The sequence below is a fragment of the Saccopteryx bilineata genome, chromosome X (assembly GCF_036850765.1).
Source record: "Saccopteryx bilineata isolate mSacBil1 chromosome X, mSacBil1_pri_phased_curated, whole genome shotgun sequence".
NCBI classification, from domain to species: Eukaryota; Metazoa; Chordata; class Mammalia; order Chiroptera; family Emballonuridae; genus Saccopteryx; species Saccopteryx bilineata.
Window position 1 is genome coordinate 61,403,057 of NC_089502.1, and position 144,179 is coordinate 61,547,235.

Here is a 144,179-nt window from a genome sequence, read left to right on the forward strand (position 1 = left end):
TTTTGAACTGGTGACCTCAGTGTTCCAAATTGATTTTTTATCCACTGCACCACCACAGGCCAGGTGGGCAACTTCTTTAAAAACTAAACATATGCTTACTATACAATCCAGTAATTTTGTTCTCTGGTATTTATCCAGAGGAGTTGAAAACATATCCACACAGAAACCTGCACATAAGATGTTTATAGCAGCTTTATTCATAATTGTCAAAACCTGGAAGCAACCCAGATGTCCTTCAGTAGGTGAATGTGGATAAATAAACTGTGATCCACCCATTTATTCAGTGCTTAAAATACATGAGCTATTAGGCTATAAAAAGACATGGAGGAATCTTAACTGCATTTACTAAGTGAAAGAAGCTAATCTGGAAAGGCTATGTACTATATGGTTTCAACTATATGACATACTGTTAAATGTAAACTACGGAAAAAGTAAAAATGATCAGCCCTGGCCGGTTGGCTCAGCGGTAGAGCGTCGGCCTAGCGTGCGGAGGACCTGGGTTCGATTCCCGGCCAGGGCACACAGGAGAAGCGCCCATTTGCTTCTCCACCCCTCCGCCGCGCTGTTCTCTCTGTCTCTCTCTTCCCCTCCCGCAGCCAAGGCTCCATTGGAGCAAAGATGGCCCGGGCGCTGGGATGGCTCTGTGGCCTCTGCCCCAGGCGCTAGAGTGGCTCTGGTCGCAACATGGCGACACCCAGGATGGGCAGAGCATCGCCCCCTGGTGCGCAGAGCATCGCCCCTGGTGGGCGTGCCGGGTGGATCCCGGTCGGGCGCATGTGGGAGTCTGTCTGACTGTCTCTCCCTGTTTCCAGCTTCTGAAAAATGAAAAAAAAAAAATGATCAGTGGTTTCCAGAAACTGGAGGAGAATGAATAGGTAGAACACAGAGGAATGAAGGAGGGCAGTGAAACTATTCTGTATATTGTAACGGTGAATACATATCATTACACATTTGACCACACCCATAGACATTATACCAAGAGTGAACCCTAATGTAAACTATGGACTCTGAGTAATAATTGTTACAAACGTACTACTCTGATGGGAAATGTTGGTAATGGGGGAGGCTATGTATGTGTGGGGGCAGAGGGTATATAGGAAACCTCTGTAGCTTCCTCTCAAATTTCCTGTGAACCTAAAATTGTCTTAAAAGACTTTTTAAAGTAAATGTATCACGATGGAAATTACTACAGCTACTTGCAACACCAATGAATCTCACAAATAATGTGAAGTGAAAGAAGACAGACAGAATTCCAAGTACATAAATTTTAAAATCTGTAAAACAAAATTGTGTTATTTGGTGGTGCTTTTTTATATGGAAGATAAACCTATACAGAAAAGCAAAGACATAATATTCAGGATGGGGGTTGCCTGTAGGAATGTGGAAGAATGTCATTACTGGGGATTGGTGGGCAGGGGGAGGGAGGTGAAAGGAGTTATCAAGGTGTTCTTTTTCTTGTCCTGGGTAGTTCTTACATGGGTGATAATTTTGTAAATGTTCTTTTAGGAAGTTCTCTTCTGAATTCTCTCCTTTCTTAATAAAATGGAAAGCAAGGTCACCAATTATAATTGAGGATGAGGAAAGAGGTGTTGAAGATTTGATGTGAAGGAAGATTGTATGAAAGAAACAGCGAAGTTGGAGAGTGAATAAAACAGAGAAACATAGTATTTCTTATATTATTTTTATAATAAATTTTTATAATTTCCTGATTTATTATGCTTTTTGTTATATATAACATTATTTTATTAACTTTAATATACTACACTATATGCAGTTATCCCAAACACGTAAATTATGCTATTTAATGTTTTAAAACAAATTTTAAAAGGCAAATTAAGCCTTAATAAATCATATAATTATAGTAATAGTTTTAATACATTAATCATTTACTATTTCACCTTGCATTTTAGAAAAGCTGATGTAGTTTATATTTAGACAAAAATACACAGAGCTTATACAGGGAATTTTATTCTTTATTTTTTTCAACTATTTATACCAAGACCAAGCAGCTTTAGTGTTAAATGCTACATTTTATTTATTTATTTTTTAAGATTGTATTTATTGATTTTACAGAGAGAGGAGAGAGACAAGGGGGAAGAATGAGAAGTATCAACTCATAGATGCTTCATTTGAGTTGTTCATTTATTGCCTGTCATATGTGTCTTGACCAGGCAAGCCCAGGATCTTGAACCGTGACCTCAGCATTCCAGGTCTATGTTTTATTTACTGCACCACCACAGACCAGGAAAATGTTACATTTCATAAGTTTTAAAGACATCAATATTTATTACTTCCTTATTTTGTTGATCTTAAGTTCAAAAACCATTTTTAAATGTCAGAAAATATAACCACATTAACATCACAAATACATATTATTTAAAATTACTGAAACTATTACTTTTTTTGCAAGAAAGAGAGAGAGATGGAGAGAGACAGACAGAAAGGAAAGAGATGAGAAAAATCAACTCATACCTTCGGCACTTCAGTTGTTCACTGATTGCTCTTCACATGTGCCTTGACTGGGAGGGGGGGCTCCAGCCGAGCCAGTGACCCTTTGGATGAGCCCACACTCAAGTTTATATGACAATTGCATAGCTTCAATTATTAACATAACTAATGTAAATTTAACATTTTTATAAAGGCAGATATAGTAAATTGAAAGTTACCACCTATGTAGCTTTACATGACAAGAGGTTTCATTTTCTAATATTCTATAATAACTACCATTGTTATAGAGAAATAACTTGAATCTACAAACATTGAATCTGGAGATACTGTAATTTCAACTCTTGGATAGTTCAGGAAAAACATTGTGTGTTTGTATGTGTGTGTGTGTGTAGGTAGAGAATGGATTCTCAAATAATAAAGCAACTATTAATATTAACAATAGCTAAATTTGGGTAAATGGTTTATGAGTGTTCTTTATACTTTAGTTATGCTGACAAATTTTCTATAAGTTTGAAATTACTTCTAAATAAGTTAAAATGAAGAAAGGGGTGTATATTAGCAGTGATTTAAGTAGAAATTGACAGTATACTAGGAAATAAATGTATCTCTTGCATTAAAATGTGGGCAAATACAGTAGTTTATCCTCTTTTCAGCTTAAAAACCAAAGTCATAGCTAAGTTATGAGTTTTTTTGGTAAATATTTAATATTATACTTCTGAGATAGTCTTGAAATATAACCAGCTGCTGTTCCATTTCCATTCCCTTGTGCAGACTGTGTTCCGCCCTTGAATACACAAGCAGAGTTCTACCCCACCCCATCTAAGTCTTCATGGAATCAGGTGGCGAACTCACCTGAAGAAATTCTGAGGTGATTTTTTAAAAAGATTTTATTGATTAATTTCAAAGAGGGGGAGGTTAGAGAAAAAGAAAGAGAAAGAGGGAGAGGAGTGGGAGTCATCAACTCATAGTAATTGCTTCTCATATGGGCCTTGACTGAGCAAGCTCAGGGTTCTGAACCAGCGACCTCAGCATTCCAGGACGACACTTTATCCATTGTGCCACCACAGGTCAGGCACCTGCAGCTATTCTGTTGACCTTGCTGGAAAATGCTCTCTGATCTCATATCATCTATAGTGGTGTCTTTAATTTCTGTGGTATTTTGTGAGGAATTCTCACTACACTCAGGTCATTATGAACAACAAATTCTGTTCGATAAGGATGTGCCAGTGGAGGTCATGATCATATCATAAGGAAAAACTGCAACATATGTCACCTTGGAAATCCCCAAAATTTTAGTTGAAACAAATGGGACAGTTAAGCATTATTTCTGTTGGTGAAATTTCAGTTCCTATAGTATCGCTAATAGCAAATATGTCATCAATAACACAAACTGGTCAACTGTTCCAGTTGAAAGTCATTTTATTACAATTATTATCAGCAGCAGCATCATTATCATTAGCACAAAACTAAATTCACTAATAAAAGAAAATAAAATCACACTCCAAAGGCATGTGTCTTGCTGATGGTGAGTCAATAACATTATCTTCATGTACAAGAGACAGCACCCTGAGGATAAAAACCATATATATCATCACAGCTTAATAATCAATCAACTCGGTAATTCAGCCAACATCATCGAGCACCTAGGCACAATAGGAGATTTAAAAATGTGTACAAGAATCCCTGCTTTCAAGGTGTTTCACAGTCTAGTAGGAGGTATTAAAGAACACCAAGAAGACAGGGCCACAGGAGATCAGTGAAGTAATGGAATCAGCGCCATAAATGATATGAAGTGTTATCGCAAAAAAAACTACCATGACATTCAATTGTGGGAAATCAGGAAAGGCTCCATGGAAAAGGTGGCATCTAAGCTGGGCTTTGAAATTCTGGAAGGATTTTGGCAGACTGGCATGTGGTGAAGGGGCATGGCCATGGTAAAGTTTGTAGCATTCTTGGGGAGAAAACAATAGTTTAATTTGCCTGATATATGAAGTCTATGTAAGTGGGAGTGTTGTGATAAAATGCTGAAAGTTATGAATACCATATTTTGAATGCCTCTGAACTACAGGCTAAGATTTCTGATCTTTAATTTTTATCACAGTAACTATATTTATCTATAGCAATAAAATATACAATGATCTGTGAACAGATATGGTCATTTCACTTCCAGATTCCTTAGGGAAACTAAAGTGGTTTCCAGGCAACGTCATTGTCTTGCTATCAAAACTGTCCCAGCAAATAACTCCAACCAATCTATAGTAATTTTTTCTATTTTACATGCAACTGAATATTTTCCCTCAAAGTCTATTATTTCCATCCATCCAGGGACCACAATTCTCTTCACTCTCACCAGAGCTCTCCAGTTCTTGTGGCACCTGATCAGTTGAAGCAAGTCTGACTTAGTATTCCATCTATGGCTGCCACCCTGAAGCTAGGACCCACAGCTGTGAGAAGTGAGAGTAGTGTAGTAAGCACAGTGAACAATGTCATGAAAATGTAGCTATCTGAGAAGTTTAATGCAATCCTCACCCCAGGAGTCAAGGTTGTTCTTTGCAATTGGAGTTCTTGGTCCTCCACTCAATTTGGTCCAAAGGACAACTGGAGGAGTCCCAAAACTCACAGTGGCTACTTAAAGTTCTTTTAATGTTCCCTCTTCTTGTCAAAGAATTCCTTAAAGGAATGACATTTCATCTGGGTTGCAAGTTATTTAAAGGCTTCCTGGGTCTAAGGTTGTTGAATCTGTTGATAGACAGGACTGACTTTCTCTCTCTGACCAAGGAAGCCTGCTGGGTTTTGTCTGTGCCCAACAGGCTGGTAGTTGGGAACTTATCTTGTGCACTGAAAGTTCAAAGATACAAAGAATGACTGTATTAGGTAACCAAGCCAAGAAGTAAGCTATTGAGACCAACCCAAGAAGGCTTAGAATAACAACATTGCCATGGCCATCCTTCCTGCACCTAGTCAGTCTTCTAGTTCTTTCCTGGAATGATACCTCCTCTGAAGAAAGTCATGGATAGCAGTAGTGAGTCCCCATGTCACACTGGACCTTAGTATGACGAGGGACCCTCCACGGTAGATCAAGAATACCTTTCGGCCACGAGTGGCCCACATGTCTTGGACAGAGGCCCACAGGCTGGGCATGCTCTGCCAGCCAATATGGGACTGCATATTGGCAACTAGCACAATCAGAGGATAGAGAACTAAGCAGGTGATTGTTCCATTGACACTGCCAGACACCAAGGCAGGAACCCAGTGGGGCAGGCCTTGCTTTGCCAAGCCATCCTGAATGGGGTCCTTGAAGGAGAAATACAGAGCACTCCCCAGGCTGTTCCTGAGAAGGACAGGACAGAACCCACGATAGTAGCCCATCGACAGTCGCCCCCAAAGCCCATAAGAGTTGAATTCCTTGAGAATGCTGAAGGTACTAGGGAAGCGAGCTTGCTTGCGACCATCCTGGAGCACATTCTGCACCCTTTCAAAGGGACTGAGTGCTACAGCCTCCACCACACCAGACATGAGCCCTGCAGCCCAGCGGTGTCCCAGGGAGTGTGTCCCATCGTGGGAGAGAGAGCACAGCAGGCTATCATAAGTCCCAAACAGTAGAGTCCCTTGCAATGTCTTGGAGAGAAGAGGTGGGTATATTCCCCGGTAGAAGTATTGGGGGCCTTCATGCCAAAGCTGTCGCAGAGCCTCCGACACCGCCATAGCATGGATCTGTTGCCGGAATACAACCTTATAGATAGGAAAGGTCAGAAAAGTAGACATAAAATTGGAAATAGCCCCAAGGGCGTAGGCCTGGGAGTGCCAGTTTTTCTTTCCAGGAGTCTCTGCTCTCGTCCAGTGCTGAAGCTCCTTCCCGGGAGACTGGTTCTGTTCCCCCATGCTGGAGACAACTGGGTGCAGTTGGAAGAAACTGGCGAGAGTGGGGGGGGGGAGAGGTTAGGCTGGCCATTAAATCTGTTGGTGACCATTTTCACTGCTTAGTTAGAAAGAGAGCCCGAAGAAACTCAGCTTTAATGAAACAAACCGCTCTTTGGGCTAGTTTCCGTGAAATAAGCACACTCTTAAGAAGGAATTCAAACAAAGGTAGTTAGTTTTTCTGGACAGTTACCTCTACAGTGTTTTGCTGACACATCTAATATTCTAATATTCAAAGAAGGTTTAAGATTGAAGAAAATAAACTGGAGGCGGGCTCCAAAACCTATTGCATTCAGCTTTCAACACATGAAAATTCGCACTTCAGAAACTGCTAGAATATTAAGTTGCTATTCTCTTTCTGAACAGTGACACTATCTTGTCAAGGCAGAAAGGCACTCAAAATTTGCAGTTCAATACTTTTTTTAAAAAAATTGGTAGAAATTTAGGGAGTGGGGAGTCTTCCTCTACTCTTTTTCTGTAGATTCTTGCCGATATTATACCTGTTTCTTTTTTTCTTTTTTTTTTTTTTTCATTTTTCCAAAGCTGGAAACAGGGAGGCAGTCAGACAGACTCCCGCATGCGCCCGACCGGGATCCACCCGGCATGCCCACCAGGGGGCGATGTTCTGCCCCTCTGGGGCATCGCTCTGCTGCATCCAGAGCCACTCTAGCGCCTGAGGCAGAGGCCACAGAGCCATCCCCAGCGCCTGGGCCATCCTTGCTCCAATGGAGCCTCGGCTGCGGCTGCGGAAGGGGAAGAGAGAGACAGAGAGGAAGGAGAGGGGGAGGGGTGGAGAAGCAGATGGGCGCTTCTCCTGTGTGCCCTGGCCGGGAGTCGAACCCGGGACTCCTGCACGCCAGGCCGACGCTCTACCACTGAGCCAACCGGCCAGGGCCATATACCTGTTTCAGTGCAACGTCCCAACCTCTCTCCAGAATGAGTAACAGAAACAGGAGCTGTTCCTAGAAATTCAGTGCTAAAAGAATCCACACCTGGCAAATTCTAAGCCTAACCCTGTAGACCTGTAGATAAATGACAGAGCAGGGGCTCTCAACCTTGATGCTTTTGATATTTGGGGCATATAATTATTTGTTCTAATGCCTGTCCTGTACATCATAGGGCATTTAGCAATACTCCGGCCTCTACTTGCTGGATCCCAGTAGGGACCTATCCAGCTATGATACTCAAAAATATCTCCAGATATTGCCATATGTCTGGGAGAGAAAGGAGACAAAATTGCCCCTGGTTCAGACCATTATACTAAAGGGAAGAAGTGCCCAAGAAGAAATTAATGCTCAGTGTAGCTGTGAGAACTTTAGAGAATTTGTCAGGAAGGAAATAGGTGCTCCGCTAAACTGAGGACAGGGTGTGCTGCAGCGGGAGATGGTCTGTGGGGGAGAGGAAGCATGGATGGATGAGCAGAGAGAAGATGAGGGGGAGGGGGCAGACAGCCAGGCTAGGTCTCAAACCCAGATTGACTGGAAGTCTGCTAGGAACTGCAGACCCACAGGTTTCACACAGAACCCTGGGCTGTGTGGTCTTGAGAGGGGAGAAAGGGGGTGGGGCTCTACTTATGCCAGCAGTTGATGGCCCTGCTGAAGAGACACAGAGGGGTCCCCCAAGCTGAGGCCCACAGGGAGGGGGAAAAGCCAGGCACTGCAAGAAGCCCACTGCAGCCTCCCCTGGGCTGCTGCACCCAGAACCTGCCTTGAAGGCCTCCTCCTTCCAGAATCACCCCATCAGCCCCTCCCTGGTTTCCTGTTCTTGCTCATCCATGATCCTAAAATCTCCTCTTACAGTGCACCCCCCACCAAGTCACACTCTCTCTTGGTGGAGCGTGGAGGCTCCGCCTCCCCACTGGCTGTGCTATTCACCCCTCCCCCACACATTCCATGCTTGCTTGAAGCCTCACCTGCTCACCCTCAGGACCAGAAGGAGACTGGGAAGGCTCCTCTACCTGGGACCCTTCAGCTGAGAACTGGCCAGGAGCAAAGGCCAGGAGGCCCACTCCTTGCACCCCTCTGGGTCACGTCCGGGGCTCTGAAAGCCACCACCATGCTCCAGAGCCAAAAGGGACCCCTCCCCCACCTCCACCTCCAGGCAGGAAGTAGGTCCACTTAGGCTCCTAAAGCCACCGAGCCCCCCTGCATTCCTCAGCAGTCCTCCCTCCAGGGACTTCTTTCCCAACTTTTACCTGCACCTAATTAAAGATGGGTGGGGGGAAAATGTCTGTCTCCTCTTCTATCTCAGAGTGCGATAGTGTTTCACTTCCTCCCCACATTTTCCTGAGTAACCTATAAACATATATTGACTATCTGCATAAGATAGGCTAACTTAGCAGAAAGAAAACTGGGCTAAGATTTGGCAGACCAGTATTCTAAGTGCCAGTTCTGTTATCAACTTCTTATATGACCTTTAGAAATTCATTTACGCCTTGGAGTCTCCTCCAGTTGAGTTATAAAATGAGCAAACAGGCTGAACCCGCTCTCTGGGCATACTCATACTATGCCTGTCAGGGGGCTGACATGGGGGAATTTGGGGAAATATTTGATAGAGGAATTAACTGTATTTTTCATCTCTGATTTTTTCTGCCACTTTTGTCAATCATTTTCAGAGATTAAATAAGGTGAATAATTAATTTAGTACTACTTAAAATATCTAATTCATTATTTTATAAACCTATTTTTTTTCTATTTAATAGGGTAGGAGAGAGTCCACCTTTATCGGTTATGATGCTAGTCTTTGATGGCAGACAGACCTGACACTGAATTCTGCCTCCACACTTACTTAGTTGTGTGACCTTTCAAGACAGTCCACTCAGTCTTGGCTTCTTCAGCTACAAAATAGGGTCAACAGCTCTCCTTTAAAATGTTGTTACAAGGATTAATAAAATAAAATGAGATACAGTGTTTGAGCATCCATGGCATGTTGGCCTCAATTAAAAAAAAATGTTTCCTGACTTCACATCTGTCTCTACAGAGCAAATGCTCCTGCAGGACACTCTCAGGCAGGCAGAAACAGAAACATGGTATGGTGGAACCAGTCCCATGGTATGGTGGGTCCAGTCCCATGGTATGGTGGGACCAGTCCCATGGTATGGTGGAACCAGTCCCATGGTATGGTGGAATCAGTCCCATGTTCATTGGGAAGCTGGAAAGACCTTTTATCTGTGAATGTCAAGGTGTTACCAAACAATCCCAAACAGCATAGCCCCTTAAGATGAGTTCCAAGGTCAAGACCATAGGATGGGCCTGAAGTTTGACTTGAGATGTTATCTCCTGTACCCTCTGATGTGCCTCCTGCATTTACAGCCTAGTAGAGTGAACCCAGGGGATTCCAGACACCCCTGACCATACTAGTCTAAATGGACAGCCTGTGTGACCATCCCAGGATCCAGCCCTACATTTGTCCATTTATTCAGGGCATACCTGATCCATTCTTTTGGTCAGCTCACAAGCATGTATTTATCATCTATTAAATCACTGTGGGTGCACCATGGAGATGGAAGTGAGCAGGACTTGGTGCCTACCCTCCAGGGCTTGGGAATCTAGGGGTAAGGGGAGACAGATCAACAATGAGGTAATAACCTATACTACTGAAAGGCAAATAAAGTGTGTAATCATGGTCAGAGCAGAAAGACAAGAGCAATGTATTCTACCTGGGACAGGGAGCAGTCCAAATTTTTCTCCAAGGAGGAACATCTGACTTGATCCTTAACCAGTGAGCAGACACTCATTAGGTGAAGGAGTGAAGGCAGGCATTCTAGGCTGCGTAAGAGGCTTAAAGGCTCAGTGGCCTAAAAGCATGAGTGGTGCATGGTGCTGGACACAGGCGGTGGGAAGGAAATAGAACTGTGGCTGACAGAGAGGAGCCGATTTAGAATATTTGTTTTCCCCACTGCAGTGTATTGTGGCATACAGACATGGACTCTGTAGTCCTTATAGCTCTTGGTTTGAATTTTGCAGTGTCACTTCCTAGCTTTATAACTTCCCTGAAACTCGGTTTCTGGATCTGCAAAATGGGATAGCAATGCCTGTCTTAATAGGGTTGCTGAGAAGCTTAAATGAGATAACAGATGGAAAGTTCCTGGCACAGAGGAGGCAGGCAGCCAAGGGCAACAATTATTGTTTCAACTGAAAGCTTTATCTCCCTAACCTTGGGGCTTTTAAGGTTCCTTTGTGGAAACTGGCAAATGTGGTTTCACTAGAGCCATGAATTGGAACACACTCCCAAAAGAGGTCAGAGATAAGGGATGCTCTGTACCCAAATGTAGCCAGATTAGCATATCCTCCTCTCAGCCTGGCACAAAGAGACCCCCCACTTTGTTCTAATGGTTCAATCCAAGCAGCTTTACACAATCTATTTCTTTTCACTATTTTTTTTGGTTAGATCTCTAAGATCTATTCTTTGCCTTATTTGATCCACCATCACCAGGTCCAAGTGCAGGTCACCTAATTTGGTGAGGTAGTAAATTTAAACACAGAAGAGTCTGCTGAGACCCAGGGTCAAATGTCATGGTATTGGGGCACAGAAGCAAGAGTCTAAAGGAAACCCAAGAGCTACTGCTAGCATCGCCCTTGACTGTGTGAGGTAAACCTTTTACTTCCCACAAGAGGAAGCCCACAGACTTTGGATGGAAAGTGCTTCATCTCCAAATCTGAATTGTTTGCTTCAAGAAACTCTAGGTATTGGGATTGTAGATAAGAAGGCAGAAAGGAGCAGATAAAGTACAATGGCAGGTTGAAGATGAACTCGGCAGTCAAAGGGCATCAGATCGTTCATGTGCTTTCAGGCATCAGGAGTCAAGAACAGGACCCACAGGGTCCTCCTAGCCAAGTTGACAGAAGGGAAGTAAAGATGTGCTCTCCAACAAGCAGAAGTCATGGAAAATGGAGGTTGCCCAGCCCCTGGCTTCATGACCCATTCGGTCTGGACAGCTCTGCATGCCGTTTCCATGGAGCTGTTGCTTCTCTGGGGCCAGTGATGGCAACTCCAGCAAAGGAGAGGTCCCCTCAAGAGCTCACAGAAGGGCAACCTAGCAACCTGTCTTAAAGCCAGGAAATGAAAGAGGTCTATCAGTGGCAGGGAGCTGTGGTTGGGGGTTAGGTCAATTGTGTTTCATTTCTCACACTTCTTTCTCGAGTTCAAGTTGAAAGAGGAAGTTGTTTGTTACAAAGAAAGAGGTGCGGAGTCCAAGTCCTTTGCCAACAATTTCAAGGAAGACCCTAGGTAGGAGCCTTTGCCGCCGAGTTGCATCTCATGACAGATGCGCTCTGAACAGGTGCACGTCTGCTCACTCATCACCCTCAGCATGCTGCAGTGTTTTCATCAGTGGTTGCTTCACAAAGCTTTCTACGCTTCGGAATTAACAACACTGTTTAAAAATATAAACCACACTTCCCGCCCCACTCCTAGTAAATTCAAATCTCCCAGAGGTGGGTCTCAGGAATCTGCATTTCTCACAAGCTCTCCAAAAAAAAAAATGATTAGGAGGTAGCCAGCCTTATACCCATATGATAATAGATAGCATGGGTTCTGGCATCAGGGAGATTTGGTCCAAATTTTGGTTTTACCTGGTAATTTCATGTGTCACTTCACCTGAGTCTTATCTCCATTTGGCTCATAAGCTGTAGAAATAATGTTTTACTTTTTAAAATAAACTGGCAGCTTACTGTAGTGTAAAAATTAGAAAGAACACTGCCTCAGTTTCCCCTTTGCTACAATGGGCACTGTAAAAGTTGCTCAAGCCTTCCCTCTCCTTGCTGCCTCTTCATCTCCTCCCTGGGCACTGCCAGCACACCAAGACTGCTGTTGATATGGTCTGAGAACACCCGCGTAAAAAGGGTCCCTAGGCAGCTCAGTCGGGCAAATAATAATATTCGGAGAACTACAGAACTGGGTGCAAAATCAGGTGCTGCTACTTATTTCATGTGTAATTCCAGGCAAGATAACCTAACCTGTTTCTGTTTCCTCATCTGTGAAAAGGAGATAGTAGTAGTAGTCCTTGCTCACTAATTCTATATCATTCCAAATGGGCCGTCCTATGTCCCCTTTGGCCTTTCTCCACTAACTCTCAAGCTGAGAGTAGAAAGGGGTGTTCACAAGAGGCAGCCTTTGAAATCAGACATGTCGATTTGTACATGAGTTCTTAGCTCTTGCACTTCCTAACCGTGTTGCCTGGGCCCCTCAAATTCCCCCTCTGTTAAGTGGGCACGCTGCTACGTCCTTCCCAAAGCTGCTGAAAAGAATCAATGAATGTCCGTGCAAGCCCCTTTGCACGCAGAAAGTGCTCAGTGAGTACTTTCCCCCCCTTCCCCATATACACAAAGGTGAGGAACTCTTATTGTTCACTTGGTTCCTGTCCCACCTCCTGCTTAAGGCATCCAGGCGCAAAGCTTGGAAGAAAGCGAGGCTGAAGGGGAGTGGGAGAAGAGAGGCGAGGGGAGAGCCGCAAACTTACGAGTAAAACGCAAAGCGGCCGGGTCGCTGCGTCCGCGCCGCACTCCACACCGCGCCGGCTCCGGTGCCCGTGTGCCGCAGCCCCCGCCGGCGGCTCCCCCCTTCGGCTCGCAGTGGCCTTGGGGCCCCCCGGCTGCGCTGGGAGGCCGCCCCCGCGCCCCACTGATTGGCCGCGCCTCCCGGCTCATCACGCTCTTTTGTCTCAATGGGCAAAGGCTGGAAGAAGCGGCGGCGGCTGGGAGGGCCCAGCGGGTAGGCGGGGGCGGCAGCTGCCGCCGTGGGAACCGAGCGGCCCCCCCTCGTCTCCTGGGCGGCTGGTGCGAGCGGCGTCATCCTCCCTGGCCCCTCCCCCGGCTCAGTGCCTCGGAGATTTGCGAGCGAGCGGTACCCACCGCGGTCCTCGCAAGACCGTTCACTGCCCACCGGCCCAGGACAGGTAAGGAAAGGGCGTGCGACTGCCCGGCGCGAAGAGAGGCCCAGGGCGAAGCCCCGCAGGGCTGGGCGGCTCCGCGCCGAGGGAATCGGGAACTGGGAGGCAGGGGAGCCTCTCCCGTGGCCCCGCGGCGCTGAGGGACGGAGCCACTGGAAGCTGCCTGCTGGGTAGGATTGGCCTGGGTTGAGAGGGACGCGTTCTCGTGGGGGGGGGGACGTGCTGGTGGGAAGGGGCGAGGGGCAGGGGACAATCGCGTTCTCGTGGGGGGGGACGTGCTGGTGGGAAGGGGCGAGGGGCAGGGGACAATCGCGTTCTCGTGGGGGGGGACGTGCTGGTGGGAAGGGGCGAGGGGCAGGGGACAATCGCTTGCTCCTTTGAATCCCTTTGCATCTCATCTCTTCCTGAGGAGGAACGAGTGGGTGCGCGTAGCCAGCTCTTATTCCGTTTCTTGGTGGCAGGCCATCCAAGCCGAATGCGAACTTGAATTCTCTGTGGCTGATTGCAGAACTGGTAGGCCGACGGTTCCCTTGGAGAAATGTAATGGAGGGGTCTCTGGCTTGTATTAAGAGGACGGGAGAGGGAATTTTCTGTCTGGCTATGGCGGAGGTTGGGGGAGGGGAGAGCAGGATGAGGGAAGGAGGCTGCTTCTGACTCTTCTCTTCCCCGCTTTGCCCTCCGTGAGGATGTCGTGACAGCCCGAGGACAGGAACATTCAGCCCCCTGTGGTCAAAGGTCGACATACCCCAGAAGTGAACTTTCTTACGGAGGGCACTTGTTGCAGAGGCTGGAAGGAAAAGTGCGCACTTGATTTCGGGCTCAGGTAAGGATCTGTGGGCCCTGACGGAGTGACGCAGTAAATTAAACATCCTCCCATCGCATCGAGGTCGCGGGTTCCATCTTTGGACATGTAGGAGAAGCAATCAATCAATGAGTGCCCAACTAAATGAAACAATTAAGTGGAATAGCGAGTTGATACTTCTCCCTCTGTCTTTGTCCCTGACTCTATCTCTCTCATCAATGGAAAATTAAAAAAAAAAAAAAGGAATCTGAGAAATAAGGGGCACAATTTAATTTGAGAAGAAGCTACAGTTGAAAATTGAGACTACGGGTTTAATGGAGATCTTACTTATTACCACAGATCTGTTTGATTCAGACCATTGTACTCTATTGTGAGAGCTCAGTTCAGCTCCGCACACGATTTTACCTGGATTTTGAAGCTACAGTTTGCCCACCCTCCTCCCTCATGGAGGACTGGTAGGAGGGAATCGATTTGGCTCCGAAAAGCATCCTTGCTAGGGAGGGACACCTGCTAGCTCCAGAAGGGTGTAATTGACAGTTTGCTGTGGGGTAATTTTAGGGCAGTGGGCAAGTATGAAATGTACCGCAGGGTGTTCAGGAAGGTTGAAAAAACTAGTGAAGACTGCTTTCCTGAGATCTACCTTATTGACCTCTATCCCCCTTTTCTTTACAGTTCCTACTGAGGCACAAGGAAGGAAGAGCCCAGGAGCATTGCTTTGGGGATTCCTCCTGCATAGTAGGCTTTTTAAGAAAGCCTGAACGTCTTGTCATATATACGCACGCGATTCTTTAACATTCCATTATGGCTAGTATCATTGCACGGGTGGGTAATAGCTTGCGGCAGAACCCACTCTTCCTGCCTTGGGCCCATTCCTTTCTGAGGTCCCTGGGGAGGAGTCTTGACCCTTTTAGGGCCAGAATGGCAGAAAGACACCTGAAGTTTTTTTCCGGGATGGCAGTGCCAGTCCAGGGGGAAGAAACCTTCGAAAACTGGCTAATGCAAGTCAATGAGGTCCTGCCGGGTTGGAATATGTCTGAGGAGGAAAAGCTCAAGCACCTGATGAATACCCTTAGGGGGCCTGCACGGGAGGTCATGCGTGCGCTCCAGGAAGCCAATCCCAGGCTAAGCGTAGCAAAGTTCTTGCGGGCAATGAAATTGGTGTTTGGGAAGTTTGAAAGCAGGGACACTGTCAGACGTAGATTTTTTAACACCGGGCAATACCGAGGGGAGAAAGTGTCCCTTTATTTGATCCGTTTGGAGGTACAGCTCCAGAAAGCTATTCAGGCAAGGGTCGTACCTGAGAACGAGGAGAAACAGACACGCCTGCACCAGCTGATTTTAACAGCTACCCTAAGTGGCGACCTCCTCCACCGGCTGAAGCGTGTTCTCTGGATATGTGCAGATGATAAGGAGCACCTTCCCAATTTCATGGAGTTAATGAAGATAGTAAAGGAGGAGGAGGATTGGGATGACAATTTTATAAAACTGAAGCGACCCAAGAGATCTGAGCTAATCATGGACAGGGCAGCAAGCCCTGTGGCATTTCAGGGCCCCCAGCAAATCCTGATCAGCAGTGCTGACTGCAGTGTGATAGAGCTAGATGACATCTTCAATGACTCAGATGAGGATGTGATCCTGGTAGACCCTCCACTTCCTTCCGTGGGTACCCCTCCCCTCATAGACAGACATAGACCTCAGGATCAAGCACTGGTCATTGGTTCCCCCAACAGTTCCCAGGTTCAATCTCCTTCCACCAGTGGTAGTTCTGAGTATGGGAACGATGGTCCTGGGGCTATACCGAGAGCCAGGAAGCGAAAGTACACAATTTGTTGTTCATATTGTGGTGTGGAAGGCCATTCCAAGGAAACCTGTGACAGTGAAGGCAACAAAGCCCAAGTATTTGAGAACCTTGTCATCACCCTGCATGAGCTGATGCCTACAGAGGGGGAGGGGTCAAAAGAGATCCCTGATGAGCAAAATGACCTTTCTGAACCAGAGTAAGATGCTAGACCCAGCCATAAGGAGACCCTTAGCTGTCTTCAAATACTGGTGATGAGAAAAATGGGGGGTGCATTTCTATCTGCATGAATTAATCCACAAAGTGGTTTTCTTTTGGGGAAAAAGTGGAGGGGATTGCCTGACCTTTGTACCTGCTCCCTCCCCTCTCCTCTGTCTCCCTATGGGTCTCTGTGTTGACTTGATTCATTTTATGAAAGCATAACTTTGTTAAACCCCTCTCCTCTGTCTCCCTATGGGTCTCTGTGTTGACTTGATTCATTTTATGAAAGCATAACTTTGTTAAACCTTCAAAAATGTAGAGAAATAGACTAAAGTACAAGTTACCTGGAAATGTACTTACCTAACCATTATCAGCCCTTTTATCAATGTCCTAGATATTTCCTTATACCTATGTACCCAGATAGATACATGTATAGATAAAAGTAAACAAATATAAGTGCTGTTCTATATTGTGTATTTTTTCACTAAAAATATATATGTGGTGAACTTCTATGTCAGTGAATATATATATATATAAGCATCAAGTTTAATGTCTCTGTGTGTGATATTATTTCTAGGGATATAGAGGACAAATAGGAAAACTAAATATAAAAGCTATAATGAGGAGAGTCACAATGTGAAGTGGAATTTTGTCAACCTCATTTAGAGATGAAGATGGAAGCCAAAATAGGCTGAATATCTCCCCAAAAGCCCCTATCACAATTGATCTGTCTCCGAAGTCACAGAGTCAAGTCTGCATCCACTAGTTAATAATGTCCCAATGATTTCTCTTCTAATGTAGCTGAGAAATCAGATGGGGGGGTGGGGGTGGGGGTGGGGGCAAAAATGGCAAGTGGGTCCTTCAAGGGCTTCATTCCTGCTCACTTTAGAAAGGGCAGCTCTTCCTTGGCCAGATTCCATAGATTGCTGCTACTTCTCCTTCTGCACAACTCCTGTTGGCAACAGGACTGTCCTTTAGGCTGACACTGCTCTCTCTGCCTGCTCCCTAATTACAGAGAAAGTAGAGTCTGGTACCAGGAGTCTCAGGCCTCCCAAGCCTCACCTCAGCTGCATGCTACAGGACACTAGGAGCCCAAGGATTCCAAGCGAACATCGCCCAACCCAAGAATGGGAATAGCCATGGAAGGATGAAAAGCAATCTGAATGCCAGGATGTGTAAAAAAAATGTGAATTAGAAAGCTCACATACCCTTTTAGAACTATGGGCATCAGTAGGAGAGAGAAGGCACAGAAGGAACTTCCTGGCTTCCTGCCCCATCTCAGGGTCTCAGGTGACATGTGACCTTGCAGTTTTATCGGTTCCTATCCTTGTGAGTAGGACAAGGTTGGTGGGGGGGGGATGATTTCATTTAAGGTAGAGAGTGGAGTGAAATGAACACAGACCTGAGGGAGTTTGTCAGAAAGGAAATAGGGGCTCTGCTAAACTGAGGACAGGGTGTGCTGCAGCAGGAGATGGTCTGTGGGGGAGAGGAAGCATGGATGGATGAGCAGAGAGAAGATGAGGGGGAGGGCGCAGACAGCCAGGCTAGGTCTCAAACCCAGATTGACTGGAAGTCTGCTAGGAACTGCAGACCCACAGGTTTCACACAGAACCCTGGGCTGTGTGGTCTTGAGAGGGGAGAAAGGGGGTGGGGCTCTACTTATGCCAGCAGTTGATGGCCCTGCTGAAGAGACACAGAGGGGTCCCCCAAGCTGAGGCCCACAGGGAGGGGGAGAAGCCAGGCACTGCAAGAAGCCCTCTGCAGCCTCCCCTGGGCTGCTGCACCCAGAACCTGCCTTGAAGGCCTCCTCCTTCCAGAATCACCCATCAGCCCCTCCCTGGTTTCCTGTTCTTGCTCATCCATGATCCTAAAATCTCCTCTTACAGTGCACCCCCCACCAAGCCACACTCTCTCTTGGTGGAGTGTGGAGGCTCCGCCTCCCCACTGGCTGTGCTATTCACCCCTCCCCCACACATTCCATGCTTGCTTGAAGCCTCACCTGCTCACCCTCAGGACCAGAAGGAGACTGGGAAGGCTCCTCTACCTGGGACCCTTCAGCTGAGAACTGGCCAGGAGCAAAGGCCAGGAGGCCCACTCCTTGCACCCCTCTGGGTCACTTCCGGGGCTCTGAAAGCCACCACCATGCTCCAGAGCCAAAAGGGACCCCTCCCCCACCTCCACCCCCAGGCAGGAAGTAGGTCCACTTAGGCTCCTAAAGCCACCGAGCCCCCCTGCATTCCTCAGCAGTCCTCCCTCCAGGGACTTCGTCCCCAACTTTTACCTGCACCTAATTAAAGATGGGTGGGGGAAAAATGTCTGTCTCCTCTTCTATCTCAGAGTGCGATAGTGTTTCACTTCCTCCCCACATTGAATAATTTACTCATAAATAATCTGTGTTATCATAATTTCTTTCTGGGCCCAGGTAGAGTAAAAGGAAAAAATAAATTTTATACTTACACATCATCTCCTTTTCATTGGGAGTTGCTTGGGGGTTCAGTATAAACCAGTGCTTTGAAAACTTCTGATTCATCACCTTTTAGCCCTCCCCCATCCTCTTCTCTGTTGAGCAACCCTGAAATTGTCTACATTTTTATTTCATCATGATGCTGCAAACCAGATACTTTATTCCACTGGCTTTCCCTTTATTAAGGAAATATGTATATTCTCTATTTGGGAGACACTGGACACTTGGGCATTCAGATCAGATTAAGGGAATTGGCCAATGTAAGGCTTTTAGAGAATTTTGTGTCTGATAGCCTTCATTTATGATATGGGTTTTTTCCTTCCTCCCTTCCTTCTCATCAGTTGCTCAGAGATGAAAGAGTCTTTTTGTCAGGAAAAACTAGCCTTTTATTGACCTTTTGCATTATCTCCCTCCTTCTAGATAATTTTCCCTCTTGATTTCCTTGACACTCCTATCTCCTAGCTTCCCCTCCTGGAGCTTTTTGGTGCCTACTTCTGTCTCCTTTGCTGAATCTTCTTTCTCTTCCTTCCATAATAGGGGTAAACATTAAAATCATCACAACACAACTGGGATTTATTAAAAGCTTACTTATGTGCCAGGTGCCCTTTAATGGAATAGCTCTTTAATTCTCATTGCGATTCCATAAGATAATTGTTGCTCTTTCTAAATTACAATTAATATTCATTACTATTAGTTGCCACATATATCAGATGAGGAAACAGGCTGAAAAATTAGAAAAATACCTAGGACCAGGCATCTTGTTAAGGTGGATCCAGGGATGAGACACTGGGCTGACTTCAAAGCATCTGTTCCTTGCTTGGGTTAGCTGTCAGGTACATAGCACCCTATGATGTAGGTACTATCACTGACTACACGTGATGCGTCAGGAAACTGAGGTCTATGTACATGAAGTGAATAGCCAAACATCATAAGAACAAGTAGCTTGCATGTCACACAAGGATGGAATCCTTAAGGAACACTTGTTTGAAAGAAAAGAGGCTTTTCTACCTTTTTTTTCTTTCCCTATGGGTTGCAGCTAGCCCACCTGCTGCCTGGTAGCCACCCCCCTCAGTTGTGTTATCATATTCCATTCAAGAACTGAATTGTTTCCTGCCTTTACTTTAGGTGCAAATGGTTGTGAATTTAACATATGCAAGATGAGACAGCAGCAAAAGTCAGGGGAAAAGAGATGAACTCTCCAATTAGTGGTGCTAGGGAATTTCATTCTTTGATTGGGAAAAAGATTTCTACTTTGTCCCATGACACAAAATATGAATTCCAGGTCAATTTGGGAAATAAAGGGAGATTTTACACAAATGTTTACTAACTCTTTAACAATATATTTTGTCATTATAAAAGTAATAAAAACTAAATGTTCAAAAGTAGCACCTTTTAAAACTGCAAGAAAACAAATATTTATTAAATCTCTGGATTGGAGAAGGCTTTCTTTGATTAAGGGTGATGAAAGAAATGATAAACACCAACGTAAATCAGAATTAACTTTAGATTTTAATAAAGAATAAAAACATTTATTTGAGCAAAAAATGAGCTACAGTCCAGGAGACACACATTACAGTAGCAACCTAAATTGTGTTCCACAGAGACAAAGGGGAAGTCATCTTTTATCAAGTAAGTCCATTTTATGTAAATATGCTATCCAAATTGTGCAGTTCTGATTAAACAGGGTAGGTCTTAGTCTGTTGGTAAAAAGATGGGATCAGAGTTTCCCTTCAGTGGTTACCAGACAGCGTAAACAAGCAAGGCACACTGGAAGAATCCAAGCCAAGTATGACAGTCTGAGGTTCTTCCGAGTATACAAAGTACTTGAGGAGCCGCTGTCAGCAAATGGCCACTAGGCTCTTATTATTTATAAAATTTGGGCCCTCTTTTGACCATCAGGAGTTCATTTCAGCAGAGAAATTTCTTCTCAGGATGCACATCCAATGAATCTTTCTTCTCAGGGTCCACACCAATAACCCAAAATACAACATTAACAGAAACAAAGGACAAAAAGCAGGCTGAAAAATATTGGCAACAAATAATAAAAATAGTAATAACAGCAAACTTTTATTGTTTTTACATTTATTAAAATCTTACAAAGTGCCAGGAATATTTTAAGTGCTCTACATAGTTTAATTCCATTCCCACAATAAACCCTGAGATAGATCTTATTTCCAGGATCTAAAACATACTTATCTAAGTGGAAAAAAATAAAAATGCATAAAATATAAATATATAGTATAGTAAGTTATTATACATCAAGCCACCAGAAAGACCAAGAGATATAACATTGCCAGAACTCCTGAAATCCCTGTGGGCTCTGCCCAATCATGACCTTTCCTCTAAAGGAAAACACTGATGATAGGCATTACTTCTATTTGCTTGCCTTTCTTTAGAGCTTTACCAGTCAAATATGAATCCCCAAACACTATCATTTTGTCTTTGAACTTCATAAAAGTCCAACTACAGTGCATGTATCCTGTAACTGGCTCATTTCCCTTACAATCATATTTCCGAGGTTCAATTTTGTTGCATGTAGCATTATTTCATCATTTTCAGCATTGAGTGACAACATTCCATTCTATAAATTTACAAGAAATTATTTACCCATCTTCTGCTGATAGACATTTGGGTTTGGGAAAATTATGAAAAATGTTATTACAAACATATATATTTGATCTCCTGGTACACATATGCACACATAGGGTATGTATGTAGGAGTGTAATTGCTGGCTATTACAGAATGTGTATTTGCAACTTTACTAGATACTATCAAACTGTCTACCAGAATTGTACCAATGGCCACTTCTGCCATCAGTGTTTAAGAGTTCCCATTGATTCACATCCTCAAAAACATTTGGTATTGTCAATAAAGCTTTATAACTTTCGCTTAAGGTTTTACACATTTTATTAAATTTAATTCAAGGTACAGGTATTCCCCACTTTTTGAGAATTTATGAAACACCATTTTGCTCTTATGGAACACCTTCATTAGTACTTGTTTTTGCTAACTGAAACAAATCCCAAAATAAAAAGAAAACTTTGGGTTTGATGAAAAAATAAGAATAGTAAAAATAGAGTTCAGAATTTGTTTTGAAGCCAGCCCTTATAAAGGCAGGTGTGTACACACAGGGCAGCAATGTGAGCAACAGGAGAAGGTCACATGAGGAACCAGGTCCGGGAAATTTGGCTGGAACCACCCACATCCATGCCTGCCAAAGAAATGGCCCAGAGCCCTTTCAAAAAGAACGACCGGCTGTCAGCCAGTAAAATTTTGCCACGTCATATCAACCTGCCACCACCATACCGACACTATAAATTACCCCTGGGCATGGGAATCTGCGCGACTTCTTTGGCCTGTCTCGAGGACCAGAGAACTTCAATCGGGATGCACTCTGAATTAAGCTTTTGCTAGTCCACACTTGGTACCTAAGCCCTTCTTTCTTCCTTGGCAGAGAATAACTTACATTTGGTGGTGAAAACTAGGAGGAGCTTGAAGCCCAGTGGGGCCACTCCTTTCCCATTCCCTTCCAAGGAAGAACAGGACCTCGGACCTCCAACCCACTTCAGCACACAGTGCGGTAAGTACCCTGCCTCCAGCCTCCCCTCAGTTCTTTCTGCCAAGGCTCCCTGTCCGTAATCGTAGCAGCTGCGTCTGGGACCGTCTGGGACCTCCTATCCGTTCCGAGTGCATATGTGCCTCTGGAGACATCCTGGACACACCCACTCTACCTGACTGTCCAGTGGCCAGAGATTGAGTTGCGGGATGGCAATTCTCATCTCTGATCACTCTGATGCTGAAGGCAGCCATGGGGGCACAGGAATCTAAACCTGGCTCGAAAACACCCCTGGGATGCCTTACTTATCCAGAATTTCTTAAACATTCATCCCTCCCTAAAGAAGAAGAAATTGATCTTCTTCTCCAAAATGCCATGGCCACAATACCCACTGGATAACCAGACTGGGTGGCCTTGTGAAGGGACTTTCGATTTTAACACCCTTACTGATTAACAAAACTATTGCCAAAAAACTGGGAAATGGTTGGAAATCCCTTATATTCAGGGCTTCTGGCATTTGCACTCCCGTCCTAATCTCTGTGCTGCCTGATCCACAGCACAGGTCCTTTTGGCCAGAGAAACCTCAGCTAAACCCTCGCTCCTAATTTTTTCTCCTCCACTGACCCCCTTGAGGAACTCTCTTCCCCTCCTGTATGACCCCTCCATCCTATTGGGCTCCTCCCCTCCCTTCACCGTATCCCGTTTCTCAGTCACTTGCAAATACCAGTCCCTCTCTCTCTTCCCCTGTCAGCGCTCACACCAGATCCTGCTCTGAGCCACAAGAGGGAGACAACCTTCTCTGCCCTCTCTGCAAGGGTTAGGGTTCATGTTCCTTTTTCCCTTTCTGAGCTGTCTGCAATCGAAAAGTGCTTAGGCTCCTACTCTTCTAATCCTACTGCCTATACCAAGGAACTCTAATATCTCACTCAGGCATATGACCTCACTTGGCATGATATCTATGTTATTATGTCTTCTACCCTTACCCCTGATGAACGGGACTGGATCTGGATGGTGGCATTGGCTCATGCAGATAAGGTCCACCTCTCAAACCCTCAAATGCCAATGGGCCCAGAGGCGGTCCCTGATGCAGACCCCAACTGGAATTACCAGACAGAACAAACAGGTAGGAGATGACGAGACCAAATGATTGAATGTCTTGTAGCTGGCATGCAGAGCGCAGCATAAAAGGTAGTTAACTATGACAAATTAAGGGAAATTTCTCAATGACCTGAGGAAATTCTGGCCCTCTTCTTAAATCGCCTCACTGACACTATGGTCCTCCATACTCATTCAGACCTTACTTCCAATGCCGGGGTCACTGTATTAGCTACTCACTTTATTTCCCAATTGGCCCCGGACATTCAGAAGAAACTAAAAAAGGTGGGAAAGGGCCCCCAAACCCCTATCCGAGACCTGATGAACATGGCATTTAAAGTTTTTAATGGTGGGGAGGAAAAGGCCAAGGCTGCTCTCCAGGCCCGCATGCAGCAGAAGATAACACTCCAAACCCAGGCTCTTGTGGCAGCCCTGAGGCCGGCAGAGCAACAGGGGCAAGGCATAGGAGGTGCCTGACCCAAGTCCAGGTCACAAAGAGGAACCCCACCAGGAGCTTGCTTTAAATGTGGCAAAGAGGGTCACTGGGCTTGGCAGTGCCCCTGCCTGAGGCCACCCACAGGCAAGCAGCCTGGTCACTGGTGGAGCGATTTCCCCCTTTGGGCAACAGGCTCTTCCTTGACGTCTCCACGCAGAGGACAAGCCGCCCAAATTGGAGGCCAAGCCAGCCTGGTAGGCCCATTGCTCAAACTTCTTGGTCTCATGGACGACTGACGTGGCCCAGACTTGAAGACCCCCATCACGCTCGCCGAGCCCAGGGTAATTCTGCAGGTAGAGGGTAAGTCCATCTCATTTCTTGTGAACACGGGGGCTACCTTCTCTGTTTTGCCATCACACTCTGGACCTCTAGTTCCCTCACAGGTCTCCATTATGGGAGTGTATGGGACCCTTTTTTTTTCCCCTTCGCACGCCACCCTTGACATGTAGTTTGGACAGATTCCCCTTTTCGCATTCCTTCTTAGTTATGCCCTCATGCCCTATACCCCTCCTGGGTCAGGACATTCTACAAAGTCTCGGAGCCACTATCCAGCTGACAACATCTTCCCACTTATTTCTACCACTCCTGACTGAAGGCTCTCCCACTACCACAGATCTCCCTAATCTGATCGCACCCCCTATTCCACCAGACGTTGTCAACCCTCAAGTCTGGGACACTTCTACCCCTGTAGTAGCTACCCACCACCCACCCATTCACATCCACTTAAAGAATCCTTCCCAATTCCCATTAAGACCCCGATTCCATATTTCAGCAAGTCACCATCAGGGCCTTAAACCAATAATTACCTGCCTCTTGAACCAAGGCTTACTCATCCCCACAGACTCTCCCTGCAATACTCCCATCCTTCCTGTTCGAAAACCTTCAGGGACTTATCACCTCATACAAGACTTACACCTAATTAATGAGGCAGTAGTTCCCCTCCATCCAGTAGTCCCTAATTCCTACACATTACTGTCACACATTCCCTCAGACACCACTCGCTTCATGGTCCTAGACCTCAAGGATGCCTTCTTTACCATTCCTCTACACTCTGACTCTTACTTTCAGTTTGCGTTCACCTGGACTGACCCAGGTACTAGCACAGCCCAACAGCTTACATGGACTGTCCTACCCCAGGGGTTCAGGGACAACCCACACCTGTTTGGGCAGGCGCTAGCTCGGGATCTAGCTGCATGCGATCAGTACCCTGTTGCAACATGTAGATGACCTACTCCTCTGCAGCTCCTCCCTGTCCGCCTCAAGGAAACACACCACCACCCTTCTTAACTCCCTCGCCGTGAAGGGGTATCGTGCCTCCTCTACTAAGGCTCAACTTCACTCTCAGTCCGTAGTCTATCTGGGCATCGCCTTAACCCCCATCACCCGAGGCCTCACTCTAGATCAAACTCAGACCCTCTGCAGTCTCCACCTACCACCACTGATCAGATTCTTTCTTTCCTCGGTCTAATAGGCTTCTTTAGATACTGGATTCCCAATTTTGCTCTTAGCTAAATTCCTCTATGAGGCTGCAAAAGAGACTCCCACGGGACCTCTCACATCCCCCAATGCTGTCAAAAGGGCTTTCTCTACCCTTTGAGACACCCTCATCTCCTCTCCCCCTCTTGCTTTACCTGACCCCAGACACCCCTTCTACCTTTTCACGATGAAAAGCATGGTAATGCAATTGGAGTACTGACTTAACCTTGGGGCCTACATACCGCCCCGTGGCATACCTCTCTAAACAATTGGACACCACCATCAAAGGCTGGCAGCCCTGCCTCCGGACACTGGGCACGGCAGCAGAACTCACTAAGGAAGCTACTAAATTCACCCTTTCCCAACCCATCACTGTCTTCTCCTCCCACAGGCTCACCAACCTCTTTTCGCACAAATCTCTTTCTCTGTTAGGTCCCTCCCACCTACAAGAATTTCACCTCCTGTTCATCATAAACCCTTTAGTCACTCCTTTGCCGTCTCCCTGACTCAACCCAGCCACTCTACTGCCAGCTCCAAAGACACTTCCGGAACCCACCCACTCTTGTACAGAGCTAATAGATTTCCTCAACAGACCCCGAGATGGATGATCAGATTCTCCTTTAAAAGATCCAGATCTAATACTCTTTGTAGATGGGAGCTCTGTATAGGGACCCAATGGAAAACGATGGGCGGCCTATGTGGTGGTCACCACCCCCTCCACCCTAGAAGCCCAACAGCTTACAGAGGGCACCACCTCCCAGAAAGCAGAGCTAATTGCCCTCACGCGGGCACTCACTCTGGCCCAGGAAAAACACGTAACCATACTGACTCTAAATATGCTTTTCTTATCACCCACAGCCACTCTTCCCTCTGGAAGGAAAGGGGCTTCCTCACTACCAAGAGCTCCCCCATAATCAAAGCTACCCCCATTTCTAAACTTTTGCAGGCATTAGAGCTTCCCACTGAGGTGGCTGTGGTACATTGTAGGGGCCATCAAACCTCTCAGGACCCGGTGGCCTTAGGAAATGCTTAGGCTGATGTGACGGCTCGAGACCTCACCAAGGGGACCTCCCCCACTCCTCTCATGTTTCTCTCCACCTACTTGAAACCTTCCTACACTCCTGAGGAAGAACAGGCCCTCTTCAGGAAAGGTGGAGATGTGTGCAACCAGGGATGGATATTTCTCGGAGATAGAATTGCCTTACCAAAAGGACAGGCTGAAACTCTCCTTTCTGATATCCACTGTTCCTTACATATAGGGCCAAAAGCTCTCTATCGATTCTCGCAACCACTCTTTTTCTTCCCAGGCCTCCAGCAGACTATTGAAAAGGTACACGCAGCATGCACTATCTGTTCCAAAGCCTCTACACAGGGGGACTCCGCCCCCGCTTCCCCACTCATCAACTGAGGGGCACATGCCAGGCCAGGATTGGCAAATTGACTTCACTCATATGCCCCTCACAAAAAACTCCATTATCTCTTAACTTTTGTTGATACCTTGTCAGGGTGGACAGAAGCCTTTCCCACCTCTCAAGAGACAGCAGACACAGTTGCCTCCATTCTCATTGAAAACATCCCGCGGTTTGGAGTGCTGACTACCATCCAGACAACGGCCTGGCCTTCACTGCCCAAATAGTCCAGCAGGTCACCACCTTTCTCAACATTACGTGGAGACTCCACATACCCTATCACCCTCAATCGTCGGGGAACACGCGGACTGGACCCTTCCTCCCATAAGGGGTCCAGATGAAGCACACCCAGTGGTCACCCTCCAACCAGGAGACAGGGTTCTTCTGAGGGAGCTCCAGCCTGGCTCCCTACAGCCTAGGTGGAAGGGACCCCATATGGACCGCTGGCAGTCGGAATCACTGGGCCCCACCCGTTTCTGGCTCACCAGAAGGTTGGGCCCTGCAGATCTTCCTGTTGCTCCTGTCCCTCCCACTGGAACCTGCCGCCAGAGTGAGTTAAAGCAGGGAGCAATGCTCTTCAATGAGACTGGCCTGACAAAAGAAAACATCAATGTCCTCAACTGTCTGCAAGAGAAACTGCGCAATAATCTCTCTTCCTACAACCCGCTTAACTCCTAATGGCAGTCACCCATTCTCACCTGGGTTGCTCCTATCCTAAGTCCTCTTCTAATTATCAGCATGTTACTCATGTTTGCTCTTTTTAAAAATTCTTACTGGGCCGCATCCACAAGGTTTCTCGAGTCATGGTCAGCCAAAGGCTCCTACACGCATATATGTGACTCCCCTCAGAGCAACCACCTTCCCACCTCCCTTCCACACGATGCCCCTAACCAGCAGGAAGTAGCCATATGAATAGTGGCGCCCCATCTAACAAAAGGTTGGAATGTGAGGTCGTTTGGCAATGGGGGAAGGTCACATGATGAACCAGGTCCCAGAAATTTGGCTGGAACCACCCACATCCATGCCCACCAAAGAAACGGCCCAGAGCCCTTTGAAAAAGAATGACTGTCGCCTGACCTGTGGTGGCGCAGTGGATAAAGCGTCAACCTGGAAATGCTGAGGTCGCCGGTTCGAAACCCTGGGCTTGCCTGGTCAAGGCACATATGGGAGTTGATGCTTCCAGCTCCTCCCCCTCTGTCTCTCTCTCTCTTCCTCTCTCTCTCCTCTCTAAAATGAATAAATAAAAAAAAGGTAAGATTTAAAAAAAAGAAGAAAAAGAATGACTGTGTATCAGCCAATGAAATTTTGCCACGTCATATCAACCTGCCACCACCATACCAACGCTATAAATTACCCCTGGGCATGGGAATCTGCGTGACTTCTCTGGCCTGTCTCGCGGACTAGAGAACTTCACCCGGGATGCACTCTGAATTAAGCTTTTGCTGGTCCACACTTGGTGCCTATGCCCTTCTTTCTTCCTCCGCAGAGAATACCTTACAAGCGAGAGTGGCACCACTAAGCCACTTACAGGGAACTACACTCAGCATCTCAACTTCAACCCCTTATAACTTTGAACTGTGTCTGTGAGCATCTGTGCTTTATCTTGGTTTATTTTGTGCATCTATTAGCAAGATACATCTTAAGGTATTAGAAAAGCCTAAGAAAACATGTGAGGGTGTTATGCTTAGTGTAAAACTGGATATCATTAAGCATATTTGTTATGATTTGCTAGATTATCTTTTGTGTCTGGAAACGATGAAAAAATTTTTCCAGGCCCTGGCCGGTTGGCTCAGCGGTAGAGCGTCGGCCTGGCGTGTGGGGGACCGGGTTCGGTTCCCGGCCAGGGCACATAGGAGAAGCGCCCATTTGCTTCTCCATCCCCCCCCCCTCCTTCCTATCTGTCTCTCTCTTCCCCTACCGCAGCCAAGGCTCCATTGGAGCAAAGATGGCCTGGGCACTGGGGATGGCTCCTTGGCCTCTGCCCCAGGCACTAGAGTGGCTCTGGTCATGGCAGAGCAACGCCCTGGAGGGGCAGAGCATCACCCCCTGGTGGGCAGAGCATCGCCCCTGGTGGGCGTGCTGGGTGGATCCCAGTCAGGTGCATGCGGGAGTCTGTCTGACTGTCTCTCCCCTTTTCCAGCTTCAGAAAAATACAAAAAAAAAAATTCCAAAGAAATTAATGGTAACAGCTTCCCTTTATGCCATTTGGATTTAGGAAAGGTAAAGTAGGAAGTCAACATTTTTAGATAATTGGGAAAACCTGTATTTGGTTTTATACTATGGTAAATGTAATATTTATTTCCATTTCATTTCAATGATATCTGATGGTATATAGAAATATAATAGAGCTTTTGATACTGATTTTGTGTATTGATCTTTATAATCCTTCTTAATAATTGCAAAATTTTATCTGTAGCTTCATTGGGATTTTCTGCACACACAAGCAAATCATTTGCAAATACCATAATAAGTTTTGTATCTTCTTTTCCAATCCATATTCATTTCATTTCTTCTTGTCTCACTGCACTGGCAGGACCTAGAATACAAAAAGTGGTGAGGGGGGGATATCCTTGTCTTTTTCCTGAATTCAAGGGGATCACTTTCAACAATTCAACATTAAATATGATGCCAGCTGCAGGATTTTGGTATACCAGTTATCATAGTAAAAGTGTTTCCTTCAATTCCTAATTTATCAAAACTTTAAAAAGTCTTCAATGGATGTTTTATATTACCGAATTCTTTTTCTTTTTTAAGACAATCATGTGATTTTCCTTTTATTTCTTAATATGTTAAATTATATTGCTTGGTTTTCTAATAATAAAACCAACCAGGCATACCAATTTGGTCCCGATTTATTATAATTGTTATATATTGCTGCATTAAATTTGCTAATATTTTGTGTAGGATTTTTTGTACCTATGTCCATAAGAGATTACTTTCTTGTAATATTCTTGTCATATTTTGGTATCAAGGATTTGCTAGCGTCATAAGACCATTTCAGGAGTACAATCTCTTTTTTCTATCCTCCTTTGGTTTACCCTATTAACAAATGAGGAAGATGAGGTTAAATAGATTATTATTAGTAGTATTATTTTTTAGGTGAGAGGAGGGGAGATAGTGAGGCAGGCTCCTGCATGTGCTCCTGACCGGAATCCACTTGGGGCCAATGCTTGAGTACCCAGTTATTTCTAGTGCCTAAGGCTGATGCACAGTGGAGCTATCCTCAGTGCCTGGAGCCATGCTCAAACCAATCAAGCCACTGGCTTCAGGAAAAGAAGAGGAAGAGAAGGGGGAGAGGGACTGGGAGAGAAGCAAATGGTCGTTTCTCTTGTGTGCCCTGACCGGGAATCAAACTCAAGACATCCATATGCTGGGCCAATGCTCTATCCACTGAGCACCAGCCTAGATTATTTTTCATATCTGTATTATATCTAATTATTTGCTTACAACCATGATTTCTTGAACCAAGCTCCTTATATAGCCTTGTTTCTGAAGTTTCACTATTACAAAACTGCTTAAAAGAGCATCCTCATTTCACATACAGGTTTCTATGTGTGACCAATCATTCCCTGAAGATACATTCCTAGAAGTTGAGCTGTAGAATGAAGGGCTATGTTCCACAGGAACTGCAGGGGCGAAGTGGCCCATGGCATGACCTACTTTGGTAGCACTGGCTCACATTCAGGGAAATTGCTCATTTGTTTTCTTTTTTAAATGTTTGATTGATTGATTGATTTTAGCGAGAGAGGAAGAGAAAGAGAGTGAGACAGAAATATCGATCTGTTCTTGTATGTGCCCTGACTATGGATCAAACAGGCAACCTCTGCATATCTAGACCTTTCCACTATTTCTTTGTTTTCTACTTCATTAATCTCTACTCTTATCTTTATTAGATCCTCCCTTTTGCCTTTCCTAATTTATTATAGTGGACATTTGCTGCATGTATTATCTTTCTTCATTTTATTTATTTACTTATTTTAAAATTCATTATTTCCAGATCACTTTTAAAATATTTTATTTATTGATTTTTAGAGTGAGGGGGAAGGAACTGAGAGAGAAAAAGAGAAAGAGAGAAACAGAGAAACATCAATTTTGTTATTCTGCTTATTCATGATGTCATTGGTTCATTCTTGTATGAGCCCTGACCCAGGTCAAACCCACAATCATAGCATGTCGAGACTACGCTCTAACCAACTGAGCTACCAAGCTAAGGCCTGTCTTTCCCCATTTTAAATATACCCACATTGGCTTTAAATTTGTTTTGGAGTACTGTTTGAGGTACAGAATACAAACTTGGCTGAAAGGAAGATTTTCATTATCATTCAGTTCTACATGTTTTATTGTCCATTTCCAGGAGATGTAGTTGCTTAAGACCAATGGCAGAATTTAGTCTCAATAAGGACACAGGCTTCTGTAAACTTCCAGATCCATAGCCCCATGCACTTTAATTTCACCCTAGTTTGGTAATACATCTGGAGGTACTAAACTGAAAAAGAAAAGGCTGATTTCACTTGCTTTTTCTGGAATGAGACTATACAACCTATCTTTGGCCACCCTAAAGAAGCCTTTTATGAGGATACAACTACTCTCAATAACATATTAATGAAAAAGAAGGTAATCAAAGTTTAGTTTCAAGCAGAACATTTTGCTCTACTGTACCAACTAGGCCATGTTCTTCAATCCAGCTTTTGGAAGTTAGGCACTTGCTGAGCTCTTTGAGAATTGATATTGTGATTACAATCTGAATACTGTACTTTGTATAGAAGTGGCCAGTCGCTTCTAAATGTCAGAAACAAGGATAAGGAAATTGGTTCAACAAATTATGGTTATAAGCAAATAGCTGGATATAATGCAGATATGAAAAATTATCTATTTAAATACCTTTGACCTCAGTTTTGTTTGTAAATGGAGAAAGCCACAGGAAGATAGAAAAAAGAGGTTGTACCCCTGAACTCATTTTATGAGGCTAGCAAATCCTTGATACCTTATGGAGGGGTTGGGCTGTTGGATACAGAGAGGAGAGACATGATTTGGGCATCACTGAAACTCTAACTCCTTCTCTTACAAGTGGTGTGAACTTGTACAAGATAGCTAACCTCTGTTGACCTCTCTGTGCTTCCATTTCCTTATTAGTAAAATAGAGTAATAACAGAAAGTCACTCATAGAAGTGTTGTGAGAATTAAATGAGTGAATACTTGCAAAGTCTTTAAAAGAGTACCTGGTGCACTGTCAGTGCTGTGTCATAGAAAACCTGCCTAACCACATCAAACTCTTGGCTCCAATATTTCTGAACAGCCTAATGGATGAATTACCTAAACCATCCCTCTCAGCACCTTCACAGGGAACTTCATTAAACTCAGTAGCTTTAGGCTACTTTACCTATGTGAAAGGGGAGAAAATAAAATCCTTAATGAGCTAACCAAATAATTCCTCTCAGAATAGGAATGGATAGGAATGGTCTTTGCATTAGGAACATACCTACAGGAATGCTTGCTTAGCTGGGCAGGTGAACGAGGCTCTCTGGACCCAGCTAAAGTCAACTTCTCAGCAGAAGGAACTCCTGTGGATGGGAGCTGGTAAGCCAAGGAGGTGAATGAGCAGAAAGGCCAGGCTGGAGACTGAAAGAAAGAGAAGTTTGAGTGAAACTATCCTGAGATTCTTTTGTGTAATTTGCTGATTTTTTTTATTGGTTTGCCTTTTTTTTTTTTGTATTTTTCCGAAGTTAGAACCTGTGAGGCAGTCAGACAGACTCCTGCATGCACCCAACCGGGATTCACTCGGCATGTCTACCAGGGGGCGATGCTGCTTTGCGGTTGGAGCTATTCTCACTCCTGAGGCGGAGGCCATAGAGCCATCCTCAGCACCTGGGCTAACTTTGCTCCAATGGAGCCTTGGCTGCAGGAGAGGAAGAGAGAGACAGAGAGAAAGGAGAGGGGGAAGGGTGGAGAAGCAGATGGACGCTTCTCCTGTGTGCCCTGGCCAGGAATTTTTTTTTTCCCCTGGCCAGGAATTGAACGCAAGACTTCCACATGCGGGGCCGACGCTCTACCATTAAGCCAACCAGCCAGGGCCAATTTCTACTATTCTGACTCTATGGAAAATCACCTAGCATTCTCAAGTCAGGGCCCACTTGATCTAGATGGAAACGTGCGCCATTTCTATGTAACAGATCTGCTAAAGCAGCTTTCCTGAACCCATGCATGCTTTCTGTTGGCAGAATGCCAGAGGATCAAACATTGAGTTAGATCGCACTTTTCCAGCTACAGGTCTTTTTGAGACAAGTGAGGTGGCTCTGAAAAGAGCCTTTGGGTTGCGATGTTCAGATGGTCGGGTGGTGTGGAGGCTGCTCACTGGCCTTGGTACGCAAGGACTGCCCTGGTACCCATGGACATAGCGTGCATGCAGAGCCTCCCCGGCAGGACCAGGCACATGGCTGTGTGGATTTCTTCGGAGGTGAGAGTGGCCCGGTTATTGGAGCGGGTCAGGAGGGCGGCCTCCTCGACGATGCGCTCAAAGGCGTCCTGTATGAACGAATCCATGACGGACACCGTGTGCTTCGACAGGGCCAGGTCCGGGTGAACGCTCTTCAGGACCCTGTGGAAATATTAATAGATGCCAAAGCTGCCCAAGGTAGAGGCGCTGCGGGAGCAGCCGCGGCGGCGTCGGAGGCGCAGGCGCCTGGGCTTCTTCTCCTCTGGGATATTCGGAGCTCTTCTGTGGCTTGTTCGTGCCCAGGGAATCCTCAGCAGCCTCAGAGGAAGGATTCGCCACGGCAGAGGCAGTCTCCATCCAGCCTGTGAGGGAGTAAGACAGCGAATGCTGAGGCAGCACTGCCCTTTTTATAAGCACTGCCTCGCCTGCCGTCATGGGCAGTCTCCACCTCTGGTTGGATGAAATGATTGTGTGCAGGGAGCCTATCACTGTTTGATAGGTAATGCCGAGACTAAAGGCGGCAGCACCGCCCTGGAGGGTTGATTCAACAGTAGAGCGTGGGCCGGCATATGGAAGTCCCTCCCACCCAAGGCACACAGGAGAAGCGCCCATCTGCTTCTCCACCCTTCCCCTTCTTTGTTCTATCTCTCTTCCCCTCCTGCAGCCAAGGCTCCATTGGAGTAAAGTTGGCCTGGACACTGAGGATGACTTCATGTCCTCCGTCTCAGGTGCTAGAATGGGTCTGGTTGCAATGGAGCAATGTCCCAGATGGGCAGAGCATAGCTCCCTAATGGGCTTGCTGGGTGTATCCCCGCCCGGCGCATGGAGGAGTCTGTTTCTCTTCCTCTCTGCTTCTCACTTCAGAAAAAAAGGACATTTCGTGGTTAACTGGACCCAAATTCACAACTATAGTCTAACCGCCATTGCTGATAGAAGCCCCTCATGCACATTGCTTATCAGGGAAAAACCAGAAACTGAGCCACCAAGTCTCCTTCACTGAGTTCCAGCTGTCTGAGCCAACCCTTATCACGTCATTTCTAGAACTGTATTGTGACCACCTGAGACTTGCCCTGTCCAAGCAGAACTGTACAGCTATATCCTCATTTGGATCTTTACTGACCAAGAAGAGCAGTTCCACAATTACCAATTAGAACACACAATTCTGAACAATCAGGACAGTGCTATTTGAACCAATCAAACTGGGAAAATTTGGATTCCTCATTGCTCAAAAATGTACCAATCAAAACCATGGTGACCACTTTCTCTATATAAGTGGGCCTCCCCTTTGTCTTGGAGGAATGCACTTTTGTTTTCTTCCATTTATAAACTGTTTACCTGAATAAATTTTCTCCTTTTATTTTTACTCCATACTGGGGACTCCTGTTAGTATTATATTGGTGGCAGCAAACTTTTCTTGACATTCTATCTGGTTATATTATCTACATCTCATCTGTCACTTACATCTCCACCCCAGATCCTTGGGCAGTCATTCAGATTCATATGAACTCTGACTGGCTGTCCCACAGGTACCCAAACATGGCCACAGCTGAATTCATCCTCTCCTTTAAAATTGCTATCTTTCTTATATTCTGTTTCCTGTACTGATCATCCTTTTAGATGCCCAAGACAGAGACTTGGATGCCATCCTTAACTCTACCTCTCTCTAATTCCCCTTCCAATTCTTTGTCACTCACCCCTGACCATTCCATCTGCTAGAATATTTTCAATTTATTCACTCCTCTTCATCCCAGATACTAGGTTAGGCAGAGTACTGGTAGGGGTCTTGGCCTATTATTCTGATCTATAAATTGTATAGAAATTAAAGTTTACTGCAATAAACTCAAATAATGTATTTCCTTTAAAATGCAGAGGTGCCCTGTCTGGTGGCACAGTGGAGAAAGTGTCATCCAGGAGCACTGAGGCTGCTGGTTTGATCCTGGGGTTACCAGCTTGACCCTGAGGTTGCTGGTTTGAGCCTCGGTCAGGGCACATGTGAGAAGCAATCAATGAGTGCAAAACTAAGTGGAAAAATGAACTGATCTCTCTATCTCTCCTTCCTCTCTCTTAAAAAAATTAAAAAGCAGAGATGAACAAGAGATAACAGGATAGGGGGTATTTGCAGTGAAGGTTGGTGTCAGCAAAATTCTGCCTTTCCAGAGTGAGTTTATTTCTACTCATGTGAAAGCCCAAGTGGAGGGTTATCAAGTGTTTTATATCCACAAACCTGTCATCCTGAAACTTCATCACATTTAACTCACCTGTGTATAAAAACTGCCTTTACCAAGCCACCTCATCGGGAGCTGATGTCCAGATCCTGGGTAAAATTTCTTACTGCTTTACTAGAACATTCATTCTATATTAGCCACAAGTTACATAATAGTGACCAGACAGGTTCTAGATTCCAGTAAATGACCAAGTAACTTCTATCAAACCCATCTTCCATCAAATATAACAATAACATATTCTGGGCCCTGGCCGGTTGGCTCAGCGGTAGAGTGTCAGCCCGGCATATGCAAGTCCCAGGTTTGATTCCCAGTCAGGGCACACAGGAGAAGAGACCATCTGTTTCTCCACCACTCCCCTTCCTTCTCTCTCTCTCTCTCTCTCTCTCTTTCTCTCATCCCTTCCTGCAGCCATGGCTCAGTTGGAGCAAGTTGGCCCTGGGTGCTGAGGATGGCTCCATGGCCTCTCTTCAGATGCTAAAATAGTTCATCTGCCTAGCCATAGAGCAGCGACCTCAGATGCACAGAGCATCACCTGGTTGGGGTACATGCAGGACTCTGTCTGCCTCCCTGCCTTTCACTTAATAAAACAAACAAACAAACAAAACAAACATATTCTGTACAAAGTATCCAAAAAAAAAAAAAAAACCTACCTGAAAGTATTATTAACAACCAACCTAAAGCAGGCAGAAACTGGAAGAGAATCTGCACTAAAACTAGGTGAAATTCCTAGAATTAGAACTAGGTTGAATTCCTATTTTTTAAGGTTTTTAGCCACACGCAGGCCCTAATCAGTGATGTGATGGGTGAGTAAAACTGAGTCTTTACCAGAGGACTGAGTTCAGGGTTTTAGCTGCTGAAACGTGGAGGTAAAGCCTTGGAATGGAGAGATCCTGACAGAGGGGACTCTAAATTCTGTGTAAATATCTGACCAACCTCTGAACCATATATGCACGGGCCACTCTCCAGATAGCCCATATAAAACTAAAAAATATGAATAGAAAGTTTAGCTGCTGCTTACCACAAGGGAGACTGAATATGGGATTTGAATTGAGTCACATTAACTGCCTGCTAAAACAAAACAAAACAAAAACACTTTTCAGAGGGACAAAATGGAATCCAGATTCTTTACAACATGTTCCCTACACTGTCCAGGCAACAAATTAAAATAACTGGACATATCAGAAACAAACAAAAAATGTGACACATAGTAAAGACAAAAGGTAATCAATGAAGACTGGTCCCAAAACAACCTAGATGCTGAAATTGGGAGACAGGAGTTTATAAACAATTCCCAATGACATAGAGGAAAATATGATGATAATGAATAGTAACCAGTTGTATTCCATCTAGGTAAAGATGATGAGCCTATAGATATGGGCAACTGGTTCAAGGTCTACTAAACATATGGGAAGCCTGGCCAAGAGTGATAGTAGCCACTGACATTGCCTTAGTTCAGATTCTCATGTAGACTATTAAAAGTCTCAAAAATTGTCTCCCTGCTTCAGGTTGGTAATTATTATACCCATCCTCCCCACACACTCAGATACTAAACACATCTACTTCCATTCCAGAATTAACTGTTAGAACACAGATTTAATCAGGACTGTATTGATTGCAAATGACAGAAACACAACTTTAACTTGAGCAAAAGTGAAAACTTATTGACAGTCTCACATAATCATAGGAAGGGCAAGGACGTAGTTGGGCCCCAAAGCCCTAGTGCAGGGGTTGGGAACCCAGGGTTCATGAGCCAGATGTGGCTCTTTTGATGGCTGCATCTGGCTCACAGACAAATCTTTAATAAAAAAAAAATAATGTTAAAAATATAAAACATTCTCATGTATTACAATCCATTCATTTCCTATTGCTCATGTTCATGGTTGTGGGTGGCTGGAGCCAATCACAGCTGTCCTCCGGGACAACACCAAATTTTTATTGGATAATGTGTAAAGTACATGGGTCATTGTGAGGTCAGGAAGTAAACTTCCCTCCTTTTAATCAAGTAGTCAGCTAGCTAATTGCAGAAACACTTTTGACGAAGAAGATGACTAAAAGAAAAAAAGATGAGGAGTATCGTACTTTTCAGCAGGAATGGACAGAGGAATTCGCCTTTGTGGAGAGAGCAGGTTCTGCAGTGTGTCTAATATGCAATGATAAAATTGCATTGATGAAACAGTCAAATATAAAGCGGCACTTCAACACACGCCATACTACATTTGCATCAAAATATCCAGTGAGGGACGGCAGGAAGAAAGCATGTCAAGAGCTACTGTGCAGAGTGCAAGCTAATCAGCAGCAACTCTGTGTTTGGACCCAACAAGGTGACTGGAATTTGGCTAGCTTTGCTGGTGCTTTAGCAATTGTGAGAAACGGAAAGCCATTCACAGATCAGGGAGTATGCTAAAACATTCATGCTTGATGTTGCTAATGAACTTTTTGACTACTTTTCAGATAAAGACAAGATAATCAAGTGAATAAAAGACATGCTTCTGTCGACAAGAACTGTTCACAATCGTACCATCATGATGGCAAATCAAATTGATGCAACACAAGCGAAGGACATAAATGGAGCACCATTCTTTTCTCTCGCTTTGGATGAGTCAAACATGTAAGCCATGTATCCCTGTTCAGCATAATTGCAAGGTATGCTGTCAGTGACACACTATGTGAGGAAAGTCTTGCTGTTTTGCCTATGAAAGAGACAACAAGAGGGGAGGATTTATTCAACTCTTTCACTGAGTTCGCTAAAGAAAAAAATCTACCGATAGATATACTTATTTCAGTGTGTACTGATGGTGCTTCGTGCATGGTGGAAAAACAGAGGATTCATAGTGCTTCTTCGTGAACATGAAAAGCGACCCCTCCTAATTTTTCACTGCATCCTACATCAGGATGCACTTTGTGCTCAGATGTGTGGTGAGCAGCTTGGTGAGGTGATGTTGCTGGTAATTTGGGTGGTCAACTTTATTGTTGCCCAAGCTTTAAATGATGGCCAGTTTAAAACATGGATTGATGAAGTTGGGAATAATTATCCTGGTCTGCTTCTGCACAACAATGTGCGTTGGTTGTCAAGAGGGAAGGTGCTCAGATATTTCGCGGCTTGTCTGAGCGAAATCCGACTTTTCTTGAAATGAAAAACGTCGAGCATCCTGAGTTAGCTAACACTGAGTGGCTCCTGAAGTTCTACTATCTCATGGACATGACTGAACATCTGAACCAGCTCAATGTGAAAATGCAAGGTGTTGGAAATTCAGTCTTATCCCTTCAACAAGCAGTGATTGCATTTGAAAACAAGCTGGAACTCTTCATCACCTACATTGAAACAGGTCGTTTACTACACTTTGAAAAACTGGGAGAGTTTAACGATGGATGCACAGCAAGGGACCCTGCTCAACATCTTGATCTCCAGCAGCTATTGGGCTTCACATCTAATTTCCTGCAGTCATTCAAAGCATGCTTTGGAGAATTTCGTGAGGGCACTCTTCTTTTTAAGTTCATCACCCATCCACATGAGTGTGCAGTGGACAGCGCCGACCTGAGTTACATCCCTGGTGTCTCTGTCAGAGATTTTGAGCTACAAGCTGCTGACCTGAAGGCCTCAGACATGTGGGTGAATAAGTTCAAGTCACTGAATGAAGATTTGTAAAGACTTGCACGACAGCAAGCAGAGCTGGCGAGCAAACACAAGTGGGGAGAAATGAAAAAACTTCAACCTGTGGACCAACTGATTGTCAAAACTTGGAACGTACCCTGGCCGGTTGGCTCAGTGGTAGTGCGTCGGCCTGGCATGCAGAAGTCCCGGGTTCGATTCCCGGCCAGGGCACACAGGAGAAGCGCCCATCTGCTTCTCCACCCCTCCCCCTCTCCTTCCTCTCTGTCTCTCTCTTCCCCTCCCGCAGCGAGGCTCCATTGGAGCAAAGATGGCCCAGGCACTGGGGATGGCTCCTTGGCCTCTGCCCCAGGCGCTGGACTGGCTCTGGTCGTAACAGAGTGACGCCCCGGAGGGGCAGAGCATCGCCCCCTGGTGGGCAGAGCGTCGCTCCCTGGTGGGCAGAGCGTCGCTCCCTGGTGGGCGTGCCGGGTGGATCCCGATCGGGCGCATGTGGGAGTCTGTCTGACTGTCTCTCCCCGTTTCCAGCTTCAGAAAAAAAAATACAAAAAAAAAAAAAACTTGGAACGCGCTTACCGTCACATACCACACACTGCAGCGTATAAGTATTGCTGTGATGACAATGTTTGGCTCTACGTATGCATGTGAGCAGTCTTTCTCACATCTAAAGAATGTTAAGACCAACCTACGATCACGTTTAATGGATGGAAGTCTCAATGCCTGTATGAAGCGTAACCTCACCACGTATCAACCAGACTACAAAGCCATTAGCAAAACCATGCAGCACCAGAAGTCGCATCAATGGTAAGAAGTACCTTATTCATGACTGGTTAGCAACCGCATAACAACATTATTAAAAAGAATTCAGAGACTTATTGTACTTTAAAAGTGTTGGTCTTCCATAAAATGCACACATTTACTTGTATTTAGTGCTAAACATATTGTATGGCTCTCATGGAATTAAATTTTAAAATATGTGCCGTTCATGGCTCTCTCAGCCAAAAAGGTTCCCGACCCCTGCCCTAGAGACTAGAACACCAATAGGAATCTACTGCTCATCCTGTACATTGCCTACATTATCTCAAACAAGCTTCCTCCTATGGCTGTAAAAGAGCCACCAGCAGTCCCAGGCCACATATCTCTCAACTCTGCAACAAAAGTGAGACACAGTATCCCTCCCCCATTTAAGTTAGAAAAAAATTGAAGAGGTGGATTTTGATTGTTCTTATCTAGATCACATGCATACATATCAACCATTAAATCAACTGTGGCTAGTGAGATGAGTTCCCTCCTTACTCCACTTCCTGTTTCACTTCATGTCCTTTCCCAGAGAGATAGCATCCCTGGCAGATTTTTTTTTTTAAACAGAGAGGGAGAGAGAGACAGATAGGGACAGAGAGACAGAAAGGGAGAGAGATGAAAAGCATTAATTCTTCCATTGTAGCACCCTAGTTGTTCATTGACTGCTTTCTCATATGGGCCCTGACCAGGGGGCTACAACAGACCAAGTGACCCCTCACTCAAGCCAGTGACCCTGGGCTCAAGCTCTGCCCCAACCAGATGAGCCTGCGCCCAAGCCAGTGACCCTGGGGCCTTGAACCAGGGTCCCCTCCGTCCCAGTCCGATGCTGCATCCACTGCACCACCACCTGGTCAGGCCCTGGCAGGTTTTTATGCTCTGACTACATGTTGTGACTCCCTGTTCTCCACTGATGACTTCTCGTCTGAGCTCTAGTCTCAAACATCCTGGTGGATAGTAACTTCTGAAGATCACAAAGGCACAAGCTGAGCATGTCCAAAATGGAAGTCATCCTCTCCATCTCAAACTTGCCTCTCCTCTTTACTCTAAATTGCCAAATCCTGCCAAATTTACAACCTCACTAGCTCTCTAACGTGTCTTCTCGCCATATGCGCTGCCATTGCCCTGATCTGGCTCTCTCATCTTCTCTAACATGATCATTCTCTCCACAATACTCCCCTCTCTGCTTCTAGTCTGTCATGCCTCCAACCCAACTGGCAACCCGAGTTACCTACCTATAGTGACAACCTGATCATGCAACTGTACTGCTTGAAACTCTTCACTGCTTCCCACTGCCCATTCATACAAAATTATTCCTTTCCATATTGTTGTTAAATACAACCTATATGGCCAGGGACTATGCTAGGTATTTGGAATACAATGTTGACCATAAAATGGCTCCTTTTAAAGTATTTGCCATCTATCTGGGAAGTCAGGCACCTAACCACATACTAATAACAATGTGATAAGTCCTGTCATAGATATATTCACAGAGCACTACAGGAACATAAGACTGAGTTTCCCAAACTCTGAGACCCGTGTCTTCGTAATCTTTATATCCCCAATATCTGGTATCAGGTCTGATTCACAGAGAATTGTTTTTGCAAACTATACAGATGATCTCTCATCCTCAGTTTCTCTCTATGTAAAATGGCTCATAGCTCATCTATCAAATGAATGCAATCTATGCCTTGAGTCCCAATTTGAATAAACCAAGTACAATTTAAAAAAATGAGACAACCAGATAATCTGAACACTGGTTAGATATTTGGTGATATTAAGGTATTATTACCAGGGCTTTTTAGTGTTATAATGGTGTGGTAAGCAGTTAGAAAGACATGAGCAGAGTAAACACTATAGGCCAGTAATAGAAGGCCACCAGGGTGGAAAGCCCAGGGTACCTAGCAAGGGACAAAACTGGGAAAACAAGGACCTTACCCCCAGAATGACCTTTCCCCCTTAGCTGGTCACGTGGTTTAGACCCCCTGATTTCATATTGCTGGTCATGGAATTCGGGCCCTCCCCTGACCTTTACTCTCCTGGCATATCACTCACTAACCATGTGGTTTTAGACCCCCTTAGTGGAAGAACAAACAAGAAAGCTGGAGAACAGCATTTAAGCATTAACCCTAGAGATAACATCTAGGCTCCAGTTGCATTTCAGCTCCAGGTCCAGAAAAGCAGCAAAACCAAACAAGCATGCCATGGCTGCCTCAGGACCAGCTGCACTGACTAATGATCCCCTGACTTGTCAGCAATCAATCAATGAAGACCATGACCCTAAAAAAACACACCTGAAGAACTGATGAATATTGTACTGAAATCCTCCCCTGGGGCCTCCCCTGAAATCACCACCCTTTTTTTTTTTTTTTTTTTTTTTTTTTTTTTTTTTACAGAGACAGAGAGAGAGTCAGAGAGAGGGATAGACAGGGACAGACAGACAGGAATGGAGAAATGAGAGGCATCAATCATTAGTTTTTCATTGCGCATTGCAACACCTTAGTTGTTCATTGATTGCTTTCTCATATGTGCCTTGACCGCGGGCCTTCAGCAGACCGAGTAACCCCTTGCTCTAGCCAGAGACCTTGGGTCCAAGCTGGTGAGCTTTTGCTCAAACCAGATGAGCCCGCGCTCAAGCTGGCAACCTTGGGGTCTCGAACCTGGGTCCTCGGCATCCCAGTCCAACGCTCTATCCACTGCGCCACCACCTGGTCAGGCTCACCACCCTTTTAAAATCCCTTGGGACAGAGTTCCCAGTATTCTCCCTCCCAGAAGCATGCCCATGCCTTTCCTTTTCCCCTCCTCCTTCTTCTCTTCTTCCCCTGAGGCACACTTTCCTTGCTCCTCTCTTTCTAACTTCTAAGGAACCAGGGGAGCAGAGGGCAGCAGTGGCTCATCCCAACTAACTCCCTGAACCTGTCCCCCAGGTCCCCTTTTTTCTGACTTTCTTCCTGCACGGAAAATAAATTCTTCCTTCACTTGCTGCACTTTGTCTTGTGATTGAATTTTTTCTCTCAAGAAGACAAGAATTGAGGTCTCGTCACTCCCCCTGTCCCAATGGTACTCCGGTGTGCTTAAAAATTCCCTATCTTTTACAGTATGTATGGAAGTATGTAACAATGAAATGAGTCAATGAAATATTATCTAGGATTTGCCTGAAAATATTCCAGTGGTGTTGGGTGGGAGTATAGCTGAAACTAGACTGGTAATACCTACGTTAATAATTGCCAGCCTAAGCGTCGGCCTGGCGTGCAGAAGTCCCGTGTTCAATTCCCGGCCAGGGCACACAGGAGAAGCGCCCATCTGCTTCTCCACCCCTCCCCCTCTCCTTCCTCTCTGTCTCTCTCTTCCCCTCCCGCAGCGAGGCTCCATTGGAGCAAAGATGGCCCAGGCGCTGGGGATGGCTCCTTGGCCTCTGCCCCAGGTGCTAGAGTGGCTCTGGTCACAACAGAGCGACGCCCCGGAGGGGCAGAGCATCGCCCCCTGGTGGGCAGAGCATTGCCCCTGGTGGGCGTGCCGGGTGGATGCTGGTAGGGCACATGCGGGAGTCTGTCTGACTGTCTCTCCCCGTTTCCAGCTTCAGAAAAAAAAAAATTGCCAGCCTGACTAGGCGGTGGCGCAGTGCATAGAGTGTTGGACTGGGATGCGGAGGACCCAGGTTCAAGACCCCAAGGTCGCCAGCTTGGCACAGGTTCATCTGGTTTGAGCAAAACCCACCAGCTTGGACTGAAAGTTGCTGGCTTGAGCAAAACTCACCAGCTTGGACCGAAGGTTGTGGGCCCACAGTCAAGGCACATATGAGAAACCAGCCAATGAACAACTAAGGTGTCGCAACAAAAAACTGATGATTGATGCTTCCCATCTCTCTCTGTTCCTGTCTATCTGTTCCTGTATATCCCTCTCTCTGACTCTGTCTCTGTAATAATAATAATAATAATAATAATAATAATAATTGCCAAAGCTGGGTGATGGAGAAAAGTAATTGACAAAATTAATGTTCTTGGGTTTTGTGGCAATTCAATGGCATGATTATATCAAATTTCTGATATAGTGTCTTCTATCTCAAAAAAATGTTAGTTTTGCTTCTCTCTTCACCCCTTAAACTCTATCTATGTGGGCATAGCAGGAGAAACAGCAGGTCAGTGGTGTGAGAAATAGAAGCTGCACATCCCAAGAACTGGAAACGTACTCAGCACCATTTCTCTCCTGGTAAAGAGAGAGTAGCTAGAATGCCAGATGGCTCTCAGGCAGCCTTGGATAAGAATGGTAGTGCTCCACGACTAGCGGTAAAAAAGGGAAAGAAATCACCTCTTGATCCTTTGCGGAAATGAGAGAAAAACAGCCTCAGATATAAATGCGAACTTGGAAAGGGCTGGTCTTTTTCTCTGCTTCTTGAATCCCTTTGCAATACTGCCACCTGGTGGCTACCTAGCATTGCTTTACCTTGTTTCCAGATGAAATGTGATCTCAGTTTTGACTGCATAGCCTCTCAACAAATTGTTTCCTCCATTACTCAAAGTTGAGCATATCATATCTTGTTGCTCATGTACTGCTAAGTGCCTTGCACTCAAGCTCTATTAAAGCACCTCGCACTTTAGTAGGATGCTACCTGTGAGCATTCGTTCACCCAACAATTTATGTGTTGTATCGAGGACACAGAATTAAGGCATGGGAAACACAACAGTGAACAAAACTAGCTGAGCATATAAACAGACAATCAAACATTTTATCGGAGAATTAAAACAGCCACCTTCACATCTACTGTAGAAGAAATAATTATTATAATATTTAATATTTGTTAAAAACAATATATTCCAAGACATTGTCTAAGTTTTTTAGATATACAAGTATTAACTCATTTAACTGTTATAACAACTCTGCAAGACAAGTTATATTATCATCCTTATGTTACAGATGAAGCAACAGAGGCACTGAAAGGTTAGGTAGATTGTCCAACGTCACAGAACTAGGAAATGCTAAAGCTCAGATTCAAGCCTAGCCTCAGTCCAGAATCTATGTATAGTAAAAAACAAACAAACAAACTATTGCACCTTCCTCAATGATCATTTTATGATTAAATAAAAACCTGGGGCCTGACCAGGTGGTGGCGCAGTGGATAGAGCGTCGAACTGGGATGCGGAGGACCCAGGTTTGAGACCCCGAGGTCACCAGCTTGAGTGCAGACTCATCTGGTTTGAGCAAAGCTCACCAGCTTGGACCCAAGGTCACTGGCTCGAGCAAGGGGTTACTCGGTCTGCTGAAGGCCCCACAGTCAAGGCACATATGAGAAAGCAATCAATGAACAACTAAGGGGTCGCAACAAAAAACTGATGATTGATGCTTCTCATCTCTCTCCATTCCTGTCTGTCTGTCCCTATCTATCCCTTTCTCTGACTCTATCTCTGTCTCTGTAAAAAAACAAAACAAAACAAAACAAACAAACAAACAAAACCCTGGGACCTCTGAAAGCTTAGGAGAGAAAAGCTCAGGTAGTAGAATCTCCTAATAGGCAGTGTGGAACTTGAGAAGAAATCTATCAGCCAAGAAGGACTCCTTGTGGTTAACTGAGCACAAATTCATAGTGAGAATCCAGAAGCGATTGTCTACAGAAGCCTTTAACATGTACTGCACTTCAGAGAAAAGCTGCAGACACAGATGCAAGACCCCTGCCCTGTGTTCCTGCCAATTGAGGCGACCATTATAAAGGAGTTCCTGGAATCATCTTTTAACCAATGGCTAAGACCTACCCCATAGCAAGGTGGTTACTTTATATGGAAATCTGATTGTACCCTAAATAGAATAAAATTCTGTGTGGAGGGCCTGACTGGTGATGGTGCAGTGGACAAAGCATCAACGCAGAACGCTGACGTCACCAGTTTGAAATCCCAAGGTCACTGGTTTTAAGCACAGGCTTGTTAGTGCAGGGTCACTGGCTTGAGCAGGGGATCGTCCACATGATTGCCAGCTTAAGCCCAAAGGTCACTGACATGAAAAGCCCAAGGTCACTGGCTTAAGCAAGAGGACACTGGCATGATCTTGGTCAAGGCATGTACGACAAACTCAATGCACAACTAAAGCGAAAACAACTATGAGTTGATCCTCCTCACCTTCTATCTTCCAAAAAAAGAAATTTTTTTTTAATATCTGTGAGTAGGGGATTTCATAACAGCACAGGAAGAATCTCTAAAGATCCACTTCTCCCAAACAGCAATGAGAGCACAGGAAAACATGTTAAGGTCAACCTTTTTCAGAATTCTGGAAAGGATCCAAAAGCTTTCTATAGTGCACGTAGTATTTATTCAAGAAAACTACTGAATCTTGCGAAGAACACTGATCTCTGGGGCCTTTTAACTTGCCCTATTCCCAAACCCCTCTCTCTTGCTCAGTGGTGGTCTTGAAAACCAGCAGCCTGTACCCACGGTAAACTATGAAAGCCAGCCACCCAGCTGTCACTGGAGGGGGTAGAACAGCTTGAAGTGCCTCAGAACTCGCACCCCCAGGGCATTGTCATTACATGATCTGTGTGTGACAGCTCCCTCCAATTTGTTTTTCGTGAAAGATTAAAACAACCAAAATAAAACTCCTGAAAACATCACCTAGGTAAAATCACTTAATTTCATCAGGTCTGTTCACCATGTTTTGCTTCTCTAACACCTATTACCATATTTTTCGCTCTATAAGACGCATTTTTGCCCCCAAAAGAGTGGAAAGGAAAAGGCCTGTGCTTCTTATGCAGTGAAAAATATGGTATTTTATTAAATATTTTAACACACTATTTGTTTCAGAATATTTTTTTTCCTTATTTTCCTCCTAAAACCCTAGATGTGGCCCTGGCTGGTTTGCTCAGTGGTAGAGCATTGGCCTGGCGTGTAGAAGTCCCGGGTTCGATTCCCAGCCAGGGCACACAGGAGAAGCGCCCATTTGCTTCTCCACCCCTCCCCCTCTCCTTCCTCTCTCTCTCTTCCCCTCCCGCAGCCAAGGCTCCATTGGAGCAAAGATGGCCCGGGTGCTAAGGATGGCTCCTTGGCCTCTGCCCCAGGCGATAGAGTGGCTCTGGTCGCGGCAGAGCGACGCCCCGGAGGGGCAGAGCATCGCCCCCTGGTGGGTGCGCAGGGTGGATCCCGGTCAGGCGCATGCGGGAGTCTGTCTGACTGTCTCTCCCGGTTTCTAGCTTCAGAAAAATACAAAAACAAAACAAACAAACAAAAAACCCTAGATGTGTCTTATGGTCAGGTGCATCTTATGGAGCAAAAATTCGGTAGTTACACACATGGGTGACACAAACATTTCCTTTCCAGGCTTCTGGTAGTGCATACACACAAAGGTCTCTTTTAATAACTTTAGTAATACTAACAGATATAATAGTACCTAACATCAAAACAACACTTTCTCTTTGCCAGGCATCATCCTAAGTGACTTACCTATATTTAACTCTGCAAGTCCCCCTAACAACCTTCTATTTTACAGATGAGGAAACCGAAGCACAGAGAGCTTAAACAACTTTCTCAGGCTCATCGAAACTGATAGTATGTGGAACCCAGATTTCAACGCAGGCAGTCTCGCTTCAGAGTCTGTGCTCTTGATCTGGGATAGCTGCCTTAACTCATCAGATGGAGGGGTTCTTGTATACGATGTGAGTTAGGACTAGACTGAGGCTAAAGTGGCTTTCCTACTCTCACTCCCTCTGCCCCCAATTTTAAATCTTAAAAACTGTAACTCCAGGCACCATAGACAACAGAGCGGCTAATCTTCCTATAGAGGCATACCTTGGAGATACTGTGGGTTCAATTTCAGACCACCACAGGAAAAGGAGCAGTCACATTTTTGCGGGTGCAGGGTCTGGCCCTCAGCTTGTAAAAAATGCAACATCTGTGCAGTGCAATAAAGTGAAGCATTATAAATGCCTGCATAGATTTCTTCAAATCACTTTGGCCCAGGGATAGGAGTCAGGAAGAAGAAAGACTGGAGTAGAGCTAAAACAAACAAACAAAGAAATAATAAATAAATAAATAAATAAATAAATAAATAAATAAGGCATCTTACAACGCAATAAGTAAAAGCAAGGGGCAAAAAAGACCACCTTGCTATGGCAGGAAAAATTGAGATGGGTGGGCAGAGGATTCCCTTATTAAAGCCTGAGGTAGTAGTTATGAGGATGATGGTCACAGGCTAGTGAGTATAGGAGCTAAAAGCTATGTGGTCTTCTCTATCCTATTTCTTGTTTTTCAGCCACACCCCTGGCCTCCGTTACCTGGGGCCCACTCCACCAAGACAGTAGGGCTTCCCGGACAACCTTAGACTCCAGCCAGTGTCCTGTGTGATGCCAGAGAGCAAGGCCAATAAAAGGTAGCTGTAGTAATGAGCACTGCTTTGTTTCAAGGAAATACTTTCCCAAGAAAAAAAAATTTTTTTTTTTGTATTTTTCTGAAGCTGGAAACGGGGAGAGACAGTCAGACAGACTCCCGCATGCACCTGACCGGGATCCACCCGGCACACCCACCAGGGGCGACGCTCTGCCCACCAAGGGGCGATGCTCTGCCGCGACCAGAGCCACTCTAGCGCCTGGGGCAGAGGCCAAGGAGCCATCCCCAGCGCCCGGGCCATCTTTGCTCCAATGGAGCCTTGGCTGCGGGAGGGGAAGAGAGAGACAGAGAGGAAGGAGGGGGGCGGTGGAGAAGCAAATGGGTGCTTCTCCTATGTGCCCTGGCCGTGAATCAAACCCGGGTCCCCCGCACGCCAGGCCGATGCTCTACCGCTGAGCCAACCGGCCAGGGCCTCCCAAGAAAATTTTTACATGGAATGAAGACATTTTGTGTGTAGCACATCACATTATTCTTTTAGCAGAACATTAATGCAATAGGTTCAGTGGGAGCTGCCTCATGATTCTCGGAATTGCTACCAGGGGAAGAAAAGTGGTACAAGAGAGAAGTAGAAAAAATATAAGCACAGGAAAAAATTCCAGGGTTTTCTGGTTTTCTCTTTCCATGCATAGAGGCAATGCATGAAATAAGAACTTGTGATAAGTAAACAATATCGACAGTCCTAAAGATTGTTGTTACCATCTTTGTACATGAATTCCTATTTGTATCCATCACTTATTGCTCCAATAAATATTTACTGAGTCCCTACTATGTGCCAGGCATAGTTCTAGGCACTGGGGACACAGCACTGAACCAAACAGATAAAACGTTTTGCCTTCATAAAGCGTAATACTTTCACCTGCTATTCCTCTTTCTTCTGCCTCTCTTTTTTCTCCTTTATTTAGGGGGGAACATGAAGCTGTGAGTAAGGAGATTGGGCTCTGTTCCTAACTCTGCCACTAACTAGCTGTGTGATCTTCACTAGCATCTCCAGGCTCGGGTGCCCTCTGTGCAGATCCTAAAGAACAGAACAGCCACCCTGGAGCTATGGGGAACCCTGTCAGCTGACGGTCATTGGCACCAATTCAACGGCAATAGAAATCCCCAATTTAGGATGTGGTGAAGAAGAAAACTATTCAGTGCAAACAGCTCAATGGCTGATATAGCCCAGCTGTGAAACACCATGGCTGCAAGGAAGCCGGGGGCCCAGGCTCCTCTCTGCCTACACAGCTCTGCTCTGCTCCTTGCTGATCTGCTCCCTCTGTTCTGGTGAGACATCTTTGGTGTTTCAGCTCAATTGGGGAAAGACAATCCTCAGTTTCCAGTGGAAAGGAAAAATATGCTCCCTGAACCAGAGGGGAGCTGATTTATATAAACAGAAGTCCGCATCATTGGTCCCTGATTGGTCCATCCTTATGCAAACGAGAACTCTAAAGCCCCACAGTTTGACTGATACAAAAGGAACTGGCCTAATCGGTCAGAATAGAGCCACTCTGATCGTTTGGTGAAGAAGCTGATGGGAATAGAGTTGTGCAGGAAAGCCTCAGTTCTGCTGGATTCCAGAACTCCCTTATAAGGATGGGCTCAGAAGGCAGAAACACAGTGAGGGCAGGAGTTCAGTGCAGGCTTCACTGTGAGCACAGTTTGCAGGAGAGGTCCCTGTGTAGAAATGGCTGCTAGGCTCTGCTTTTAAACTTGCACCCAGTTAGCTGCTAGGATCCCATCTTAGTAGGCATCTTCTTTCTCAGGGTCCACACCCCAAATCAATCTAATATAGACTCTGTTTTCCAGGCGCTAACAGACTAACAGGAAAGCCAGACACATACCCAGAGAACTCTAATGCAAAACTGAAGGTGACAGAAAAAGAGAAACAGGGAAAGATGATGAAGAGGAGAGTATGAGACCTAAAAGGTTCCCAGACAAGTGACACTGACTACAGGCCTTGAGTGCTGGATAAGATTTGGGTACGTGTGAATGCACAGGAATACTTTTCAAGGTAGAATATGCAGAGGGGATAAGCAGATTCAGTAGCAGGAGAGGGATGATCAAGGCTCCTAGAAAGGGAGAAAACAGCGGTTTGGTGTGGCTAGAACACATTGAAAGAGCCAAATACTAATTCACAAGAATTTTTACAATGAAATAAGAAGTGGAGACATTTTCTACTTGGCCCATAACCATGAAGTCAGTTGATGGTTGTACTCAACATATATAACCATCTTTGAGAGCTCACTGATTACACAATTCCAATGGTAGTACCAGATGTCTATGCTAATTTACAGATAGAATGAGTTACCTGACAAGAGCTACTCATCTGTATAAAATACATATAGACATTACAGAAACTTTAAAAGTGAACCAGGCCCTGGCTCGTTGGCTCAGCAGGATAGTGTTGGCCCGGCGTGTGGACATCCCGGGTTTGATTCCCACCCAGGGCACACAGGAGAAGTGCCCATCTGCTTCCCCACCCTTCCCCCTCTCCTTTCTCTCTGTCTCTCTCTTCCCCTCCCTCAGCTAAGGCAAAAATGGCCCAGGCCCTGAGGACAGCTCCATGGACTCCGCCTCAGGCACTAGAATGGCTCGGAATGCATGCCGGGTGCACTGGGAGTCTGTGTCTCTGCCTCCCTGCTTCTTACTTCAGAAAAAAAAAAAAAAAGACAAAACTTAGACTAATACTGTCTTTAAACTGTCTCCTGTGCAGACTCGACTGAACACAGTGGAAAAGGTCTGAGAGTGTGGACAAAAACAAAATGCACAGTTAAACCAAGCATAAGGGGGTGTTTGATCACTAAATGCATTTCTGTTTTTTGGGGGGTGGTCATAGTTTCAGATTAACCCTATAGAAATGAAAAGTGCACAAGCAATGTGTAAAAAGTAGTGAAGGTGAATGTTAAATTTTGCCTAAACCTGTCAGAGCCCCGGGGTGCTCTGCTGCACCTCACTGAGCTGATGAAAGGAATGGAGAGAACAAAGGAGGCGACAAGCCTGAGTGACCTCTGGGAAGGTGCAGAGATGAAACCGCTTATAAACAGAGCGCGTGTTCTGCATAAGAATGTGAGCGCAGGAGGCCGGCAGAAACGTGCTGGCAAGTGGGAGTCCCAGGGACCCAGGGTCAGTGAGAACTAAGGAGGGTGTACGATTTCCAGACCGCGTGGGGATCCATTACTGAAAATCCTTCCCTTTGACGGCTGCTTCCTGGCTAGTGAACATGTAGAGAGCTGAGCATCAGCTCAGTGTCACTCCTGGCAGTGCTCCTGCTTCTTCCCTGCCCCCGGGGACCAGTGACAGCCTCCAGGGCACTTTCCTTCCTACCAACGCTGCTGTCATTTCAGCATGTAAACGGGCTGGGTAACATCCCATGGAAGCAAATGTGTCTTTCCTCCACATTTCCTCAACCTGGACGGCCTCAGAGCCCTGGGGTGTCCAATCAGTCACCTCTGAGCCCCGTCTGCTCACCTGGGAGCCCACTGCTGACTGCAGTCAGGCCGGACTCCCTGACCCCTCCCTCCCATCCTGCCCCCGTTAGTCTTGCCCACCGTACCAGGCCCACCTCCTCTCTGAGGCATCTCAGACACTTCCCGTGAAGCTCTTTTCCTCTTCATAAACTAGGCAGGTTCTACAGTGGCCACCCTAACTTCACAGGGACCTGGACCAGGTGAAACCATTACTGTGAACTCTGTAGTCCCTGGATCACTACAGGTGTGAAGAGTGACAGCTGCCCAGTGGACACCTGTGTGAAGACGCAGGTCATGCAGGAGCAGGAACTCACCTTAGGATCGCTCACGCACTGGGACCCGGAAGAGCTCCTAAATGCCACTGCGGTATCCCACCCTGCAGATCCAGTCACCGCCTCCAGCAGCTTCCAGTGGGGTCAGATTCCAGGTTCCATGAGTTCCTGATGTGAGCACAGCGGGCGTTAGCAGAGGAGAGGAAAAGCATAATTATTCCATGGGAAGGATGAGGACTTTTCCCTAGCCCAACTGCATCACACTGCATGTCACAGAGATGGCACCAAATTTCCTGTCATTTAGATGAGTGAGGTCAGTTTCCTCTTATATTTCCCCGATACTTAAGAAACAACATACAAGTTAAAGATCAGAAGTGGGGTGGGAGGAAGTAAACATCAGTGCTGTGGGTGACGCACCAAATGCTGTGCTGGGACCTTGATCAAGTTTTCCCCCTGGACCTGTCACAGTGCTCCCCTGAGTGTAGGGACCAGGATCTATACATATATATTATATATAACTTATTTAATATTTCTTACATATAGTTAGACCCTATATATAATATTCACAATATTTTATATTTAATTAAAATAAATATATATCACAATATATAAAAATACATCAGCAAGCTGAAGAATAACAGTGTGTGTATATAGTGAAAACATGCAAAACAATATCATATTTTGTTCAGGAAAGCTAAGAGAGTAGATCTTAAAAGTTCTCATCACAAAATACTTTGTAGCTATGCATGGTGATGGATGTTAACTAGTCACAGTGATCATTTTGCAATATATACAAATATTTAATCATTATGTTGTACACCTCAAACTAACATAGTATGTCAATTTTATGTCATTAAAAAGAGAGAATGCACATAAAAAGCTATATAAGTCCCTAACAAATACTTGGAAACACATCAAAACAAATAAATAAAATGAAAAGAGTAATATTTATTCAACCAGGCAAGTAACAAATTATAATGTCTCATTATACACAAGAATATATATATCAACATGGGCTTATAGAAGTACGATTAAATATAAATATTTTCTCTATTAAATATAGAGAAAAACTCTGGAGAATAGGTACCAATAAATTAACAAAAGTTACCATTGTATTATGTAGGGGAGAAAGGAGAGAGAATAATTTTAACTTCTAATACACATTTTGATATTGTTTGATACTCCTTAAACAAAGAAAGAATTAACTGGCAATGTGACAGAGGTGAGGGGAGGCCTGGCCTGAGAGCAATTGTCACACACCCTTGAGCAAAACAAAGGCGTGCTCATTGAGTCTGACAGAGAAAGATATTCCCACACAAGGCAACAAGCCTGACACAGGCTGTGTGGGCCCTTCATCTCTTGGTAAGGATGTGTCCCAGGGCCAAGGTCCGTTCTTATGTGGCTCAGTGGGGGTTGAGAGACTGAGCCCCTGAGACTTCCTTGACCAAAGGCGGGAATATAGCAGGACCACCACAAGTGTGTAGGAAATTTCAGGAAGCTTTGGCCTATAGGGTGCAATCCATACACCTCCCACTCTCCCTCCCCTCACCTCATCCTTCGCCAGGATCCCTAGGACAGACTTTTACACCTGCAATTCTGACTCTGATCGCCAGGTGGCGTCTTTCTCCACTTTCTACAGGTTAGTACTTTTATGCCAATGAAAAGGCCTAATTTTTATAAAGAGATACAAAATGTTTCCCTCAAAACAGATTATGAAATAATAAGTACTGAGTGATCACAACTCCCTTTGAAAAATTCACATTTATAAAAAAAATTGAGAGAAAAAACTTATTCTGCTTATTCTTGCATCTACGCCTCATTAATTGATTAACATGTACTGGGTACTTACTGTGTGCCAGGCACTGTAGTGCAGTTCCGTATCTTCATCCCACATCATCCTTCTTGATCTCTAGACCTGAAATTTGAAATGGCCACAGGGAGCCTGATGGATATTAGTGGACTACCCCATGGTATAGACCTCAAATGGACTCCATTCCAAGCAAGTTTAGTCCTAAGTCTTGGAAATTCGGTATCTAAGCAGAAAACCATGTTGTTGAAAAGGGGAAACTTGAAACTTGAGAAGCTGCTGTACCTTATAACCCATCTTACCCTCCTCTTCCACAGTACTAACAGTCTCCCACCTTCTTCTTACAGGACCTCACTCACATAGGACCTCACTCACATAGACATGAAGAACAAGGTATTCCTTGACAGGTTTCAGCATTGTTTCTTTTGATAGCAGAAACTATCTACAGGTTTTATTTGTTTACTTTAGCCCACAGAGATAGATTTCCGAACCGGTTTTGTGCCTGCATTATCTCTAGAGGGAAGTCACCCCCACTTAGTATTCTGAGGTGGCACAGAATTTCTGCTTCACGTGGTAATCTCCTCTCTCACTTGGAGGGGCCTGGACCCAGATCCAGAGGAGACAGAAAGGAGTGGAGCCAGAGTTTTCAAAGACAAGCACAGGACTAGGAGCCTTGTCCAAACATCTAATTCTCTTGATTATTAAAATGGTTTGCACAGATATCTCATATCATATTCACCTCCCCTCAGGGCTCCTCTTAGGTAGTCTGTGAGGAAAGAGACATTCTCGTGCCTTTCTGGAGGTCACGTACAATCCCTCAGGAAGGGATCTGATATTATCTACTATAATTACAGGTATTCTTGGAACCAGAAATCACCCTTCTGACAATCTCTCCCAAGGAAAAATGCAAAAAGACAAAAGAGCATAAGCATAAATCCAGTCCTGGCAGAACAATTAATAACAGCGTAAGACTAGAAACACCACAGCTGCCTACCAATAAGAGACTCGTTGAATAATTTAAGGTAGATCTACATCCTAGAGAACTATGCACTTTAAAGCAGTAAGGACTCTCTCTCGAGACTGCTGTGCAGTGATCTCCAGGATACAACGGTTCAGTGAAAAATTAGGTAGAGAAAAGCATGTAGAACTTCTCCTGCCCAGTGCAGTAGCCACTCACCATAAGGGATACTTACATTACATAAGTCAAATTTAAATAAAATTATAACTAAGTTCCACAATAGCACTCACCAGGTTTTATACTGGGCAGTGCAGATATAGAACGTTTTCATTTCCACAGAAATTTCTGTTGGACTGCAGTGGTGTTAAATACGCTACTTTCTACCTATGAACAGAAAGTAAAACTAATATACAGCCCTGGCGGATAGATCAGTAGGTTAGAGCATTGTCCCAGAGCACATAAGGTACCAGTTTGATCCCCAGTCAGGGCACATACAGGAACAGTGTCTCTGTGTCTCTCTACCCCTTTTGCTCTCTAAAATCAATAAGATGAACATAAAAACTAACATATATGCTATATTTTCTTATATTTTCAAAAGGTGGAAGGATAAACAAAAACTGATAAAAGTGATTACTTATAAGGAGACAGAGGAACAGCCTATGATGAAAGTCAATGACATATATATTCTCTTAAAAACACAGAATATAACTTCTGGTTTCCAGTCCTGCATGTAAAAAAAAAATTAGAAGTAGATAATCCATTATAATAAGTTAAAAAACTGAATCAACTGAAAAAAAATCAACAAGTCTTCTTAGATCCACAAGACAAGTTAAGATCTTAATTACCAACCTAGAATCCTATACCTTGTAAAATTAGTTTTCAAAAGACAAATAAAACATTTCTCAGAAGAACAAAAATTGAGGTATTCTGTTGTCAGTAGACATGCCTTATAAGACATCTTTGAAGTTCTTTAAAGATAAGGAAAATTAGGTAGGTAGGAAATTCAGATGTACACAAAAAAGAGGAAAATAATTAGAGAAACAATAAGTAAAGGTAAACTAAAAACCACTTTTTAAATTCTTAATTGATCTAACAAGGAAAAATTTGCTCAAAACAACGATAGCAATCCTGTACTTGACTATCTATGCCTATGTATATACTTATGTTTTATGTATGCTTATGTGTAGGAAATGAATGATAGCAATGATACAAGGGATAGGTGGAGGAATTATAATTATTTGGTTATTGTAAAGTACTTGCATGACTCATGAAGCTGTATGTTACTTTAACATGGATTTGGATTAGCTGTAAGTGTATGTTGCAACTTCTAAGGCAACTACAGAAAAAAGCTTTTAAAAAGTATAATTGATATGCTAAGAAAGGAGAAAAAAACATAAAATGTTCAATCAATCAAAAGCATAAAATGGCTCTGGCCGGATAGCTCAGTTGGTTAGAGCATTGTCCTGAAGTGTAGAGGTTGCCAGTTCGATCATCAGTCAGGGCACACACAGAACAGCTCGATGTTCCTGTCTATCTCTCTCCCCCCTTCCTCTCTCAGTGAAATCAATAAATAAAAATTAAAAAAAACAAAACAATTTTAAAAAGCATAAAATGAAGGAAAGGGGTAAAAGAGAAAACAGAAACAGAACAAGGGCAATAAATAGATAATAATAACAAATTAGTACTCACTTTGAATGTCAAAAGTCAAAATGTACCAGGTATAAGACGTAAGTTATCAGAATGGACCAAAAAGCAAGACCTAACAATATGTTATTTTTAAGAAACCCACTTTAAGTGCGATGACACATACAGATGAAAAGTAAATAGATGGAGAAGGATGTACAATGCTAACACTACTCAAAAGAAAGCGGTAGTAGCTATGCTATATTTTATTTATTTATTTACTTATTTTTTGTGACAGAGACAGAGAGAAAGAACAGAGAGAGGAACAGATAGAGACAGACAGGAAGGGAGATGAGAAACAAAAATTCCTTGTTGGGGCTCCTCAGTTGTGCATTGATTGCTTTCTCATATGTACCTTGACCAGGGGTTTACGGCAGAATGAGTGACCCCTTGCTCAAGCCAGCAACCTTGGGCTGAAGCTAGTGACCATGGGGTCATGTGTATGATCCCACGCTCAAGCCAGTGAGCTCGCGTTCAAGCCAGATGCACCCATGTTCAAGCCAGCAACTTCTGGGTTTTGAACCTGTGTCCTATGCGTCCCAGTCCAACAGTTTATGCACTGAGACAGCAACAGGTCAGGTTCAGAGTAAGAAAAGTTATCAGACATAAAATGGGCATTGCATAATGATAAAGAGATCAGATCTTCAAGAAAACATAATGATTCTTAATATGTAAGTGTCTAACAAGAGTTCAAAATACAGAAAGCAAAAACTTATAAAACTGCAAGGAGAAACAGATGAATCCACTATTATAGCTGGACACATCAATGATCCCCTATCAGGAACTGAGAGATCTAGCAAGCAGGAAATTCATAAAGCTATATTTGAACTCAACAGCACCATCAATCAACTGGATATAATAAACATCTACATGCCTGACCAGGCAGTGGCGCAGTGGATAGAGTATTGGACTGGGATGCGGAGGTTCAAGACCATGAGTTCGCCAGCTGGAGCGCGGGCTCATCTGGTTTGAGCAAAGCTCATCAGCTTGGACCCAAGGTCACTGGCTCGATCAAGGGGTCACTCGGTCTGTGAAGGCCCACGGTCAAGGCACATATGAGAAAGCAATCAATGAACAACTAAGGTGTCACAACAAAAAACTGATGATTGATGCTTCTCATCTCTCTCCATTCCTGTCTGTCCCTATCTATCACTTTCTCTGACTCTCTTTCTGTCTCTGTAAAAAAAAAAACAAAAAAAAAAACAACAAAAAAAAAACATCTACAGTCCTGGCCGGTTGGCTCATTGGTAGAGTGTCTACCCAATGTGTGGAAGTCCCAGGTTCAATTCCTGGTCAGGGCACACAGAAGAAGCACCCATCTGCTTCTCTACCCTTCCTCCTCTTCTTTCTCTCTATCTCTCTCTTCCCCTCCCCTAGCCAAGGTTCCACTGGAGCAAAGTTGGCTGGGGTGCTGAGGATGGCTCCATGGCCTCCGCCTCAGGCACTAGAATGGCTCCGGTTGCAACAGAGCAACACCTCAGATAGTCAGAGCATCAACCCCTAGTGGGGATGCTGGGTAGATCCCGTTCAGGCACATGCAGGAGTCTGTGTCTCTGCCTCCCTGCTTCTCACTTCAGAAAAAAAAAATGAACCAGGGTCTGCCAGATTAAAAGAATGAAACTCCTATTTCCAACACATCATTGGAAATAATATTATGTATGCTTTCTTCCGACCTCATACAATGAGACAGAGCAGAGCAAACATCTCTAACCCTCTGGTTACTAAGTACTATTACCAAGGAAGACTTAAGAGCTAACAGTCTTCAAGAGAGTTTCAACACTAACATCATCGGTGTCTAATGCAAACACCTCAAATAAGGTATACTGAGGAAAGCCTTCATATAACCCCAGCGAAGTAGAAATTATTTTTTGTAAATAACTCAATATGACCCTGGATGGTGGCTCAGTGGATACAGCGTTGGCCTAGCATATGGATATCCTGTATTCAATTCCCAGTTAGGGCCCACAGCAGAAGCAACCATCTGCTTCTCCCTACTTACCCCTTCTCTCCCTCACACAGCAAGCGGCTCAAATGGTTCCAGTGTGGCCCCCAGGCACTGAGGATAGCTTGCTTGGTCTGAGCATAAGCCTCAGGTGCTAATGGGTTTGCCGAGTGGATCCTAGTTAGGGCACATGCAGGAGTCTGCCTCACTATCTCCCTTCCTCAAATAAATAAATAAATAAATAAATAAATAAATAAATAAATAACTGAAGATAAGTAACTGAAAATGACTAGCAGGATTTCCTCAAAGGATTGTTCCCATAGGCAACTATAATATTAAATCTTGCTATTCACTAATTAGCTAATGTTAATATGACTACTTTTTCCATAGAAAAAAGTACCCCACCACTCTTGTTAGTTTCAATTAAGATGCTCAGATAAGAAATAATTAAATAGTTCTAGATCTTATTTGAAAAGAAAGTGCAATTATGTGCATAAGTTTCATTTAGCATACTGGGTGACTTCTCTGTCCATTCTTCTCTTTTCTGTCCACTTCTGTCCACACTGGGGTTCCTGGGCCCAAAGAGCTCAGCAGCAGCAAAGCCAAATGCTTTGTCACTAGCCTGTTTTTCCTCTACCAACTGTCACACATCCCCATGTATAAGAAACACCCACGTATAAGACACACCTTAATTTTGAGTCCTGAAATTTGAAAAAAAAATGTATTACATAGTTATTGAACTCAAGTTTTATTCATCATAAAATTCATACAACTCATCAGTGTCAAAACTCCCATCCATTAGCTTGTCCTCATCTGTGTCTGATGACGAATCACTGTCTTCATATATTGCCTCGTCCTCAGTTCCATCTATGGCATTTGAAATGCCACACTTCTTAAATGCAAGTAAAAAAGTCTACAACCACTGTACAAGACGCACCCAGTTTTTAGGCCCCAAATTTTTCGAAAAAAAAAAGGTGCATCTTATACATGGGGAAATATGGTACTTGCAATCCTTGTTCCTTCTACTTTATTCCTTCTGCATTAACCTAATTTCCTACCTCTGTTTGAGTTAGTATAGCTTTGTGATAAACCAGTCGAAAATTCAGCACAAAACAATCATTTTACTTTGCTCTCAGATTCTGTGCTTCAGGAACTCAGAAAGGTACAGCAGGGAAGACTTTTGTCTATCTGCTCCACAGTATCTGAGGCCTCAGCTTGGAAGACTCAACAGCTGGGGCTTTGATCATCTAGCAGGGGTCCCCAAGCTTTTTACACAGGGGGTCAGTTCACTGTCCTTCAGATCGTTGGAGGGCCGCCACATACAGTGCTCCTCTCACTGACCACCAATGAAAGAGGTGCCCCTTCCGGAAGTGTGGCGGGAGGGGGGGTGGATAAATGTCCTCAGGGGGCTGCATGCGGCCTGCCATAGTTTGGGGATGCCTGATAGAGGTATTTTCATTCATGAGTCTCCTGGTTGATGTTGGCTATTAGTGTTGTATCGAAACCAGCGAGAGTATACAGATATTCTCCACACCAAAGTTCAAATTTAAAGGAGTCTTTATTCAAAGCCAGTGACCTCACAGAGACCTAAGTCATTCAAATTATGTGGTTCAAAACACAGTTGGAAGTCAGCTTTTAAAGACAAAATTACAAAAAAAAACCCAAAAAATTACACACTGATTAGGGAAGAGGGAGGAGGGGGAGCATTGCAGTAAAACAAAGCTGTGAAACAAGCTCTTTTACAATGTTTATCTATAAGATTGATTCAGGGAGAAACACTCTGGGAATATCTGCAACCTTGCAGAACTTTCCCAAAGCTACAGCCTGGAAATCAGCCTCAAGGCCAGGGGAAGGGAGTCTTAGAAAACAATGCAAGTTCTTCTGAAAGTATCTTTGTTTTAGAGAAAGTAGGTTCTGCTAAAAGTTACTTATGCTAAGAGCCTTTCTTTACTACATTTCATTAGCTAGAACCCAGCGGATTTATAGGTGGCCTTCTAGGGGCCTGGAATTTCTCAAAGAATGGCAGCCTCAGGGTAGTCGGACTTGTTACTCGGTAGCTCGGGACTTGAAAGGTCAACATCTCTGCAATTAAGGCAGCAGCTGCACTGCCTTTCATGGTCTAGCCTCCGAAGTCAGAGTCTCATTTATCCCTGTCCTATTGGTTAGAAAAACAGAAGTCTGTCCAGATTCAAAGCAGAGGGGACATCAACCATACTCTTCAATGGAAAGGAGGTAATGCCACATTATAGAAGAGAGTATAAGATGAAAGATACTCTTGTGGCCATCTTTGAAAAATACAATCTGCTATATGCTTCCATCTACTTTTCTTGGCCTAAGGATATTCTGTTCTTATTTTTAAAAGGGAAAACAACCTCAGGAGACTACTATTTTTACTGAGGCTCCTAAATTCTGTTAGAAGGTAACCATATGCTATCATCCACATGCAATCCACAACCTTTCCTATTCAGCACATCAGAGTTATTTTTATGCTATATATGGCTTCTGGGAGAAAGGGAATTTGGCCTCTTACAGGCTGCTGGACCCAGTACTGATCACTCTAAGGAAAAAGCAGCCACTGACATATGGGAGCTGGACTCTCTCTCACAGGCCTTGATGTTCTCCTAGTGAACATGAACACTTTTGCAGATCATCAACATCACACAAAGCCATTATGTGACCACAGTGATCAAGACAAAAGCAAGACCACTGCACAATCATGTCTGAAAATAGACAAAACATAAACTTTGACCAAACCACAAAAATAACCAAGCATCCTATCCTGGCTAATAAAGACTGCTGCTACTTTGCCAACTAACCTCCTAGTTTACCCTCTTTCTAAATAAGATTCATTGTACCCAATCACAGAATTAACCCATATGTACATATTTCAATATAAATAAATATATTATTACTTCCTAACAGAATCCAATCCAGAGCAAAAACTTGCTTCTTTAAACCCTCCCCCACAATACATCTAATACAAGTCCCAATTCCATAATAAATCCTTTCTAACACCTCTGAGATGTGTCCCCAATTTCCCCATGGTGTGCCTTCTCCCTACATGAATTGACTAATCAACCTTATTTATTCAACCACAGGCAAATGCCTGGTGGTCTTTGGTTATAGGGCACTGACAACCTCTAAAGACCTTGAAATTAGAGAACTTATTTCTGCCAAGGTTAATTCCAATCTCCTGAACTCCAGCTTTCAGTCAGACTTTGTTTGGCTCTTTTATAATGCAGTTTTGAAAGACAGCTATAAGAATTCCTTAGACTTCCAGAAGCCATTAAAATGTCCCTATTGTTACACACATACACACAAAAACAAGATTAGATCTTCCAGGTTTCCTCACTACCTTGTCAAGTGCAGACAGGTTACCATGATAACAGTGGCAATAGCTGCCCTGTCCACAACACAGTCATAGGACCAAGGGGTAACCTGGTTGCTTACATACAGGAACTTAAACCTCCATTGTGGGAAAAGCAATAAGCATGCACCTGGCATCTGGCTCCTCAGCTGCAGATATCAGATTCTAGAATACAGATTCTGCCTCTTCCTCCTAGTGAGTTCTTCATTTTTCTCTAATCTTATTTTGCAAAGAAAAAAAAAAGTGACATTATGATAATTACTCTTTCCCTCTCCTTTACAGTTTTCATTCATTGATTTAAGAACTCTCAATTTCAGAAAAACTGTTTCAAATAAAACAATGACCTCTCATAGCCTCGTGGTTAGAGGCGCCAGACCTGTAACACCACTCTACTTCAGTTAGAGACACACACTAATGTAAAGTTGTTTAGGGGATCAGCTGTCGCAAGGAGGAAATGTGAATTCAAACAATCCTGTCTGAATTTGAATTCTGGAGTGATCACGTGTTTGCTGTTCTGACATATATGGCCCAAAACTCTTCTTTAGCTTTCATCTGTGCACTCTCAGCGTCTGTGAAATATTGAGTGTTCAAGCAAGAAAATTAAATCATTCTTACTTAGAAATCACTTAAGACACAGTGATGCATAGTTCAAACACAGGTTTTTTTCCCCCTTTTATCTCTTCACATTTCATAGAAAATTATCCTGCAAGACTAGATGCCTATTAAATAGAGATGAGTACTGGTTTGGAGGGGGTGAACTGGGGCACAAGTAGAAGTGAGAGGCTCACCAACTGTCACAATCTGATTAATACTCAAGCGGCACGTGTGTGCTGAGGGGGTTTAGCACAGGCTATCCTAAAGTATTAAACCATGACATACTGAGTATCTTAAGATGATGGAATCTGAGAAAACAGTAGAAGCAGGAAGGTCATGTCCACTGCCTGCCCCCATTCTCTCTTGAAACAGGTCATGAAACAGTTATGTGGGAGGTGCCCTCCCTATACCCAGAAGAAAGGAGCATCTTTCTCTCTGTAGACAAAGGGACAACTAGAAGAATCCTAACAAACAGGCCTTGTTCATCTTCCTCCAGTTTACTACACTTGCCTCATACTTTTTAACCTCTCCTATTCCTTCCATTACTACTGTCTGTCCACTCTTCATCAAACCTAGTATAAAGTATTCAGGTTTGTTTGAGTCTTTATTTCCTTATGAAGGCTCCTGTGTCACATAAAACATTAAATATATATCTTTTTCTCTCCTGTTAATCTGTCTTTGTCATTTTAATCTTCAGACCCAAGTCTGGAACTCTAAGAGGGTCAAGGAAAACAATTTCCTCCCCACGAGTGTCCTGCTGACTCCCTTGGAATGTGGATGTAATCGATCTTTAGATTTCTGAAACATCTAGGTTATTGGCCATCCGAGCATCTTCCTGGCCCCTGAAAAGGTTCATAATAGACCCAGATGAGTTTGTTTGGACTTTTGTATATGTTTTATGTATATCTCCATGTTTGGTTTTTAGGTTTTATTTTGTAACTGGCCTGGGGGTAGATTTGGAATCCAACAATGACAGGGGTCTAGAATGATTAGTGACATTTATGAAAATGTCTCCTGGTCTTTTCTGAACTCATGGGAGGCTTTGGAGGGTAGGCAGAACTGTGGACTGCCACCTTTTAAAAGATTGTTTAGGCTAATCCCTAAAGAAAAGTTTCAAATTAAACCCAGACACAATAATATTTCTGTTTCCCTCAATGCTCTAGAGTGAACTAATTATTTCTTCTGAGAAAGAAGGGTTTGACTGAGGGTGAAAAAACAAACAAACAAACCCTAAACATCACCTCTTCATTCCATGTCAGCTAGATTTTCCTGTTTTTCATTTCTTTTTAACTTCAAAAAAAATTTATTACAGAAATGAGGAACACCTTTGGGGGGGGATAATGACACAAGTGAGGATGTGAGTTCCACTACAGACAATTAGCTACTTGTATATAATTCAGCAAGATATCTGAAAAGAAAATAGCTAATTTTTAAAAATAATTTATGGTAGAAAGAAGTCTGACACTTATGAGTGAAGAAAAAACAGAAGCAAACCTTGCTTATTGCAGGCCAGGAAGATTCACCTTTGCTCATCCATTCAAAACATACAAACAACAAAAACAATGCCATTTTATTTCATATAACCTGTGGCTTGATTCAGGCATGTCTAACCTTTAGGAGTTTGCCTAGTCTTCCTTAGAGATGTCCTTTCTAGGTTACTAATGTCAGTTCTGTTTAGACCAGTACTCCAAATATGGTCCCAGAACCAGTGTATCAGCATCTCCCGGGAATCTGTTAGAAATGTAAATCTGGGGGCCTAGCACGTGTGCATGTGCACACATATGTGTGTGCACACATACAAGTGCTGAATCAGAAACTTTGTGGTCAAGGCCCAGCAATATGTTTTTACTATTATTATTATTAGCGAGAGAGAGAGAGAGAGAGACAGAGAGACAAACAGGAAGAGAGATGAGAAGCATCAATTCTTCCTTGCGGCACCTTAGTTGTTCATTGATTGCTTCCTCATATGTGCTTTGATGGGGGTGGGAAGCTTCAGCAGAGCCAGTGACCTTGGGCTCAAGCCAGTGACCCTGTGCTCAAGCTGGTGAGCCCGCGCTCAAGCCAGATGAGCCGCCTCAAGCCAGCAACCTTAAGATTTTGAACCTGGGTCCTCAGCATCTCAGGCCAACTCTCTATCCACAATGCCACTGCCTGGTCAGGCAACACCAAGTAATATGTTTTTAAACAAGCCCTCCAGCTGATTCTGATGCACAGGAAAGTTTGAGAACCAACGACTTAAATTGTTTGCTACACTGTTGTTTCCCTGGTACACTAAGCATCAGGTTTGATGATCAGAAGTTTGAAAATATTGCTTAGTATTCCAGGTGGATACACAGTTCCCTGCTGTGAGCTGAGTTTTCTGGAAAACCAAATAGTGGCACAGAAACGTTTCCGATGTACAGGTCAAAGAACCCTTGCATCCTGCTCTGTAGAGCATGCAGACTCCATGTGCAAGAGGAGGCCTTGCTCTTGGATAAGTCTGACTCTTTAGCAGGGGTCTTGACGGTGCCACTTTAGTGGAACAATACCCTCACCGGGAATAAACTAGTTTGGGTCTTAAGTGCTATGCAGGTCTCCAGGTAACTGTACCTGAGCCAAGCAGGGAGGGAACGTGCCTTAGAGAAAATTGCACATAGTTTTTGGCCTGCTTATTTTATTCTCAATATACATGTCTGATCACTCCATCAAAGACCATTCCAGATTGCATATTCAGGTGAGTTTGGTGGCCTCTAGTAGGTTTTTCAAAAACACTTGATGTATTATCTCTATCTTCCTGTACTGTGATTGCCTACCTCCAAATGCACAGTAGCTAACAGGCTGTAAATGTTGAGGATAGTGGTTGTCTAATTTCTTTTCTCATCTAGGCCTCTACTGCAGTACCCAGCACAGAGCAGGTACTTGGTTATTTGTTAAAGGGAATCAATCCATCAAAGTAGAATCTTAAACCAAGGGCCCAATAAAATCATCCTGTCTAAGTACAATTTATACACGGTGGTGCCCAGCCGACAACATATTTATGCCCCCCTAATTTTACCCTTCATTCATCTGTTCGCCGTGTTCCTCAACTCCAAACAACTAGAAAAATTCACACATCTCAAAGACAACACCTCCACAACACAGTTACGCTCCTCCTTCCGTCACAACGTCATCAACGCTCACCGCTGGGTCGTCAGTCTCTCAAGTCCCAGTACTCCTCACCCACTCTAATATCCGCCCCGCTCTCCCTGCGAGGCTGGGAGAAAGACAGGCTTACGCGTTCAGCCCACAAGGAGTGCTACAAAGCTCTGTCTCCTCTGCTCTCCCAGGGGTGGCGACGGCCCCTGCTTTGCTGCCTCGGGACACAGCTGTGGCCAGACCCCACCCTGCCGGTGCTCCTACTTGGAGTCGGTCACAATAGAGACGCGCACCGGATATTTCCCAGGCGTACACGGGAGTGAGGTGCAACGGAACTCCCACAATTCTCTTCGTGATGACTCTCCAACCCCTCCCACAACCCAGCCGCATTAACGCCTTCAGGGCTATGTTCAGAGGCTCATCGACCTTGTTCGCAGATTGCATGGTTCAAAAATCCTGGCCACTTATCTGTTAAAAGACTCAAAAAACCATGCATGTCTTAGCTATAGCCATCTATTAAACCTTTTTCTCAATAGGCTTGTAAAGAGACCAATTATTTTTAAATAGGAGCTTAACTTGTTAAGCAAATTAACATGAAGAGTTCATAATGATGCCTTTAAGCTTCCAAATCAAACTCTAAATTTGCAGTTTCTGATTGTTCACCTTGAACCTGGACTCCTTCTACCCTCCATTTCTCCTGATAGGGTATCAATATAGTATACTATATATGTGTGTGTACATATATAGTATATTATATAGATATACACACATATACATATATATGATTGCTAGTGCACCATATGTGACCTATTTCCTAGATTGTCTTTAGCACCCCCACCCAGGAATGCAGGAGAACTACTGAAGCTGGACATTCCCATGCCCCCTGAGGAGATGACCTGCGCCCAAGAAGCAATAAAGACGGTGATTAGATCGGAATGCCACAAAGAAGAAATTACGATTCCAAGAACTGGCCATCCTGCTTGATGACTCTTACAATGCCGGGAACCAGCTATCCTGCTTTATGATCAACTGCATGTTCCCCACCCCCACCCCCGCCACTGTACTAACCTCACCTGAAAAAAGTATATAATCAGCCCTCACATCTGACATTGTAAGGCAGGCTTTGGGCTAGGATATGCTTCCAGTCTTTTCGAGTTGCTGGCAATCTTGGTTAAAGATGCCTGTTTTGAACCCCGGACCAGTTGTAGTCCGGTAACACTCATCTCCCTTTGGTTCTTGTCTGATTATTGAACTACATACCTCACTGATTAAGAACACAGACTTTGTAAACCTGGCTTTCTGGGTTTGAATTTCTACCACTATACAAACAGTGGAATCTAGGCAAGTAATTTAAGCATGCTATTCCTTGGCTCCCTCATCTTTTTTTTTTTCTTCTTTTTAACAGGGACAGAGAGAGAGACAGAGAGAGGGATAGACAGGAATGGAGAGAGATGAGAAGCATCAAACATCAGTTTTTTGTTGGGACTCCTTAGTTGTTCATTGATTGCTTTCTCATATGTGCCTTGACCGCGGGCCTTCAGCAAACCGAGTAACCCCTTGCTGGAGCCAGTGACCTTGGGTTCAAGCTGGTGCGCTTTTATCAATATTTTTTTGCTCAAGCCAGATGAGCCCGCGCTCAAGCTAGCGAGCTCGGGGTCTCGAACCTGGGTCCTTCCGCATCCCAGTCCGATGCTCTATCCACTGTGCCACCGCCTGGTCAGGCTTGGCTCCCTCATCTTTAGAACAGGTATAATAGCAGTAACTGTTTTCACCAAAATCCCATATCAGGGGTATGTGGGAAAAATAAACTTTATTCAAATGAACAGTTTACAAACTGGAAAAACAAAGAATCTGGTAGAAACCAAAAGTGCACTTTGAAGAGAAAAAGGGGTGTCCACCTGTGAGGAAAAAAAATCTGTGGTTAGGCTTGCTTGCTGGTTTCCTGGCTGCAAGCACTTTGCAGGAATAGTGCATGAGCACGTAGCAAAAAGCCACATGTGCGTCTCTATGAAAAGCTCTGGGTGCTTTCCTTCCGTGGTGATTCTCTCAGATCGCTCTCCTGCCACTGTGCAGTGCGGTTCCGGGATTCCCTCTGTCTCCACCATGAGGGGTGGTTTTCCTTTGCTTATTCGCTCACCCATGTCTGTGAGCCTCCATTAAACAGGGATAGCCTAATGCAGGGGTCCCCCAAACTACGGCCCGCGGGCCACATGCGGCCCCCTGAGGCCATTTATCCAGCCCCCGCCGCACTTCCGGAAGGGGTACCTCTTTCATTGGTGGTCAGTGAGAGACGCAAAGCATGGCATCGCTCACATACAGTACTACTTCCAGTGACGTGGGATGCACGCCTCACGGCTCCAGAAGCACGTCTCATCACTTGTTACATCTAGCAGTGACAAATATGGAACTGGACATTGACCATCTCATTAGCCAAAAGCAGGCCCGTAGTTCCCATTGAAATACTGGTCAGCTGGAAATGCTGAGGTCACTGGTTCGAAACCCTGGGCTTGCTTAGTCAAGGCACATATGGGAGTTGATGCTTCCAGCTCCTCCCCCCTGTCTCTCTCTCCTCTCTCTCTCTCTCTCTCTCTGTCTCTCTCCCTCCTCTCTAAAATGAATAAATAAAATAAAAATTAAAAAAAAGAAAAAAAGGAAAAAAACAGTAAAAAAGAAATACTGGTCAGTTTATTGATTTAAATTTACTTGTTCTTTACTTTAAATATTGTATTTGTTCCTGTTTTTTTTTTTTTTTACTTTAAAATAAGATATGTGCAGTGTGCATAGGGATCTGTTCATAGTTTTTTTTATAGTCTGGCCCTCCAATGGTCTGAAGGACAGTGAACTGGCCCCCTGTGTAAAAAGTTTGGGGACCCCTGGCCTAATGCTTTCCTGCTCATAGTTCTTCTACTCAAATTCAAGGTGAACTGGCCTGGCCTTGACCACCAGCATTACACCACCTTTTATGGAAGAAGTTGGGACTTGGTTCCTGACCAGGCCATTTTATGCAAATTAAGAATCCAAATCTGCACAGTCTGATTGGCCCAAATAGCACCGGTTGGCTTTGCACATTCTGATTAGTTGTTATAGAGCTGCTCTGATGGATCTGTATAAAGGGAAATGATGATATAGGTGCACAGTTTCCACTGGACTGCAAAAATCTCAGTCCTACTGGTGAAAATACATTGCAGGAACTCTGTTATAAGTATCAGCTCTGCCAACAGATGCACGGTCTAAGACAGGGGTCTCAAACTCGCAGCCCGCGGGCCACATGCGGCCCACTGAACAATTTTGTGTGGCCCGCAGACTAATCCACGAAGTTCAAAATATTTTGGATAAAATTAAGTAAGCCTAGGGGCCTACTTGTATTTTTCATTTCTCTAGCATCCTAGCTAGATATTAGCTTAGTTAACAGCAGTTGTGATGCGAACTACAGTTTCTGGTCGTTTTGTGACACTGAGTAAACTGCATGTACAATGGTGCTTGTTGTACTGATTTTTTTTTGTTTTCAACTGCCGTGAGAAAAGTGTTGCATAACAGTTGCCTTTTGTAGACCTAGTGCGGCCCGCCAAAGGGCTGTGATCTTGCTCTGCGGCCCACATGCTGAGTTGAGTTTGAGACCCCTGGTCTAAGAGGATGGCCTCTCAGTCTGTGGCCACTTTGTGAAATGCAGCGTGCTTTTAAAAGTTTCCATGAGAGCAGCACCTAGGACATTGCCTGGCACAGTTCAACCGTCTATTGAAACAGAAATTATAATTAGGGCTCCTAGCTTGGTGTTTCTGGCCCTCCACAGCCGGGACCTTTCACAGCCTCCTGGGTTCCCAGCCATCTCGAGTGGGCCAGCTGGCCTAGGCCACAGCAGGCATTTCTCTGTACTGCAGTCAGCGGGGCCAAGTGCACACTGCTTGACTGACCCAGCGGTTTCCTCTGGAGCAGTGATGCTAATTACCTCTGAGACCCGCAAGTTGGGCTCAGCACTACTGACATTGCAGCAGATGGCACCCCAAGAGGACTACAACATCTACCTAAAGAAAGCTTCGCATGCTCAGCATCCTCAGACCTGGCCTAGGCTGGCCATACCAGAGACTGGGAGCCAGCAGGATTCAGCGTTGCTACCAAGGCCCAAAACTCGATAGGTTGTAGCTCTTAAGGATCTTCCTGTAAGTGATAAACATGTCATTATGGTTCCTCCCTGGAAAGCAAACAATAAATCTGTTCATGTGGACAAAGCAGAAGAAGAGACTGTTTGTGCGGGAGTGAGCGGTGGAGGGATTGAGTAAAGAAGGACAAAATAGAGAAAAAAACTCATGGACACAGACAACAACATGAGTGGTGGTGGTGGTGGTGTAGGAAAGTACAGTATGGGGGGATAAATAGTGATGGACAAAGACTGGACTTGGGGAGTGAACACACAATAGGGTGTACAGAGACGTGTTGTAGAATTGGGCACCTGAAACATGCATAATTTTGTTAACCAGTGTCACCCCAATAATTCAACTTTAAAAATAAATTTCAAATAAGAGGCCAGGTGAATCTAAAAAACAACAACAAAAACAGAATATGAAGATGTCCTGGAGTTTAATTCAGCTTTACTTTACTTAAGCAAAAAAAACAAAACAAAACAAAAAAACAACCCAGGACCTCTTGACTGTCCCGTGGTTGGTAGTTTTGAGTAACCACACACTATGGACATGTCAATTAGGGAAATGGAAATTAAATGTAAGCCTAAAGTGGGTTACATGAAGAAAAAGCCAGACATCAGCAACAGTAGGAGGACTATCCTTGTGGACTGGTTAGTTGAAGTAAGAGAAGAATATAAACTACAGAATGAGACCTGGCACTTGGCTGTTGAACTACATTGATAGGTTCATTTTCATCTATGCCTGTGTTGAGAGAAAACTTCAGTTTGTGGGCACTGCTCCTATGCCATTGGCCTCAAAGTTTGAAGAAATTTATCCCCCAGAGCTGCAGTTTGTGTACATTACAAATGTTCTATACAAAGAAACAAGTTCTAAGAATGCAGCACCTTGTTCTTAAAGTCCTTCATTTAACTTCACTGCAACAACAGTAAATCAGTGTCTTACCCAGTACTCTTTGTACCAGCAGCCTGTGAACTGTAGTGTTTTGGAGAGTTAAGTTTGACAGAAGCTGACCCATCTTTTAAGTATTGCCATCAGTTATTGCCAAGTGGCCTTTCATTTAGCACTCTACACAGTCACAGGAAAAAGTTGGCCTGAATCCTTGGTACAAAAGACTGTGTATACCCTGAAAAGTTTGAAGCCTTGTTTCCTGGACCTTTACCAGACCTACTTTCCTCAGGGCACTACAGCACATATAACAGCCAATCAGAGAAAAGTAGAAAAATTCCAAGTATCGTGGTGTTTCTCTCTCATCCCAGCAGAGATACTACACATGTGACAGTGGAAGACTGCTTTTGTTTTCTAATATTTAAATCACTCAGAGTATTTGGAGTACAGTTTTTATCTTAGTTTTTAATTGTACAATAATTTCTGAATACAAACGTTATAGTCAAGTAAAAATTGTGGTATCTGAAAAAAAATTATGGTATCTGTTGCTTTTTAAATGGTTTTACTTTCTATAGCTTTTGTACATGTAACTACCTTAGATGTGTGGCTAATTTGAAGCGGTTTCGTTGAAGTATTAATGATGCCAGCTGTCAGGATAATAAGAATAAATTGAGTTGGAAAAATTATAATTCTTTATCTTGATGGAGCTGTCTTCTCCGCTAAGACCTTCTAGAATAATAAATAATAAGTGATAATGGTTAACATTTGAGCACCTATGGACCTGGTACTATGTTAAGTGCTCTAAACCCATTTTTGTTGTTGTTTAATCCTCACAATTATTGGTGGTGATTACAAGTATTATCCATACCTCCTTTCCTCTCCTTTTTGTTTTTCTAAAGCAGTTAATAAAATTCAGATCACTGAGACAACAGATACCTCAATAACTTGCCCATGACCACAGAGCGAGTAACAAATAGAGCCAAGACTTAAACTCACATGTGTCCTGTGTCCTGGCCATTCTCAAATATCACTGAGAAAACAGCCATCGATTAATTATTTTCTATTCTTCTTTTTTCCCCCCTGAGTTGCCTCATTGTCCATGCAGGAAATCTAGGCTCTCTTTCCAGCCAGAAGGGCCAAAGACAATAAAGCAAGGGTCTCTACCTTGAAGGCTGGCAGCAGTGGAGATGACTAACATAGCAATCAGAAGAACCAACTCCTTTATTGTGCCCCACTGTGCCACACAGGCCCCATTACAGCCTACACTGCCTAAGGCCACCAGTGACAGAGGTGTAGGATACTTCTCTCACTCCACCATTCTGCAAAGCTTGTATAGTATCACAGATTTTGCTTGTTTTAGGACATCACAAGAGACCCTTTAATATATTATTCTGACTTTAGCCAAAGTGTTAGTAATTACCACATTAGCAGTTCATAGAACCAGATATTTCTACCACATCCTAAGAGCACAGGGATATCTCCTCTTTCACATATTAAAACCAAAATATCTCCTTTTTTTCCTCAGAGACTCTAGTACCCAGGGTCTTATTATTCGTGTGTGTGTGTGTTTGTGTGTGTGTGACAGAGACAGTGAGAGAGACAGAGAGAGGGACAGATAGGGACAGACAGGAAGGGAGAGAGATGAGAAGCATCCATTCTTCATGGAGCACCTTAGTTGTTCCTTGATTGCTTTCTCAAATGTGCCTTACCCTTGGGTGGGGGTACAGCAGAGCGAGTGACCCCTTGCTCAAGCCAGCGACCTTGTGCTCCAGCTGGTGAGCCCACACTCAAACCTGTGACCTTGGGGTTTCGAACCTGGGTCCTCTGCATCCCAGTCAGATGCTCTATGTCTATCCACTGCACCACCACCTACCTGGTCAAGAAGGTCTTGTTATTCTTGCTGCACAATCTCCTACTGCTACTTCCTCACTTATCCTCAGGCAGTCCCCAGTGGTGTTTTCAGGTGAAAGGCTGGTGATGGTGAAAGAACTGGGGAAGAGGAGGAGATATACACCCCAGTTTGCTGATCGTAAACCAAGCACTGCTTTGTCCCCATTCCTGTGCCACTTTTGTAGCTCCCTAACCTTCTTCACTCCTCCTTGGCACTTCTGAGTCCATTACCTTGCACAACTCTGGGCTTGAACTCCACAAGAATCAAAATTGTGTCTTTTCCCCCCAACACTCAACAATAGCACGTATATCTGGGTTTAGTCTTACTTAAAGTAGAAAAGCTAAAAAAAGAAAAAGGAGAAAGATAAACATAAGAAGCTTTTCTAATTCATTTCCCTGTATTTCTAGCTGTCAAACTATTAGAAAATATCAACGTAGTGGTAAAGTTGTGAGAAGACCAGTTCCAGAGGCCAGGAAAGACAAAAAACCTGTGCAAAGCAAAAGTGTTGACAGGGGAAGAAAAGCAGACAGGGGTGCATTTAGGACCAGTAGAAATAAACAAAGGGGGTGGGGGGAGGTTTGGGTGCAGATCTCAGACAGAAACAAGAGACCCTGCCTTTCCAGCTCCTTTCACTCTAAACCTGATATCCCCATTCCAGAGACTTCATCTGTCTTCAGTTTTCCTAACCAACCAGGTTCTTTCACTGATGGAACAAAATCATGGAAGCCACCACCAGTTGCTAATGCTTAGCAAAGAAAGTAGGTAAGGGGAGGGGAGAGGATATTCTGAAACCCAATGTTAGAAAGGAAACTGTTTTCCCAATATTCCTAGTAGTTTTCATAATATAGTTTTAGCAAACATATCACATGTAGTTTGAGTGTTCAAGTTCTGCAGTGCTTTCTTTTTTTTTTTTATTTATTTTTTTTACAGAGGCAGAGATAGACAGGGACAGACAGACAGGAACGGAGAGAGATGAGAAGCATCAATCATCAGTTTCTCGTTGCGTGTTGCGACTTCTTAGTTGTTCATTGATTGCTTTCTCACATGTGCCTTGACCGCGGGCCTTCAGCAGACCGAGTAACCCCCTGCTGGAGCCAGCGACCTTGGGTCCAAGCTGGTGAGCTCTTTGCTCAAGCCATATGAGCCCGCGCTCAAGCTGGCCACCTCGGGGTCTCGAACCTGGGTCCTTCCGCATCCCAGTCCGACGCTCTATCCACTGCACCACCACCTGGTCAGGCTGCAGTGCTTTCTATGGTATGTTTCAGTTATATGTTTATTAAGTGCTGATCTGGGGTCTTGATGCCCTTGACAGTGCTTGCATATTGTAGTGTGCACACACTGCACCAGTCTAGGCTCCCTTTACAAGGCAGATAGACCTACCCCTCAGCAGCTGTGGGCACTGGTTGCTAATTACAGCTGCTCCCTTCACTGGAGAATTGCACTCTTCAGAATAAGAGCTTCAGTACTCAACATCCCCACTCCCCACACAGCACTGTAACCTGCAGTAAATGACTGAATGCTGAGAGTACATAATGTCAGTCACCTTGCCTCGAGGTAAACCAATTCTGTCTGTAAATCCTACTCCAGCACTCCTTGTGGGATTGGGCTAAAGCTGGTCTCCAAATGACTTAGTGTTTTTTCCCCTCCCCTATCCTGTTTCCCTCATGACTCAACCATAAGACCCAAATGTGTCTGAAAAACCTTTTATGGGCATATTCAAACACATTCCTTTTGTTGTGACTTCTGGTAATTAGTTCCTTATTATTTTTATTTATTTACAAATATTATTTGTATATTATAGCTTATTTTTTTAAATGTGCTATTTATCAGACTGTATTGATCATATTCTCCCTCCAAAAAGAAATTCAGATTATAGAGGGCATTTCAATTGGTTGCTTTTGATTTTCCCAATGTAAATTAAATAAAATTCTCTATTTCACAAGAAAACAGTATTAATTAAAACTTTCTACTGATGCGAAAAATGTTTGTTGTTTCCAAATATCCTTTTTGCTATTAGTCAAATAAATCACAATATTTATAGGTATTGTGTGGTAAATTACTTGTGTCCAAGACTGTCAATACAGTGTAGGAAAGACTACTATATTTACTTGCTTAACACACATATAGACTAAAGAGGAGATATGACTTTCCTAACTTATCAATAGCAATGGTGAAATGAAGGTTTGGTAAGAGCAACTGAAGAATGGTGAAGTAACATTCATTTAAAATTTTAAAGTATTTAAACATTAGGATGAATAGAATTACACAGAGGAACAACATATTTTTATTTTCTTTCCAGGAATAAGAAGAAATTCAGCCTGACCTGTGGTGGCGCAGTGGGATAAAGCGTCAACCTGGAAGTGCTGAGATCGCCGGTTCGAAACCCTGGGCTTGCCTGGTCAAGGCACATATGGGAGTTGATGCTTCCAACTCCTCCCCCCTTCTCTCTCTCTGTCTCTCCTCTCTCTCTCCCTCTGTCTCTCCCTCTCCTCTCTAAAATGAATAAATAAATAAATAAAGGAAAATAAGAAATTCATATGAGGGAAAATATGTAAATTTTATTTTAATAGTGCCCCTTGGTCAAAATTTTTTTGGCCATCAACCTTTAATGGTTCCCATGATTACTTATGTTTAATGCCACATCATCCATTTCTAATCAAAAGTGCATTTTTAAGTTCATCATCCAGCTTTCAAAATTCACCAGTTATGCCACAGAAATTACCGTATTTTTAGATCCATAGGATGCACCTGACCATAAGATGCACCTAGGGTTTTAAGGAGGAAAATAAGAAAAAAAAATATTCTGAACCAAATTCTGTTAAAATATTTAATAAAATATACCATAACCACAATAATATTTCAACAATGTAAACTCAACAGCAGTGTTAACAACCATCAGCACTGTTATTAACAAATGAGAAGAGACTGTAATGTTCAAATATTCTTCTAGTTGTCCGGGAACCCACAGCAGCTAAAAACAAATGAACCTTCACTCCATAAGACACATGGGCATTTCCCTCTCCACTTTTGGGGAAAAAAGTGTGTCTTATGGAGTGAAAAATACGGTATATGGAATTCCAGAACTACAGCATTTCATCTTTTACTAACTTATTTGTGTGCTATCATGGGGCCGAAGAAAGTGAGTGTAAAGGACAGTGGTGAGAAGAAGAGAATGATGTTGAAGGAAGTAAAGCAAAAAAAAAAAAATAGAAAAACATGAGCGTGGTGTATGAGTGACTGCATTGGCAAGGCTGTATGACCACAGTACATCTACAATTTGTACCATCCTTAAACAAAAGGATGCCATCAAAAGCACAAATCCAGAGAAAGGAACTACAATTCTGTCCCAATTAAGGACAAATATCCATGAAGAAATGGAGAAGCTTCTGCTGGTGTGGGTGAAAGAGAAAGAGCTGGCAGGAGATACAGTGACAGAGACTATAATATGCAAAAAGGCACGTATTATTTACGGCGACTTGAAGAAGAAAGAACCATCAACCTCAAAAGAGGCAGCAGAAGATACTTTTAAGGCAAGTCATAGCTGGTTTGAAAATTTCAAGAAGAGATCTGGCATCCACTCGGTGGTGAGGCATGGTGAAGCTGTGAGTACTGATGTTAAGGCAGCTGAGGAGTCCATTGTACATTTTGCTGCGCTTATCGCAAAGGAAGGCTACATCCCCCAACAAGTGTTCAACTGAGACAAAACAGGACTGTTTTGGAAAAAAAAATGCCCTGGAGGACTTTCATCACCGCAGAGGAGAAGAAGCTGCCAGGTCATAAATCCAGGAAGGACTGTCTGACCCTTGCATTGTGTGCAAATGCTAGTGGTGACTGTAAATTAAAGCCACTTCTAGTGTATCGTTCCAAAAATCCTTGAGCCTTTAAGATTCACAAGATTGTTAAAGAAAAACTGCAGGTTATGTGGCATGCCAATGCTAGGGCATGGGTTACGCAGCAGTTTTTTATTGAATAGGTAAATCTTGTCTTTGGTCCTGCAGTGAAGAAATATCTTCAAGAAAATAAACTCCCGAGGAAAGCATTACTAATCCTTGATAATGCTTCAGCCCACCCACCTGGTCTTGAAGATGACATTCTCGATGAGTTCAAATTTGTGAAAGTCCTCTATCTCCCACCCAACACAACTTCAATCTTGCAACCTATGGATCACCAGGTCATTTCCAACTTTTAAAAGCTTTACACAAAGCACTTGTTCTGCTGCTGCTTTGAGGTGACTGAGAATACAATTCTAACCTTTCAAGAGTTTTGGAAAGATCATTACAACATCGTGATGTGTTTATGCATTATTGACTTGGCATGGCAAGAGGTTACAAGAACCTTGAACTCGGCATGGAAAAAGTTATGGCCTGATGTTGTTGCAGACAGGGACTTTGAAGTATTTGAACCAGAGACCAAGACCAAGGTAAAAGCGTTGGAGGAGATTGTGTCCCTTGGAAAGTGATGGGACTGGAGGTAGATGAGGGTGACGTAAACGAGGTCGTCGAAGAACATGAGGAGGAACTCTCAACTGAGGAGTTGAAGGAGCTACAGATGATGCAACATATGGAGCTTCTGCAAGAGATTAGCAGTGAGGAGGAGGTAGAGTCGGAGGAAGTGATTTCTACAAGTGAAATTAAAGACATGCTGGCAATGTGGGAGAAGCTTTCAAGTTTCATTGAAAAGAAACACCCAGAGAAAGTTTCAACTGGTCGTGCTTCAGCACTTTCAATGACACTTGTTTGTCACATTTCTATAACATTTTAAAAGGCAGGCAAAAGCAAACCTCTTTGAATAGATTTTTATTTGTATGTCTTGCAAGTGAACGTGCCGAAAGTGCAGCCCAAAAGGCAAAAACAGGTGATGATTAAATGAAAAATACGTAATGTTAAGCTTACCTTAAGTTTAAAGTTAAGAAAGTGCATTTTTGTACAATTAAGTTTTTGTGGTTTCATTTTAAGTAAAGAAAGTGCAGTTTTAGTTTTGTTTAAAGAAAATGCAGTTTTAGTTTACATTTAGTGTTAAGAAAGTGCAGTTTTAGTTTCTGTGTCTACAGTGCCTGCATCCCTTCCTCGCTCCCTCCTCCTCCGCCATTCACCTCCATTAGCTGTACTCGTCTGTCTCCAAGGTAAGAATACAGTACTAAATAATACTTTTTTCTTTTATTTCACATATTTTGTTATGCATTGGTAAAGTTTATATGTGTGTTTCTTAATTAAAAACATGTATTTTTTCATAATTTAGGATGGTTTGGGGATGTTTCACAGGGCTGAAACGGATTAAATCTATTTCAATTATTTTAAATGGGAGAAATTTGTTTGATATACGAGTTGACTGACTTAAGCTCGGTTACAGAATGAATTAAACTCATCTCTCAAGGTGCCACTGTATTGGGTCCCCTGTCATTAGAAAAAAGTGTAAAGCTGGTGTTTTGCAGGGCCCTTCAGAAGTTGTGATCCAGGGTGCAAGCCCCCTATTAAATCCACCTCTGCATTAATCATGCAAAATGCAAGCAAACCAATCTAACACAACTGTTTTTCCAACACTTGCCCCCACCAAATGAATATATTTAATGACTTATTGAGAGATTATGCCTTTATTTTCAACCGACAGTCGTTGGCGTCAATCAAACACCAAGAAGAATACCTTGTTAGGGTACAGTGAAAGAAAGAAACTTATTTAGTGTGAACAGTTTCATGGTAATAAAGCATGTCTATGAAACAGCTCGGTAGTGCTGGAGCAGGGTTGCTGTAAAAACAGCACATAACCCAAAGGATGCCCCTGTGAATATAAGGGCCCAGGGGCCAGTCCCCGTTAGTAAGCTCCACTGGCCTCTGCCAGTTTTGCTGGCCTGCGCTAACTGAGGCCGGTTCTTGAACCCGGTCCACGACACCAGTCCACGACACCCGGTTCTTGATGCACGACCCCGCCGGTCCTTGTGTAAGCCACCTTGATGGCAAGCACCCATAGCCTTACACAGGCTAGGCACACATGGCCCTGCCCTGTGCACAGGCATTAATGCAGAAGCAGATTAAGGTTGGTTGGTTGAGGCCGGTGGTGCATAAAAAATATATTGGGTCCTACTGGGGTCCAGCCCTGGGGGGAATCCAGGGGTCCGACAAGAAGAGACAGGGTCAGCACGAAACGAGTGAGAGAGCCGAATTCTTTAGCATTAACTGCCAGGCATCTCCGCCAATGGCTAGTATAGCTTTATTTTTATACACACACACTAAGTTACAATCACATGGTATACAGAATACATTGATTAATAATTATTTTTGTTTCACTATGGTTACATATTTCTAGGCAATGGTTAGTACATTTCTATAAGCTACAAATCAGATGGTAAGTCATTCTAAGGACAGTTATACAATAACTTGAAAACAGCAACAACAGTTTTTGTGCAAGCTTCTAAAAGGTCAGTATTGATCAATAACTCTACCTTACTTAATGTCCTATTGTCTAGTCAAATTTTATTTGTCTACTATATTCATATACTAGTTAAGTTCTCACTTTATTTTTCTCAGAGTGTTCCACTACCTGCAGGTCAGGTATGCAAGAGGAAAGGAAAGTTTTTCTATTCTATTATATGAAAAGGCTAGGGAGCTAAAGTAATGGATTAGGTGAAAGCTGAAAGGTGCTTTTGGGTATAGTTACTGTTTCCTACTTATTCATAAGTCACAGTCTATTTTTTCCTAATATGATTTATAGGAGGGAATTTTCCCACAGACTTAGCCCTTTTCGGGGGATATCATAGCCAGCCTCCTATGTCTATGGGCCCAGGCAAGGGGGTTTATAGGCTTTTCTGTGGAACTCACAACCTCTGTCTCATTTCCAGAGAAATTACTACAAATCTGCAGGGAAAGTCGGTGCTATTATTCCTGTGCCATAAATGATAGCACCCAGAAAAGGGGGGATAAAAAACCAAATTAATTCCAAACTTTAAAGGGGGAAGTATCGTGCCTTTTCCTTGCTGTGACTGTGTCAACCAGCAGCTGTTGATCTTTGCTGTGACAATGTCAACCAGCAGCTGTTGATGGGCTTCCAACATCTCCCCCTTTTCTATTTTTTAAATGAAGCTTTTGTATTTGTACCATTGTTTCCCAGAGTCGGAAGATGACTGGAAGGACAAGAAGAGTGATAATTACCACAGCTATTATTATGCCTATATTGTTAGCTAAAGAGGTCAGGCCATGCATAGAAAACATACTTTTAATATTTTCAACAAATTGATCGGCTACTTCTGAGGCAGAGACTAAAGAGCCCAAGTGTCCTAAATTTTTTATCTGCTGATGTAATTCTTTCAAATCTAAACTAATATCACTATTATTCCATATACCTAATAAATGATTCTGTATATTATTCCATGCTATGATAGACTGATTGTATTCTAGAGGAGTTACACATATCCATTTAAACCCTACATGGCATCTAAGAGTCATCCTAACCTTCATAGCTAACAGCTCATTTCTTATGTGACTAAAAGCCTCCTCTAAAGCATTCACTTTCATTTCTAACTTTCTATCTATAGTCTCCTGTACTGCTAAAGCAAGAGATATATTATGAGATAAGCTATCTACATGATTTGTAGTGTGAACTGATTGAGCTAAAGTGGTGGTAGAAGCAGCTACAGATCCTATAATAGCAATAAGAGCAGTAATTCCTAAAATTAATTCTGTAATAAATCGCCTTTCTCTATGGTGAACAAGCACTTCAGAAGCAGCCTGTAATGCATGCAACCCTGGGTCATCATACCAAGGCTGAGACAGACTAACAGGTAACATCACATAAGGCGGCTGCTGTAAAATAGACATGGCTTGTGCTTTGGTATCATAAGATAGACAGTTTGTTAAAACACAGTGAGAGCAGGAAGTGCTAGACATAGACATAAGTGATAACAGAAAGATTACTGTCCATTGTAGCAATCAAGAGCACATAAGGAGCCTGTACACAACCATGAACAAAAATATTTGAACAGGATAAGGGTGAGGCCTAACCATACGCGCAGGTGCGGCAGCTGCAATTAGCTGCCAAAGCTTTGTTTGATATCTGGTGGTTGATCCATTCTGATAAGTCAGCTGTGCAGATACCCAACCGGTAGTTTGCCAGCATGTGATATATTTATTTAAAAGGTCATATTCATTTGTCCGATTATATACATATTTCATTTCCTGCACTAGTATTCTATAATCATGAGCAAAATAAGGACTAGACCAATCTTGTACAGTGAAATTAACAGCATATGCTTTATAATTTATGTAATTGGGATATGCACATTTTTGCCATGGGGGGAAATCAAGTCTATTCTCTAAAGACCACCAGTAAGACTCTTGAGCTACCCTTCTTCTAGGATAAAGTTTACATGGGTGAAATCCCTTAGGGGCAAGGTAACAGGATTATACTCATGGGGGTCAGTGCCTCCAGGAATTAAAATTGTGAGAAACCATAAGTCTCTTGTTATGTGTCCAGGTTTATTACTTTTAGGAGAGTCAGTCAAAATAGTCTTAAGTGTAGTAGGAAAACACCCAGAAATCTTGAGAGTATTAATAAACATAAAACATATAGGTACATTATCTGTTTTTCTATGGAATGAGAAATTTGAATTAGTTTTATGCATAATACAAGAACTAGATGATCCTCTCAAGAATTTAGTATGATTATTAAATACAGGTATATCATCTCCTCCCCAAGTAACAGGCTTAACTAATGGTGGATTTGGAATATAAGCCCAATAAGATTTGTTTTGTCCAATAGCCCCAACAGTAAGTACCTGAATTGAAATTACAGCTAGCATAGCAGCAAACATAGTAGTAGGGTTACGATGTATATTTTCTTGGTCACAAACTAAATCAGCCCTCTCAGATAGTGCCTTCAACTGGCCCCAAGTTGGTGGGTTGATGGTTCGAGTAGAGTGAGCCAGCCTTTGACCACAATAGTGAGGTTGTCTAGCTTCCTGTAGTGACAATCGTTGCATTGCTTGGGTAACAGGATCATATGGAGAGTTCCTTAATGGCCTTTGCTGGAGAGTCACCAGTGATGAAGATGGCACAGGAGTCTCCTCTGACTTTATGAAAAAGGAGGAGGATGGAGATAAGGAGGGGAAAGTGGCAGTAGCAGAGGCCTCTGGCGAGACATGGCAGATTAGCCAATTCAGGATTCAGAGAGGAGAGTCAGCATCCTGTGGAAATATACAAGCATACCCTCTCCCCTGGGCTAGAACTACATCTGGCTCTTTCCACTGACTTGTTAATAAATCCTTCCACTTTGCCATTGGTTTAGGCTTTTCCAGATCTGGATTCTAATGTCTTAACATGCGAGTATGGCCTTGACTGTCTAAATTAAGATTATTAAAAACAAACAAAGCATGATTCAAGAGCTGATGTGGGGAATTATATTTTAACTCACCCTCCTGTAGTTTTTTTTTTTTTTTTGTATTTTTCTGAAGTTGGAAACAGGGAGGTAGTCAGACAGACTCCCGCATGCGCCCGACCAGAATCCACCCGGCATTCCCACCAGGGGGCGATGCTCTGCCCATCTGGGGCATCGCTCTGCCGCAATCAGAGCCATTCTAGCGCCTGAGGCAGAGGCCACAGAGCCATTCCCAGCGCCCAGGCCATCTTTGCTCCAATGGAGCCTTAGCTGCAGAAGGGGAAGAGAGAGACAGAGAGGAAGGAGAGGGGGAGGGGTGGAGAAGCAGATGGGCGCTTCTCCTGTGTGCCCTGACTGGGAATCGAACCCAGGACTCCTGCACGCCAGGCCGACGCTCTGCCACTGAGCTAACCGGCCAGGGCCCTCCTGTAGTTTTTGAATCTGCATTTTCAGGGACTGATGGGTCCTTTCTATGACACCTTGTCTCTGTGGATTGTAAGGGATGCCAGTAACATGTGAAATGTTAAAGGTATCACAAAACCTTTTAAAGGCAGGCTTTAGCTCAAATGACCTTTCTTTTCACTCTTGAAGCAGGGCCCTGATGGAGTCCTATGAAGCCCCTTTGGGGCATTGGAGTCTTTAAGGGCATGTACCAAGAGCTGGTATTTTGCCTGATCTCTGTTGGGTTCTGTCTGCCTTTTCTGTTTCTCTTGATTATTATAAACCTTAAAAACCATGCTCAGAAGATTTTACTGAGGGGTTTGAGGATTTCTATTCACCTATATCAGTGGTAGTCAATCTGGTCCCTACTGCCCACTAGTGGGCATTCCAGCTTTCATGGTGGGCAGTAGCGGAGCAACCAAAGTATAAATAAAAAGATAGATTTAACTATAATAAGTTGTTTTATAAAGACTTATTCTGCCAAACTTAGCGAAATCCAACATAAAGTACTTGGTAAGTAATTATTATTATATGCTTTACCTTGCTGTAACTCTGCTTTATAAATTTTATAAAGTTACTTCCCTACTTTATAAATCACCATTACTGTGGAACAGGTGGGCAGTTAGAAAATTTTACTACTAATAGAGATACAAAAGTGGGCAGTAGATATAAAAAGGTTGACTTGGCCCTGGCCGGTTGGCTCAGCGGTAGAGCGTCAGCCTGGCGTGCGAGGGACCCGGGTTCGATTCCCGGCCAGGGCACATAGGAGAAGCGCCCATTTGCTTCTCCACCCCCCCTCCTTCCTCTCTGTCTCTCTCTTCCCCTCCCGCAGCCAAGGCTCCATTGGAGCAAAGATGGCCCGGGTGCTGGGGATGGCTCCTTGGCCTCTGCCCCAGGCACTAGAGTGGCTCTGGTCTAGGCAGAGCGACGCCCCGGAGGGGCAGAGCATTGCCCCCTGGTGGGCAGAGCGTCGCCCCTGGTGGGCGTGCCGGGTGGATCCCGGTCGGGCGCATGCGGGTGTCTGTCTGACTGTCTCTCCCCGTTTCCAGCTTCAGAAAAATACAAAAAAATAAAATAAATAAAATAAATAAAAAGGTTGACTACCCCTGACCTATATAAGCCTTTTCCATATATTTGGAGCTATTTGGAAGACAAAACAGCATTATCAGCTGGATCAAATAAAAGAGGGTAAAAGTTTGCAGGAGAAACAGGTTCAGCATCTCCTGTAGGATTCCAGAGTTTCTCAGCTGTTGAATAATCCTGTATATCAGCATTTAAAAGAAATTTTTTAAAGTAAGAAGCATGATAAAGAAGATTTGAAGGAGTTCCAGGATATGACTCTCCTATACTCATAAAAAAACATTTCTATTCCATTAATTAACACGCAATTTAAAGAGCACATTAAAGTTGGAAAATTCTAGTGTGGCTCTTATTATTTCCCTATATTAAAAAAATCTACACCTTTGTTAGGTAAATCTACTCTGCTTCAAGCTCTGCAGCTGCAGCAAGCATCCTGAAGCTTGAAGCAGTTTAGTCAAAATTAGGAAGTCTTTAGGATTCACATTCCATTCTATTTAAATTTAAATGAGCACACTTTACTTGTTTTAATTAAAATTATAAATTTGTAGGGATGATATTTTTATAATATTAGAGCCAGCATATCCAATTTTTGTATGGAAGAACTTAAAAAATCACATTTAGACAACAATAAACAAAGACCAAACACAAACAAGAATCAGACAAAGTAGACAAATCAGACAGATTAGAGAGAAACCTGGGATTTTAGAGATTACTACGTGGCCTGCTTGATCTTTACGCAGGGTTATTTTGATAGGAACATAAAGGATAGAAACCAAACAGAACTCTCTCTCTCGAAAAGTTTCGAGAACAGCCGTTTATGAGATTCTGTTTAGCCATATCCAAACAGGCGTTCCCTTCGCCCTCTTTTCAGGCATAGAACAGGAAAGAAATTTTATGAATTTAGAGAAAGAGAAGAACAGAAAAAGCTGTAATTTTCCCAAACTCTTAAGTTCTTCTATTTACTAAAGAAAATCAGATAATAACACAACTTTAAAACTCATCTCAGTCTTCTAATCATTCTTAAATTCTAATAGCTGCTACAACTGGCAGCCGAAATCCCTCCAATTCAACCCCCTCAAAAGGCTTGCTTCTCGTGTTCTGCATTCCAAAGGAGGTAATTTTCTCCATATAAACAGGCTTTAGCGACCTGTTCCCAATCATAAGGAGTCATCCAATTATGAGAAACTGTTTCCACGAAGGACATAGTATAAGGAGAGGTGGGTCCATATTTACTGCAAGCCGTTTTTAATTCTTTCAATAATTTATAAGGAAGTGGCTCCCATGTAGGAACCCCCTCATCATCAAATTCACCAGCTGCATCCACAGGGAAACATAATGCGAAATCAGTTTCCCCTTGGTTGCAAGAAGCTTGAATTGCCTTCTGCAACCATGTTAACCCTGATGACTTTTCCTTTTTATTAACATCTGGTGATTGTACTGGTAGAGGCAAAGTCATTCTAATAACCTTATTTTGACCCTTTTTGTCAGTCTTGGGGGGATATAATATGGGCAATATTGTTTTTGAACCCCAAGTCTCATTGTCCCTATTATATTCGGCTGCCTCATCTTCTAATTCAGCCTCATCAGATGGCAATAAAGGGTCTTCATTATCATCCTGATGTTTACTCAATTTTAGAGGCCATTCCATAATCTGCACTATCTTGAGACTGCCTTCTATTTTTAATCAATGGAGTCTCTTCGTTTGGAGGATCAGTTGCTTTTGAAAATTTATGTGCCTCATGTTCTGGATCTAAGGCATCTTTAATCAAGATCCATAATACAATGTATCAACTGGGACCTTTTCTGGCCCATGTAGCTCATAAGAGAGTTTTAATTTTTTTCCAACCTTAGCCCATGTCTCGAGACTCAGTGTTCCCTCTTCTGGAAACCATGGGGAACATTCTTGTATAAAATGCAGAAAACGAGCTACTTGTTGAGGGGAAATACTAACTCCTTTCAGAGAAAGTGTATGCTGAATAATTCCTATAAGAGTCTTCTTTCTTTAGACTCAGTATGGCCCATGACTTCTCAAAATGTCAAGTTCTGTTACTTTCCACCTATCCTCACCCTGTCTTCCTTACAGGGGGGTCTGCAGCACCCTGAGTGGAGTCCTATCCATCCCAAGACAACGAGGGGGCTTACCTGCGGGTCCCTGTTTGGGCGCCAAATGCCGAGGTCCAGCCCAGGGGGTATCCAGGGGTCCCACAAGAAGAGACAGTATCAGCACGAAACGAGTGAGAGAGCCAAATTCTTTAGCATTAACTGCCAGGCATCTCCGCCAATGGCTAGTATAGCTTTATTTTTATACACACACACTAAGTTACAATCACATGGTATACAGAATACATTGATTAATAATTATTTTTGTTTCACTATGGTTACATATTTCTAGGCAATGGTTAGTACATTTCTATAAGCTACAAATCAGATGGTAAGTCATTCTAAGGACAGTTATACAATAACTTGAAAACAGCAACAACAGTTTTTGTGCAAGCTTCTAAAAGGTCAGTATTGATCAATAACTCTACCTTACCTAATGTCCTATTGTCTAGTCAAATTTTATTTGTCTACTATATTCATATACTAGTTAAGTTCTCACTTTATTTTTCTCAGAGTGTTCCACTACCTGCAGGTCAGGTATGCAAGAGGAAAGTTTTTCTATTCTATTATATGAAAAGGCTAGGGAGCTAAAGTAATGGATTAGGTGAAAGCTGAAAGGTGCTTTTGGGTATAGTTACTGTTTCCTACTTATTCATAAGTCACAGTCTATTTTTTCCTAATATGATTTATAGGAGGGAATTTTCCCACAGACTTAGCCCTTTTCGGGGGATATCATAGCCAGCCTCCTATGTCTATGGGCCCAGGCAAGGGGGTTTATAGGCTTTTCTGTGGAACTCACAACCTCTGTCTCATTTCCAGAGAAATTACTACAAATCTGCAGGGAAAGTCGGTGCTATTATTCCTGTGCCATAAATGATAGCACCCAGAAAAGGGGGGATAAAAAACCAAATTAATTCCAAACTTTAAAGGGGGAAGTATCGTGCCTTTTCCTTGCTGTGACTGTGTCAACCAGCAGTTGTTGATCTTCTTTGCTGTGACTATGTCAACTGTAGCATGCACCGGGTACGAGAACAGACGTCAGAGACTTTCAGGAGTATAGATGTTTCTTTATTGGCCAGTTTAACCTGTGCAGGGGCGAATTCCCAGGTGTCTGGAGACACCGTACCCACAAGGAGCTACAAACGGAAATCGTGCCTGGCGCTTACAGCTATGTCCTTATATATCCTAAGTAAGCAAGCATTATACAGAAGCAGATGTGGCAGCTACCTATTCGCTAAGGGGGTCGCACACAGCATAGCAACAGGGGCTGGGTCTAGCTCATTGGTGAATTTCAAACATAAACTTCTGATAAGGGTCTCTGACCAATGGAATGCAAACGTTTGTCTTCCTTTGTTCTCAGCCTTACAGGGTCCCTATCATTACTTCCCTGTCTCTGCTCCTACACTCTGGCAATCCCAGCACACTTTCCTGAATCTAACATTTTGATCTTTTCTTGGTCCTTACATCAACCAGTAGCTGTTGATCGGCTTCCAATAGTGTCCCTTGTCATTAGAAAACAGTGTAAAGCTGGTGTTTTGCAGGGCCCTTTAGAAGTCAGGGCCCAGGACGTGCAACCCCTATTAAACTCATCTCTGCGTTAATCATGCGAAATGCAAGCAAGCCAACCTAACACAACTGTTTCCCCAGCACTTGCCCCTCCTACAAACGAATATATTTAATGATTTATTGAGAGATTATGCCTTTATTGTCAACCGAGGATTCTTGGTGTCAATTCAAACAGCAAGAGGAATACCCAATTAGGGTATGGTAAAAGAAAAACCTTATTTAGTATGAACAGCTTCATGATAATAAAGTATGGCTGTGAGACAGCTTCATAGTGCTCGAGCGGGACCTCCAGACAACTGGGTAGTGCCAAAGCAGGATTGCCAGACAGCTAGGTTAGAGCATGGTTGCAACACAGCGTGGTAGTGCTGGATGGAGCAGGGTTGCTGTAAAAACAGCAGGTAACCCGAATGCCGCCCCTGGGAATATGAAGGCCCTGGGGCCAGTCCCCGCTAGTAAGCTCCACTGACCTCTGCCGGCTTCCACTGGCCTGTGCCAACCGATGCCAGTCCTGGACACCGTCGTCGTCGTCGTCCGTTGTCGTTCCCCCGCGACGCAGTTCCTCAGCGCCTCCTTGATGCAGGTTTCCTCTGGTCCTCTCTGTAGTTTGTGCATATATTTATTTCACTAGAAGGGGAGCAGCAGGTGAGCTGACTTAAATACCTGATCCTCGCCCCTGATAGGTCAGATAGAACCAACCTGATTGGGTGGGGGAAGGCCTCAGTCCTATTGATGGAAATATAATTGCAGGAACTCCTTTGTAAGGGCTGGCTCAGATGGCGGAAACAGTGTAGGCAGGCAGGTTAGCAGCGTAGAGGTAGGCTGCGTCTATAGAGCAGCGGTTCTCAACCTGTGGGTCGCAACCCCGGCAGGGTCGCCTAAAGCCATCGGAAAATACATAATGCATATCAGGTATTTACGTTCCGAATCATAACTGTGGCAAAATTACAGTTATGAAGTAGCCACCAAAATTATTTTTTGGTTTGGGGTCACCGCAACATGAGGAACTGTATTGCGGGGTCACGGCAATAGAAAGGTTGAGAACCACTGCTATAGAGAGTTCTCTGGGAGGTGCAGATTGTATGAAGGCCCCGTGCAGAAACCGCTGAGAGGGTCTGCCTTTTTTTGTTGTTGGTTTGTTTTGAGCCCGGTTAGCCTCCAGGGACCCTTATTAGTACTCAGGGCTCACATAATTTTATATGGAAATGTACTTCCTTTAACAACATAGTAGTGGGTAGGTTTTTATTTAACTTTTTTTTAGATTTTATTTATTCATTTTTATATAGAGGAGAGAGAGAGAGAGAGAGAGAGAGAGAGAGAGAGAGAGAAAGAGAAAGAGAATAAGAGAAAGAAGGAGGGAGGAGCAGGAAGCATCAACTCCCCTGTGCGCCTTACAGCACAGGGTTTTAATCTGACGACCTCAGGGTTCCAGGTCCTTGCTTTATCCACTGCGCCACCACAGGTCAGGTAGTAGTAGGTAGTTTTAAAAATTGTGTTCAATTGTCAAAATAAGAAATTAGCAATCTTGTGTTTTCCTCTATTTTAAAAAATGTGTTGACCTAAGATCTGGAACCACTTGTCCAGAATACATATAAAAGAGAGAAAGAAAGAACAGTATGTGACATATAGTCAGTTGATTTAAGTTGGACAAATGAAGCACCCTTTCTACAGGAGCATTGGTAGGGATACCTAAGTCTCCTTCGAGTCAGGGAAGGCTTCACCAAAGAGGTAACGTTTGAACTGGGGCTTTAAGGAATAGCAAGGGAGGAACGGCAGGGCATTCTAAGCAGAATGCATAATGCAATCCACAGCACAGAGCACAAAAGAGCTCGACGTGTCCAGCACCTCTGAGTAGCCTGGTGGCTGTTGCCTTTAATTCTCAGGGTTTGGTGACCAGAGATGAGGCAGGGACTATTTTTCTCTGCTTTGCTCATTTCTATTAAAGCTCATTGCGCAGTACTAGGCACACATCTGCAGGAGCTCAATAAATACTTGATGAACTGGGACAGGGTGATCGTGCTGGTAACCGGGGTATCTGGATTCTTTCTATCGCAACCACAGTGTTACCTTGGCTAAGTCCCTTTTCGAAGTCCTGCGGCTGGCTGTTCAGTAAGCAGCCGTGGGAGAGAAGGCGGAGGAAGGGGTTGGCCTGAAGTGTTCAGCCTTTTAGGCGCCTGGAATTGCCTTTTAGGCGCCTGGATTGGCCGCGTGGAGGGGAGTGGGCGGTGCAGCGGCGGCGGCGGCCTGTAGAGGCTCAGTTCCTCCTCCGCTCCAGCAGGGGGCGGAGGGAGCAGCTTCCCACCGCCCTTCTCTTCCCGGCGGACGCTGGGCGGACTGCAGCAGTCGCCGGGCGGTGATTGCAGTGGGCGCGTCGGGAGGCGGCGGCGGCGGCGGCGGCACTCCGCGGACGAGGCTGGGCTGGGCGGCAGCAAGGCCGGCGACAGAGGCGGCTGCGGAAGCCCCTGGGTCGCTGGCGCGGGGGCCCGGAGGCGACAGCGGACCGGAGCAGCCCGATCGCGCGGGGCCATACTCCTGGGGCGGCGTCGGGCCGCGGCGCTCAGCCTGCTGGTGACCTGAGGCGGCTACAGCCGGGCGCGACGGCGACGACTACAGCGGACAGGTCAGAGCGGGGGCAGGGGCAGGGGCGGACGCGGGAGCAGCCCGGGGCCCGAGCCGAGAGGGAACCTTAGCCTGGCCTTTTGCAGCCATGTCTGACGAGGCACCGGCCGCCACTTCGTACGAGAAGTTTCTGACCCCTGAGGAGCCCTTCCCGCTCCTAGCACCCCCTCGCGGGGCGGGCACCTGCCCGAGCGAGGAGCCGGGCTGCCTGGACATCAGCGACTTCGGCTGCCAGCTCTCTTCCTGCCATCGCACCGACCCACTCCACCGCTTCCACACCAACAGGTAGGAGCCGCCGGTCGCGGCCGCGGGGGCGGGGCGCCGGCCCGCAGCCCTGCCTCCAGCCGGGGCCGGCGCTCGGCGCCGGCTTGGGGTCCCGCCCCGGGTCTGCACGGCCACGCGCCCCTCCCCCACCGGCCTTTCCGACCGGCGCTTATTCCCAGGCTCTGTCCCTCCCTCCCTCCCTCCCCCCTCCTTTCACCCCTGCCCTCCCTTTTTCCTTTAGGCCGGCATTTTGCTCTCTTCCCCTTCATCTTCTGACCGTGGCGATTCCGCCCTGCCCCTCCTTCCTCGTCCCTCCCTCCCTCCTCTCTCCCTTCCTCCTCCCCCATCTGTCTCCTGCGAGTCCCAAATCCTCACCTTTGATTTTTAGTTGCTCCCCTTCCACCCGCAAAAGTTTAACCCCTTCCATTTCCGAGCCGTGGGTTTTCGATGGCTCAAAACCAATCCATGGATCTTTTGAAACGTGGCCCATTTAAAGCTATAGTGTTCTTTCCCCCCAATTTTTAACCTGTTTCACAAATCCAGTCCCCCATTTTTTTAGTAAAGCTGTAGGAAACCAGACAATACTCTCCCCACCCTTTATTAACTCTTTACCTTTGCTCTTCAGGCCCTTCCAAAAATGTACAAGCTTAAATCTGGAAGATTCCTTCATGTAGCGCGTCTCTTAGATTTGCTCCCCCGTGGAAGGATGGAGCGAGATTTGATAAGTTTGCTTAATACGAATTTATTCAGAGGGTGCTTCCTCTAACTATAAACTTTTATTAGAAGGGAGTATTCTGGAGACTTCTCTCATGCAAGCATTTAAGTGTTATATCAGATGTGGGGGACTTGAAGATGTTTTTGCACATAACCCCAACCTTTATAGGTGGATGTTTGAGATACCTATGCAAAGGCCTGGGTGGATGTGTGGAGAAAAAGGGAGGAAGAGAGGAGTCAGCTATGGAAAATACTGGAGTTCAATTAAGGATTCTCATTTTGATTTCTGATCCAGTTTGTAATGTGAGCATGAATAGATCTTTCCACATTTTAGTGTTTTTTTTTGTATGTTCCCAGCTATCTTTTAAATCAGTCTGCAGCCTAACTGAGCTTCTATCAGATACAAGGGTTGTATGAAACATGTTTCTTACATACAAGAAAGTTATAATGTCTGGAAACAAGGTGCTATAAATGAAAAAGTCATCCAGGACATCAGTGAAACACATTTGAAAAGGAAGTGGTGTTAACTGAGGCCCAGAGAGAAAAGCCTTAGTTCAAGGTCATAAAAATGAGTTAGGCAAAACCATGATTACTCCTTTGGAGCCAGTGTTGAAACTTGGAACAGAGCTAAAGGCTCCCCTGTTCTAAATGGTTGTTATAGTTTCTTAGACTAGCACTCAGAGGCCTATTTAACCCATCAGGTAACTATAACGTGAGTGTCACGTATTCATGAGATCAGTATGCTTAGGATAGCTCGTATTGGAAAATACTGTAAAAGAATACTTTTATTGTGCACATTTGGTATTTACATTTTGCAGCGTTGCTTTAAGTTGAACACAGGAAAGAAATTATTTCAGAATTAGCTTGCTCTGATGGTGAGGGCGAGGGAGTGTAGGGACAGAGGCTGAGAGTACACACGAGATGGGTTAGGGGGTGGGGGATGAAGCAACAGAATAATATATTTCCTACTGTTTTCTCCTCATTTTTTTTCCTTGTGTCTTCCTACCCCTTTTCTCAGAAACTGGTGAAATCAAAACAATGTTGATTTCAGTTTGGTTTTTGCAGAATGGGGCAGTGAAGAGAGGAGAGGGGGAACTTCCTGTTCAACCCTGTTTTTCCAAGTCAAGCATTATTTTTCCTAGTTACTGTCTGCTTTTTTAAAAAACCTTCCTCTCCTACCCTGCTTCTCGCAAGGCTTGGAATGGAAGTAGGAGGTCTGATATATCTTGCTCTGTTCTTCCCAGCAGAGACCAAGGAGGGCAGAATTAGCGGTGCTTAGAGCAGGTGATGATTCTGCCCTGGCCTCCCATGGCTTTAAAAACTTCTTCTGGAATGTTCTGCTCACGATAGTGTTTGAGAAGACCATGTGCTTCCAATATTCAGGGAGAAGTAAACGGCTAACTCGTGTACATGGGGCAGAATTTAGGGAGTTCTTTTATTTATATTTTATTTTGAAGTTTTATTTGTTGCCTTTTATTTTCTTCATCAGATCATTCACCAATTTGAGCAACAATCCCAAAATCATATCTATATAGTAGATAGAGTATATTCTGTTTTGGGTTTAGACATTATAAAACAAATTTCATTGAAAGTAGAAAGCTTGGCCCTGGCTGGTTAGCTCAGCGGTAGAGCATCGGCCTGGCGTGCAGAAGGAGTCCAGGGTTCGATTCCCGGCCAGGGCACACAGGAGAAGCGCCCATTTGCTTCTCCACCCCTCCCCCTCTCCTTCCTTCTCTGTCTCTCTCTTCCCCTCCTGCAGCGAGGCTCCATTGGAGCAAAGATGGCCTCTGCCTCAGGCGCTAGAATAGTTCTGGACGCAACAGAGCGACTCCCCAGAGGGGCAGAGCTTCGCCCCCTGGTCGGCATGCCGGGTGGATCCCGGTCAGTCGCAAGCGGGAGTCTGTCTGACTGCCTCCCCGTTTCCAGCTTCGGAAAAATGAAAAAAAAAAAAAAAGAAAGAAAGAAAGTAGAAAGCTTGTATGTGGACAGACTCTTGACTTACCTTCATTTTGCTTCTTACTCGTTGCCTGATAAGAAAGCTGTGGAGATTGTTTAAATATTGCTGTTGATAAGGGCCTTAGGATGGTGACAATTTGCTGCGTGTTCCGTTTGTTAGACTCTGGGCTACGTTTGCGACCTTCATGAACCATGAGAGTCTGGCACTATTACTTATAACCGCTAAGGTTGAATGCTTGTGGTGTTTAGGTTAGGGTCACCTGTGACTTCGGTTGGTGTATTACTGGTCTAGGTTCGGTGGAAAGTAAAGTACATGAACACAGCCATTTTGCTAAGAATTCACTTTCCTGGTAGTATCTTTTAGGGTTTTACCACCAAGGTAGGTTTGTCTGGAATTTGGGAGAATAAAATGAATTTCAATAAGCAAAATAATGTAAATATTTTTTAAAATTCAAATGTCAATGTGGAATATATATAATGTTAAAGACTTTTCTTTTTTTGATGTTGGGGACATGATTTTTCTGATATGGTTGTGCGTTTTCTCTTCACAATTGTCCACTGTGACTTCCACCATCACCATCAAAAAAAAAAAAAAGATGTCATTTTATCTTAGCAAATTGAAAAAATTATAATGTTATTGGTAGGTCCTGTAATTAAATTGTGAGATGAAGGAGGTTAATAGGAACTGCTGGATGTGTTAGTTTCTTCATCTTTCCGGAGTGCATCAGTGCTTTGACGCTGAATAATTGCAAAAATTGTGTGGGAGGAAAGTCCCCCACACCTTTTGCACAGCCTGTTGGCAGGATGCGAAGTGAGCTATTGTATAAAGCAGTTACTTCGTTAAGTGATTTTGCAGCCCTGTTTTCAATCACTCATAACCAGAAAAACCCCAGGACTACTGTGTGTTTTTGTACCACCCACAGTTTTCCTATCTCAGGATAGAAATAGAGGTGCAGAAGAGCTGCTTGTCACAGGCGGGAGAGCACGTTCCACGAAGGGATGTAGGTTACAGAGGCAGGAGGAATTTGGTTTGGGGACTTGCTGAGACAAGTTAAGAATGGGGATCAGGTTTGGGAGAACTTTCCAGGCTAAAAAAAATACAGATTTGGGAGTAATCAGAACAGAAATTCTGGTAGCGTGACACAAGTAGAACTGTGGGTTACCAAGGCTGAGACATTAGCTGTACCTTTCCAATAAATTTAGCAGGGACAGGAAGGAAAGGAGATGTGGTAATATTTGGAAATAAAGGTGATTTCTTTGTCTTTTGCCGTATTTAGTTTTTACTTTCTGAGAATAGAGATTTAGCTCCTTAGAAGCAACCTACAGGAAAGGGAGAAATTGGAAATACAAGGGGGGGCATCACAGAGGTAGAACGGGTAAACTCAGAAGCCCAAGTGGAAGAAATTGCCTTAAAAATGACCTGGAGCCCTTCTCTCCCTGCCCCCGCCATCTATCCATCTATCTCTCTCTCTCTCTCTCTCTCTCTCTCTCTCTTTCTCTCTTTCTCTCCCCCCCATCTCCCTCTCCCTTTCTCTTCCCCGCCTCCTCTCTAAAATCAATCAATAAATACGAAGGGGAAAAAATATGACCTGGAATGTTTGTCTTTTCGAGACTGTAGAGGAGGTAAGAGGAATGTGTAATTATCCCAAGACAATTACAGTCACTGGGAGGGAGTTGGGAATTTGAGTCGAGTTAGGAGGGTTGTGTTCTTTGCTCCAAAGTTGGACCTGGGGGCTCCAGAGGAGTAGCTGAGGTCAGGGGTGCTCTGTAGGGATTCTGGCAGGGAGTCAGTGATGGAATATTCTTGGTGTGAGGGGACTATTCTCTGAGAATGAATGGCACAGATTTGGAATGACTTTCATTAGCCGGACAGTGGGACTATACTGCTTATTGGCTGGCTTCTCATCCTGAGAGGTAATGGTCAGGTTTATGCGAGAGAAAGGACTGCAGAAGAATGTATGTAGGGTGTACATGCTTTTCCTGATTTTACCAAAATACCATTGAAAGCCCTTTGTTTTTGGATTCTTGGCAAAAAAACAGCCTTGTAGATAAATACTCTTCGCTTTACCTTTTTTTTTAATTAAAATTTGGGCAGGAAGCCTAGTTATTGGGTTAAACCACATTTCACTTGGATTCTTTGCAACATTCTTATGGTATGGAGAAAGTCTCCTTTGTGAATATATTTTATGGTTATAGCTAGAATCTTAGTCTTAGGGAGCTTTCTCTTAGTGGAATAAGATGTAAAGGCTTTGTAAATTTGAGTAGTTCAGTGGCGAGTGCATGTACTCACTGATCATTTGTTATACATTTGAAACCAACAGAACAGTCGGAGAGAATCCCATAGCTTTTTATTATGAAAGCTTATTATAGAAAATTGTGGTCATATACAAAACTAAAGACCACTCAATGATCCTTTTCATTCAAGATAACTGTCAACATTTTTATGTTACTTTTAATTTTCTTTTTATGTACATATATAAGTACTAAAAATCAGAATCAGGCCATGTGTATAATTTGTGACTAGGTTATTTGCATTTATATTCTGAGTGTTTTCCTTTTCAATAAATAGTCTGAAAATAAGATTTTTAATTATTATAAAAACTGTTATTAATTATTCCTCATTCTCAGAGTTGTTTATTTCTCCTTTTTTTTTTTGCTATTAAAATACTGTTTAGACATGTTTGTACATCTTTTTTCCAAATTTCTGTTTGTGCAAGGGGATAGATTAATGAGTTGAAAGGAATGAGCAGTTCTAAAGCTCTTGATATATACACACTACCAAATACTTTTCAGAAAAATTATGCCAACTTAACACTACCACAAGTAATAGATAAAAGTATTTCCTACTTTGTTTTTATTGACGTTGCTTTTAATAATAAAGATAAGATTTACAAATTTAGAAGATAATAGAATTAAAAATATCTCTAATAGTAAAACATACTATTTTTGTGTTTTGTAAGTGATTTAAGTATGAGCCAGGTTTCATGCTACTGTTTTTATGTTTTTATTTTTTCATTTTAGAGAAGGGAGGGAGAGAGTGAAGGGGGAGGAGCAGGCAACATCAATTCCCATATGTGCCTTGACCAGGCAAGCCCAGGGTTTTGAACCGGTGACCTCAGCGTTCCAGGTTGATGCTTTATCCACTGCACCACCACAGGTCAGGCTGTTGTTTTTTTTTTTTTTTTTTTAAGAGAAAAGGCAAAAGACTTAAGAATACCCGGAACTTTTTATCTCTTAAAGTCATGGATCTGGAGAACTGAGGAACATACTGATTTTGCCCTAAGGGTAACACAAAACCAATAGTAAACCAAGTCTGCAAAATTCCTGACTCCCTTGTCAGTGATTTAAGCATAAGGTTATTAAATATGGCATAGTTTTTAAAAATCATTATTTCTGAAAGGGAGATAACACATTTCTATTAAAGTTTTGCAAACTGAAAAGGAATTCTCATTAAAAACAATTATCTAACAGCTTTTTCTAGCACATGATACAGTACTTGGCACATAGAGGATTCTGACTAAATGTTTGTTGAGTGGGTGATTGAATAAAGGTTAAAAAAAATAACTCATGCAATTTGCAGACAAAAGAGAGAAAATAGTTTGCCCAGTACACAATATAGATATAGTTGACCTGTGTCCAGGATAGAACTTATGATTACTATTCACAGCTTTTATATTGTTTTAATACATGACCTTGACAGTTTGGTGAATTCTTCTGGGTTTGTTGGTCTTTTAATAAGGGAGGATACTTCCTGCCTAGCAAGTATGTGATGAAATTAGGTAATGTTACAAGTTATATTCTTGGATTCTTAGATGAATTTTATAATTTGCCTGTTTATAAAAGGGTGTATGTATCTCTGTGTGTGTGTTTCAGAGATTTAAAATACTTGACCTTTAGCTAAGCAGAAAAGGTGCCAAAGAATTTGCTGGGTTTCTTGAATTTTGTAAATTAAGAGCTTTGGAATTAAGGCTAGTCATGCAAAATAAGAAGGGGAGTTAAAAAGTGAAATATACAATGTAAGAAAAAACTGGATTTAATAAATGTGAAACAACCTAATTATAGGTAAATAACAGGCTTTCCTTCAGGAAGTTATTATTTCAGTTCCTTATTATATTGGATATACTAAATCATTATCTTAAGGATTAATTTCCTAGGCTACTACTGCCAAAGCAATGAAAATCATCTCCTAACTAGTATAAAGCTAGTGGAAATTTACAGAAGAAAACAGATTTATAGATTTCAAGACCAAAAAAAATTATAATTTTGCAACATATTTTACGGATGAAATGTCAATATCCTTAATGCATAAAGAACTCTTTACAAAATCAATAAGGAAAATATTAACAGAAAAACGCTATAGCAGAATAGCTAATAATTTTAATTTGATCCTACCAGTAATCAAAGAATTAAAATTGATATAAAATGTTTTTCTCCCATCAGGTAAAAATTTGAGAAATGAAAATGCCAGTGCTGTTAAGGTTGTGGTGAAATGAGCACTTTTTTTTTTTTTTTTTTGTGACAGAGAGACAGAGAGGGACAAACAGGGTCAGACAGGTGGGAAGGGAGAGAGATGAGAAGCATCAATTCTTCCTTGCGGCACCTTCGTTCATTGATTGCTTTCTCATGTGTGCCTTGACCGGGGACTACAGCAGACCGAGTAACCCCTTGCTCGAGCCAGCGACCTTTGGGTCATGTCTGTGATCCCACGCTCAAGCCAGTAACCCCGAGCTCAAGCTGGTGAGCCTGTGCTCAAGTCAGATGAACCTGTACTCAAGCCGGTGACCTTGGTGTTTCAAACCTGGGTCTTCTGTGTCCCAATCTGATATTCTATCCACTGCGCCACCACTGGCTTAGGCTGATATGAGCACTTTCATGTACTGCTTTGGGGAGTGTAAACCAGTGCAGCCTTTCAGAAAGGTAGTTAAGTATATTATCTTTAGGAGTGTTTGTATTTTACGACGCAGTACTTCCTTTCAAGTAATCTATCCTGATTGAGATTATATATTTGAATAAATACCACAATTATAAACAAAAAGTTTTTATCTCAATATTATTTGTAATACCAAAAAATTGGATAGCTTAAGTATATTATTGAAGGAATAAGGTTAATAAATAAATTATGATGCATTTAATCAATGGAATATTATATAGGTCTTAAAATAAGTGAAAGAAAGCTGAATACTACAATATATATAGAATGCTGGTTCTGTTAAAAAATATATATGCATGCAGAAGTACCAAAATATCATGAATTAGTTATTACTGGGTATTATTGGTCATTTTAATCTTCTTAATTACTCCTTTCTTACTCCAACATCTTTGCAATGACTCCTAAACCATTGATATGTAAAAGTTTTTGTTTTGTTTTTTTAAGTGAGAAGAGAGGAGATAGACTCCCACATGCGCCACAACCAGGATCCACCAGGCAACCCACACCAGGGGCTGATGCTCCAATCAGCCAGGCTGTCCTCAGCACCTGAGGCCAATGCTTGGATGGACCAACTGAGCCACTGGCTGCAAGTGGGGAGGAAAGAGAGAAAATGGACAGAGGGAAGGGAAGAGAAGCAGATGGTTGCTTCTCATGTGTGCCTTGACCAGGGATCAAACCAGGATATCCACACGCCAGGCTGACACTCTATTACTGAGCCAACCAGCCAGGGTCAATATGGGAAAGCTTTTCTTTTTCTAAATTTATTTTTATTGTTTTTAGGTGAGAGGAGAGGAGATAGTGAGGTATATTCCTGCATGCACCCCAACTGGGATCCACCTGTAATCCCCATCTGGGGCCAATGCTCGAATGCTGAGCTATTTTTAGCACCTGAGGCTGATGCAGCCAGACCAGCTGAGCTATCTTCAGGGCCTGGGGCCACACTTGAAACAATCGAGCCACTGGCTGCAGGAGGGGTAGAGGGAAAGAGAGGGAGGGAGAGAAGCAGATGGGTGCTTCTGTGTGCCCCGACTGGGAATTGAACCCAGGGCAATCATACGCCAGGCTGACGCTCTATCCACTGAACAACTGCCAGGGCCAAAAGTTTCTAAATATAAGAAACACTTTTGAGCTTCTACCTGTATGCTTTCATGGTGCTCTTCTCTGTCTTGCAATGACTACCCTCTTCCATTAATAATATAATAGCTGCTATGTATTGAGCACTTTTTATGTCTGCTAAGCGTTTTTATGCATTCTTATGTAATTTGCACAATAACTGTGGTTTCAAAATGATAACACGGGCTTGGAGAGGGTGTTTCTTGTTTAAGATCGCACAGCAAGAAAGTGACCAAGTCAGAATTTGAACTCAGTTTGACCTCAGAGCTTACTCATAACCAGCATGCTATATGTTTTGCTTATGGTGAAGGTTTTACTTGATCTCTAATTTAAATACATTTAAAAATAATATATTATAAAAAGTTTCAGACAGATACACAGTAGGAAGAATAGCGTAATGAACCTGACATCCCCATCACCCAGCTGCAACAGTTATTCACAGGTGGCATCCCTGCTCATTATCAAGCCCTTCCTAATTATGTTGAGACAAATCCCAGACATTTCCTTCCAGTATTTTTCAGTATATAACCTCAAAAGATAAATCTTTTGAAAACAATCATAATATCATGATCCTATCTAAAATATACTCCCATTCCTCATAACTATATTCTGAACATCTTAAAAGTTGGATGGATTCTCTAATTCCTGCTGTGGTTTTTTCTGTGTCCTCTTCTTAAGGTGGAACCTCACTTCCTGTGGGACGAGTGTGGCCAGCTCAGAATGCAGTGAGGAGCTGTTCTCATCAGTTTCTGTCGGAGATCAAGATGATTGCTATTCCCTGTTAGATGATCAAGACTTTACCTCTTTTGATTTGTTCCCTGAGGGGAGTGTCTGCAGTGATGTTTCCTCTTCTATCAGCACATACTGGGATTGGTCAGATAGCGAGTTTGAATGGCAGGTAGGTTTTTTCCCCTTATATTACCTTCATTACTTCCTAAGTACAAGTGTGGATCACTGTTTTGATATTTTCATCTGTATCTCAAAGCAAATTTCTCCAGTGTTTATCCAAACCTACCAAATCTCTGACAACATTGAGAATAAGATGGAATGTGTATCCTTTATTTTTTGCTACTTACTATACCTGTTAGGTTTCTGATGCTACTAACATCCTTTTGTAGATTTTCAAGTAATTTTTGTCTCATCACTACCTTTCTGTGCGTGAATCAAAGCAAATTTACTCTTCCTACATTACCTACATTATAAAGCTTTCATGTCCTTATAGACATAGCATCCTTATATCAAGGTCATGTTATATATCTCAGATCACAAATCAGTGTCATCATAAATACATAACTTTGAACCATGTTTTCAGAAATATAATTTCTCATTTTGTATTCTCTTTATATGTAGAGCTGTTTTTCTCTGGATAGTGTCCTTTCTTCCTGGTGGCGTATATATCATGTAAAACATGGCTTTGTGGCAAATTGCTTGGAACTGTTGCCTGATAATGATAATGCAGTCTATCAGAAAGCGCATATCATCTTGTTGCCACGCTCATTTTCTGATTGGAAAAGACAGTAACATTTAAAGATGCTTCTCTTGAATACAACAAGTGTTATCTTCAACAGATCCTTGAATGTTTAATGTGTTTGAAAGCCATCCAAATACTTGAAGTTGTATTCTAAAGAGGAATTAAGTATTATTTCTTTTCAGATAGCTTTTATTAAAATAATATTGGGTGACATAAAATTAAAAATAAGAGTTTTTTAAGTTCCACTCTGCTGTGGTTAGCTCTGTTAAGAGCTTGTATAGACACTAGTCTGTTTGCATTATATTAAATCATACTTCAACTACTGTTTGGCCCTGTCCTTTTTTCAACTAGTAGTATTTCGTTATTTCTGAGAGCTGCATAATAATTTAGTAAGTTTTCCTAGTGATATTTAGATTGGTTTCAGTTTTTTTCTTGTTATAAGCAATGCAGCACTGAAGTTTAAATTTTTGAAGAGGAGAGAAATCATTCACAGCCTCTGTATTTTTGTGTTATATAATTCCAAAGGGTTCTGTTTTATATATAGTTGTAAATATGATTTGCATAAAAATTATTGGATTTTTCGCTCCATAAGAAACACGTTTTCCCCCCCAAAAATGGAGGGGAAAGTGCCCGTGCTTCTTATGGAGTGAAAAATATGGTCTTTTATTAAATATTTTAACACACCATTTGGTTCAGAATATTTTTTTTCTTACTTTCCTCCTTAAAACCCTAGGTGTGTCTTATGGTCAGGTGCGTCTTATAGAGTGAAAAAATACGGTATATCATTTCTTTAAAGTTAAAAAGATTGAGATAAAATTCACTATTTAAATAATTTTATAGTATATAATTCAGCAATTTTTAATATATTCACAGTGATGTGCATCCATCACCACAAATTCCAGGACACTTTCATCATCCCAAAAAGAAATCCATCCCTGTTAGGGGGTAGTCTCCGGTCCCCCCACCCCCATCACCTGGCAGTCACTGATCTACTTTCTATATGGATTTGCCTTTCTGGACATTTCATATAAATGGACTCATATATGTAGCCTTTTGTTTCTGAATTCTTTCAGTTAGCATGTTTTCAAGGTTCATCCATGTTGTAGCATGTAACAGTACTTCATTCCTGTCTTAGTTCAAGTTGCTATTGCATATATTACAGTCTGGGTGTCTTAAACAACAGACATTTGTTTCTGCAGTTCTGGAGGCTGGAAGTCTGGGGTCAGGATGCCAGCGTGGGCAGGCTCTACAGGGGCCCTCTTCCTGGTTTGCAGATGGCTGCTGTATCTTCACATGGAAAGGGGTGGGGAGAGAGCAAGCAAGTGAGCGAGCTGTGGTCTCTCTATTCCCTTATAAAGTCACCAGTCCCATCATGAGTGCTTCCCCTTCTTGAATCACAGAAGCCTACTTACCTTTCAAAGCCTTGTCTTCCCTTCAAATACTGGCACATTGGTGATCAGGGCTTCAGGATAGAGATTTTCAGGGGGAGGCACGGAAACTTTCCGTTCACAGCGATTCCTTTCTGTGGCTCAGTATTCCATTGATTGTACAGATGCACCACATTATGTTTATCTGTTCATCAACCGATGGACAGTTGAGTTGTTTGCACATTGAATTGGATGCTGCGAACATTCAAGTACAAGTTCTTACATAGATGGTATTTTTAATTCGCGAGGATATGTACTTACAAGTGGAATTGCTGGGTCATGTGATATCTTTATGTTTAACTTTTCTGTGGACCTGCCAAAATGTTTTCCAAAGTGGCTGTACCATTTTACATTCCCACCAGTAGTGCAGTCACGTCCTTCGTGCCAGGGATATGTTTTGACAACTGCATCATTCGGTGATTTTCTTGTGCGGACATCACTGAGTGCACGTCCACAAACCTGGGTGGTAGTGCCTACTGCACACCTAGGCTGTATGATCCGGCCTATTCCTCTGAGGTTACCGGCTTATACAGCACATTACTTTCTAAAGCAACAGAAGATTAAATCTAGCAGAAAGAAAATGATGCAATTGAGAACTACGACACACACAAGACGTGAGGCTGCTGCTGGAGTGACGTGACCCTGTTTACAGCAAACCTTTTTTAATAAGTAGAAAATGCACTCTAAAATAATGGTATAATGATAAAAAGTACAGTATAGTAAAAACACAAACCATGAACAGTTATTTCTTATTATCAACTATTACATACTCTACCTAATTCTATGCTATACTTTTTGTACCACTGGCAGTACAGTAGGTTTATTTACATTAGCATCACAACAGACATATGAGTGAAGTGTTACGCTTTGATGTTATGAGTGCTAAGATGTCAGTAGGCAATAGGAATATTTCAACTTCATTACAATCTTATGGGACCACCCTTATATACAGGGTCTGCTATTGACTGAAACATTTGTGGCACGTGACTGTATCAAAGTTCCAGTTTCTCCACCTCCTTGAAGACGGCACTTGGTATTGTCTGATTTGGGTGTAGCCATCCTGCTGTTTGTAAAGTGGTATCATTGTGGCTTTGATTTGCCTGTCCCTGAAGACTGATGATGTTGAGCATCCTTTCTTTTTTTTTTCTTTCTTTTTTTTTCATTTTTCTGAAGCTAGAAACAGGGAGAGACAGTCAGACAGACTCCTGCATGTGCCCGACCGGGATCCACCCGGCACGCCCACCATGGGGCAATGCTCTGCCCACCAGGGGGCGATGCTCTGCCCATCCTGGGTGTCGCCATGTTGCGACCAGAGCCACTCTAGCGCCTGAGGCAGAGGCCACAGAGCCATCCCCAGCGCCCAGGCCATCTTTGCTCCAGTGGAGCCTTGGCTGCGGGAGGGGAGGAGAGAGACAGAGAAGAAGGCGCGGCGGAGGGGTGGAGAAGCAAATGGGCGCCTCTCCTGTATGCCCTGGCTGGGAATCGAACCCGGGTCCTCCGCACGCTCTACTGCTGAGCCAACCGGCCAGGGCCGAGCATCCTTTCTTGTGCTTATTGGCCATTTGAATAACTTCTTTAGAAAAAAAATTTTGCTCAAACCTGTTGCCCTTTTTAAATTGTATTATTTGTCTTTTATTGTTGAATTGTAAGAGTTCTTTATGTTATGGCTACTAGACCATTATACTACATACGATTCGCAGAAATGTTTCCCATTCTGTGTGTTGTCTTTGCACTTAATAGCATCTCTTCACTTGGTAAGTGTCCTTTGACCCACAAAAATTTTTATTTTTTTTACTGAATTTATTGCGGTGGCATTGGATAATACAACCATACAGGTTTCAAGTGTACAACTCAATAACAGACACATCATCTGTGTACTGCACTATGTGCTCAGCACCCAGAGTAAAGGCCTTTCCACTATCATGTATCCTCTCTTGGCCCTCTTCCACCTCCCCTCATCTCCAAAAGTTTTTTCTTTTCTTTTTTTTAAGAGAAAGAGACAGGAAGGGAGAGAGAGGAGAAGCATCAACTTGTTGTGGCGCCTTAGTTGTTCCTTGATTGCTTTCTCATATGTGCCTTGACCGGGGGGCTCCTGCTGGGTCAATGACCTCTTGCTCAAGCCAGCGACCATGGGGTCATGTCTATGATCCCATGCTCAAGGCAGCAACCGTGGGCTCAAACTGGTGAGCCTGTGCTCAAGTTTGCAACCTCAGGCTTTCAAACCTTGTCTGTAGTGTCCCAGGTCGACACTATCCACTGCACCATTGCCTGGTCAGGCCAAAAGGTATTAATTTTAATGAAGTCTAATTTACCTGTTTTATTTCTTTGAATGCTGTGCTTACGATGTTATCTTTAAAAACCTTCTTAGGTTTTAGTTCTATCTTTTAGGTCTTTGATCCATTTTAGTTACTTTCTGTGTGTGGTGTAAGATAGGGTCCGGATTTATTCTTTTGCATATATATCCAGTTCAAGCACCGTTTGTTTGAAAGGCTATGTTCTTTCCTTATCAAATGGTCTTGGTACCTTTGTGGTCATTGATACATAGGTTTAGTTCTGGACTGTCTATTTAATTAATATAGATGTCTATCCTTATGCCAGTATTATACTGTTTTTAATTAACCTGGCTTTGTAGTATGTTTGAAATCAGGAAGTTTGAAATCAGGAAGTTCTCTCACTTTGTTCTTTTGCAAGATTGCTTTGGTTATTTGGAGTCTCTTTTGTGATTTCATATGAATGTTAGGATTAGGTTGTCTGTCCATTTCTGCAAAAATGGCAGTCAGAATTTTGATCGGAATTGCGTTGACTCTAGATTGATTTGGCAAGGTACTGCCATGTAACAGTATTAAATCTTCCAGTCTTGGACAAGAGATGGGATATCATTATTTAGTTCTTAGTTTCTTTCAATGGTGTTTCATAGTTTTCAGTGTCCAAATCTTGTGCTTTTTTGATTCAGTTTATTCCTAAATATTTCATTCTTTTGATGCAGTTGTAAATGGAATTGTTTTCTCAATTTTTGGATTGTTCATTTCTACTGTATAGAAATACAACTGCTTTTTGTATTTTGATTTTATATCCTGCAACTTTGCTGAACTCTGTTGTTAGCTTTAATAGTTTCTTTTTTCCCTGTAGATTTCTTAGGGTTTTCTATATTTAAACTCCTGTCATCTGTGAATAGAGAGGGGTTTTTTTTCTTCCTATTCAATCTGGATAGCTTTTTTTCCCTTTCCTCGTTAAATTGCTCTGCCCCGATCTCCAGTACACTGTTGTCTAGAAGTGGCAAAAGCAGGCGTTCTTTTCTTTTTTCTAATCTTAGGGAAAAGCTTTCAGTCACTTTTTCACCATTGACTATAATGTTAGCAGTAGATTTTTTTAAATAAAAGCCCTTTAACATATTGAAGAATTTCCCTTCTGTTTCTAGTTCAGTGTTTTTATCTGAAAGTGCATTAGATTTTTGTCAAATGCCTTTTTTTTTGCATGTATTGAGATGTTCATGCAATTTCCCCCATTCTATTAATATGATATTCAACATCAAGTGATTTTTGTATGTTGACTCACCCTTGCATTCTTGGAACTCATTTTAATTGGTATATAAACCTTTTAATATGCAGCTGGATTTGTTTGCTAGTGTATATTTTGTTGAGGATTTTTACATCTGTATTCAGGGGGATATTGATCTGTAGTTTTCTTGTGATGTCTTTATATGGCTTTGACCTCATAAAATGAGTTAGGAAGTGTTCCCTTCTGCATAAAATACTGCAATAAAATTTTCTCGTTTCACATACAAACTTTGTCATGATCTTCATAATGACTCTTTTAACTACTACATAATATTCCTGGTACTGGATGTGCCGGAACTTGTGAAACCATTCCCCTGTGTACATGCGTTTACATTGTTTTCCTGTTAAAGGTAACACAGAAGTGAGAATCTGTGTGTGGGTACCTTTTTATTCTTCAGTGCCTCATGTTTTAAGCTCACACTTTGTGTTTATTTATTTATGTATTTTTACAGAGAGAGAGTCAGAGGGACAGATAGGGACAGACAGGAACGGAGAGATGAGAAGCATCAATCATTAGTTTCTCGTTGCGCATTGTGACACCTTAGTTGTTCATTGATTGCTTTCTCATATGTGCCTTGTCCGTGGGCCTTCAGCAGACCGAGTGACCCCTTACTCAAGCTAGTGACCTTGGGTCCAAGCTGGTGAGCTTTGCTCAAATCAGATGAGCCTGCTTTCAAGCTGGTGACCTCGGGGTCTCAAACCTGGGTCCTCGGCATCCCAGGCCGACACTATCCACTGTGCCACCACCTGGTCAGGTCACTCTTTGTGTTTAAAAGCAGACTACAAGACTGTTGATAAAACGCTACCGGATAGAGTCCTGATAATCCAGAGAAACATTTTTCTGCTTTATTTCGTGTCCATAAAGAGTTCTTCAAATGCTGCAAAGTGGCAGGCATTTTTAAATTGCTGACTTCTTCCCTCATTTCATGAGGAGTTACAGTGGAGCTCTGTCCTCAGCCATTCACTGTTAATGCACGTGACTGAGTAGAGAGCACTGGAACAAAAATCAGGCCTGCCTTGGTAATGCGTTTTCCCACTTATGAAATTGGAGTGTGGGTACTCTGTTGCCATGGATATTTGCTATTTAAATATGCTGAGAGGTTTAAAATGTGCTCTTGTTTTTGTAGGACCTCATAATGATGAGCAGTAGAGTATCTAAGAAGATAATTACAGATTGTGTGTTTGGATTAATGTAGACTAAAAATTGTTGACTATAGTTTAAAAATCCGTGTTGTCCCTGTTGTGATTAAAAACTGCATCTGTTTAAATCTTTTCTTTTTTAACAGATGTTTTCAGTTACTACTAAAGTAAATATAAATGAGTCAATAGAGTGTGGAAAGATGCTATTTATTTATTTATTTTATTATTTTTTTTTTCATTTTTATTAAGCTAGAAACAGGGAGAGACAGTCAGACAGACTCCCGCATGCGCCCGACTGGGATCCACCCGGCACGCCCACCATGGGGCGACGCTCTGCCCATCCTGGGTGTCGCCATGTTGTGACCAGAGCCACTCTAGCACCTGGGGCAGAGGCCAAGGAGCCATCCCCAGTGCCCGGGCCATCTTTGCTCCAATGGAGCCTTGGCTGCGGGAGGGGAAGAGAGAGACAGAGAGGAAAGCGCGGCGGAGGGGTGGAGAAGCAAATGGGCGCTTCTCCTGTGTGCCCTGGCCGGGAATCGAACCCGGGTCCTCCGCACGCTAGGCCGACGCTCTACCGCTGAGCCAACCGGCCAGGGCAAGATGCTATTTAATAAGACAGGATTTTGACCTTTGAATGAAGTAGCATCTTAGCATTTGAAATAGCCTTAGATCATTTTGCTTTGCTGATCATTTTCTTTGCTTGCAGTCCTTTGGTTATTAAAGATATATGTGACTAGCCTTAGAGCTTGAGAAATTATTTTACTGTGGAGCAGGAAAGCATAGAAAATTTAAAGAGTGAATAACTCCGCTGTCATCCTTAAAACCTAGAGGTGCAACTTGAAACTACATATCAGCTGTTACAGAAATGAGCTTACTCATAAAATTTTGCTTCATACTGCAGAAAATAGGGCAGAGTTTGATTTAATTCTCCCTATGTGCCACAATTACTGATTTTAATATAAATATACCAGATAATGTTGTCTATGTAAAATATGGGATGAGAATTATTAAGCATTTTTATCCTGAAATATATTATCGGTAATAAAATGGAAAACTGGTGGTCTGATATTTATACAGGAGCCATACAGTTGATTGTCATGTACATCTGCTGCTCTCATCCCATATCTCCAAATGACTTTGAAATTTCCAGTTGGATGACCTGATTATTTAATGCTAACCTATTATCTGATGCTGAGTCCTTGATCAGTAATGAAACTTCCAATTATAGTGTTTCCGTGGGAAAAAAATAGACACTGTGACATGTCCTAGAATGTAGTGCAAAACGGCTATTATCATTTCAAAGGGCACTTGTTCTTGCTTCTCGCATAATCACTGCAAAATCTCCATCTTCTCTCATTCCATAAACTGGCAAGGCAAGACATCCTTGCACAATTGAAAGCACTGGACTTGTGTGCTACTTTAGATATTGCCACTAACTCTGTGATCCTCTCTAGACATCACTTTTCCTTATTTGTAAAATGAGGGTGCTAGACTAAAAGATCTGTAACATTGCGTCAGGTATATTGTTCTAAAAATTGAGGTGTTTAAGTGCATCACCCTGGATGGATTGTGTGACGGAAATGTTGCTGGTTTTCTTCTGGTCTCCAGTTGGTCGTGAACAGCCTTGTAAATTGTTTTCTTATTCAAACTTTTCTCATTTTTCTTTCCAGTTTTGCTTATCTTAGTCCGGGCCTAGATCAAAGAGGAGCTTCCTGTCTATTTCTAGCCTTTCTTTTTTTTTTGTATTTTTCCGAAGTTGGAAACGGGGAGGCAGTCAAACAGACTCCCGCATGCTCCCGACCAGGATCCACTCGGCACGCCCACCAGGGGGCCAATGCTCTGCCCATCTGGGGCGTCGCTCTGCCGCAATCAGAGCCATTCTAGCGCCTGAGGCAGAGGCCACAGAGCCATCCTCAGCGCCCGGGCAAACTTTGCTCCAATGGAGTCTTGGCTGTGGGAGGGAAGAGACAGACAGAGAGGAAGGAGAGGGGGAGGGGTGGAGAAGCAGATGGGCGCCTCTCCTGTGTGCCCTGGCTGGAAATCGAACCCAGGACTCCTGCACGCCAGGCCAATGCTCTACCACTGAGCCAACCGGCCAGGGCCTTATTTCTAGCCTTTCATCATTCTTTTTTGTCCCCAAGTTGCTTTTGAACTATTCTTTTGAGACCACTTTCATCAAGTTACTTCTACTTAGGGAGTGTTATTGGCTTGCTTCCACATATCCCGTAGGTTTCTGTTTCTTCTGTTAGCTTTCACATTTCTAGCACAATTTTCTGTTTTAATCATATTGGTTTTTTCCATCTGTTTTACTAAATTATTCTCCTTACCCGAATACCTTTTCCTTTCCCCCCTCTGCCACTCTGAGAGATTACCTTGTGAAACTTAACCCAGCTACTTGAGTAACATGACATTCTCTGAGGGTTTCTGCCACTGTTTTTAGGGTCCAAAACCATGACAGGATATGGAAAAAGCAAAGTATGCCTATCTATTAAGTGTCACTGATGTGCTGCACATATTACCTAATTTCAACCTTATAACAGTTCTCTGAAGTGTATGGCATTAACCATAACTTAAAAGGAAGGTTCTGAAGCTCAAAGGAGTGAACCAACATCCACAAGGACCCACAGTTAGTGAGCAGTAGAAGCTGGGATTTGAACTCTGTTTGGGATCTTGTTACTTTTCCCTAAAAAAATGATCAACGAATCATTAGTTGCCTTTTTTACACCCCCCCCAACAAACACATAAACATAATTAAAGACACAGATTTAAGTGCTTAACATTATCTGGCACCTAGCATATATTTGCTAAATATTTCCATGGAAATTTTTTTAAATTTGAGCACAGATATTTTGAGAGTTCTTTCTCTACCTAGTTTATCAAAGGGGCATGAAGTAAAGGAGGCCTTTCATCTGATGAGTGTTTCATTTTCTTTCAGGAACCCTAGGGAGATCTTTAATGGCATAATGTGATTTGAACTCTTTCAAAGGGAAAAAGTAAAGTATATTCCTTTTTGATATTAAAGGCTGAAAAAGAGGTAGCCTTCATGTGTATGTTCAGTAATCATCCTTTCACGACGGTGACTAGGTAACATTAGGGCTAAGGGTGAGCAATTCAAACAGTGTTGTTAATGAGATTTTAAAGAAAGTTATACAAATTGTTGGAAGTTACTTATAGACTTGGATTCATCAAGGACTGTCAAAGTAAATGTGGTTTTTAAGAGTAGTAGTTTAGACAGTTCCTTTCTAAACACGGTGGTTACCCTGCATAGTGACCAGCACTATTTTTGTGACTTCATTCTTCTCTTCTATGCGGTTGATTCCTTAATACCCAGCCCCCTGGTAGCTTTCCTAAGCTTTAATCCTGCAGCTTCAACTTACTGCTAGATCTTTCCATTGGTGACCTGTCATATCAAACCTAACATTCAGCATTTTCTATGTTGTATAATTGTATGTTTATTATTGTGTTGTGTCCCCGAGTATCAAGTTTTTCTGTGAGCATCGTGACTTGCACTCTTTGAGTCCCCTGTACCTATTTTAGTGCTTTGGGTAAAATAGGAAGCCAAATACATCAATTGACAGTGTCTTTATGACAAAAGTAGCTTTTCTCTTTTGGTAACTTCAAAAACCTAGTTATTCATCCAGAATTCCGATATAATTACAAAGTCTTGGAACCAAGCAACAACAAAGTTCTGTTTTGTACCTTATAAAAACAAAAGCTTTATCTTTGAAAATGGTTATGTACTTCTTGTAAAAGAGAATATTTTATCTTTTTGATAAATGAGTTAAACACATTTCTTTAAAATTAAACCCTTTCTGAGTTTTGGAGGTGGTTAGTGGATGTGTGTTTATTAACTTGATTGGGGTGATGGGTTCAGGGTATATGCAGATGTCCAAACTCAACAAATAGTATACATTAAGCATGTTATAGTTCTTTGTATATTAGTTATAAATCAATAAAGCTTTTAAAATTTATCCTAACTGGCTTTTAATAGGCTACAAAATTATAGCACATATTTTTGCTGTTCATCTCACTTTAAACTGATTTTTCTGTGTATTAGGCTCACTTGCATTTCTCTTTTTTTTTGAAACATTTTATTGAGAAAAATAAATTGAATGGGTGACATTGATCAATAAGAGTACTTAGGTCTCAGGTAAACATCTCCATGGCATTTGAACTGTTGATTGTGTTGTGTGCCCATCACCCAAAGTCAGATCATTTCCGTCACTGTTGTGTTTCTCTTTTGCCTCCATATTGTGTCTTACCTTTTTTCGCTCTAGTTTTTTTTTTATATAATACTTTCAGTCTTAAAAGTGTTTTTGCATTATATTAAGGGCATATTTTAATCACTTTAATTGTCTTGGGATCGTTAATACCAAACTTGAGGGCAAGGACAATGGTTGGTTTGTCTTTGTGTTGGAGTATGTCTAGAGTGGTGTCGGGCCAAGAGCCCGGTGATGGCAACTCGCTCAGACTTCTGAGATGGAGACCAGTGCTCCTTCTTCATTATGCTTTGTAGGCCCTGGCCTGCCTTCACATTATGAACTAAAAGCCTAAATGATGATGAACTCTTTAAGTTAACGTTTTAACAGGTCTTGGTAATGATTTTAAGCTTTGGAAAAGATCTCTCATTGAACAGGGGACTGCATACAAAGAGTATATTGATTTTGCTGCACTGTCTAAAATAGGAGTGAATCAGAATGAATGTCTTCTGATTTTGTCTTTGTCATTAGTCTTTTATGAAAGTAGTTTTTAATAAGTATAAAGTATGTTGTATTTAAAATACATTTTAAACAAATTTTGCTTTCTTTACCCATTTTTCCTTATTTTTATAAAGCTACCAGGCAGTGACATTGCCAGCGGGAGCGACGTGCTTTCTGACGTCATACCTAGCATTCCAACGTCGCCTTGCCTGCTTTCTAAAAAGAAAAATAAGCACCGGAATTTAGATGAACTTCCTTGGAGTGCGATGACAAATGATGAGCAGGTAGTGATCTCAGCATTCTTAATTAAGAGCATGTATGTGGAGAACATGCGAACCTCGGTTTATTGCCTGTTTAAAGTCACAGAGTAAATGTGGATTGCTTTAGTAAATCTGAATTTGAGCTATAACTTTTTATAGGGAACAAATATACTATTAATTGCTTTGATATTAAACACGTTATAAATGATGCACTAAACGATCAGAGGTCTTGGCATTGATCTTGTTTATTACAATTTTTCATTGCATAGGTGGAATATATTGAGTATCTGAGTCGTAAAGTCAGTACTGAGATGGGTCTTCGGGAGCAACTTGATATTATTAAAATAATTGATCCTTCTGCTCAAATCTCCCCTACGGACAGTGAGTTTATTATTGAACTGAATTGTCTTACAGATGAAAAACTGAAGCAGGTATGTAAAGGAAATACAGGTTGTTCAACTATTGAAAATACCTTTGTTTTATAACATACGTATTTAAATAATCATATGTAAATACATAGATAATTAAGATCAAAATCACTGCTGTGAAATGTAATATTAGAAAAATGGCACTGTTTGAGAACACATGACTTTAAGAGGTTTTAGGTACGACCTGGCCGGGCAGCTCAATTAGTTAGTGTTGTCTCAGTACGCCAGGTTGCAGGTTGGTCCCTGGTCGGGGCACATACAAGAATCAAACAGTGAATGTATAGGTAAGTAGAAAAACAAATCAGTGCCCCCCCACCCACATTTCTCCTTTCTCTCTTTCTTTCTCTCAGACTCACCCTCCCCTCCCCTCTCCTCCCCTCCCCTCCCCTCCTTAAAATCAATCAATAAATAAAAAAAGTTTTTAAAGAGGTTTTTGGACATCTCACCTGGCAGGATGTTTCTGGGATCCTGTGGATCAGCACCTGCTTTTTAGCTGTGTAGGCTTTGACACTTAATTTCCCCAAACGAGGAGTGTTACCTTAAAGTATAGATTTATCCTACTCAGCTTAGAAAAGACTGATTGACGGAATGAAAATATTGATTATTGAGAGGTATGCTTGAATGAATATCTGAACTGAAGGATTTAAGTAGGCCTATGGAGTAATTGAGCCTGGCTATGGTAAAACATAATTAATTTTTTCTTCTGCTATTCTGAAGTATACATTTCTGGTATCATCTTTTTTTTTTTAAATTAAGTGAGAGGCAGAGAGACAGATTCCCGCATGCACCCCTACCGGGATCCACCAGGCAAGCCCCCTACCAAGTGATGCTCTGCCCATCTGGGGCCACTGCTCTGTTGCTTGGCAGCCAAGCTATTTTAGCACCTAAGGTGAGGCCATGGAGCATCCTTAGCACCCAGGGCCAACTTGCTTGAACTAGTTGATCCCTGGAGAGAGAGAAAAAGGGAGAGGGGTGGAGAAACAGTTGGTCACTTCTCCTGTGTGCCCTGACCGGGAATTGAACCCAGGACTTCTACACACCAGGTCAACGCTCTGCCACTGAGCCAACTGGTTAGGGTTTTGGTATCTTTTAAATACAGTCTTTACTGCTCTTTTTCGCTGGTACATAGCTAAATGAATACTTGTGTTCTACTTTTTCAAAACATTTTCACATTTATCAATTATGAAACATTTTTCTCAATTCGGTATTTCTCTCGACAGACATACTGTAATTTTCTATATTCCAGCCCATTGTTCATTAGTGTGGTAAATTGATGCTTTGCATTTGAAGACAGAAACCAGGGGCCCTAGCTCAGATTTATGAAACACCCTAATGTGAGCTAAAATTAGCAATTTACTTAAATCATCTTGAGTGGAGCCCTTTCAAAAATCTCATCTGTTTTATTGTTACTTTCTCTCTGTGATATTATTCTATAATCCTAAATTCTGGGGGCTGGTAGCATTTCCATTTACTGATTTTATTTTATGTGCTTTGGAAATCTGGCTCCATAATACATATTCTAGAATTTTGAATGTTGTCAAGAGGTTTTTTTTTCTTCCCTTATCTACTGCCTATGGATATCTCTAACACTTTCGACAGTCTTTTAAATTAAGTACAACAATCTTCTTTTCCCCAATATTTTGAGGGTAGAGCATCAAGTAACAACACTAACCAGTTTTTGTCCGCCTGCTCCAAGGTCAGAAACTATATCAAGGAGCATAGCCCTCGCCAGCGGCCCGGGAGAGAGGCCTGGAAGCGAAGCAACTTCAGTTGTGCCAGCACCAGTGGTGTGAGCGGTACCAGCGCCAGCAGCAGCAGCGCCAGCATGGTCAGCTCCGCAAGCAGCAGTGGGTCCAGCGTCGGAAACTCGGCCTCAAACTCCAGTGCCAACATGAGTCGAGCACACAGCGACAGCAACTTGTCCGCAAGTGCAGCCGAGCGGATTCGCGATTCAAAAGTAAAACATCTAATTCATACCAAACTTTACCTCTCGCTCTTAACATTAGTACTCCCTCGTATAAACTCCTTGAATGTTAAACTTATCTTGCTATCTAGATGCCTGTGGGTTTTGGCCATGATTTTTTTTGTCTTGTATTCTTTCATTTAATATAGATATATGCAGATCTGTTTTCTGTACAATATTTGGTTCTATCCAGTAATCCTTCCAAGGCATTCTATTGGTAATGTTCCCCAAAGTAGATTTAGGTAAAATAGATCTTTGTACACTTTATAGACTAGCCGAACTTGAGACATCATTACTGATTTCAGTTTTCAGGCCATGCAGACAATTCAAAAGACACATAAACGGGGGTTAAGGTGATAAAAGTGGGCTTTTATGAAAGAAACCACAGGATTCAGAAAAATTAAACTGTATTTTCTTGTATTAGAGCCACAGTGTGAATAGTGATTGTGCTGAGGACAAAGCTCTTGCATCTTCGTGCACGGAACTTCTGAAATTTACAGTGATTGCAGGGTGGGTGGGCTAGCAGCTGGTTCAATTGAACAAAGCCCTCTAGGCTGAGTGCTTTGAAAAGCTGTCGTGGCTGCAGGTCACTCAGTTTTATCTGATTTTTTTTTGTCTGTTTTAAGTAAGATAAATTGATGGAAACAATGAGTGAGTCTCAGGATTGCGTTTATTGACTGCATCTGACAATGAGTGGATCTCACTATATTGCTGGTGTTTCTATTAGCTCCTAAGACTGTTCTGTCTTTTGTGTGAATTAAATGTTTTCTTGATGTTTTAGTCTTAAATGTTTCTTACTAGCCCTTTTAAAAATGTAATAGTGCATTTTCTAAATAAAATTGAAAAATTAAAAAAATTAAAAAAAATAAAGTGTAATAGTGCTTTCTCTAATTTCTGTCTACTGTTTTCACAGTTGAAAAAATTCTGTGTGGTTTTACTGGGCACATAAGAAATAGGAGATATAAATATATGCGTGGCAGGGGAGTTCACCAACATCAGGATGATGAGGGTATTTTTATAACTCTTTGAGAACCCAGTGGTGACAACAAGATACACAATGATTTCTTCTCTGGCTTTCACTGAAGTAACAAACAGCCAGCTTTGTTGGTTACCAAGGGATTCCTCTGAATATGTGGTCATTCCTTTTTAGCCTATTCACCAGTGACAAAGAATAGAGTTCCCACTGGGTTTCTAATGGGCTTTTAAGATGGCAAGTGCCTAATATAGAAAAATCATGATTCTTCTCCAGTAGTGGTAAAATTACTGGTGCTGTTGGATGAAAAGAACCTTAAAAGCATAAGCATTGCAGATCTGGGAAATGTTCTCGACGTTTGTGTTCAGCGTGTTCACCGTGTGTTCACTCTGCACTGACACCAGTGTATCTTAATTTGATTCGTAAATCTTTGAAATGATTGGTTTATCCATATCTAGTCAAAATGATCAAGTCTCAACCCCTCACTCAGAAGGCTCACCGGTCAGATACCGTCAAAGTAGAACCTTGAAGAATCATCTTCAGGTCTAAACTGGTGGCTCGCTTCCAGGTGCCAGGGTCATGCTGCAGAGGAATTTGAGCATCTCTAAAAATTCTGAAAATACAGAATGGGATCCATCAAATACTTTGGGGTGGATGTGCCAGAATTCCACCTTATTGATTCGAACATTTTTATTTTGCCAGAAGCGATCCAAGCAGCGGAAGTTGCAGCAGAAGGCCTTGCGCAAGAGGCAGCTGAAGGAGCAGAGGCAGGCGCGCAAGGAGCGGCTCAGCGGGCTCTTCCTGAACGAAGAGGTGCTGTCGCTGAAAGTGACCGAGGAAGACCACGAAGCTGACGTAGATGTTTTGATGTAATAAGAGTGAAGTCATCCACATTCTTTCTAAGCATTAAAGCGTTCTCTTCTTATTTGTTTACATGCATCTTGACCAAACTTTCGGTTAGGGCTGTGCTGATAGACCATTAATAATGTAGGCCAGTGGTTCTCAGCAGGCCGTCCCTGGACCAGCATCTTCAGCATCACTTGAGGAGTTGTGAGAAATGTGTTCTTTGGGGCCCTGCCCCAGACAGAAGTCAGAAACCCCATTCAGGGAGAGGTCCAGCACTGTGTGTGAATAAGCAGTAGCTTAGGCTGGCGTGCACACTGGTTATAAGAACCACTGAGTTAGGAAATGTTTTGACTTAAACTTTAGCGTGTGTAAGCAGGCTTTTTCAAATACTAGTACTTTTACAGTTTAGAAGACTTCAAGGTACTGCTGGCAGGTAGTTTATTATGTCAGTGTATGTACATGTGTAGCGCTCATAATTCAGTTTCCTTCATATTAGTTTCTTCGTTTATTTTTTTCTAAAGTGCCGTAGCATAATTCTCAAGTCCTAGTGGAAATCTTTTTTTGAGGCTGTGGGAGTGGAGTGTGGATAGCTGTTTACAACAGTGCCTTCATTAGGTTTAGTTCTGTCTTCATTCCTATTCACTCAAAAGTGTAAAAGCAGGCCCTATAATCTTTTCTGTTAGGTTTGTTTTTGCTTTTCACTTTATGTACACTTAGAGTCCTTTCTGTAAGTGATGACTACTGAGGAAATAGTGTTACTAATAGATGAATTTTAGACTTGATGCTATGTAATATTCAAGTGAGAAAGCAATTAAATAATACAATCAATTCTACTTTTTCACTGCTTTCTGAAGTTTTAGGCTGTGAAACTGTCTTAAAGGCAGAAAATATCTTAAGTTCTTTTTGTAGGTCATTTTTTTTTCAGCACAGCTCTAATTTTTAAATATATATTTAGTGTAACAACTTCTGGCATGTGAACAAGTTAATGCTCAAAATTCAAATAAAGAAAACCCTTACAGTTCTGCTATACTTCTCTATAACTATATATTAAATACATAGAGCAGTGAAATAACAGAAAAAAGAAAAACTCTTAGCTTGTTGGCTGTTAAAGTAGAACTAATTTTAAATATGAAATGACAGAGTTTCTTTAAATGCTTTCATGGAGTATGTGTTACGAACATTCGAAGTAGTGTGATTCCTTTTCTTCTATTACACATCTTTAATCATTCACCCGAGTTAAAGAAGATGGAAATTGATACTACTGACAATCAAGCTGCTTTCTGGTTTTCACCATTTTCCTTTTATTGTAGATAGCTTTTGGAAGGTAATCATTATACTATTGGAGTTGTAGTCAATATTTTCAAGACTAGAGAACTTTAACCTTTTCAATTAACTTAAGATAAAGATCGATGGCTTAAATTTCCTAATTTAAAATTCTTAACCTAAATATAAAGACTTAACTTTTTCTTACCATTCTGTGTTTTGAAAATTTGATTTCATTTTGGTTCCTTGAAAGTTAAAGAATTGGAATGGAGGATAAAAATGGACATATTGCAGCTTTTTGCTGAGGTCTGCGACATTTTGAAGACCATTAATTTCACACTTTAAAATTTTACTAAAATAAAAGTATGTGTGTGTGGTTACCAGTCGGAGTAGTCCTGACTTTCCTCTTACCCCCTCTTTGACTCTCCTAACTAGCCTAGAGGGCCCAAAGTCAGCTTGGGGATGGACCCCAGAATTCTCGGGGGAAAGTGCAAAGGGTCAACGTTGTGTTTTCCCTTTCAAGTCTAGGAAGAGTAAATGGAAAGAAGAGCAAATACAGCTGAATTCTCTTAGCAAAAGTAAAATTCCAGAGAGTGATTGTTCTCTTGATCGACTTCAAAGAAAACAGGCCCCTTTTGGAGACCTTAGAGAAGAATTTCTCTCTTAAATACTTGGAAATAGTTGACTTCACAGTGACCAGTAAAAGAAAATCCTAAACAGGGTTCTGATGTAATCAGACCAATTCCTCTACTTTCCCGACAATCACATAGTCTTATTACCGTAGAATTAATTTAGGTCACTATTAAGCAGGTTCGCCAAAGCACCACGAAGCTAATTTTAAAAGGATGTAAAGGTTTGAGAGTTTATGGTAAAGTGTGCCATGCAATTTTGTGTCAATCTGGATGAACTATCTTCACGGTGCTATAAATGAGAGCCCCTGAAGTTGGTTTGGAGGAGATTGAAATACTTCCTCTAATAAAAAGAAGAAAAACAACTTAGGTTTGCTTATGATTGAAGAGGGAGATGACAAAGTTTTTCTCTGTCCCCCTTAAAGAAAAACAGAAAAAGACAAAATGTTCTCTAAACTTTATGAGAACATTAAGCCTTTGTTAATGTGCTATACTTTTGTTATTTTAATGCCTCATGTAGATAAATTCAAGTTTGAATTCTTTCTTAAATAAGTAATAACTTATTCAATCTGATGTATCTCTGAGTTCTATTTAAAATAATCCCAACTCCTTTTTTCTTTTTAAATATAAGCCCTAACTAACCAATTGAAGTATGAACCTTGAGTTAAACAAAATTCTCTCTCTTTTTCTACAGTTTTACAGTGGAATTAAAATATGGCAATGTTGTATGATGCATAGTGGAATGTAAATGGCTAGTTCATTCTGTCCCAACAAGAAAGTAAAATAACATCCTATTATTTTTCCATGACACTTTTCTCATTTTTGGTTAGGCTGTGGCGGTTTTGTCCACTTCCTAAGTCCTTTGGGTTAGATAAATATTGTTGAAGTAATCCTAGAAATTTAATGGCTTATAATTTAATGGCTATGGATTAGGTAGACATTCATTTCGCCTTATAAATCAATAAGTTCACAGTCTAAGTAAAGCATGACAAACTGTGACCATTTGTCAAAATACACATTAAAATCATTTAAGAAGTGTACCTATTCTGATATAATGAACTCAGCTTTTTTTGTTGTTTTCAAAATGGAGGCTACTTATTTAGCAAACATGGATATACAATAATTTGGGGCACTTAGGGATGAGTTGTCTATACTTACTCATTCTAACCACATCAACTAATATTTATCTCTTCTATCTATGACTACTATGAAGATACATTAGGATTTTAATGAACTGCTACCATATTTTCCTTAAAAAGTAATTGGAAAAAGTAGTTAAAATCTATAATATTTGTGTCTTACATTAATGCAGTAAAAGATGCTTTTCATGGTGACATAACATTCTAAGTCAACTGCAAACAGCATCTCCATTTAGATATTCTTCATACATTGTGCACGACAGTGTCCTCAGTCTAACATGGAAAAGTAGATAAGCATGAAGCCCACCTGTTATACAAGAGCTCACAGATCTTTAAGGCAGCAACCATCATCCCATGAATTCACACATATTACTAGAAATAAAAACAGCATCAGGTGATATGAGAATGGAAACAATATTTCTTTCTCAAAATATCTCGAGTACTGTCAGTATAAAGTAGGGTACATTTTAAGTCATTATACATGTCCAAACTTCCATCCCCTTGATTCTATATGAGGCTTCTTCAGTATGAATTCTCCCGTGTTCAGTAAAGGTTAAGGATTGGCTAAAGGCTTTGCCACATTCTCTACATTTGTAAGGCTTCACCCCAGTATGAACTCTCCCATGTTGAATAAGACCTGAAGGCCTATTAAGAGTTTTACCACAATCTTGACTTCTAAGTCTCTTGTCCAGTATGAGTTTCCTTGTGGGCAGACATCTCATTGTATAGAGTTTTTAAAAGTGCTAAATTGCCTCAAAGGAAAAATTATAAGAAGCTGCAGCAGTGGTTCTCAAACTTTTTGAAGTAAGTGCACATTTAAAATCCTACAAATAATTGTAGGTGCACTATATACAAATTTCTGAGAAATATGTTATAATAATTAAGTCAAATATTAAAGAAAAAGTCTAAGCGTGCTTTTATGGTAATTAAACAATAAATACGACAAAAATTTATTCTGACATAAAACATTTTTGTTACATTTTTGTTATGCTTTTTAGAATTTGTAAAAAAAGGTTTAAAAATAAAAAATGACTATATATATATATATATATATATATATATATATATATATATATCACACACACACACACACATTCTTAGTAAGATTTAGTAAATTAGGTAGGTCCCGGCACAAATGTGTTAAGTTTTTTCATTCTTGTGTTTATGAGAAACATGAGCCTGATGTGTCCTAGCGATTTCTTCAATGTTTGGGTTTATATTTGAAAGGCAAACTCTCATTTCCTCATCGATATATTGAAGAATTCCTCTCTTTTTACTCTTAATTGTGTTGAGTGCAGAAAACCCCCCACCATATATATCATCTTAACTTTACACCAAACAAAGGATAGAAGAAACTTGCCTCCAGTCTCTCCAGGGAACACAGGGGGTAGTGTAAACAATCCAGCACCACAGATTAACAGCCTTTTGCAACCTAATCAGGCAAGTGAGGTGGGGAGTTGGGCAGACTGTCAGTTTACAGCCAATTCCCCACACCTCTGTCCCCCAAAAATCTAAACTCCAAAAACCCTATTGGTTTTTTGGTCCCCAACAGGCACATATTTCTCTGGAATACCATAAGGCGTACCAGGGCACCCTGGCACAGACTTTGAGAACCACTGAGCTACAGTATAAAGGTATTCAGATTGTGATGAGCTTTAGAAATTGTGAAAGTTTTTCAAGTGTGATACTTATGCTAAAAGTATTAGTACATGCCAAATCGAGAAGTCTTTTTACCAGACTCTAGATGAGATTTCTGTTTGTGGCTTACTCTATAGAGCCTCATGTGCCTGAAAGGTAAAAACTACTTTTTGCCAGTATCAGGCTTTTTCAAACAAAAAAGTAATCTAAATGTTGTAATTCATTTTATAAAATGTTCTTACTGTTGGATATCAGTAAGCAAAGCCATTAAATTGAACCAGTCAGTGGTAATAGAATACAAGAAAAGAAAAAACCTTAGATTTTTAAATTTCATTTGCCTAAATTTGTTTTGGCCTATCTAGGTCATTGAAGAACACTGAAAGTTACTTGAAATATAGATTAATGTATTTTTCTCCTGAAAACATCATAAGACAGAATACTTTAAAAAACCAGATAACTATTAATATCTAGAAAGATAATTTTTAAAGCAAAAAGTACTTCAAGAACAAATATAACATAGCAAGTTGATTCTCATTAACTTTAGGGATTCTTTGCATTGTTTTGTGTAGTAGCTGGAACATTCCTCTCCCTTTAACAAAGTACTTTTTGGCACTTCTATCTTCAAAAAAAATGTTTTCTTGGAATTGGGAAGGTGGGTAAAGTCAGGTTATAATTTGAAAGGGTTGATAGGGAAATTCCCATTTGCATTCTAATAATACTATTGATGGTGAGCACCACTGACATTCAACATGTCTAAATTTAGAGGTAAATTTAATCCTAAAAGAACTATTGTTAGATAGTGTTTGTATATACATGTTCTGTGAAAACTTGGAATTCATTTTAAGTTTCAGAGAGTAAAATAAATTTTGTTTTTACAATGAAATTACACTAAATGTGTAAGGAACACCTGAGAGATATTTAGACCTAGGCATCTCTGTCAGCATAGTGTCCAGAACATAGCTCCTCAGAATGCTTAATTCTTATTTCCTTTGAAAATAATTTACTTATTCAGAACAGCTTCGAAGCAACTCAAATTCCTCTAATTATCTGGGTATTAAGAGTAAGGAAGTTGCATGGTATAGCTGAAGATCTGAGTTGCACCAAAATTTCATTTTCATACATTAAATTTATTTTCAGCTCCCCTCACAATTATATTTTAAATTAGGGTTATTAATGTTTTTACTTAGTTCACATTGTGCTAAATTAATTTTTAATTTGATATTTATATTAAACTTAGAAAAACTGGTTTGGTCTTGGGTTTCAATATGTAGTAGTTGATCAAGTTCCTATGTTACATCTTTGGTCAATGGAATCTATGGAAAATACATGTTCTTTTTGTGGTAAGGGGTGGGATCGGAAAAGAAGAGTATTGCTCTACTTACACATACACAGTTTGACTATATAAAGGTAGTTGTAGAATTAATATGTACAGTATAAATGACAAGGTAACATTTACGTGTTCTGAATTGTTCTAAGGACTAGTGGCCTGAGGCCATGGCTTGTTTTATGGAGCTGCTTGCTGACCGATTGGATTTAAGTTGAAACTTTGAGGGCTGAGATTTAGGAATAGAGCAGACAATATCTGTTCCTGTGGATCAATTTAATTTCCCTTTTAAATACTCTAAGTTAGGTATAGGTATTATAGATTCTAAGTCATTGTGTTGGGAGTTTAATATGACTGTTGTCAAAAGGTATTGAAGATAAACACAAGTATATGTAAAACATTTCGCAGATGGTTAAAATTTTCCCCTTTTTTTCTTTAGTTTCAAAGGTTCTATAGCATCAATATCATAACCAAAGCAAGTAGGAAGTTGACTCATTCAGAGAATCTTCAAGTAGTCTTAAATGCTGTAATGTTAACAGAATGTTAACCAGGATTTTCTCCCTATATTTCTGCTAAATGTATTATTATATTAATGCACTTTTGTATATATAACTGTCTTCTGTACATTATCTGTACTTACTACAGTGCACATAAGAGCTGTTTTTCCTGTAGTTGTGAGGGAAAAACAAGTAGCTGTAACACAAGTCATTTCTATTTTGAGTTCCTTCTTGTATTTGACTGTAGTAGTACAGTAGTTACGTCGAAATGAATATGTATGGTTGTAATTAAAACTGGCCATGAGGCAGAACTGTTGTTTGAAAGTAAATATCAGAATTAAAAGAGTTGTTTTGGTTATTAAGAATTCCTGTTAATTTTTTTTTTTTGGAGTGCCATGAGTTTTTACAAGCCCCATTGCTGCTGAATCTACTGCTTTTTATGTTACATCCCAGAACATTTATCAAGAGAAGAATTGCTCTCTTTTCTTTTGCTCACAGTTTGGGTAAGGTTCCATAAACTTGTGTTTTCTGAAAGGCCCCATTTCCCAAATTTCATTGGCAAATCACTTTTTTTGGAGAGTTCAGATTTCTAGAGAGATTACCATTCATAGTAAGTGAAAATTAAGTCTAACTTCTGTTCACAAAAATCACATATGTTTCCTAATATGTTGATCTAGAATCTTAAAATTATATAAAAGAAATGCCTGTGAGCAGTTTTATAAATAGAGAGAAGCAGTTGTTTTTCAGCAGCAACTCTATCTCTTGCCACTAGAGGGAGGTGTGGTTGCTCACTTCTTTAGAAAATGTCTTAGCTGCTTTTGTTTTTAATTTCTAAATTCCTTTTGTGGTATTAAATACTTTCATTTATTAATCTAAGGTGAGTTAATTGAGCTGTGTAATAAAGTTTATTCATGCTTTTCTGTAATCTTCAATTTTTAATAAAAGATATTGAGAGAGAGAGAGAGTGTGTGTGTGCGCGCGCATGTTTTCTTTTTTGGTATTTGAGAGCTATGTTGTCCATTATGGAAATCACTATCCACATGTGGCTATTTAAGTGCATTAAAATTAAAATTTAGAATTTAGTTCTTTGGTCCCATTAACAACACTTCAAGCGCCAAATAGTCACATATAGCAAGAGACTACTATATGGAAAACCACAGGATACAGAGAATTTCCATCATCAAAGGAACTTCTGTTGGACAGTACTGATATTAGATAGTTTATGTAGTGACTATTTATGAAGTTCATTTGATGATTTCTGTAGGGACTTACCATTTTACCAATGAAAAGTAATCAGTGGCTCAAAACTGCTGTTGTGGGTGACTGGTGTGACAGGAACAGCCAGCTATGTCAAATAAATAAAAATGTCAGTTTAAGAATCATCTATCACAATTTTTCTTTTCTTAATAGTTTTATTTAGAAAATTAAATTTCATAATGTGACAGTGATTAATAAGAGTACATAGGTTTCAAGTAAACACTTCTATAGCATTTGAACTGTTGATTATGTTGTGTACCCATCACCCAAAGTCAAATATGTTTCTGTCACCTCATATTTGTCCCTCTACTCCCCTCCTCTATATGACCCCTTCCCCCACCCTCCTTCTGGTAACCACTTCACTTCTGTGTATGTTCATGAGTCTCATTCTTATTTCCCACCCATTTGTGAAATCATATAGTTCTTAGCCTTTTCTGATTTACTTACTTTACTTACTATAATTTTCTCAAGGTCCGTACATGTTGTTGTAAATGGCACTATGTCATCATTTCTTGTAGCTGAGCAGTATTCCATTGTATACATGTACCATACTTTATTTATCTAATCCTCTATCGAGGGACACTTTAGTTGTTTCCATGTCTTGGGCACTGTGAATAATGCTGTGATGAACATGGGGGTGCATGTATCTTTATGTACCAATGTTTTCAAGGTTTTTTGGTATATACCCAGTAGACAGATTGCTGGGTCATATGGTAGTTTTAGTCTTAATATTTTGAGGAACCACCATACTTCCATACGTTCTTCCATAATGGCTGTACCAGTTTACAATCCCATCAGCAGTGACTGAGGGTTACTTTTTCTCCACAGCCTCTCCAACACTTGTTATTACCTGTCTTGTTGATAATAGCCAACCTAACAAGTATGCGGTGGTATCTCATTGTAGCCTTGATTTGCATTTCCCTAATAGCTAACAAAGATGAGCATCTTTTCATATATTTGTTGGCCATTTTTATGTCTTTTTGTGAGAAGTGTCTGTTCAGGTCTTCTCCCCATTTTTAATTGGATTGTCGTCTTGTTTCTTGCTGAGCTTTGTGAGTTCTCTATATATTTTTGAATCTTAACCCCTTATTAGAGCTATTGTTTTTAAATCTCATATCCCATTTGATTTTTTTAAATTATTAATTTTACAGAGAGGATGGAAGAGAGAGAAAAACAGGAACATAAATTTGTTTCTGTATGTGCCCTGACCAGGATCGAACCAACAACCTCTACATTTAAGGATGATGTTCTAACCAACTGAGCTATCCAGCCAGAGCTCAACTTTAAAATTTCAAGTAGGGCAGTAAAATGAATCTTTCTATACTCATATCTACTTCATCTCTTTTCTCATGGCCTGTCTGGTTTCCTTTACCCTGTCATCCGCTCACTTCATCTCAACTCCCGATGATACTAAAATTAACTCCAGGTGACATTTCATTTTTAAATATATCAGTATCAGACTTCTAAAAAATAAGGACACTCTTGTTTTATACCTAATCCATAAATATAAATAATTCCTTATATTAAATATCTGTTATCCTTACTTGGCTAGGAATCAAAACTATAACTATTAGTCTTATTCATTTCAAAATCATTATGCATTTTGTTAGCAATAAGGTAATTATATTATTGCTTGATAAATCTTGATACTGTATCTTGAGCACATTTTCATTGAAAATGAGATATCTGTTGCCTTTATATTAAAGCAAATCCCAGCAGTTTTCTTTACCTTTGTTAAAGCTATGGAATAATTTGGGTCGCAGGCAGGAGGGAGGGAAGTAACTGTTCAATATAGTCCAAATTGAGATGTGATGTAAGCTTAAAAACACCTGATTTTAAAGACAGTATGAAAGAGGAATAAAAACATCTCAACATAATTGAGATGTTTTTATATTACATGTGGAAATGCTAATATATTTTTAAAGATTTCATTTATTAATTTTAGAGAGAGGCGAGAGAGAGAAAGGTGGGTTTAAGGAATGGGAAGCATCAACTCATGGTAGTTGCTTCTCATATGTTCCTTGATGGGCAAGCCCGGGGTTTCAAACTGGAGACCTCAGCATGTCAGGTTGACATCTTGTCCACTGCACCACCACAGGTCAGGCCTGGATATGTTAATATTTTGATATGATTTAAAATATATATGATTACAATAGTTTTATCTGTGTCTTTTCATTTTTTTAATATGGCTACGAGAGAACTTAACATCACATATGTGATCATATGATATTTTCATTGCACAGATGTGCTCCAGTGGCTGCGTGCTCAGCCATGACTTGCTTGAATCAGAGATTAAGTGGATGCTCCACACCGTCAGGAAGCTTACAATTTGAGTAGAAAGGATATACAAATCAAATATTTCTTTCAAAAATTGTATTATAATTAATTTCTGGCTGACCTGTGGTGGCACAGCGGATAAAGCATCAACCTGGAACACTGAGGTTGCTAGTTCGAAACCCTGGACTTGCCCGGTCAAGAAACACATGAGAAGCAACTATAAATTGATGCTTCCTGCTCCTCTACTCCCACTTCCTTCCCTTCGTTCTGTCTCCTCTCTCTAAAATCAATAAATAAAATCTTTAAAATGATTAATTGCTATGAAAGAGAAAGGAAACTTTCTGGTGTGTTATGTGGCAGGGGTAACATTTAAACTGGTCCTGAGAAATGTTAATAGTGAAGGTGAGGATAAGGGAAAATGGGCTCATTTAGGAAAAGGCTAGTGGTCTAGTTTGGGACATATAAGTTAGGACTTTGTTTTTTTGTCCATTATAGGGATCCATTGACAAGTTTTAAGCAGAGACATCAAAAAATAAGTTGGTTTTAGGAATGTTAGCCTTCCAGTTGTATGGAGGGTGGCAGTGGAGATGAGGTGGGAAGTTGAGAAACTGGTGGTTGGGAAGAGTTAGGAGGCTGTGTCAGTAATTCAGAGGTGAAGCAATGAGCACCTGGACTTGATTATTGGCAGTAGGGATTTTGAAGGCCTGGTTTGATTTGGAGAATTCTGTTGAAATGGAATCACTAGCTTTGGCAGTGGGTTGGTGCAAGTCCCAAAGATTGAGTCAAGTAAGATTCAGTAATGTAGACAGTGGTGTTTGCCAGTTTGGATACTGACAGAGCAGATCAGACAGTTCAGGGGTTGCCAGGTTCTAGGAATAACATGACTTAAATAGGTAACCTTGGAGTCCAGACCGGAGCAGAGATAAGTGAAGGCTAGTGGGAGGGAGGTGGGTGGGAGAAAAAGGCTTGAATCTCTGGGACCTGGGGAAGCCACCTCCCTTTTTGGCTTCAAATTCCCTATCTGGAAAGGGGAAATAAAAGCAGATGATCCTTAAGTATCCTTCCAAGGCCAATATTCAATCCAAGGCCTGTGTTGAGAGTAAAGGACGTCAATAGGTTATAATAAAGTTACCTTAGACACCAGCCCTATTTTCTTCTCAAGATCTAGATTTGTTAGCTGCTGTTTTCCCCTTGAGCTTGTGATCAACCCTCGCCAAAGAAAGTTTTCTTCTGAAACAAATTCATAGATGCTAAATTTGATGAAAGGAAGGGAAGGAAAGGGGAACTTGTAAAATATTTAAAACTCATTTAAATACAGGGTGGGGCAAAGATTAGTTTACAGTTGTTTGAAAAATAATACAATAACTAATAATAAGAATGGACTGACCAGGCGGTGGCGCAGTGGATAGAGCGTCAGACTAGGATGTGGAGGACCCAGGTTTGAGACCCCGAGGTCACCAGCTTGAACGAGGTCACCAGCTTGAGCGCAGGCTCATCTGGTTTGAGCAAGGCTCACCAGCTTGGACCCAAGGTCTCTGGCTTGAGCAAGGGGTCACTCAGTCTGCTGTAGCTCCCCAGTCAAGGCACATATGCGAAAGCAGTCAATGAACAACTAAGGTGCTGCAAGGAAGAATTGATGCTTCTCATCTCTCTCCCTTCCTGTCTGTCACTCTCTCTGTCTCTGTCACAAAATAAATAAATAAAAATTAAAATGCTTTTAAAAAGGAATTAAAAATAATAAGAAGAAGAAGAAGAAAAATGAACTCTGTTTCAGATACTCACAACTGTAAACCTGCTTTTTCTCCATCCTGTATTTTACTGCCTAAGAAGAAACAATGACTAAAATACAAAGGGAAAAATATAACTTGAAAACAAGGAATTACCGAACCAAAAGTGATTGGCATCAGCTTAAAGTTTTTAGCTCTTTCCTTCTTATTGATTTTCAACAGAATAAATGTGTAAATGATAACAGGACTCAATTTTAATTATGGCAACTGTCGCTTTTCAGGGCCTGTCAGACATCATGCTGCTTTTTCAGCTGCACTTGGTGTGTATAAAGCAAATTAATGTGGATAGAAAATAGTAATTTAGGCCAGTTTACTAGTGTATCTTTTTACTGTGTATAACTGCCTTTGACTTCAATGGTCTTCATTACATATGATGCATACAGAAAACCATATGATCCATGGTTCTGTACATAAATAATAACCCTGCTGAAAAAGAAAGATGATCCCAACAGCAGATACTGCTCTGTCAGACTCCCTCAGAGGTTGGGGAGAGAAGGCACAGTCCAAGAAGATGAAGAAGCAGGAGCAAATATGGGTTCAGCAGGGAGTGGTTCATAAAATGCCCCTTTCTCTGTCGTGTGGGCCGCCAGAGTTAACTGTCAGAAGTGTCCCTAAGGGTAGAGGGCAATGTGTAGATGGTGTTATATTGAATTGTACCCTTGAAACCTGTATGGTTTGGTGAACCAGGTCAATCCAATAAATAAAAAATAAATAAAATGAAATAATAAGAAAAAAGTAACTAGGTAACTGTCAAAGGTGTCCCTAAGGGTAGAGAGTATGTTCTTGTTTTATTTTGAGAAGCAGAGGGGAGGAAGGAGGCAAAAATTGCTATATAGATGTTGCCATTTGTAAATTGCAATGTCACCTATTTTCCTTTCCTTCAACATCAGTCAACTATTGATGAGTAACAACCAAGCACAAAATCTCAGTGGTACACAGTAGTAAGTATTTCTTTCTTTCCTTTTTTCTTGGTAAAAACTTCTCCATTATTCCCAAAAGTATAGATGTCTTTATTGAGAGATAATTCAAATACCATAAAATTTACCCTTTTAAAGTGAACCACTTTCTTTTAATTCATTCACAAGTTTTACAACCATCACTACTATCTATTTCCAGAACATTTTAATCTACTCAAAAAGAAATCTGACTTGACCAGGCAGTGGTGCAGTGCATAGATTGTCGGCCTGGGATGCTGAGGACCCAAGTTTGAAGCCCTGAGGTCGCCGGCTTGAGTGCGGGCTCACCAGCTGGAGCATGGGGTCATCGTCTTGAGTGTGGAATCATAGACATGACCCCCTGGTCTCTGGCTTGAGCCCAAGGTCTCTGGCCTGAGCAAGGGGTCACTTGGTCTGCTGCAGCCCCCCCTTCAAGGCACGTATGAGAAAGCAATCAATGAACAACTAAGGTGCTGCAGCTGAGTTGATGCTTCTCATTTCTCTCTCTTCCTGTCTGCCCGTCTGTCCTGCCATCTCTCTCTCTGTTTTTCTCTCTGGCATTACACCTCTACTCCAGAGTCTAACCCCTCAGCCACTGCTGGGTTCTCCAGTTCTGATTTTCCTCAGAGAAGTGAGCAGCAGGTTCAGGTTGGGTGGGGCTGACACATCCTCTGCAAAAGTTCTTCCAGCTGAGGAGCCCCTGGTCTTGGCTAGGAAGATTGAGGGAGTCTTCCACTGGGGCTGATTGTAGCCCTTCCCCCAGGAGGTGGCTAAACCCCTCTACTAGTACTGACAATAGGCTCCAAGGAACTCACACTTTGAACGTCTGAGATCTAAGTCTCTGATTTTTCTCCCTGTGATACTGAGCCTAGCAGGGCAGTGTATTCGGGATTTGTGCTGGTTGACTCTGACGCTCTACTTTGTCCAGTGCATGCGAGCTGCTGTCCAGGTGCTGACAACAGAAAGCGGGATTTGCCTCAGCTGGGTGTGGTGCCTGACAAGCTCTTCCTTTGGATATGTTGCTAGTAATGCTAGTTGGATCACTTTTAGGAGGGAACCTGGTGCAGACCAGTGTAAGACACTGCCTGTGACTGGCCTTCAGTAATTTTTTTTTTTTGAGTTCTAAGCAATCCAAAGTTTGTGGCTGCTTCTGCTGGCTTCAGTTGCACAATGGAAGGTCCAAGCTGCATACTTTTGGTGGCTTTTACTAGCACCAGGCCTGGAGGCAGGTCAGCAAAAGAGCCAAGTTTCCCTGAGTTCCGCATCCTGCTGCCTCTGTCTGCTGGCTGCTTGTTAGGCTGGCCCCTGAATAGAACCTCTGGTAGAATATGTATAGAGGCTGGGGCTAGTCAGGTATCAGGCATAATGGTGGGTGCGGCTTCCACCCCAGGGCTCCAGCTGTCCATCTGTCCTGAGTTTTTTTCTCAGACCTCAGTAGGTGTGGCCACTTGGAATCTGGGGGGTATGGCCTCTGAAATGCAGGCATTTGGTCTGCCAACTGTACTGACAATTTACTAAATCTCCTGAGAGTGGGAGCATCAGTTATATTATTAGAAAAGCGGGGGCGGGAGGAAGCTCTGGCCTCAATGCCAGATGACTGAGTCACTGTCACCCCCTAAGTCTTTTCAGCCACGTGCTTTCTGGCCAAGCCTTCTTACTTCCCAGCAGGGCCTAATCTCCATAGGGTGAGATAGTGGCAATCCTCCCGCTTATGTCACACAGAGGGGACTACTCCATCTAAGAAAGATGGCTGTGCTACTGGCAAATGACTCAGCACAGTGGTCCCAGTGGCTTTCCCCTCTCCATGTCTCTTCCCAGGGCCAGTTATCTCAGACCCTTTTCATACGACTAATCTACTCAGCCCTCCCTCCACCGAAACCCAAGTAAATAAGATTTTTTGTGTTGGCCCTTTAAAATGGTGTCTGCATCTCTGAGAACTCCTGCCCCCTTCTTGCAGACTGAAACCTCACCTTTTTTTCACCGCTAAATGCTATGTGGGCCCCTTTTCAAGGCTCTAGTCCTCTAGGCTGGGGAGCCCAGCTTGGCAGGTAGGACTTACACCTCTCAGGGAGAACTTCCCAGTGGCTGCTCATTCCTGGGAGTGGGGGCAGCCCTTTTTGCATCTCTGCCCTTCCTACTAGTCTTAATGTGGCTTCCTCTGTGAATACTTGATTATAGACTCCTCTTCATTTAGTCCTGAGTTGGTTTTTCAGAATGATTGTTCTTAAATTTAGTTATAAGTCCGATTTGGTCCTGGGAGGAGGTGAGTGGAACATCTGCTTACTTTGTTGCCATCTTGGATCTCTGAGTTAATTTATTTTATTTTATTTTTTATTCTTTTGATTTTTAAATTATTTTAAAATTGCAGTTTACATTCAACAACATTTTGTTTTAGTCTGAGATGCACAAAATACTTACCAAACAATCAAGCAACTGACAGAGTGGTCCCCTAATACCTCGAGCATCCAACTGGCTCCACACTCAGCACTAGAAAGAACATTTATTAACTACATTCTTTACACTGTAATGCACATCTCTGTGACTATTCTGAAACTACCAATTAGTATTTCTTCATCCTTCCATGTTTTCACCCAGTCCCCCAACCATCCTCCCCTCTGGCAACCATTAGACTGTTCTCTTTATCTAAGAGACTGTTTCTACTTTGTTTATTTTGTTCTTTAGATTCCACATATAAGTGAAATCATATGGTATATATATTTCTCTGTCTGAATTATTTCACTTACCATAATACTCTCTAGGTCCATCTATGCTGTTGCAAAAGTAAGATTTCATTCTTTTTATGGCTGAGTAGTATTCCATTGTGTATATGTAACACAACTTTTTTATTCACTCAACTGTTTTTTGTGTGACAGAAACAGAGAGAGAGACAGAGAGAGGGACAGACAGACTGGAAGGGAAAGAGATGAGAAGCATCAATTCTACATTGCAGTACCTTAGTTGTTCATTGATTGCTTTCTCATATGTGTGTGTAGACCAGAGGGCTACAGACTGAGTGACCCTTTGCTCAAGGCAGCGACCTTGGGTTCAAGCTGGTGAGCTGTGCTCAAACCAGATAAGCAGACACTCAAGCTGGTAACCTTGGGGTTTTGAACCTGGGTCCTCTGTATCCCAGTCCGACACTCTATCCACTGTGCCACCACCTGGTCAGGCTCGTTCAACTATTGGGGGGCACTTGGTTTGCTTCTACTTCTTGGCTTTTGTAAGTAATACCACAGTGAACATGGGTGTGTATATGTTCTTTGGAATTAGTATTTTGGGTTCCTTTGGATATATTCTCAGAAGTGGAATTGTTGGGTCATAAGGCAATTTCATTTTTAATTTTTTGAAGAACATTCACACTGTTTTTTATAGTGATTATTCCAATCTGCATTACCACCAGCAGTGCACATGAGTTTTATTTTCTCCACATCCTCACCAACACTTGATTCTTGATTTATTCATAATAGCCATTTTGACAAGTGTGAAGTATCTCATTGCGGTTTTAATTTGCATTTGTCTGATGATTAGTGAGGCTGAGCATCTTTTCACATATCTATTGGCCATCTGTGTGTCTACCTTGGAAAAGTGTCTATATTTGATAAAGGAGACACAAACATGCAATGGGGTAAAGACAGTTTACTAAATAAATGGTGCTGGAAAAATTGGATAGATACCTGCAAAATGTGACACTAGAGCACTTTCTTACACCATATACAAGAATAAACTAAAATGGATTAAAGACTTAAATGTAAGACCAAAACCATAAAATTTTAGAAGAAAACATAGGCAGTAAAAATCTGACATATTTTTCTAGAAATATTTTTTTCTGATATATCTTTTCTGGCATGAGAAACAAGAAAAAATAAACTGATGGCATAACATCAAGGAAACCATCAACAAAATGAGAAAACAACCCTTTGAATGGGAGAAGATATCTACTAATATTTCATCTGATAAAAGGCTAATATCCAAAACTTATAATGAACTCAGACAACAGCAGAAAAACACACAACCTTTGGCCCTGGCCGGTTGGCTCAGTGGTAGAGCGTCGGCCTGGTGTGTGGATGTTCCGGGTTCAATTTCCAGTCAGGGCACACAGAATAAGCACCCACCTACTTCTCCACTCCTCCCTCTCTCTCTTCTCTCTCTCCCTCTGTATCTCTCCCCCTCTCTCTCCCTCTCCCCTCCCCTCCTGATAAGGCTCGATTAGAGCAAGTTGGCCCTGGGTGCTGAGGATGGCTCCATGGCCTCCACCTCAGGTGCTATAATGGCTCCGGTTGCAACAGAGCAAGGGCCCCAGATGGGCAAAGCATCGCCCCCTGGTGGGATGCAGGGTGGATCCCGGTAGGGGTGCATGCAGGAGTCTGTCTCTGCCCCCTCTCCTCTCACTAAGAAAAATAAATAAATTAATTTAAAAAAAGAAAAACACACAACCCAATTACAAACTAGGCAGAAGACTTGAATAGACACTGCTCCATTTAAGGTAGTTTTTGTATATGTTATGTTAATGGAAGTTCACTGCCACTAATCTAATTCTGAAAGAAGTTCTCCATCTAGGGTGTGGAAAAAGGAGAGACTTTATTCAGATGAACAGTTTGTGTACTGGGTAAATCTTGCTTCAAGAAAAAGAAAAAAGAAGGTGCACTGTCCTCCCCTCCCCCCCATACATACAAAGGGGAGGACTGCTATATAAAGTGCCTGCCTTGGTCCCTGATAGCTTCATTTTTATGCAAGTGAGGAACTGAAATTTGCACACCTTCATTGGTCCAAATCACACTGTCCTGACTGGGCCAAATAGCATTGTCTTGATTGGTTGAAATGGGGTGTCCTGACTGGTCATTATGGAGCTGCTCTAATTGATTGGTAAAGATGCAAATGAGGATATGACAGTGGGGCAGGTCTCAGCCTACTGTTTATAATATAATTCCAAGAACTCCTTTAAAATAGTTGACTCAGCATTCAGGAGGCTAGAAGCTCCTTCTGTTGCTTTTCTCTGAAATACACAGTTCATGAAAGGTTTCTGACAGCAATATCTGCTAGGCTCTGATTTTTGAATCCAATTAACCCCAAAGTCCTTCTTGGCAGGTATATCCCTTCTTGAAGTGAACAGTCGAAAGGTAAGGATCTACCTTCATTGTTTTGCATGTGGATATGCAGTTTTCTTAACACCAGTTGTTGAAGAGACTGCCGTTTCTGAATTGAATGGTCTTGGCACTGTTACTGAAAATCATTTGACTATATATATAGTCCATAAAGTACTTTTACAAGTATTGTCAGATAAACTACACCAATAAACTGAAAAATAAATACTAAAATAGACACACTCTGAAAACAAGATTCAAAGGAGGAGAAAGTTGGCCACATTCATGCCCTGATCTTACCTTGCTTTTGATAGTATGACAGTTTCCAGATTTCAATGATATTGTGTGTTCACAGATTGTTTAGCATTCACCCAGAGAAAGGGAGATCATTTTCTCTTTTAAAGAGGACCACTTAAAACAGAGAAAAAGGCAATCCTTTTAAGTGGCTCAGGTAGAAGAAAAAATGAAAAAGAAATCCCAGGTTGCTATCAAATAATTTTATCTGCTTAATTTTTATCCAGTACTTTAGCATGGCAAAATATTAAATTAATTCAGAGTGCCCAACAAATGTGGTTATTCTTTTTAATGAAATTTTCTGATAAATTGAAGTTTAACAAGAAACTCATTCTTGTGAGTTTCCATCTTTTCTGTTGAAAAATTTGAAAAAAAAATTAGTCTATTTTCCTCTCAAATTTAAAGAGTCCAGCAAACTGATTTCATGTTTGATGCAATGAATATGTATGCACCAAAGTGACAAAGACTTTGACTTCAATTCTATCATAGCCATTTTATCAGCTGTGTCAATTGGGACAGGTTATTTAACCTCTTTGTGTCTTAGTTTACTTCTCTGCAAAATATTGATAATTGTAATTCATACATATTGCTGAGCACAGTATTTGGTACATTGTAAGTCCCCAGAAGATAATGGTAAATGCTATTATCATCCTCACTGTTTAGTATTTATTGTTCAATGTAAAGCAACATCCTCAGTGCAATGGGGAAACAAAAATATAGGACACAATTGAAAATTTCAGGTGCTTACTGTGCAGGTAAGGGATACAAGAATTGCATCGATGAAATAGTTAAGTTTTAGTGGGATGCTATAAATTATGAAGGTTCTTGTCAAATGAGTGGTCTGTACCTCAGGCCTATAGAGATTCAGGGAGGGGTCACAACAGCTGGGTAGGCAGGATTGAGAAAGGAAGGAGTGGTCAAACAAGGAGGAAAAGGCAGGATAGAAGAAGGCAAGACCCTGGACGGTTGGCTCAATGGTAGAATGTTGGCCTGACCTACAGATGTCCCGGGTTTGATTCCCAGTCAGAGCACAGAGGAGAAGTGACTTCTCTACCCCTCCCCTCCTTCTTCTTTTTTGTCCCTCCCACAGCCATGACTTGATAGTTCAAGCGCATTGGCCTGGGCACTGAGGATGGCTCCATAGAGCTTCCGCCTCAGCTGCTAAGAATAGATTGGTTGCAAATATGGTCCCAGATGGGCAAGCATCGGCCCAGATGGAGGTTGCCAGTGGACTCCGGTCAGGGCACATGCAGGAATCTGTATCTCTATCTCCCCTCCTTTCACTTGGAAAAGAAGAAAAAAATAAAAATTAAAAAGGAGGAGGAGGCAAGCCTTGAATGATTCAGCTAGATGAAGAAGGGGTATAAGAACAGCACATGTAAAGGTGTAGGTAGGGTCAGGAATGAGCTTAGCATGTTCTGAGAATCCACTGTGAGGCTGTAATGTCTTAGAGTTATCATTCCAGAAATCAAATTATTGCTAGTACTACAGTTGGAAAAGATGTAGGCAATTAGACTGAATGTGTGCTGACACCTGCGACTTCTTCTAAATGGCTATACAAAGCACAGCACAATGAAAACAACAGGAAAAATATAGAAAGAAAAAGAACTTTAAAAAAAAGAAAAGAGAAAAAAAGGCTTTCCTGGCAATTTGCTTTTTTTTCCTGCAATAGATACATAGTTTTTTTTTATAAATAAATTTTTATTTTAATGAGGTGACATCAATAAATCAGGGTACATATATTCAAAGAAAACATTTCCAGGTTATCTTGTCATTTAGTTCTGTTGCATACCCATCACCTAAAAAGAGATCGTCCTCCGTCACCCTCTATCCAGTTTTCTTTGTACCCCTCCCCTCCTCCTCTCCCTCCTTCCCTCCCCCCACCCCCTATAACCACCACACTCCTGTCCATGTCTCTTAGTCTCGTTTTTATGTCCCACCAATGTATGGAATCCTGCAGTTCTTGTTTTTTTCTGATTCACTTATTTCACTCCGCATAATGTTATCAAGATTCCACCATTCTGCTGTAAGTGATCCGATGTCATCATTTCTTCTAGCTGAATAGTATACCATGGTGTATATGTGCCACATCTTCTTTATCCAGTCTTCTATTTTTTTAACAGTGATTAAAAGCTTTTAAGCAAACTCTTGGCCAATACAGCAAGCATCCATAAAAGAGTAGTGTCCTTAACATGTTCACCAAGTCCAAGTTGGCCCCATCACCATGCTAAATCCCTGAAAAATGCAACCCAACCACAGTTCAGTCTGTTAGGAGCTGTCACAGGGAGCAGGAGTCCAGGAAAAGTCCACAACCAGGAAAAGTCCGCATGGCACCGGAGTTGTCACCATTCTATACTTTGCAGCTCATGTACAAGTCCCAATGACCGCTGCTTCTAGCTGGTAATGATTCAGGTAGACTGGAAAAGCCATTTGCAGCATGCGTGGATATGGAGCTTCTGTTCTCCTCTGCCTGGAGAGATGAGACCAGGTTGCTTTTCCCTGGAGCTCTGCGACTGTGGCATGGTAAAGAGAACCTTGGGATACACTAAGCTGGGTGGCAAAGGTAGATTCATAATAGAAACTGGCAATAGGGGGAAAGAGAGCTCTAAATTAGGAGTAGGTCCCAGCCTGAAATATGAGTGGGGCATTGAGGTAGGAGGGATAAAGGAAACACTATATATTAAGCAAAGCAGCAGAAAATAGGACTATCAACACCCACAACAGAGATCTTTGAGGGAAGAATAAAAAACCTGACTATTTAGGCAAAACATAGTTAAGTGGCCCTTGTGCAAATGAGATCAGTTTACCTGCTTCTTGGAAGAAATACCCTAGGCTCGTCCACAGTGTTGTAGATGGGGCCGACGGCCCTGGGCACCTTCAGCCTTCAGTGGCAAACCCCAGCTTTCTGGGCAAGGTTAGGTCATAGGTGGCTGGAGCAGGGCTTGAAGAGACTGAACCCTCCCTTAGAGGAGCGAGGGGGAAGCCTACCTTCTGTCCCTGTTTCCTCATAGCAGAGGTGTGTAAGCCTGGCAGGCTTTAGCTCAATGACCTTCCTTTCCACTATTGAAGCAGGACCCAGATGGCATCCTATGAGACCCCTTTGGGGCGTTGGAGCCTTTAAGGGTGTATCCTAAAAGCTGGTAGTTCCCCTGATCTCTATTGGGCTTTTTCTGCCTCTAGGTATCTTAAAAGCCATGCTCAGAAGATCTCGCTGAGGGGTTTGAGGATCCCCATCCGCCTATATAAATCTTTTCCATATATCTGGAGCTATTTGGAAAAAGACAAAACAGTGTTATTAGCTGGATCTAATAAAGAGGGTAGTAGTTTGCAGGTGAAAAAGATTTGGTGTCTCCTGTTCATCAGCATTCAAAAGAAATGTAAATTTTTTTAAGTAAAAAGTATGATATGGTAGACCCGTAGGAGTTCCAGGATATGACTACCCCCTTAAAAATTTTTTTTAATTGACCTTAAAATGTTTGCTGAGTACACTTTAATAATACCTTAACTTTAAAGATTGTAAGCATGACAAAATACAGTGAATGCTTTTGCTCCATATGCAGGAGCATTTTCAGTTTAGCCAGTTTAGGAAATCCAATAATAGAACAATGCATACAGACAATGAGCTATAACATGCTTAGCAGCCTCTCCTGTTCGGACAGAGGTTACTATAGATCCAGCATATGTATCCACTGTAGTGTGGACATACGACTGTTTGCCAAATGAAGGTATATGAGTAACATCCATCTGCCAAAGTTGTCCTGGTAGGGGTCCTTGAGGGTTAACTCTAAATGAAGGGGCAGTATAAGACCCCTTGGACAGGATTTCCCAATCTGCCGTGCTGCTTCCTGAGAAAGTTGAAACTGTTTACACCGGTCTGCAGCGTTCTGGTGATGAATAGTATGAGACTGACTTGCTCGGTCTGTCATGGTTGCTCTATATAATTTTCTTTTGGGTAGCTTGATCAACAAGGGCATTCCTAGGCCCTGGCTGGTTGGCTCAGTGGTAGAGCCTTGGCCTGGTGTGCAGGATTCCCGGGTTCGATTCTCAGTCCAAGCACACAGAAGAAGCGTCCATCTATTTCTCCACCCCTCCCCCTCTCCTTCCTCTCTGTCTCTCTCTTCTCCTCCCGCAGCCAAGGCTCCACCGGAGCAAAGCCACTCCGGGCACTAAGGATGGCCCCATGGCCTCTGCCTCAGTCATTAGAATGGCTCTGGTTGCAACAGAGCAACACCCCAGATGAGCAGAGCATTTCCCCCTGGTAGGCATGTCAGGTGGATCCCGGTCAGGCGCATGCAGGAGTCTGTCTGACTGCCTCCCCATTTCCATCTTCAGAAAAATACAAAAAATAAATAAATAAAAGAAAAAATACAACAACAAAAAAAATAAAGAAAAAAAAGAAAAAAGGAAAAGAAAAAAAAGGGGGGGCATTCCCTTGTGCTAAAGCTCCAGGGAGCATGAAGTGAGCTTGAGTATGTCCTATGAAACATGGAGCTCTATGTTGACATATAAGTCTTTGAAGAAGGAGGAACTGCTGAAATAGTTCATCAGCATTTGTCCCTAAGACAGCAGTCTTTATAGTGGAAACACCATAAGTAAATATTTACTGTCTGTCTATACATTAAAGGGGGAATATGGCAAATGCTGAAAAGCCATGATCTTTGTGCCCCTCCCCTCCCTCTCCTCCTCCCACCCTGTAACCCCAACCCTGTTGTCCATGTCTCTGAGTCTCCTCTTTATGTCCCACCTATGTATGGAATTCTATAGTTCTCAGTTTTTTTCTGATTTACTTCTTTTGCTCAGTATAATGTTATCAAGGCCCATCCATGTTGTTGTAAAAGATCCTATGTCATCATTTCTTATGGCTGAGTAGTATTCCATAGTATATATATACCAAAGTTTTTAATCCATTCGTCCTCTGATGGACACTTGGGCTGTTTCCAGATCTTTGCTATTGTGAACGATGCTGCCATAAACATGGGGGTGCATTTCTTCTTTTCAAACAGTGCTATGGTGTTCTTGGGGTATATTCCTAACAGTGGTATAGCTGGGTCAAAGGGCAGTTCGATTTTTATTTTCTTGAGGAATCTCCATACTGTTTTCCACAGTAGCTGCACCAGTCTGCATACCCACTAGCAGTGCAGGAGGGTTCCCTTTTCTCCACATCCTCGCCAGCACTTATTCTGTGTTGTTTTATTGATGAGCGCCATTCTGACTGGTGTGAGGTGATATCTCATTGTGGTTTTAATTTGCATTTCTCTAATCATTAGCGAAGTTGAACATTTTTTCATATGCCTATTGGCCGTCTGTGTGTCCTCTTTGGAGAAGTGTCTATTCATTTCTTTTGCCCATTTTTGGATTGGATTGTTTGTCTTTCTGGTATTAAGTTTTACAAGTTCTTTATAAATTTTGGTTATTAACCCCTTATCAGAGGCAATGTCAAATATATTCTCCCATTGTGTAGTTTGTCTTTTTATTCTGTTCTTATTGTCTTTAGCTGTGCAAAAGATTTTTAGTTTGATAAAGTCCCATTTGTTGATCCTGTCTTTTATTTTACTTGCCTGTGGAGACAAATCAGCATATATATTGCTGCGGGAGATGTCAGAGATCTTACTGCCTATGTTTTCTTCTAAGATGCTTATGGTTTCACGGCTTACATTTAAGTCTTTTATCCATTTTGAGTTTATTTTATGAGTGGTGTAAGTTGGTGGTCTAGTTTCATTTTTTTTGCAGGTAGCTGTCCAATTTTTCCAACACCATTTGTTGAAGAGGCTGTCTTTACTCCATTGTATTTCCTTACCTCCTTTGTCAAATATCAGTTGTCCATAAAAGTGTGGGTTTATTTCTGGGATCTCTGTTCTGTTCCATTGATCTATGTGCCTGTTCTTATGCCAGTACCATGCTGTTTTGAGTACAATGGCCTTATAATATAACTTGATATCCGGAAGTGTGATACCTCCCGCTTTATTCTTCCTTTTCAAGATTGCTGAGGCTATTTGTGTTCTCTTTTGGTTCCATATAAATTTTTGGAATATGTGTTCTATATCTTTGAAGTAAGTCATTGGTATTTTAATTGGTATTGCATTGACTTTATAAATTGCTTTGGGTAATATAGACATTTTAACGATGTTTATTCTTCCTAACCATGAGCACGGTATATGCCTCCACTTATTCGTATCTTCCCTGATTTCTTTTATCAATGTTCAAAAAATTCAAGAGGAAGGAAGACTTCCAAACTCCTTTTATGAGGCGAGCATAATTCTGATTCCAAAACCAGGCAAAGACAACACAAAAAAGAAAATTATAGGCCAATATCCCTGATGAACTTAGATGCAAAAATCCTCAACAAAATATTAGCAAACCGGACCCAGCAATATATGAAAAAATTCATACACCATGATCAAGTGGGATTTATTCTTGGGAGGCAAGGCTGGTACAATATTCACAAATCAACCAATGTGATTCATCACATAAACAAAAGAAAGGAGAAAAACCACATGATAATTTCAATAGATGCAGAAAAAGCATTTGATAAAATCCAGCACCCATTCATGATCAAAACTCTCAGCAAAGTGGGAATACAGGGAACATACCTCAACATGATAAAGGCCATCTATGGCAAACCCACAGCCAACATCATACTCAATGGGAAAAAATTAAAAGCAATCCCCTTAAGATCAGGAACAAGGCAGGGGTGTCCCCTTTCACCACTCTTATTCAACATTGTTCTGGAAGTCCTAGCCACAGCAATCAGACAAGAAAAAGAAATAAAAAGCATCCGAATTGGAAAAGAAGAAGTAAAACTATCATTATTTGCAGATGATATGATATTGTATATAGAATACCCTAAAGTCTCAGTCAAAAAACTACTAGACCTGATAAATGAATTCGGCAAAGTGGCAGGATATAAAATCAATAGTCAGAAATCAGAGGCATTTTTATACACTAATAATGAACTGTCAGAAAGAGAAATCAAGGAATCAATCCCCTTTACCATTGCAACCAAAAAAATAAAGTACCTAGGAATAAATCTAACCAAGGAGATTAAAGACTTGTACTCGGAAAATTATAAAACATTGATACATAATTTTTATAAACTGAAGTTCCCTGCAAATGTGACTTTGAAATATTGGCATATAATTTTAATAAATATATAAAGTTATGTGGGAGAACAAGCTACAGTTGTGCAGAGATCTTTGAAATGTTGGAGGGGGCTATTCATAAAGTTATAAAAATTACTATTTGACATCCCCTCCACCCTTACCTACTAAGGCATCAGCCGGGGTGCCTGGTCATTATGGGCCACATATTCCTGCCAGCCCAGCGATCATGCCCCACCTCTGGCCAAGGCCTCACCAAGATGGCACCTCAAATGGAGCACACCTTGGAAACCACGATGTTCATCTTTCAGAAATTTGCAGCAGATAAAGACTACCTAACAAAGGAGGACCTGTGAATACTTATGGAAAAAGAATTTTCTGGATTTTTAGAAAATCAAAAAGACCCTCTGGCTGTGGACAAAGTAATGTAGGACCTGAGCCAGTTCCAAGATGGAAGAGTGGGCTACCAGAGCTTGTTTTCGTGAATTGATGGGCTCACCATGGCATACAATGCTTGTTTTGTAGTACACATGAAGCAGAAGGGAAGGAAGTATGTAGCATGGAGCAGTTACTCCTGTCCTGATAAGAAGTCTCCCAGTGGGTGCTGAAGGAATCTCTGTCCCACAGCTTCTTGGAATGCAAGCTTCTCATGGTTCTCAGAGAAGGAAAGAAAGAAGAGTAGGGTGAGGTGAATGGACCTTGATTTCTGGCCTCGGGTTTACTTGTTGCTCTGGAATAGTAGCCTCTTGACCTGTGAAGATGACTTCCTCATCTCTTCATGTTCCATATGTTTACTGGGATCACAGCTGATCACCAGTCTCCTTACATTCTGTTTGAAATGAAGGGACAGAACACTCTTAAAGAAAGTGATAAGGAGAGTTAAAAGGCTATAGAATATGTTTATCTGATGGAAAAACCGATCTGGCCATGAGGGTGACTGAACTTAAAGCCTCTGTGTTAAATGAACAACAGAAGAACCAATTTAGCACCCCACAATATTCCTGTCTGATTCCCTGTTGGAGTTGAGGTTTTGATATTGTAGGCCCAGGGAATTCATTGGATATTCTTGGGAATTCCTTCTGTAAATAATGTTGCAAATTTAGAAGTAGCCCCAGTGCCCATCAGTAGATGAGTGGACAAAAAAATCTGTGGTACATATACACAATGGAATGCTATGCAGCCATAAAAAAGAAGGAAATCTTACCTTTTGTGACAGCATGGATGGACCTAGAGGGCATTATGCTAAGTGAAATATGCCAGTCAGAGAAAGACAAGTACCTTATGATTTCACTCATATGTGGAATCTAATGAAGAAAATTAACTAAAAAGCAAAATAAGGACAGGCTCATGCATTTAGAGCAGGCTGAAAGCTGTTGGGATGGGGCGGCTGGTTGTGAGGTGTAGAAGGATGAAGAAAAACAGGACAATAAAATGGAAAACTCATAGACATGGACAACAGTGTGGTGATCTCTGGAGGGGGCAGTTAGAGAAGGGTATGGGGGACAGGCAGTGATAGATGAAGACTTGACTTGGGGGATGGTGGTAAACACAACGCTGTGTACAGAGATGTATTGTAGAATTGTGCACCTGAAACCTGTATAATTTTGTTAACTAGTGTCACCCCAATAAATTCAATCTAAAAAATCCCTTCTGGTTAAAATGAAGAAATAGAGCAATCCTGGCTGGTTCTTGAGGTGCTGGGGCTGGAGACCTGCTCCAAAATCAATCATATAGTAGGATACCCTCTTTGTCCTGATTTTCTCTCTTTCCTCATGAATGCTTCAACCCTGGTAACTCCTAAGGTGATCAGTTGAGTTAAAGTAGATATGAGAGGAAATAGCAGCCTCATTACTTTATCTTGTGATGAGGACTGTAAAAAAAGATATTAGGGACTGATTAACCTTACTTCTGTTTTTCCTTTCTTCTTTTTTGTAAAGCTCAGCTGGCCAGGACCACCTCCACGTTCCCCCACTGGCTACCTCCCAGAGACATTATCCTGTTGCCAGCATCTACTCTCTACCCCCACACCTGCCACTCAGAAACAGCTAGGGGCCCAACCACGCATGGGCATGGTTTTCTTTCTCCCCTGAGTCACCATAGCCTCCTTTCCCACTCCTGGTTTCCAAACATCTTTTGGTTCATCTCTTTGTCTTCTTTGTTCAAGAAAAGAACTAGTTAGAGATTAATTCTTGGTCAGTATCCTACCTTTTCTTTCTTCCTTAAACCAAGATTCTTGGACCAAGAATAGAAAATCATGTTCCAATTCTGTGGCTCTCATAGAAGCCCTAGTTTTATCTGGGGGCTGTATGTCAGAAGATTCCAGGTGCATCAGTTATGCTGCCCATGTCTGTGTGCTCCCACTTTAATCACTGTGTCTCCTTGTTTGTGAAGCACAACAGAGTGCGCTTTCAGGAGTCTTTTGTATTGTTAGAGTCGAAAAATATTTCCATATAAATGTTGAGCATTCAAACAGGCTCCTTAAAATCTACACTTTGCATGGGGAGGCATACAAACCATTTTGGGTGCATTTTAAAATTAAATTTAAACCATTGCACCCTGAATCCCTGCCCCACAATGTTGCAGTGACATATGAGAAGGAGAGAGTGTGGCATTGATCAAGGAAAAGCATAAATAACTACATTTCAAAATGAATACTAATTGCATAGTGACAGTTTCCAACTATTAGCCTACTTTACAAAAAAAAACATCAGTTCAACACAAGCCCAGAACTGGCTGTTGCTTATGTGTTGTGCTGCCAGTTGGCAGGCACAACATTGCAAGGGGATTGGGGGAGATGAGGGTTATTGTAGTGTAAGCACACTCGGCCTTTTGTGAACAGGGTACAAACTGCATCACTCTCTCAAGCCCTTGCTGTTCAGTGTTCAACAGTGGACATCAGGACACTGCGTGCCTTCAGGGAAAGTTGCTTTCTTTTCCTAGAGGTAAAATGGCCCAGTGCCGAGGCTTGGGGAGGAACCTTGGGTTTGTTGCCCCTTGATGGAAGGAGTTCTGGCCTGACGAAGGTGCTAAGCCCCGAGGAGCTGAATCTGGGCTGGTGTGTGCTGCCGCTAACTGGGAAATCCTGGGCCCAAGGGAAGGCATGGCCACACAGAGGCTGGCCTTCTCTGGATGAAATCTGCATGCCACCTCTGTCAGACCACTCCCTGCTCTGGGCCTGTGTAGAATGAAGGTAGTAGACTGGATGACCGTGAAAGTCCCCTCCAGTTCAGAGAGAATAGCAGGATCTCTTTCTCTAAGCTGAGGGTCCCCAGAAGAAGAAAGGCACTTGGCTTGGAAGAGTGGCATGAAAGGATGGGACTGTTTTCCTGTTGTCATCATTCTTTCGCTGCAGGACTCATAAATGTTTGCCTCATTTGCCAGATTAAAGTGATATTGTGTTGAAGTTCCTTGAAAGAAAATGAGAAAATGTATGCTACGAAAAGGAGTTGAGGCAAAAGTTCATTATTTTTGGGAAATTTTATTGCCTTGACTAAGTGGAGCATTAGGAAGACCTCAAGTGATTCCCCAAATAAAAACAATTTCATGCAGTATTCTTAGTAAGAAGAGTATGTGACGACGGTTATATTATGATATTATTTGCTTCCAGAGAATGTCCATTCAAGATCTGAGTATCCCAATCAGGGTACTCATGCTAACTCCCCATCTTAATCAGCAGGATTAGACAAAGTTGGGTTTACCAGTTAAATTTAGGCCCACCTGGCAGGCTTGCTCAGTGAACAGATTGTTGGCCCGGAGTATGGACTTCCTGGGTTCAATTCTTTGTAAAGGCACACAGGAGAAGCAACCATCTGCTTTTCTTCCCTTCCCTCTCCCCCTTCTCTCCCTCTTTCCCACAGCCAGTGGCTCAATTGCTTCAAGTGTCAGCCCCTGGCACTGAGAATAACTGTTGGTCCAAACGTCAGCCTCAGATGCTATTTTTAATAGCTTGGTTGACTCAAACATTGGCCCA

General features: G+C 42.3%; 4 protein-coding genes, 1 long non-coding RNA gene and 2 pseudogenes across 8 annotated transcripts; 4 read left to right on the forward strand and 3 right to left on the reverse strand.

Moving 5' to 3' along the window:
- Positions 1-3,861: 3,861 nt before the first annotated feature.
- Positions 3,862-12,957, reverse strand: SLC25A53 (solute carrier family 25 member 53). The gene is made up of 2 exons (XM_066249824.1): positions 12,827-12,957; positions 3,862-6,361 (listed from the first exon to the last, which is right to left on the reverse strand). Exon 2 carries the CDS (start codon positions 6,328-6,330, stop codon positions 5,410-5,412), a length of 921 nt encoding a protein of 306 aa, XP_066105921.1. The 5' UTR covers positions 6,331-6,361; positions 12,827-12,957; the 3' UTR covers positions 3,862-5,409.
- A 56-nt stretch (positions 12,958-13,013) lies between these two features.
- Positions 13,014-16,600, forward strand: ZCCHC18 (zinc finger CCHC-type containing 18). 4 transcript variants are annotated; one of them, XM_066249821.1, is made up of 4 exons: positions 13,014-13,261; positions 13,665-13,768; positions 13,941-14,078; positions 14,730-16,600. In XM_066249821.1, exon 4 carries the CDS (start codon positions 14,859-14,861, stop codon positions 16,056-16,058), a length of 1,200 nt encoding a protein of 399 aa, XP_066105918.1. In that variant the 5' UTR covers positions 13,014-13,261; positions 13,665-13,768; positions 13,941-14,078; positions 14,730-14,858; the 3' UTR covers positions 16,059-16,600. The 4 variants fall into 4 exon arrangements, with proteins under 4 accessions (XP_066105918.1, XP_066105920.1, XP_066105916.1 ...); XM_066249823.1 differs by having other exon boundaries at positions 13,717-13,795; XM_066249819.1 differs by having other exon boundaries at positions 13,717-13,768.
- A 3,410-nt stretch (positions 16,601-20,010) lies between these two features.
- On the reverse strand, positions 20,011-65,445 carry LOC136317186 (uncharacterized). The gene is made up of 8 exons (XR_010727846.1): positions 65,308-65,445; positions 53,553-53,618; positions 51,746-51,871; positions 32,033-32,172; positions 29,016-29,089; positions 27,702-27,780; positions 27,039-27,144; positions 20,011-23,955 (listed from the first exon to the last, which is right to left on the reverse strand). It is a non-coding gene; the product is annotated as an uncharacterized lncRNA (long non-coding RNA).
- Positions 65,446-66,345: 900 nt separating this feature from the next.
- On the forward strand, positions 66,346-70,617 carry LOC136317683 (cyclin-A2 pseudogene; annotated as a pseudogene).
- Positions 70,618-85,739: 15,122 nt separating this feature from the next.
- Positions 85,740-89,158, reverse strand: LOC136317583 (uncharacterized). Its single transcript, XM_066250405.1, has 2 exons — positions 88,698-89,158; positions 85,740-87,257 (listed from the first exon to the last, which is right to left on the reverse strand). The coding sequence occupies exon 1, from the start codon at positions 89,156-89,158 to the stop codon at positions 88,703-88,705; it is 456 nt and encodes a 151-aa protein (XP_066106502.1). The 3' UTR covers positions 85,740-87,257; positions 88,698-88,702.
- FAM199X (family with sequence similarity 199, X-linked) lies at positions 88,961-116,639 on the forward strand. Its single transcript, XM_066250404.1, has 7 exons — positions 88,961-89,250; positions 89,336-89,534; positions 98,905-99,124; positions 110,656-110,805; positions 111,051-111,212; positions 112,906-113,166; positions 114,848-116,639. The coding sequence occupies exons 2-7, from the start codon at positions 89,338-89,340 to the stop codon at positions 115,016-115,018; spliced, it is 1,161 nt and encodes a 386-aa protein (XP_066106501.1). The 5' UTR covers positions 88,961-89,250; positions 89,336-89,337; the 3' UTR covers positions 115,019-116,639.
- Positions 116,640-140,469: 23,830 nt separating this feature from the next.
- LOC136317684 (protein S100-A10 pseudogene) lies at positions 140,470-140,817 on the forward strand (annotated as a pseudogene).
- The last annotated feature ends 3,362 nt before the right edge of the window (positions 140,818-144,179 follow it).

What these genes read in the sequence shown, in the direction of transcription:
- SLC25A53 (XM_066249824.1), bottom strand. Translation starts at nt 6,330, where the DNA reads ATGGGGGAACAGAACCAGTCTCCCGGGAAGGAGCTTCAGCACTGGACG.
- FAM199X (XM_066250404.1), top strand. Translation starts at nt 89,338, where the DNA reads ATGTCTGACGAGGCACCGGCCGCCACTTCGTACGAGAAGTTTCTGACC. An exon ending in CGATGACAAATGATGAGCAG is followed by an intron (nt 110,806 to 111,050) that starts GTAGTGATCTCA and finishes TTCATTGCATAG; the next exon opens with GTGGAATATATTGAGTATCT. An exon ending in CAGATGAAAAACTGAAGCAG is followed by an intron (nt 111,213 to 112,905) that starts GTATGTAAAGGA and finishes GCCTGCTCCAAG; the next exon opens with GTCAGAAACTATATCAAGGA.
- ZCCHC18 (XM_066249821.1), top strand. Translation starts at nt 14,859, where the DNA reads ATGGCTAGTATCATTGCACGGGTGGGTAATAGCTTGCGGCAGAACCCA.
- LOC136317583 (XM_066250405.1), bottom strand. Translation starts at nt 89,158, where the DNA reads ATGGCCCCGCGCGATCGGGCTGCTCCGGTCCGCTGTCGCCTCCGGGCC.